At 52.1% G+C, this 142,501-nt stretch overlaps 2 protein-coding genes and 4 long non-coding RNA genes across 14 annotated transcripts in view; 3 read left to right on the top strand and 3 right to left on the bottom strand.

The window, feature by feature from the left end:
- Window positions 1-10,001, top strand: part of C14H13orf46 (chromosome 14 C13orf46 homolog) — a 21,021-nt gene extending 11,020 nt beyond the window's left edge. For 2 of the 6 annotated variants that reach the window (XR_008512847.2, XR_008512848.2), the window contains exons 7-8: window positions 2,847-6,219; window positions 9,784-10,001. Coding sequence is in view for 4 of the 6 variants with exons in the window: in XM_054529320.2 (XP_054385295.1) it covers window positions 2,609-2,725; window positions 2,847-2,887 (158 nt within the window). In the remaining 2 variants the exon portion in view is untranslated. Of the gene's footprint in view, window positions 1-2,608; window positions 2,732-2,846; window positions 6,220-9,783 lie in introns of those variants that run through there. The other 4 variants (XM_054529320.2, XM_054529321.2, XM_054529323.1 and 1 more) reach the window with 4 other exon arrangements.
- Window positions 10,002-19,711: 9,710 nt separating this feature from the next.
- Window positions 19,712-22,405, bottom strand: LOC129049613 (uncharacterized). Its single transcript, XR_008512846.1, has 3 exons — window positions 21,792-22,405; window positions 20,561-20,742; window positions 19,712-19,873 (listed from the first exon to the last, which is right to left on the bottom strand). It is a non-coding gene; the product is annotated as an uncharacterized LOC129049613 (long non-coding RNA).
- A 13,235-nt stretch (window positions 22,406-35,640) lies between these two features.
- LOC100460925 (uncharacterized) lies at window positions 35,641-93,925 on the bottom strand. The gene is made up of 7 exons (XR_008512850.2): window positions 93,838-93,925; window positions 60,048-60,393; window positions 58,664-58,887; window positions 38,890-39,109; window positions 37,438-37,635; window positions 37,179-37,308; window positions 35,641-35,661 (listed from the first exon to the last, which is right to left on the bottom strand). It is a non-coding gene; the product is annotated as an uncharacterized LOC100460925 (long non-coding RNA).
- On the bottom strand, window positions 73,597-75,321 carry LOC134759915 (uncharacterized). The gene is made up of 2 exons (XR_010136840.1): window positions 75,147-75,321; window positions 73,597-74,125 (listed from the first exon to the last, which is right to left on the bottom strand). It is a non-coding gene; the product is annotated as an uncharacterized LOC134759915 (long non-coding RNA).
- On the top strand, window positions 75,860-78,692 carry LOC134759914 (uncharacterized). The gene is made up of 2 exons (XR_010136839.1): window positions 75,860-76,413; window positions 77,579-78,692. It is a non-coding gene; the product is annotated as an uncharacterized LOC134759914 (long non-coding RNA).
- On the top strand, window positions 93,338-142,199 carry GAS6 (growth arrest specific 6). Of its 4 annotated transcripts, XM_054529316.2 has the most exons (16): window positions 94,015-94,312; window positions 94,404-94,570; window positions 110,666-110,690; window positions 112,120-112,182; window positions 116,272-116,325; window positions 122,316-122,438; window positions 124,168-124,290; window positions 126,478-126,600; window positions 127,437-127,558; window positions 129,261-129,379; window positions 129,525-129,714; window positions 134,500-134,664; window positions 136,064-136,232; window positions 139,167-139,342; window positions 140,538-140,766; window positions 141,730-142,199. In XM_054529316.2, the coding sequence occupies exons 1-16, from the start codon at window positions 94,228-94,230 to the stop codon at window positions 141,882-141,884; spliced, it is 2,088 nt and encodes a 695-aa protein (XP_054385291.1). In that variant the 5' UTR covers window positions 94,015-94,227; the 3' UTR covers window positions 141,885-142,199. The 4 variants fall into 4 exon arrangements, with proteins under 4 accessions (XP_024086793.2, XP_054385291.1, XP_054385292.1 ...); XM_024231025.3 differs by lacking the exon at window positions 116,272-116,325 and having other exon boundaries at window positions 93,338-94,312; XM_054529317.2 differs by lacking the exon at window positions 140,538-140,766.
- The last annotated feature ends 302 nt before the right edge of the window (window positions 142,200-142,501 follow it).

The raw sequence follows: 142,501 nt of genomic DNA, 5'->3' as shown, positions 1-142,501 counted from the left end.
GCCTGGGTGACAAGAGCAAAACTCGATCTCAAACAAACAAACAACAGTTACATTAACATTTTAACCAGTCATTTAAAATAACGAGAATAATGTAGAATAGCACAACAGAGAGAAATGTTTAAAAATCACCCCAGCTTCCACCTCTTAAAAGCACATGGGAGCACCTGACTTTCGACACTGAGGACAGGGGCTGCAGCCGAGGCTGAGGACAGGGGCCGAGGCTGAGGACAGGGGCCGAGGCTGAGGACAGGGACCGTGGCTGAGGACAGGGGCCGTGGCTGAGGACAGGGGCCGAGGCTGAGGACAGGGACCGTGGCTGAGGATAGGGGTGAGGCTGAGGACAGGGGCCGAGGCTGAGGACGGGGCGAAGCTGAGGACAGGGGCTGCGGCTGAGGACAAGGACTGCGGCTGAGGACAGAGGCCGAGGCTGAGGATAGGGGCGAGGCTGAGGATAGGGCCGTGGCTGAGGATAGGGGCCGAGGCTGAGGACAGGGGCCATGGCTGAGGACACGGGCGAAGCTGAGGACAGGGGCTGCAGCTGTGCCTGCCAGGTGGCGTCCTTGCCCAGGGCCAGCTTTGAGAGCTGCAGCCCTCAGCCCCCGACTGGTCTGGCTTTGCTGAGGAATTGCTGCTGTGATGATGACAGCCCTACCTGCACTACCTGCTCTCAGATTTTTATGTCTCCAGGGAGAGAAAGTCCTCGAGAACATTGCACTCTGCCCCAACTCAGCAGAGTCTCTGCCTCTTTTGACTCCTACTCTGACCAGGTCACACCGGCTTTCACTAGGACATTGGGGTTGTTTTGACTCCTGAGTCTGGGCTTAAAATGGGCAGGTATTTTCCAAGTACAGCTCTATTTTTCTCATCGTTTCCTGGTGATGAATTTGGCACTCAACACGCAGCTTGATGGCTGTTTTCTGCCCTAAACTGGACAATCCTGGGTCCAAATCTCCTGGTCTCAGCCCCCATCCCCCTTGACTCAGCTGTCCCAGAAAACCTGCCCAGTGGGGCTGCCGGCAGTGTGCAGTGGGGAGAGCTGCCAGCAGAAATGAGCAGACGTGGCTTCTTAGGTTTGCTACCTCATCTCACAAATTCCCCCTTTGGATCACCGTCCAGTTGCATTTACAAGACCCAACACTGATTTCCCAATACCGGGGAGGCTCCTGCCCAGGAAGGCCGAGAGTCCTCAGCCGTGGCTGTAATGAATGGGCGTCAGCTCACGTGCACACTTGCGTGTTCATTGGAAAATGCTTTGGCAGGCTCCATCTCTTTTTTTGTTTTTGAGACAGAGTCTCACTCTGTTGCCCAGGCTGGAGTGTAGTGGTGTGTTCCCAGCTCACTGCAACCTCCACCCACTGGGCTTAAGTGATTCTCCTGCCTCAGCCTCCCAAGTAGCTGGGACCACAAGCGCCACCATGCCCAGCTAATTTTATATTTTAGTAGAGATGGGGATCTCCTTATGTTGGCCAGGCTGGTCTTTAACTCCTGAGCTCAAGTGATCCACCTGCCTCAACCTCCCAAGTGCTGGGATTACAAGCATAAGTCACAGCACCTGGCCCCTAGTATCTTTCAACTAGGAGAATTTGTCTCCTTAACAAATGAAAAGTCTCCGAAACTCAGGGCTGTCAGCAAGCAGGAGGTCTGAGCCCTAGCACAGCCCCAGGAGAGGCCCCAGGAGGACCCAGGAGAGGCCCCAGGAGGACCCAGGAGAGGCCCCAGAGAGACGAGTCCCGGGAGGACCCAGGAGAGACCCCACCACGTGCAGCTGTACAGGGGCCAGAGAGTCCCCAAGGGCCTGTGCTGGGGCCAAGGTGCCAGGTCCCTGCAGTGTCCCTGGACAGTCCGCTAGGAATCCCTTCATGGGCACCATGATTGCCAATTAAGGAAGAAAAATCAAGCTTTTCAAGAGTTTGTTTTAGGTGGATGTCTTAGTGAGGACTGTGCACTGAGGCTGTCACCCGCGAGCCGTCTGTCCGTTGCCCCACACCGTGTTTCTGTTCACGGTTCCTGGACAGGTGGCAGGGGCTGGGCGCAGCAGAATCACATCAAGGTTTGAGTGCGAGGGCACGTTTGGCTGTAGATTACAGAGGCGTAATCACGAACCGCGGCGGAAGTCGTGTGCAGGAAAAGGCCCGGACCCGGGTCACTGGTCTTTTAGGGACACAGTGGCTCCAGGCGGAGGCGGAGGCAGGGCCCATGTGCTCTTTGCTGTTTTGTCTTCAGGCATCCTCTGGAGACCCGCATGTCCTCCGAGTCAGGCCTCAAGCAGAAACCAGCAAACTGGGCTTCTCATCGGCCACTCACCACAGCCCCTAGGGCTTGATGAAAGGGGGTGCATACGCAGGTGCAGGGGAGACCCCCCAGTGCGCTTGATGAAAAGGGGGTGCAGGCAGAGTGCAGGGGAGACCCCCCGGTGTGCTTGATAAAAGGGGTGCAGGCAGAATGCAGGGGAGACCCCCAGTGCACTTGATGAAAGGGGGTGCATACGCAGGTGCAGGGGAGACCCCCCAGTGCACTTCAGGTTGGGGGTGCTGCTCTCGGGGTACCTGTGGCCACAGCGCCAGCCCAGGACCCTTTCTCACCCACCTGCCCTCCTCTCGGCCTGCAGAGTGCAGACCAGCTGGGTGTGCTGCATCCCGTTCTCCACCAGGAAGAGGGCAAAGGACAGCGCCTAGCGCCCCGGAGAGGGTGCTCAGAGCTTGGCGAAGAAGAGGAAGGAGGCAGGGTGTGGAGGGGCTGGGGGCACAGGAGGCGGGACGGAGGGTGGTCAGGCCACCTACTTGCCGCCCAAGAGCCTTCTTCGCCAGGCACTGAGGTTTCTGTTTTCTTCTTGTGGGACTGGCCAGGCCTGGAAGGAGCGGGCACACAAACTGTGCCTTTGGGCTAAAGATCCCACCAGCCCTGAGCAATGCTGGGGCGCCGATGACCACACCAGGTGTGAGCCACGCCTGAAGCCCACTGCCCACTGGGTGAGTGATGATGTGACCTTAAACAAACAATAAACAAGCACGGGAAGATGCTCCTCCTCTCCACCAAATACTCCTCCTCTCCACCAGATACTCCTCTCCACCAGCTGGAAGGCTTCAACCGCTTCCTGCCCTGGCCTCTTGCTCAGTGGCTTGTTGGGTGGGGACAGAGGCCCCTGGGGCACAGCAGGGGAGGCTCAGCCCTTTGTGGGCCTCGTGTGAGCTGCAGCTCCTGGAGGCACCCCCACCAGGCAGGGGTGAGAGGTGCAGGGCAGGGATGGAGTGTCTGCTGTGTCACCGAAGACCCTGCAGGAGCCAGGAGCACGGTGGACGCAGCTGAGCCCCGGCTGTGACTGCGAGAGCAACAGAGACTGTGGTGCTGGCACTAGGATCTGTCCCTGGAGGGAAGCCATATGCTCCCCACTCAGAGGAGGAGAGGGAGTCTTCCTAGGGGTGTGGGGGGGCTCCAGGACATCCCTGTAAGATGAGTTTCACCAGAACCCACCCAGAGCTCTCTCGTTCAGATACACACACGTGCGTATTCATATGTACACAGCACATACATGCTCACACATACCACACACGTGCACAGGAGGGCACGGGCAGGTGACCTGCAGCATCTCTGATCTGGGTGTCTCTAAGGCAGTCAGAGGCCGCAGGCAGAGACGCTGTGTGCACTGTCTATTCCCGTGGAGACACATGGGGGCCGTCCCTGTGGTGCAGATGATAACACAGAGGCTCACAGAGGGTGAGCTCTGCCCATCACTCAGCCAGGGAGGGAGGGGCCCTTTTCAGGGAGCCACATGCCACGCAGAGCTTGTCCCCCTGGGTAGTTCGCTCTGATCAAAGTGGGGCACCATCCAGGCTGAAGAAAGGGGACCCCCCAAAGCCAGCACCCACCCTTGACTGAAAGACACCACAAAAGATAAGTGCCCATCGGCCCCAGAGTCATCGTTTCCCAGACAACCGGAAATGGGCCCTGGACAGGCTGTCCTGGGTGGGTGTAGCCCTGAGGCCCACCCGGTAAAGCGAAGCCTCCACGTGGCATCACGGGGCTGAAGAAGCCAGACAGCCGCCGCCTGTCCCGCCGTGAGGCGAGTGCTGCTGCTGTCCTGGTTGCCGGGCAGTTGGGTGTGACTTAGTTGCGGCCTCCGACTGTGCCAACCAGAAAGGCACCCAGAGAAGCTTCCGGAAATATGGTTGGTTTGTCCCCTTGGTGGGGCAGGAGGCGGCAGCTCTGCCAGGTGGCTCCCAGCACCCTCCCCCACAGAGCAAGCATCGGCGTGAGTCTGTCCACCCGTGTATTCGTCCTGTCGCCGCATGTGGCTGGCCTCATTCTGGGTATGTTGGCAGCGGCCGCCTCTAGGACAGGGCGGTCCCACGGCTCTGCAGACACAGGAGCTTGGCGGTGGCTTAGCTGTTAGAATATGAGCCTTCCAGCATCAGACACGCCTTTGACTTCTGTTGGGCTCTGAGCTGATTTCCTCAAACCCAGGGTAATTCTGTTCCTCCTTCACTGTCTGGTGGGGTGGGGGTCACGGCGTCCGGGGGAAGAGCTGATCAGGGCCAGTGCTGGGGTGGGAAGGGCTGACTCCTGGGACCCCGGAGAGGTGATTGTTGCCACGGGGGGTAAAGTTCCAGTGCTGCTCCTCCGAGCCTTGATTCTGGGCACTCCAGGGCGGCCAGGCCCAGCTCACACCTTCCTACTGCAGGGAGATTCCCGTGGCGCAGGCACACACCCTGTGGGATGTGAGTGGCCACCTGGCTTGGGCCCCAGCTCCCATCAGAGAGGCGGGCAGGTCCCGAGCGAGCTGTTCAGGGCACTCAGCAGCCACACACCCAAGGAATGGGGCTGCCTTGTGCCAGGCCGGGGGTCTGGGGAAGAGCTCAGTGGGCGCTGAGCTCAGAGGGGCCTGGCAGCAGCAGTCAGCATCCAGGATGGTCAGCGGTGAGTCCAAGCCCTGTCTTAATGGAGGGGACGAGGCTGGGCTTTGGAGACTGTGGGGAGCAGGAGACATCCCTGAGGAAACAGGTTTACGCGCCGCAGAGCTGGAGAGCAGCTCCTGCCACGTGGTTGATGCTGCTGAGGCCGGGGGCTCCCTCCGCCCGGCCGCCCCGCCCAGCATGGGCGTGTTCCTGCTGCTGCCCAGCCTGTTGGGCTGAGAGGCTCAGGCAGCAGCGCTGGGGTCGATGGAGTGGACCAGGCAGTGGCCCAGGGCAGGAACCCTCTGTAGATGCGCAGCCCTGAGCTCAGCAAATCAGCTGCAGTGACATCCAGGGAGGGGTGGAAGCCCAGACTCCCCCTAGAAGGACGCTGCCCTTGGCCTTCAGTCCCACGGGGCACAAATGCCGCCTGGGCTTTCTAGGGCCAGCCAGTGGTCCTGGGGTGGTGGCCTGTGTTGCCCCAGGCCCAGCCTGCCTTAGTTTTATCCTCAGTGTCCACTGGCCCGTGACCTGTGCAGACTCCAGTAAGTGAGTGAGGCTGTCAGAGCCCTCCCAGGCTGGGGGAGATGGCCCAGCCCCACATGGCTCCTGCACCTCCAAGGTGGCCGCCTTGGAGCCCAGCCCTGGGCAGGTGGGAGCGGCAGACACACAGCAGCACAGACCCTGAGCCGGCACAGTTCCTCCAGCCACGCCAGCTGCACCTTGGCTGTGTCCCTGCCGGGCCCCAAACACCTGTGTCCGTGCCGCCGGCCGCCTCTTCCCTGCCGTGTCACCCCCACCCCTGCCAGATGTTCTGTGTGTTTTCACTGCAGGTGATGTGGGAAAGGGCGAGTCTCAGTTCAACGTTCTGGTTCCTTCGGGGCTGTTGGAACGATCGTGTGTTCTTCCCAGGGTTTTCTCTGTCTGGGTTTAGATGCCCACATGTGGGAACATGTAATCAATCCCTGTGCATACGGATGGTGCCATATACGGAGAGAGGCATAGATTGTCTTATGAGAGTGGGGCTGCATTGCACTGTGGCTTTTTACCTTCTTAGCTTCATTCTATCCCGAGCGGCCTCCAAGCCGTCCAGGGATCCCTGCTGGCCCCTGCCAGGCCCTGTCCGGAGTGCTGAACACGGAGCAGCAGGTGCAGCCAGTCCCCGGCCTCTTGGAGCCGGTTCCCTCTGGGCGTCGTAGACAGTCGAGTTCAGCACGTCTCTACGTGGAGTTTCGCAAAAGGCAGCCACTTTGAAATGAAAGCGCTGCAGCGCCATGGCCTGGCAACGCCTATGAGTGACTACAGTGGGGCCTGGAGGAGGAGCAGGAGGGTGAGTGCATCCTTGGGGCAGGCGCTAGGGCCTGGAGGAGGCTTGGGGAGTGGGGCGTGGGGGGCGGGGAGCGAGTGCATCCCTGGGGCAGGTGCTGGGGCCTGGGCCTGGCTGGGCCCCTCTATGCCTTTCAGCTTTGAGGTCTGGAAACCCGGCCGGGATCTCCCCCGAGTGGGCAGTGCTGTTGGCTGGGGGTGGGGAGTGGTGCTGGCACCGTGTGGCCGGGCAGAGCCGAGGCCAGAGCAGTTCCTTCCACACGCAGTCCACGAAGGGACATCGGGCGCCCTCCACAAGCAAAGGCCCCGCCCGGCTCCAGCCCAGCCCACAGGGATGACCTTGCGCTTCTTTCCTCCCTGGCCAACAGCACCACCTCGTGGGGGCCCCGGTGCTCAGGCTGCCTGTTTCCGTCCTGGAAACCACAGACACCGAGATCCAAGCAAGGAAGACAGGATTTCCGCACCTCCTCCCCAGCTGAGCATTCACTGGAGGGGGACGGGGCTGTCACTACGTCCCTTATGATGATCACCTCATAGAGGCTGGGCCTCCCCACACCAGGACCCCACGCCTGTGAGGGCCCCGCAGGATGCAGACACCCCCGCCCCACAGGCCTCAGCCTAGAGAGCTCCCGTGGGAAACCCTGTGCTGTGAATGGTGTGGAAATTCCCCCGTGTCCTTCCCATGTGACCCCACAAAACCCTCAGCCGTGGACATCCTGAGTTCCTCTGAACGCCCGGCCTTCCCAAGCCTCACCAGGGCCACGGACGTCCCGGGACCCCAGGGAAGGGTGGCCCTGCTGGGAGACAGGGTCTTCTCTCTGGCTCTGGTTCTGAAGGCTGTGGTGGGTGCAGGGTTCACCAGAGACAGCAGGACTCCCGTGCCCTGGAGCGGGAGGGAGTCTCTCCTGTGTCTCCATTGGGCGCCGGCTCCTGCTGAACCCCAGACCCAGCTGTGGGAGAAAGCTGCCCAGGGCCCTGCAGGAGAGGCGGGGCCAGCCCTTATGCACACAGGGGCAGAGGCACCTGGGCTGGGCTGGGCTGGGCTGGGCTGGGCTGGGAGGTCAACGAGAAGTGGCTGGAAGGTCAACTCTCCGTGGTGCAATGCTGTGTCCGGGTCTGAAAAGGGCAACGTGAAAGCAGCTCCTCAGGGACAAAGGCCAGGCCACTCTGGGGAGAGGCAGGACACAGCCCTCCTGGCCCTGAACACCTTGAGGGGCAGGCAGGGGGTGAAGACCCCACTCTACAGATGGGAGCACCGAGGTGCCCGAGGCAGGGGGTGATGACCCCACTCTACAGATGGGAGCACTGAGGTGCCCGAGGCAGGGGGTGAGGACCCCACTCTACAGATGGGAGCACTGAGGTCCCCGAGGTGGGGGTGATGACCCCACTCTGCGGATGGGAGCACCAAGGCCTCTGAGGCAGGGCGTGATGACCCCACTCTACAGATGGGTGCATTGAGGTCCCTCAGGCAAGAGTGATGACCCCACTCTACAGATGGGAGCACCGAGGTCCCTCTGTGGGCAGCTTGGGGCCAGGCACAGGACTGGCAGAGGCTGGGAGCACAGCTTGTCAGGGCATCTGCGGGTGTGAGGGCCTGACACTGTCTTCAGGGCTTAGCCTTTGTTCTCCCTGCAGGAGGGGACAGAATGTCCTTTGTCTTTGTAAATCTGTGCCCTGCTTTAGGCAAAAAGAGGAATCCGGAGAGCACTTCTGGACCCGTTTGTTCTTAATCATCTTCATCTCAAAAGTCCTTCCTGTTTTGGGGAGTCACACACTCTTCTGTGATACTTCTGACACTGACGACCTGGAGTATCACAGACCCTGAAGGTGAAGGGCTCTGTCCCACAAGACTCTGCCCCCACTTCTGATGACAGCTGTACATGGGTACCATGAGTACCAACCCACACTCACTCCTGATAACTGCAGATTTGGGGACCCTTACATCCCCTCAGATTCACTAGAACACCTCCCAGGGCTCAGGAAAGTGCTTTACGTACAATCATGCTTATTATAAAGGAAACCCATGAACAGCCCAGTGAAGAGAGCGGGGAGGTGGGCACTGCTCTCTGAGCACTGCAGGAGCTCCCCAGCCTGGGGGCTCCTCAACCCTGATGCCCAAAAATTTTTATCTAGGCCTCATTACACAGGTATGATTGATTAAGTCATTGGTCATTGGTGATTGAACACAAACTCAATCTCTGGTGCCTCCCAGGAGTTGGGGGTGAGGGGGGCTGGAAGTTCCTCTCTGATTACGTGGTTGGTTCCTCTGGCAACAAGCTCCCACCCTAAAGCTACCTTGGGGTCCCCCAAGAGTCACCTCATTAGGGTAAACAAATGCGGTGAAAAAGGGTTGTTGTGAAATCAGACACCCCTATCAGGAAATTCCAAAGATTTAAGGAGTTCCGTCCCTGGAACAGGGGACAAAGACCAGATGTATTTTTTATTATACCACAATGCAAATCTCTCAATTTATTCAGGTCTCCTTCAATTTATCTCAGTAGTGTTTTGTAGTTTTAGATGATAAGCTCATGCACACTGAGATTCAAAGGAGTCTGTTGGAGCATTCAGCAATTCATGAACTGAGCAGCACCAGAAAGCATGAGGTTCAGTGTGAGGTTCAGTGTGAGGTTCAGCGCTCCACCGAAGTTGAGGGGAGGAGCTCTTTTCTAAGTGTCTGCAGAAGCAGGACAAAGAAAAGACATCTGGTTAAAGGAAGAAGTCCCTGGTGAGAAGCTAGTTTGGCAGTTTCTGGGCAGCATCAGTTTTGTGGCCCAGTTCCCAGTGGGCTTCGGTGTGCTCACGCAGGGTCCCAGGCACTGAAGCCGCCTCAGCCCACGGCCTCCTGATTAACTTTTTCATGCAGTTTTCTGAGTATATGTCCACCACTTGTTTTGGTGAAAGCCACTCATAAGTAATTTAACATTTTTGATATCAAGAACAATAAATAGAAGGTTCCTCTTTGTGCCTCCCCAGTCACCAGGCTTCAGTGCCAGGAAGCAGATGCCAGGCAGATGTTGGTCCCTTCTGCTAGTTTTGCCTGGTCTTGAACCTGTGCTGTGGGCTCTTCTGGGGCTGGCTCCTTTCATGCCAAGTCATGTCTATGTGACTCCTCAATAGTTAGTTTTTTAAAAAATTGCCAGATATAAATGTGTGCTCAGGCAGGTTTTTGAAAACTCCACACCTCTCTTGGGAATGATAAGAGAAGTCCCCCGAGTCCCTGTGGCAGGACGTGGGCTGTTCATGGGTCAGCCTGAGCCCTGCTCCATGGCCCCGATGGGCACTGGGGCAGCATCCTGGCTGGACATGGGCTCCTGGAGAGGGCAGTCAGTGCCCGGCAGGCCAGAATCATGGAGGAGGGGTCAGGAAAGCACTGCTGACCCCCAGTCCCATGGATATGCTGTCATCCTCCCAGTGGCCTGGCTGATGGGCCATAGTGGGTGTGGACCCCTGAGAGAGCATCTGGGGGGAAGTGTCACAGGGTCAGCCTCTGTGCTTCCTGGGCTCCTTGTCCACATGGCTGCGCATCTGCTTGGCTGTGTGTCCAGGGGCCTGCTTGTGTCCACTACAGGCCTGGGCCCAAGGAATCTCAGGAGGTGGCAATGGACACCTGGGGCCACACAAGCCGTGCAGGTGGGGCCAAGAATCAACCCAGCCTTGCTGCCAGCTCCCCGCTCCACCTGCTATGATGCCAGCTGCTTCTCACATCTGTGAAGCCTCACCCAGCCTTGGGCCACCATTTCAGGTAAATAAAAAGGCCTAATGGCCCCTTCAGGCCTGAGCTCCCTGCTTCCTGAGGAGCTGTCTTCTGCTGGAACCTGGGGGCCACGTGGGCAGGATGAAACTCCCGCTTCTGACAGCAGACGGCAGCAGTGACCTACTCCTGGCTGCCCTGCCCATCTGGAGTGGGTTCTGGGTCTTTTGGGGCCTTTGAGGCTGGTCCACCCTCCTGCCCCGGCAGCAGCCCATATTTTACTCCCACCTGGTGCTCCAGCCTCCCCCAGCCCCCTTCCCCGTAAGTAACCTGCCCCCACGCTTGTCCTGGAGCCATGGTGTGGAAGATTCCAGCAGCATTGAGGGACCAAATTTCATATACAGCGTTTCCTCCAAGCACGGAGCTCTGATGCGCCTTTTCCAGGGCCAAAGGCCCCTTTAGGAACCTTCAGGCTTCCCGCTTCACCTCACCTTCTGTAGTGCTGCCAGGCTGACGTCAGCCCCCTGGTCTGTGGCTGGCCCCTCTCTCCCAGAGCATCTTGGCCTGCAGTGCCAGCCACAGCCAAAGAGAGGGAAGAGACAGCCCCGGCAGTAACCACAGGTGCCTTCGGCCCACACACCTGCCGGTTGGCCCCAAGGGTGCCAGGCCTTCCTCTCCTGTAGCCCCTGTGGGGCTCCGAAGGGCAGCCAGGAGCCCCGGCTCTGCTGTGGCTTTGCTGTTTCCCAACTGTGAGGCCCTCAGAGAGCTGCCAGGCGCAGGTTTCCTCCCCGGCTAACGAGCAGTCAGGCCAGGCTTCGGACCCCTCTACTGTTCCAGGGTTGGAGGGGAGGACCCAGGAGACCCAACAGGGCCTGGATGCCAACAGCCAGTGCGGCCTGGCAATGCCATAGGGCACCGGACGTGTTCTCCATCCTCTGCGGCCCTGTTCTGCTCCCACCTCAGTGCCCTCCTTTCGCCCTGGGGTCCTCCCTGGACCCACAGCTGCCACCCTCAGCACACTGGGATACTTGTGCTGGCCTAGCTACTACCTGACACAGCTACTACCCAACCCATGTAACCACCTCACCCAGCTACTACCTGACACAGCTGACCACCTCATCCAGCTACTACCCAACCCATGTAACCACCTCACCCAGCTACTACCCAACCCATGTAACCATCTCACCCAGCTACTACCTGACACAGCTGACCACCTCACCCAGCTACTACCTGACACAGCTGACCACCTCACCCAGCTACTACCTGACACAGCTACTACCCAACCCATGTAACTACCTCACCCAGCTACTACCCAACCCATGTAACCACCTCACCCAGCTACTACCTGACACAGCTGCTACCCAACCCATGTAACCACCTCACCCAGCTACTACCTGACACGGCTGACCACCTCACCCAGCTACTACCTGACACAGCTACTACCCAACCCATGTAACCACCTCACCCAGCTACTACCCAACCCATGTAACCATCTCACCCAGCTACTACCTGACACAGCTACTACCCAACCCATGTAACCACCTCACCCAGCTACTACCCAACCCATGTAACCACCTCACCCAGCTACTACCCAACCCATGTAACCACCTCACCCAGCTACTACCTGACACAGCTACTACCCAACCCATGTAACCACCTCACCCAGCTACTACCCAACCCATGTAACCACCTCACCCAGCTACTATCTGACACAGCTACTACCCAACCCATGTAACCACCTCACCCAGCTACTACCTGACACGGCTGACCACCTCACCCAGCTACTACCTGACACAGCTGACCACCTCACCCAGCTACTACCCAACCCATGTAACTACCTCACCCAGCTGACTGACCCGCACAGCCTCCTGGCCTGGGTCCTCCTGCGCCAGCATTGTGTGTCAAGTGTTTGTGTGGCTGGCACTCCTGTGTGCCGCATGCAGAGCCTGCAGGACGCCCTTCAGTTCCCGGGATGCTCCACCACAGAGGCTGACTGGTCCCCCCGAGGGTCCTGGGAAACCCTGTTCCAGCCACGTGCCGCATAGGTCTACGTGAACCTCTTCCTGTTACGTGAGTTAGAGGGGTGCGTGTGCTTCTCGAGACGAGCTTTCGTCAAGTTCTGCCTCCACGCAACGTTGGTCCGCTTGGCCGGTGGGGAGTAGAGTGCTAGGTGAGGGTCTCTGCTGGGGAACTTGACACAGCGAGGCGCAAATAAAGCCGTCACCAATCCAGACCCATTGTGCACTAATACCTCGTAAAATAGCAATAAAAGTGTGTCCGCAATGAACGCCAAATTCGGTTAGCGTTTTAAACTCTGCACTTACTCATGGTGAACGGGCAGCGGTGGGTTTACTGCCCTGCTCTTCAGCCCACAGTGCAGGGAACTGGACTCTAAATCACGGTGAACGGGCAGTGATGGGTTTACTGCCCTGCTCTTCAGCCCACAGTGCAGGGAACTGGACTCTAAATCATGGTGAACGGGCAGCGGTGGGTTTACTGCCCTGCTCTTCAGCCCACAGTTCACTGGACTCTAAACACGCACTGGCCTCAAGGTGGTCCCCCGGCTGGCCTCCTGTCACATGGCCTGGATAAGACGGCGACGGCCAGGTCTTGTCACAATCTGAACAAAAGGTCAATATGTAGAGAAACAGACTGACGATTTGACATCTCCCAAGGGAGGAACAAAATGAGCTACCTTTTCCTTTACTAGAACACAGTATTAAGGGCCTTTTTCTTGGGAGTAGCTCAGATGAAGAAGACCTGATGGTTTCTTTTTTTTTTTTTTTGAGACAGATTCTCACTCTGTCACCCATGCTGGAGTGCAGTGGTGCGATCTCGGCTCACTGCAAGCTCTGTCTCCAGGGTTCACGCCATTCACCTGCCTCAGCCTCCTGAGTAGCTGGGACTACAGGGGCCCGCCACCGCGCCCGGATAATTTTTTGTAGTTTTAGTAGAGATGGGGTTTCACCGTGTTAGCCAGGATGGCCTCCATCTCCTGACCTCATGATCCGCCCGTCTCGGCCTCCCAGGGTGCTGGGAGAAGACCTGGTGGTTTCAGTGGACCACAAGCCATGTGGTGTGGCCTGGGAGAGGGCACAAAGTAACCTGCCTGCTGTTCCCGGGAAGAGGCCCCATCACACATCCGAGGGCCCATCAAACCTGGAACGGCCCACACACAACTGGAGAGCCTGACACACACCTGGAAGGTCCTTCACATACCTGCAGAGCCCATCACACACCTGGAAGATCCTTCACACACCTGGAGGGTCCTTTGCACACCTGCAGAGCCCATCGCACACCTGCAGAGCCCGTCGCACACCTGGAGGGTCCTTCACACACCTGCAGGTCCCATTGCCCACCTGGAGAGGCTATCACAGAGCAGGAGGGCCAGTCACACACCTAGAGGGTCCATCACACACCTGGAGGACTTGTCACACACCTGGAGGGCCCGTCACACACCTGCAGGACTCATCACACACCTGAAGGGCTTGTCACACACCTGCAGGACTCATCACACACCTGGAGGATCCATCACACCTGGAGGACCCATCACACATGGAGAGCCCGTCATACACCTAGAGGACCCGTCACACCTGGAGGGCCCGTCACACACCTGAAGGACCCATCACACCTGGGGGGCCCATGACACACCTGGAGGACCCGTCACACCTGGAGGGCCCGTCACACACCTGCAGGACTCATCACACACCTGGAGGGCTTGTCACACACCTACAGGACTCATCACACACCTGGAGGGCCCATCACACACCTGGAGAATCCATCACACCTGGAGGACCCATCACACATGGAGAGCCCGTCACACACCTGGAGGACCCATCACACCTGGAGGGCCCGTCACATACCTGGAGGACCCATCACACCTGGGGGGCCCATCACACACCTGGAGGACCCGTCACACCTGGAGGTCTCGTCACACACCTGCAGGACTCATCACACACCTGGAGGGCTTGTCACACCTGCAGGACTCATCACACACCTGGAGGGCCCCTCACCCATGGAGGGCCCATCACCCATGGAGAGCCTGTCACACATCTGGAGGACCCGTCACACATGGAGGGTCCACCACACCTGGAGGACCCATCACATATGGAGGGCCCACCACACCTGGAGGACCCATCACATATGGAGGGTCCGTCACACATGGAGGACCCATCACACATGGAGGGCCCATCACACACCTACAGAGCCACAAGGGGAACATTTCCAAGGCCATTGTCAGTGTGGTGTAAGGAGAACTTTTCTCCCCATCGGAACAGGTAACCCAGCAAGGAAGCCCATCCAGCAGCAACCTGCCCTGGCACCTGGTCCTGGCAGGCAGCAGGACGGCCTCCGCAGAGCCGGGATCAGAATGGGGTGGCGGGGGGTGGGGGTGTGCGAGCCCCCTGGAGGGGGTCCCGGCAGTGAGGTGACCCTGGACATGGGGAGCTGGGCAGCTTCTCTGCATCCATCTCCAGGCGACCTGGAGGGGTCTGGGGCATCAGGGGAGGGGAAGGCAGCCTCCAGGACAAGATAAGCCCTGCCGCCTGAGGGGCTTGTGTCTGGAGAAGGTTTCCAGCAGGAGGGGAGCAAGGTCACAACCTGGGGCGGGATCCATCCCGGGGTGACCAGGGTCTGTGAGGCCTGGGGGTAACTTGCAGCGTGCGTCTTGGGATGCACTTGTACTGCATTCCTTCCTGTCGGGACACTGAAGGTCCCGAGCTAGAGGAGAGGAGAGGCAGAGCAGCCCATCAGTGATGACCAAACACGCCCACGGTGAGTGTGTGAAGGAGACGCACTCGTGGAGATGTGCCTGCCGGGTGCAGGGACTGCGGATGACCAAACCCGCCCACTGTGAGTGTGTGGAGGAGACGCACTCGTGGAGATGTGCCCGCTGGGTGCAGGGACTGCGGGCATTTGCTGAGAGCCTCCTCCACCAGGTGTTTCCATGGAACGTCTGTTAGGGCTCCCACCAGCCCTGGCCACAGGCCCTGCTGCCTTCCCTCACGTTGCGAGGGGCCATGCCTGACACCTGTCATCACCCACCAACACAGCGTAAGCCAAAACTAAAACACTAAGGTTCCCAACCATCTGAGTGGACCTCCTCCTCACCAGAGCCCTCTTAAAATGTAACCCGAGAGGCGGTTTCCAGCCATGACGGGAACGGGGGTCAGACGTGCCTCGTTCTATCTTTCCAGCATTAACGTCCACACAGACCTGAAGTCTGATAAGAAACATTTCACAACCCTCTGAAGCTGCTACCTGAAGGCCTCCTCCGCAAATAAGAACCTGGGTTTCCAGGATCCTGGATCTTAACCCAGGCATTCCTTTCTATTATTGATCCCAGGTCTTTAGATAAACGTAACCAATTGTCAACCGGAAAGTTTTTAAATCTTGCTATAACCTGAGAGTTCTGCCCTCCGACTGCTTTGCATTGTCCTGCCTTTCTGAGCCGAACCAGCGTATTTCTTAAATGTATTGCCTGAAGTCTCATTCTCCCTAAAATGCATAAAAGCAAGCTACACTCTGACCACCCTGGACACATGTCCTCAGGCCCTCCTGAGGGCTGGGTCACGGCCCAAGGTCACTTGTCTTTGGCTCAGAATGAATCTCTTCCCACATTTTACAGAGTTTGACTCTTTTTGTTGACAGGAGCCAACGCTGCTGTCTGACCCCGGCCCGGAGCTCTCCCCCAGCCCTCCTGCGGGAGGCAGCCATTTGCGGAAATGGAGCCGAGCCTCAGTGGGACTGTCAGGGCCCAGGGACCCGAGGGGCCAGCGCTCCCTGAGGGCAGGGCTCAGCGTCCACCAAGCGGGCCTTAGAGAGCCATGGCCGCCAGCCATCCGCAGTGCTCGTGAGGGGCGCTGCCTGCTCCCAGCTGGCTCCCACCCCACCTCCAGCGGGCACTGGGGTGCTGTGCCTTTCTCAGAGGCATCAGGGAGTCCAGGGAGAACCTCAGAGGACCCGTGTCCCATCCTCAAGGTGAAGGGCACAGCAACTCCCTGACCGATTACCAACAGGCCGCCTCCGCTGCCTGGAGTCCGCTGGCCCAGGGGTTCCCACCTCGCCCTGCTGTCTCCCTCATCCTCCCTCACTGTATCCAGACACCCGGTTCCCTGGTCGCCCGTGCCTGCGTCAGCCCTGGCCACCCTTGTCCTGGGGCCTGGGCATGGATTTTGCTGTCTCGTGTTCTCAGGACTGTATGAAGTCCAGCCCATTTGGCAAGCATCCTGTGGAGGTAAGGCTGTCTCAGTGGCTCCTGAGCTGATGTGTCCAACTCCAGGTCCAGGTGGTATCTGCTGAGTCTCCCTGATGTGTCCAACTCCAGGTCCAGGTGGTGTCTGCTGAGTCTCCCTGATGTGTCCAACTCCAGGTCCAGGTGGTGTCTGCTGAGTCTCCCTGATGTGTCCAACTCCAGGTCCAGGTGGTGTCTGCTGAGTCTCCCTGATGTGTCCAACTCCAGGTCCAGGTGGTGTCTGCTGAGTCTCCCTGATGTGTCCAACTCCAGGTCCAGGTGGTGTCTGCTGAGTCTCCCTGATGTGTCCAACTCCAGGTCCAGGTGGTGTCTGCTGAGTCTCCCTGATGTGTCCAACTCCAGGTCCAGGTGGTGTCTGCTGAGTCTCCCTGATGTGTCCAACTCCAGGTCCAGGTGGTGTCTGCTGAGTCTCCCTGATGTGTCCAACTCCAGGTCCAGGTGGTGTCTGCTGAGTCTCCCTGATGTGTCCAACTCCAGGTCCAGGTGGTGTCTGCTGAGTCTCCTGGTCAAATCGCCATCCTTCCTTTGTAGTGGATAATCGTCCTGGAGACACTGGGAGACCAAATCCTGATTCTCCTGGAACTTCTCTGATTTTGGCTTCCATGGGGGTCTTGTCGGCAGCAATCGGTTCCGTGGACTTTGCCTCGTGGTGATTTTCTGTTTCCCCGTTTCCTCAGGCATTTATCCATCAAGGTTCTCCTGCAGGGAGGAGCAGTGGGTCCCTCCTCCCGGGCTGCGTGTTGACCCGACCAGTGGCGACAGCAGCAGAACTCACATGCGTCTATTGTATTCTGTGGTTTGTGAAAAGCGCAGCCCCGGTCAATGACTCAATGACGACAGTAGTGGATTTTGTGGTTTGCACTCAGCACGGCCTCTGTGCATTTTGTTGCTCATGCCACCATGATGGGCCTTTGGCAGCTCTTCATGTTGGCCCCTGTGTCCTTCACAAGCTCTTACTTTTTAATTAATTAAATCTGGGGGTGAGCCTCCGGCTCTGGGCTCCACAGGACTTCAGCTCATTGCACACTTCCCTGCCCCGGGGGAGCAATGAGTCAGCCGGCAAGGACAGCCCATTTGGAAGTAAAGTGCTAAGGGGAGAGGAAGGCAGTGAGAGGAAAGCAGTGGCAGGAACTGCTTTTAGGACGGGTGACATGCAGAGGCCCAGGGCAGACCTCATCCAGGGTGCTGGGCAGGTCCAGGCAGGTCCTCCAGGCCAGGGACCCTGCACAGCTGCCTTCTGGGTGGGGAGAGTGGGGGCGGCACCCAGGGTGCCTGGCATGCTGTGCTGAAGGCCACCTGTGAGGCTGGAGCTGTGTCTCCATCTGACAGGCAGAGAAACAGCAGCAGCCCAGCCAGGGAAACGACGTCAACAGCTCCTGTTCCCAGCACGTTCCTGGGTCTCGGATGCCCAGCCTCACACATGGAGTCCCAGAGGAGACCAGGGTCCCAGACGCCCAGCCTCACGCAGAGCCCACAGGAAACCAGCACCTGCTTCTTCTGTCTGGGTGGCACAGGGAAAGTGCTTCCCCTGGGAATACTCAGCTGGCATCCACCCTGCCAGTGTGTGCTGCAGGCTGGCTCATCTGGGGGTGGGGAGCCTCCTGCGCTTTGCTTTCCGGGGAACGGATGGCCCAGGCCCCTGCCGCACACTCTTCCTTCCCCTCTTCAGCAGTAAGACGAGCCAGACGCGACTGACAGTGCATCTGAGGCGGAGGCACAGCCCTGCCCCTGGAGTGGACTTTGGCCACATGGGCAGGGCCAGGCAGGCAGGCAGGCAGCTTCGTGGGGCCTCTGAGGTGGCCCAAAAGCCTCCCCTGATCACGGCTGCCACCCGGGCATCCTGGTCCCCTGCGTCAGAGCCCACACACGCGACAGAGAGGAGGCTCTGGCTCAGATGAGGCCAGCAGCACCTCCTCCTTTCATCCTGCCTGGCGCCCAGTTTCTTGATGACCCAGGCCAGTGTTTTTCACACTGAATCGTGTTTGACTTAGAAGCACATGGGATGATCCCTTTGGCCTTCCCAGCACCTCTTGAGAAGAGTATTGTCATCAGCCCTGTGAGCATGAGATGGCGCTGGGCCCAGAGAGGTCAGTGCCCTGGCCCAGGATACACAGCGCATAAGAGGTCACTGGGAGCCTGAGTGACAATGTCTCCAGGGCTGGACAGCCTCCCTGTCAGGGGTGAGAAACGTGTCTGTACCCGTTTCACAGCGAAGAACCTGGAGCAGATCCCGCTTCAGCCCAAAGCCCAGGAGGAGGTGGCTGCTTATTGCAAAAGGTGTGAACCAGGCTGAGTGGTGCCGTCCTCCCCATCCATGTGGTCCCCATCTTCCCCATCCACGTGCTCTCTGTCCTCCCCATCAACGTGGTCGCCGTCCTCCCCATCCAGGTGGCCGCCGTCCTCCCCATCCAGGTGGCCCCCATCTTCCTAGTTGGGTGATCCCCGTGTTCCCCATCGGGTGGTCCCCTTCTGGCTCTCGGTTGCCTGCATCTTGCAGCTCCGCACTCCGGAACGTGTGGCTTCTGGCACCACTCGGGCGGGGAAGGAGCCAGCTGCAGCCCTTGGCTGGAACGTGTCAGGCAGCCAAGCCGATGTGCAAAGGGCCAGGACCTGAAGGAGTGAGAAGAAGCCGGACGCTGTTGTCCCTGACACGGAGCTGAGCAAGTTCCACTGAGGCCACAGAGATGAGTCCGACCCGAATTCTGCCCTCCCGGAGTTTACAACAGGGTGAAAGGCACCTGGCAGGTCTGGAATGCCAGCTTGGGAGGGATCGTGGGAGGAGCTGGCTGAGGAAACGTGGGCCTGGGGTGGGGGTGGCCGGGTTCCCAGGGAGGCCGCAGACGCTGTGGTGCGCTCGGCAGGGCCTGAGCCTCCTGGGGCCAGGAGGCTTCCTGGGCATGAGGCCCAAGCTGGGTTTTCCATAGGGATTGAGAGTGAGTGAAGACTGTTTGGAAGGACGTGCTGGGCAGTGGGAGGTTTGAGCAAAACCTGGAGACAGGAAAGATCTGTGTGTTGAGAGAAGCTATAGCTGGTGCGATGTTTCTGGAATGGAAAGTTCACGGTGGATGTGTGGAAGGGGGCGACTCACAGTGGTGAGCACAGCAAGGGCCCTCCCAAAGACGTCGGAGGCTGAACCCCCGGGACCCTCGAACAGGGCAACCTTGCAGGGGGAACTAGGTTAGGAATCCCAAGTCGGGAGATCGCCTTGGATTATCCGGTGGGTGCTTCTGGAGTTTAGGGAGGATGGAGAGGCTGCTGGACCCAGCGTAAGGTCTGGGCTCCTTAGAGGCAGGCGGACGGGTCAAAGAGAGAACAATTTGAAGATGCTGGGTTTGAAGATGGGCTGTGGTCCAAGGCCGCTACGGTCTCTGGAGGCTGAGAAAAGAAAGCAGTGGCTTCTCCACCAGGCCCCTGCCAGCCCTGCCTTCAGCACCCTGAGGCCCTTTTCCCACCTTCCCCTCCAGGACTGTAAGATAATACATTTGAGCTGTTGGAAGCTACTAGGTTTGTGGTAATTTGTTAAAGCAGCAAATAGGAACCTCATAGACTCACTATTGAGAAAAGAAAAGCACTTTTATCTGAGGAGCAAGTCCTTTTAATTATTGGGTCCAGAGAGGCGTTCAGTTGAGGCAGCAACCACGTCCCACTCCGCCTTTGAGCTGCATGTTCCTCTTGTGAAAGGAAAATCATTCTCGGGACCCCAGATCGCCGAGCCTAAGAGAAAAGTCCAGCTGGGAACTGCGCTAGGCAAACCTACCTCCCATTCTATTCCTGCGAAAGGGAACTATAAAGATTTTAAAAAGCTGCACGCCTCCCTCACAATTTGCCCGCAAAGAAATTCCTTGTGGACAAAGGACAGGCAGAGCTCAAAGTCATCCCACTGCTCCCGTGAGACAAAAGCACACAGCTGATCGCTTCCTCTGCCCTCTTGTTTCACTGAGCCAGACTCAGGCATGAGTGACCATTCCTGTAAATTATGCATTCCGTAAAAGGCTAATCAGAAACTCAGAGGAATGCAACCGTTTGTCTCTTATCTACCTACGACCGGGAAGCCTCCTCCCTGCTTCCAGCTGTCCCGCCTTTCCAGACCAAACCAGTGTTCATCCGATGTATGTTGATGTCTCATGTCTCCCTAAAATGTGTAAAACCAAGCTCTGCACCGACCACCTCAGGCATGTTGTCAGGACCTCCGGAGGCTGTGTCACAGGTGCGTCCTGAGCTTTGGCAAAATAAACTTCCTAAATTGACTGAGCCTTATCTCAGATGCCTGTTGGTTTACAACGCTACTGAGATGTTCATCTCAGCCGCAGCTGTCTATGAGAAGAGGTCGTGGCTGCATCTGGATTCAGAAAGACCCCGGTGCTAATGATTGTTACCATAACCAAGGGAAAGGACTCTAACCTGTGCGGGTTTATGGCTGCCTTCTCGGCAAGCTTGAGATTGTAGGAGCCGTACGTGGCCACGATGTGGACTGCACTCTGGCTGGTGGCCGTGGCATGACCACAGTCACTGCACAGTCACTTGGATCCCTGGGAGGAGAGTCCTGTAGCCTCGGACTGGGGATCCCACGGGCATGAACCCACCTTTGCAAAAATTATAACAGTGAGAAAATTATGGCAGTGAAAGAGACCCGATTTAACCAACTCCCATCTTGCCTTTAGCCTTCAAACTGCCTTTAATTATTCCTGGGCTTGGGCCAAGCTCACTTTGGGAGACATTTAGTTTATAGCTTAAATGATAATAACCCTTCCCCAAAACTCAACTGCCTTTGTAAGGCTATTGAGAGACCACTAGGCTACGAGGACGAGAGGAGCCTGAATTCTGCTAAAATGGAGACATAAAGGATTACGCCCCTTTATTCCGGAGCTCACAAATATGCAACTTCCCAACTACTCCCGCAGATAACGTCACTACGGTGGAACCTAAGACTGGCCTTTGAGGTGTCTTTCCAGGTTTTTTGCAAGTCTGACGACTGATGGCCCCACCTGGACCGGTCAGCCTCCCTGGTGCCACCCAGAAGCGACTCGGGGCACAAGGACCATTTCCCACACCCCGACGACTGCACCCCCAACCAGTCAGCAGCGAGCGCTCTTGCCTACCCACCCTACTCTCTTCCCCTAAACTAGCCTTGAAAGACCCTGGCATCTGCATTTTCAGGGAGGCTGATTTGAGTAATAATAAAACTCCAGTCTCCTGTTTAGCTGGCTCTACGTGTGTAAAACTGTTTCTCTATTGCAGTTCTCGCCACTGGCCAGGAAACTGTTTCCCCCTCGGGCTGTGCTGGGAGGAAGGGTCTGAAGTGGCTTGTAATGTCGGAAGCAAAGTGGAGGACTTGCCCAGAAGAGGGAGGAATGCCTTGGCTCCTTTGAGCCAGTGGGAACAGAAGAGAAGAAGGCCAGGATTTCCTCAAAAATATTTCCCCATAGCCGGTCAGCTCCCCACGGGGCCAATACCGCGTCCTCACTCTGGGCGCAAGGACAGCTCCTTCCCAGAGCCCTTTTAGAACTTGGATGAATGTTCTATCAACACTCATGCATGTTGCCTGGATGAATCGGCTCTATCTGGGCCTTCAGTAAGAAGAACCCGCTGGCAGCTACTTGCTCACCCAGAGACTCCAAGCAGCCACCCTCACCTGGGCTGATCACTCAATTGACTCCTGAGTTTCTCTGGCTCTTCAGTGAGGTCTGTCTTTTCCACCTCCATCTTTGAGCCTCTGAACTTGAAATCTGTTACGTGTAGACGTCTTTTCTGTCCAGTGCTAGAGAACTTTGAACTTAATGGAATCCTGCCATCTTTTCATCAACTCAGTGCTAAACAACTCTAGATTTTAAAATGATACCCAGTGTGACTGTGTCCATTTCACATGGCACAAGGCTTGTCTGTGATCACGATTCGTAAAGCTGCTATTTTTTAGCTGACACCAGGCCCAAGCATGGCCCCTGGAGGCACAGGGCTGTTTATTTCTCTTTTAAAGCACCCTAATCTGGGAGATATATTTTGCTGGTGGCTGGTGGGCTGGGAGCAAAGAAAAGTACGGTGTAAAAATGAAAATGCATTCCGGGCAGGAAAACTCCCACCCTAAGGGCATGTATACAGTTTACCCCAAAACAATGGTTGCCGTGGGTAACCCGCGTGGTGTTGCCAGTGGCTGCCAGTTTGGCCTTTCCAGGGAGATGTCAGGAGACCCCTTCTACCAATCCCTTTCCTCATTAAAGAGGAAGAATTTTGGCTTTCTGGGAGATATTTAAGAGGACAATTTGAAATCCCACAAAAGCCAGGGTTGGTAGAGTCAGGAATTGGCTCAGCCCAGCCAAGCTCAGCCCCGCAGCAGCTACCCCAGGCTCTGTTTGTTCTGGCGTCCACCAGGGCCAGTGCTTCACAGCGGGAAGCAAACAGGCCAAGCGTTTCTTGGTTAATAGCACAAGGGGGCCAGGCTTGCTGGAGAAGCAGCAGTCAGGGCCAGGCGCCCCTGCGCCTCTGCAGTCGCCCCTCCCGGTGACTTTCCAGAGCTGTTTTCCACCTCTCCCTGAGGAGCTGAAGGGCGCCGGGGGCCGAGTCACTGCCGCAGCCGCAGGGACCAAGGCCCATCCCAGCAAGGCTGAGGCCTCAGGCAGGCGGCCAGCCCAGGTCCTCTCGCCACTGGCCAGGAAACGGTTTCCCCCCTCGGGCTGTGCTGGGAGGAAGGGTCTGAAGTGGCTTGTAATGTCGGAAGCAAAGTGGAGGACTTGCCCAGAAGAAGGAGGAATGGAATGCCTTGGCTCCTTTGAGCCAGTGGGAATGGAAGGGAAGAAGGCCAGGATTTCCTCAAAAATATTTCCCCATAGCCGGTCAGCTCCCCACGGGGCCAATACCGCGTCCTCACTCCGGGCGCAAGGACAGCCCCTTCCCAGAGCCCATTTAGAACTTGGTTCTCTTCAGACTACATTCCCTCCTGGCTGGATTCTGGAGACCATAACTGGGGCACCTACCAAGTGGGGCCCGTTAGAGGTGCTGGCTGAGTTCCTGTGTGACCCCATCAGGGTGGCTCACAGCACATCTCTGCAGCGACACGCTCAGGTCTGATTTTCCAGTGTGTATGCATGGAGCCCAGCAGTGGGGCCCAGATGGTGTGGTGACGATCACCATTGAAAGGCATGCCTCGAGCACTCGCCCAGAATCCACTGTTTGGAGGGCAGTTCGATTCACCATAGCCAATTAGCCCACAGCACACATAATCTTTCTTTTCCCATTGAGTTGTCTTGGCACCTTGGTTGAAAAGTAATTTACCATGTATGTGTGGGTCTATTTCCTTTATTTGATAGCGATTTTTAAAAGGAAAATTACAAGAACCCTTCTTCTAATTTTGGCCCCACACCCTTGCCTCTGCATCCGACTCATCTCCATCCATCCTGTGTGTCTGGTAGTTTCATAAAAAGTCAAACACATACCTACCTTTATGACCCAGCGATTGTACTCCTGGGCATTTATCGCAGAGAAATTAAAATGTATAGTCACACAAATGATCATAGCAGCTTTATTTGGAACAGTGAAAACCTGGGAACAGCCCCATGCCTGTCAACAGGTGAGTGTCAAACGCATGGTGGTGCCTCCACACCACACAACGTGCTCAGCAACAGAGAGAAACAGACTGGGAGAAAACTCCATTTCAAAGGCCGCATTCTGCGCTCCGTTTCCATAACACTCTTGAAAGGATGAGTGATGGAGATGGCAGACACGCTGGTGGGTGCTGTGGGTTAGGGAAGGGCCATGCGGGGCACACCTCACACCTGTGGGGACGGATGGTCATGCATCTTGAATGTGGTTGTGGTTACAGAAATCCACACGTGCGGCCACACATCACGGAATCTCCACACGGAGTCGTACTCAGAATAAACTGAACACATGGAAACCTAGGATGTCCAAATGAGCTCCGTCATCCAGTGACTTGTATGGTGCCCGTATCAGTTTCTTGGTTTTAAGAATTCGTTGTAGCTCTGCAAAGCGCTGCATTGTAGGAAGCTGAGGAATGGAAGGTGGGACCTCTCTGTACTATTCTGCAACTTTTTGTGAAGCTATAATTAGCTCAAAATGCAAAGCTAAAATTACTAAGGACTTAGAAATAAACTTGACAAAAGATTTACAAGTCCTGTATACTGAGAACTGAGAAACATCAATGAGAGGAATGAAAAAAAGGCCTAAATAAATGGAGCCTTACCATGTTCATAGAAGATGCCAACTCTCCCCAAATTGATCTCCATAATCAACACAATCCCAATCAAAATCCCAGCACGATTTTTGTGGAAATTGCCAAGCTAATTCTAATGTTTATACAGAAATGCATGGGACTTGGAGTCACCAAAGCAAGCATAAAAAAGAACAAAGTTGAAGAATTTATATTACTTGATTTTAATCAAGACAGTCAATGTAATCATTATAACAGATAAATAGGTCAATGGGACAGAACAACACCCAGACCTACTCATCTATGGCCACTTGTCATTTATGGCCAATTGACTTTTGATAGATGTGCTGAAGCAATTCAACAGGGAGAGAATAACCTTTTCCACAAGGAATGCTGGGTCATTTGGACACCCATAAGCAACAAAATAAAACAAGTACAAATCCTCAAAACCCTTACCTCACACCACATACAAAAATTAACTTTGGGCCAGATGCAGTGGCTCACATCTGTAATCCCATCACTTTGGGAGGCTGAGGCAGGTGGATCATTTGAGGTCAGGAGTTCAAGACCAGCCTGGGCAACATGGTGAAACTCTGTTTCTACTAAAAATACAAAAATTTTCTGGGCTTGGTGGTGCGTGCTTGTAATCCCGGCTACTCAGGAGACTGAGGCATGAAAATCGATTAAACCTGGGAGGTGGAGGTTGCAGAGAGCCAAGACCACGCCACTGCACTCCAGTGTGGGTGACAGAGTGAGACTCCATCTCAAAAAAAAAAAAAAAAATTGTAATAGGTCATAAATCCAAATGTGTGAACTAAAACAGTAAAACTTGTAGGAAGAAGATAAGATAAAATCATGGTGACCTTTAGTTTGGGAAAGATTTTTTAAATAGAACACAAAAAGTTCAAACTACATGAAAAAACCAATAAGCTAAATTTTGTTAATTTAAAACTTTCGCCCTTTAAGAGACACCATAAAGAGGCAAGCTGCCAAGCTGGAGAAATTATTTGCAAACCATGTTCAAAAAGGACTTTTTTCTAAAACATGTCAGGAAGCCTTTCAACACAATAATGAGACAAACAATTCAATTAAAAAGTAGGCAAAATATTTGAATGGATATTTCACCAAAGAAGCTATATTAACGGCACAGAAGCACACAAGACGATGCTGACAACCATTTAGTCCTTGGGGAAGTGTAAATGAAGACCAGTATGAGAGGTGCCTACAAACCCACCAGCATGACTAACATGTTCAAAAGTGGCCCTGCCAAGGGCTGGCGAGGATGTGGGTAACTGGAGCGCACAGCCTGTTTGCAGGATCGTCTAACACAGGAACCACAGGGAACGGTTTGGCCATTTCTTAAAAAGCTACACAGAGTCACCATATGACCCAGACATGTCTGTTCTGGGAATGTCCACAGAAATACTGTGTCATGAACGTTCACAACAACCTTGTCTGTAATCACCAAAATCCAAAACAACCTGAACATCCTCCACGGGTCAGTGGATGAACCAATTATGATACCCCCATGCAACCAGTGCTCCCCAGCATTGAAAGGTTGAATTGTTGGATGAATCTCAAAATAATTACACTGTGAGACAATGTCAAGCAATAAGAGTATACATGCTGTGTTACCCAGGACAGAAATGAATTAATCTACAGTGACAGAAAGGTCAGTGTCGTCAGAGGAGCAGGAGGGTGGAGGGACGGGGTAGGGGCCAGCCTGGGGGAGGGGATGTCCGTGGTCTCGATTGTGGTAATGGCTCTGTGGGTGCAGCAGAATGTCAAAACTTATCAAACTGTACGTCTTAAATATGGGCATTTAATTGCATGTCAAAAAAATCTAAACAAAGCTGAAAATGGACAAAATACCACAACCAATGACATCTGACCATAAAGAAATGGATTTAGGTAGAAGGAAGAATTCTTTAACACAGAATATGGGTCTCTGAGGGAAATGTATCTCGTAATTTTCTCACTTTTGGTGTGTTTAAGCTGTAGGACAAGGAGTGAACCCTAACATTTGGTGAGAGCCTGTGAAACACACTAGGAACCCACATGCTGCTTGCGAGTTACTTCTGAGAAACAGCAGAATGTCACACCCTGTCACCCACAGGTGCCGTCTGCAGGTGCGCTCATCCCCACCAGCCCAAGGGCCTCCCCGCCAAGGGAGGGGTGTGCTCCTTTCCACTCAGCGTCTGTTTGTGCATTGCCCCTCCCTGAACTCAAGACCTGAGCCTCTCTCGCCTGGACTATTTGGAAAGTCTACAAATGGAAGAAGGGGTGCTCTCACTGAATTGTGTCCACACAAGGGAAACTGTCCAGGAGCTGCAGAATCAACTGCAAAGTGAGCCTCTCAGACGTGGTTAAAGGGAAGCCAGGCAAAAAGACTGCACACTGTTGGGTTTCATTTACTCAAAACCCTAAAACAGGCAGAATGAGTCCTCTGTGGTAAACCAGCATTGGGGTTACCTCTGGGGGCCGGGAGGGAACCCTGGGGTGCCAGTCACATCTGGGATCTCAGTCTGGGTGGTGGGGATGGTTCGCCAAGCCTGTCGGTTGCACACATGTGGCATGTCAGCAGAAACACGGGGCAAATACACACGTGAGTACAAGAATCCCGGGTCCCTCCCTAATCTACCCCTGCTTTACCCAGTGACCTTCAGCCACCCCAGCCGGCTCCCTCTCACCACCCACAGGCTTTCTGCAGAGGCCCCAGCCTAGCCCTGGAGGCCGTGACCCACCCCGCCTCCTACCTGAGGTCAGCCCAAGAGACCTTCCTGTCTTTGGCCTGGAGAGGGAGCGGCCGCCAGGGCCACCTGGGCCTCAGCTCCCTGGGAGGGCCCCCGGAGGGCCAGGGCTGCTGAAGTCCACGGGCGTCACCGCATCTAATCCAGGCCCTTCGATGTGGGTGATGTTGATACGCCCACTTTACAGGTGGGGAAACCAAGGCTCCAGCTTCCGTGGCCAGGGGATGAATGGAGTGTCATCTGGATGGTGGCTTCTGGACCGGAAGCATCACAGGAGCCATGAGGAATGCAGGTTCTTGGGTCCCTCCGGCTCTGCTGGATTGGAGGCTGGTGGGGGCTCAGGGTCAACACAACCCTCCAGGACCCTGACCTGGGAAGTGGAGCAGCCTGATTTGGAGGCGAGGACACACCAGGAGGCACCTTGCTCTGTGGTCACTGCACTGAGGCTCGAGAGATCACTAAAGACAGCTCAGCCCCGGTGCTCCTGCGCCCCCGTCTCAGTGCTCCTGCGCCTCTGCCCTGGTGCTCCCGTGCCCCCACCTCTGTGCTCCTGTGCCCCTGCCTCAGTGCTCCCGCGCCTCTGCCCTGGTGCTCCCGTGCCTCCACCTCAGTGCTCCTGCACCTCTGCCCTGGTGCTCCCGTGCCCCCACCTCAGTGCTCCTGCGCCTCTGCCCTGGTGCTCCCGTGCCTCCACCTCAGTGCTCCTGCACCTCTGCCCTGGTGCTCCCGTGCCCCCACCTCTGTGCTCCCGCGCCTCTGCCCTGGTGCTCCCGTGCCTCCACCTCAGTGCTCCTGCGCCTCTGCCCTGGTGCTCCCGTGCCTCCACCTCTGTGCTCCCGCGCCTCTGCCCTGGTGCTCCCGTGCCTCCACCTCTGTGCTCCTGCGCCTCTGCCCTGGTGCTCCTATGTCCCCGCGCCATGCTCCTCCACTCCCACCCCCGTGCTCCTCCACCTCTGCTTCGCCCGATGGACTGTGCCTTTGCGTTTCTTGTGCACGAATCCTGCTGAAGTCTGGGCAGCTGTGTGTTTGATGATGGGGTCATAGGATAGAAGCATCTGGACTGCGCTGTGCAGACGGCGCTTCTCTCCAGGCACAGTCACATTCCTGGGAGGTTCCTGGGGGCCTCCGAGCCTCGTGCGGACCCAAGGCTGCCTCACCACCATGGCCGCAGCCCAGTGATGGCTGCCAGGCATCAAATCTGCAGAAATGCGCGCGGCATAAAAGCACCAGAGACATCTGTCCAGAGCCGAGGGCTCCTCCCTGGCCCCACATTCTGTCCACATAAGTCCACTTTTTGGCTGCTGCTCCCAGGCCTGGCAAGAATGCAGACCCCCACGGTCTCCCGCTCCCTGGCGGCCTGAGGACAGTGTCGCAGGCCTGGGATCCTCGGGCAGAACTGAATGCAGCTTTTCCATTGGAGGGCGCTGGGCCCACATGGCAATCACGGGTATGGCAGATGGACTCGCGGGATGCTCCTGGGACTCCAGGGACCTCAGGAGAAAGGCCCACTGGCAGCGTTGCCCGGGGCTCCAGAGGGGTGCTCAGACGTGAACCAGTTGCTTGCAGCACAGCGGGTCACCCAGAATGGCCCTGCGTGGTCAGTGATAACAGGCAGTCACTCACAGCGCGACTTCACCCATGGTCACTCCCGATGACCAGCACTGCACAGCCTGGGCTTTTGTCCCACATGGCACCTCCCTGTCCAGCCTTGGCCCAAGTGCCTGGGAAACGGACAGGGCACCGTGTGCCTGAACACACTCGGACCAGTCGAGGCCCCCGGGAGAAGCGACAGGCAATGACTCGGTCCCCAAGAAGCCGAGCCTGTCCTTGCCGGGGTCTGTCATCTCCTCACAGCCCCTCCAGGTTCCTGAAGCTGCCACATGTGCAGTGGGAGGTGGGTGGTTCGGGAGCAGAACGAGGCTCTGGATGGATGGGCTTTACCACCAGCAGCCACCACCACCTGCTCTGCGGGGCCTGGGCCAGCCCTGAGGAGGCGGCAGATGGAAGGAGGGGCAGCACTGCCTCAGGTCTCCTTTACCGTCTTCCAGACATCAGCTCAGGGAGAGTAGGCATGTAGCACTGAGGAACAGGGTTGCTCCCCATGGCTGCATCTGCTTCCCTGCTGCACAGTGTCTGTACACGGCCTGGGGACCTGCGAGGCCAGACCGCAGGGCAGGGGCCCATGGCTGTGCCAGCTTCTCTCCCAGGCCGTGGCAGTTATTACCTCCTGACTTGGCAGAGCATCCGGCTGCTGGAGCCCATCGGTTCTGACCAGTGCAGTCAGGACTTAGCTTCCCAGCTGTGACCTAAATCCCAGCCTCCCAAAGGCACAGCGCCTAAGTTCTCCCCCGCCAAGCTCACAGCTTTCTCCTTGGCAGGCTGCCCTTTCTCCTGCTGGACCAAACTGAGGGGCACGGTGACCCAGGGACACCACACTCGGTGTCAGCCTCTGAGGCCATGGAGCCACGCAGACCCAGCGCAGGATTAGAAACAGACCTTCCCAGGAGGCAGAGAGCCAGGCCTCCTGGTTTACAGCGTGACAAGGCAGAACTCAGGAGGACGCATCAATCCTCCTCCACGTGAGCACCTGTGACTGTGACCACTGGTGAGGTGGACATGCTTCTGTTTCCATTTTATAGATGAGGAAACTGAGGCCGAGGGAGGGTCAACAGCCTGCCCTGGGCTGGCTGGTGATGCAGCGAGTCCCGAGATCCCCGCACTCATGGGGCGTCGGAGGGTGGCGGCGGCCCTCGCAGTCCCTGGGAACCTGCACCTCCTCTGGGCGCTGTTCTCCTCTCTCTCCCAGGACCCTTGGGCCTGGCGTTTCTTCACCTGCAACCATCCAGGAGCTGGACCTGCCCTAAGGCGTCAGTTTCCAGGGAAGCCTCTGGCCTGTGTGTGAGCCTCCCCACCTGCCCAGCCACGGCCTCCACAGGTGCCCCGCGCAGCCCCGCCCCTCCTGGGGCAAAGCCTCTGCGAAGACTTTCTTCTCTGGCTCATCCCTTTGAGGCATAAAAACGAACCCCGGGCCTCACAGGTCCGGAATGCGCCCCCCTCCACGATGGGAGCTTCTTGGCCTTGGCTGTGCAGGGGCCGGATCTGCTGAATGAGCTCTGGCCAGGAAGATGCAATGAATAATTGTCACTTAAAAGGATAAACAGAAATTCCATTTCCCTTTTAAATACTTGAACATTTCAAAACATCTGGAGGACACGATGCTTTTCCTTCCAAGCATCTCCGTGGAGTTTTGTGGGTTACCGCAGAGGATCGGCAGCATTCCTCTCTCAGGAGAAACCAGCCTGAGCGTTGCATAACGCAGGCAGACTGCACTCCTCACGTCGCCCGGGGCCACACGCACGTTTCCAAGAGACTTGCTGGAGAATCTTCCCCGGATCTTGACAAAGTTGGATATGGAAAGCACCTTGGTCCATCCAAAGTCCACAGAGCGCCCCGGGCTATGAAAAATCGTCCTGCAACTGGGAGTCTGTCTGCCAGGAGTGAGGTGACACTGCACTTGGCCTCAGGAGCTGGAAACGCTGGTGAATTCAGATGCAGCCAAACCTTCTAACTTAGTCAACAGTTATTAATTATTCTTGGTCTTATTGGAGCAGGAACCACTACCATGCATCGGGTTGGCAAGGCTCACTCCCCACCGTAGGATCCCTGTGTAGACGGGCGCTCCATCAGAGTAGTTGGGTGTGTGGAGCAAGGGACTGGGCCGACCCTACCTTCCAAGCATCCACGTGGCCTTCAGCAGAGCAGGAGGAGATAGCCCAGGACTTGTACTTTGCAGTTGAAGTGCCAGACCTAAGAAATGCAAACCTGAGGACGGAAAGGAGGGTGGAGAGAGGGTGGGGTGCCTGGATTGGCCGTCCAGAGCAGCCCCAGCTGCAGCAAGTGGAACTTTGCCGGCTGCCCCACAGGCCTGGTGGCAGTGTCCCCAGCGAGCAGCCGTCCCACATATGAAGGTGCCCACACCCTTAGCCCCTTGCTAAGAGTTTCACTGACCAGAGCTCCCTGAGTCTGGGACTCCACTCAAGGGACTGCTGTCCCCGTTGGTGAAGAAGGCCTGTTGGGGCCAATGTTTCCCTCCACAGGGAAGCGGAGCTATATTTTGTCAGACAGAACTTTGCAAGCCTGAAACAGCTGGTAGTGGCCCCAGATCCGAGATCTGACCTTGCTCCAGAACTGAAGGGCACAGAGAAGGCACAGCTAGAGATGGCAGGTGCCCCTCAAAGCTCTCGGGAGAAGGTACAAAGCGGGACCTCCCAGCAACCTTGGCCTCTAGGCCTCAAAAGCCCTGAGAGGGCTGCATGCAAGCAGACAAAGCTGGAGAAGGATGTGGGAGGCAGGTGGCTAAGAAGACAGGCTGGAAGGGACGTGGAGGCAGGTGGCTAAGAAGACAGGCTGGAAAGGGACGTGGAGGCAGGTGGCTAAGAAGACAGGCTGGAAAGGGATGTGGAGGTAGGTGGCTTTGCTCTAAACAGAATCGTCTCAGTAATGTGACACTGCACATGTATAGGTAGGGCTCACTCATAGGCATAACCCTCTAAAACACACCTTTTATGGAGTGAAATTCACTTAGCCATCTTAAAGCATATACTTCGGCGGCATTTGCTGGATTCACAACGTTGTGCAACCTCTGCTTCTCTAGTTTCAGAACATTTTTGTCCCTCCAGAACAATACCTCATCCCCATTAAGTAATCACTCCTCATTCCTTCCCCATCCTCTGGAAACCACAGGTCTGCTTTCTGTCTCTATGGATTTGTCCATTTTTGATATTTCATATAAAAGGAATCACGCAGTGTGCAAAAGTTTGTGTCTCACTTCTTTCGGTGGAAGCCACATTTCCAAGCCTCATCCCAGTGGTGGCCCTTGAGTCCCCTGAGTGTATCAGTGTCTCACTTCTGTTCACAGATGCATAATATCCCACCCCAGGGACCGGGCACCGTTTGTTAATCTCTTCACCTGTGGTGGATGCCCAGTCGTCTCCACCTGCCAAGACCAGCTCGGTCAGGGAGACCCTAACCCAGTGGCGCTAGAGGAATTAAAGACACACACACACAGAAATACAGAGGTGTGGAGTGGGAAATCAGGGCTGACAGCCTTCAGAGCTGAGAGCCTTGAACAGAGATTTACCCACATATTTATTGACAGCAAGCCAGTGATAAGCATTGTTTCTATAGATTATAGATTAAAAGTATTCCTTATGGGAAATAAAGGGATGGGCTCTGGCTAGTTATCTGCAGCAGGAGCATGTCTTTAAGGCGCAGATTGCTCCTGCTATTGTTTGTGGATTAAGAACGCCTTTAAGCGGTTTTCCGCCCTGGGCGGGCCAGGTGTGCCTTGCCCTCATCCTGGTAAACCCACAACCTTCAGCGTGGGTGTCATGGCCATCACGACCATGTCACAGTGCTGCAGAGATTTTGTTTATGGCCAGTTTTGGGGCCAGTTTATGGCCAGATTTTGGGGGGCCTGTTCCCAACATCCGCCTTCTAGCTGTTACGAAGGACGTAGCTATGAGCGTCTGTGTGCGCGTTTCCGAGGGGACGAGTTTTGTTTCCATGGGGCGTGTGCTTAAGAGGTGAATGCTGAGTCCCACGCTAAGTGTATGCCTAACCTTTTTTAGGAACCACCAAAGTGTTTTCTGCAGCAGCCACACCATTTTACATTCCCACTCCAGATTCTTGCCTTTTTCTACTTAAAAAAACTCCAGGCAGAGGGAACAGAACAGGTAAAGACCAGAGGCCCAGCAGGCGGTGCTTGGCTGGAGCTCACCAGGGGCTGGACCAGAGGACACGAGAAAGACGGGAGTGGAAGCTGATGCCCAGTGGTGGATGGCAATGAGGGCTTGGGTGGCTGGGCCGTGTCGCTTATGTAGAGGAAGCGGAGATGCTTGGAAATGCTTTGCAGAGGTGAGAATATGGCTTGTTGGGAGAGTGCTTGTGTGTCTGGAATTACATGAGAAGGCCTGGAGGAGTGACACCAGTGACAAAGCCATTGCAGGACACCCAGGAGGCCACGGGAGTTGTCAGGTGGGACTGCCATGAGAGGGCTGGAGAGAAGAGACGGGCGGAGAACACAGCCTGGGAGCATCTGCTGTCTGGGCAGAGGCGGAAGCAGCCTTCAGGGCGGTGGGTGGGAAGGAGACAGGGCAGAGAGGGTTATCCAGGACTCTGGGGAGAAGAGGCAGGTCCCAAGTTGTTTACCAAGAATTTACATTAAAATAACATAAGCTAGGCTGAGCGTTGTCACACCTGTAATCCCAGCACATTGGGAGGCCAAGGCAGGCGGATCATTTGAGGTGAGGAGTTTGAGACCAGCCTGGCCAACATGGTGAAACCCCGTCTCTACTAAAAATACAAAAAAATTATCCAGGTGTGGTGGCGTGTGCCTGTAATCCCAGCTACGCCGGAGGCTGAGGCACGAGACTCACTTGAATCCAGGAGGTGGAGGTTGCAGTAAGCTGAGACCACACCACTGCACTCCAGCCTGGGTGACAGAACAAGACTCCGTCTCAAAAAAAATAAGCTATTGATGGGCTATATATTGTTAAGCTGTAGGGTGTGTTTACAGTGTCCAGTGTAGCATTGTTCGATTAATTTATAGCCTCTTGTGGCAACAGCAAGCAGTTTCCAGAGATGAATACGCAGCTTGAGTAGGCAGGGGGGAATAGGACATGACAGCTGCCTCATCTTAACATCTTGGGCCTGATAATTTAAAAGGACTCACAGTCCTCAGATAAACATGACTTTCTTTTCTCATGAGGAAACAGAGAAGGTGGCTAAAGGGTATCTCTTTCTCTTATGATACCAAACCTATCAGGTTTTTATTTCCCACACCACCCAGTTTTCCAACTCTTTGGACACCAACTGGATGTCCTGGAATTCCATTCAATTCTGAGACTAACCACCTGGGCTGCAGTGCACCGTCCTCCCTCCCAGCATCTGGATGAGTTCACCATCCTGGGAGTTTTTGGAGCCCCATCATTTAGGATAGACATCCTAAATTATGTCTACATCATGGAGGTTCCATTATGTAGGTGTGGGGCCAAGGGAGAGCTTTTCCCTCAGCCTTACAAGGGTTCGCTGAAAAGTCAACTCACAAAAGGCAGATTAACTGGAGAAAAGACACACAAATTACTGTGTATACAAGGGAGCCTTCAGAAAAATAGCTCATTTTTATGCTTAGGTTCAATAAAGTATGGGCAGCTGTATAGAAATAGGATTGGAGGCTTAGCTGGATCTGATGCTAATGGACTGAGTGGGGAAAGCCAGCCTGGCCTGTGTGTCTGGATTCTCCTTGGCCTCTCTGAGCAGCGCCCTCTCCTTCTGGGTGTGGGTGGGACCCTCTCTGGAATGGGGGTCTTAGGAGCTACAGCCAAGCCAGGTAGGTCAGACCATTTCTTTATGGCCAGTTTGTACACACAGAGGCACAGAGAAAATTAGAGCCCTAATTTTTGGTTGTATGGCTGGCTTTGGGGAAAGGGGTTCTGGTTTCTAGGACCCACTGTGGGGAAGAAGGATTCCCATTTCTATGCCACCTTGAGTGAGAGTGGTACTGAGACATAGAGGGTGGGAGAAGCTCAGACAGAAACTTGCTTCAGAGGCTGCTGCTGGGGCCCTCATTTTGGAGTATGATCTTCTGAGCCCCAACACAGGCACCAAAAATAACGTCCTAAGGCTCACAGTGACTACATGGAACACCTCTTGGCCAAGGGGACCCCAGAGAAACCTGGAAAACAGTTCCCGGCTGCAATGGGAAGGGAGGTTGGATGCCTGGCTATCCCCACTCCCTTTGGAATTTAGGCATTAATGTCAAAACAAGAGATCAGAAGGCTGACAGAACTGACCATGGCAATAAGAGCCCCAGTTACGAACAGGACCCAAGACCATGTCAGATGAGGGTTAAGTCAAGTCACACACCCTGTTAGTCACCCCTGCCCCATGTTTCGGGTGCAGACATCCTCATTGCTGACTCTAGGTTTTAGATAAAGTTTTGCTCCTTTAACCAGCCGCAAACTTAAGACTCTCTGAATCCACCTGTAACCAATAAGGCCTGCTTCCAGATATCCCACGTGTTCGAGCTGAGCCAGTATATATCTCGTCTTCCTGTAACGCTTGTCCCCTAAAGTGCATGAATCCAGACTGTAATCCAGCCACCTCAGGAACACTCAGTCTAGGCTTCTTGGGTTTGTATTTTCTCTGAGCTGTGGTCACCGTATTAGGGGTCCCAATAAATCTCTTTAAAATATTTTACAGAGTTTGGTTTTTCATTAACAGAATAATTGATTAAATTCTTGGCCATCGGTAATCAGTTCCCTCTTCAGCTCCTGTCCTGTCTCCCCTCTCGCTTCCTGGAGGTTGGGGTGGATCTGAAAGTCCTCACCTATAAGTCCTGCCTTGGTCTTTCTGGGGAGCAGTCCCTTCCTGAAGCTGCCCGCGGGTCACCAGCTCCGTCCTCTCGTCAGCACACGAAAGACACGCTCATCACTCAAGAGGTTCCAGGGCTCTTAGAAGCTCTGGTGTCAGGAATCTGGGATGAAGACCAAATCTATATTTTGTTATTATCACAATACCATGGCAACGGTCTGCAAACCAGGAAGAGAGCCTCACCAGACGCCAGCCATGCTGGCACCCTGATGCTGGCCTTTCCGCCTCCAGGACTGAGTGAGAAAAATGTGTGTGGGGTGAGCCCTGGTCTGTGGTGTGCTGTTACGGGCGGGACCCCTGTAAGCCCCAAGTCAGCGCTTGCTGCGTCCCTGCTCTCAGAGGCATGTGGCAGTTGCCTATCCCTGTGGAGGGTTGAGTGAGATTGCCCTTGCACTGACAGCAACTGAAGGACGATTGAAGGCCCTAGATCTCTGGGTGCAGGGCATCTGGTGAAACGACCTGCCACACATGATTGATTTTCAGCCAAAGATCACTTGTAGCTTACCAAATATGCCAGACCAAAAACTAAAACCAAAAGTTGAGAGAGAATCTTCATTTTACAAATGGAGAAATCAGAGCATCCTAATGGTGAGCAACTTGTTTAAAAAAGAAAATCCTGTATGGCTGTGGGTCTGCGGCTGCTGTCAAAGGGCTGCTTTCAGTAACTTGCCAATAACGGTAGAGCTGTTGTGCTTGCTTCCTAGCCAGAGAGCGTGTCAAATAAAATAACCCTAATTTTGGAATTAGGTAGGTTGAGTTCAATTCCTAGCTCCTGAAAAATGATTTTGAACTTAGAAATTGGTTCCAGCAACATTATGAGTCAAGTATGAAGGTAGAATAAAGATGTTTTCTGGCATTCAACCTTCCAAAACATTTACCTGTTTAAACTTATTTTAGAAAGTTACTTGAGGATGTGCTCCAGCAAAATGAAGGAGAAAATAAGGAGGAAGACCTGGGATCCAACAAATAGTGTATTCAACTGAGAAAAGTTGTGGAGGGAAGTCCCAGAAGGAGAGCTGCACACTGGATCTGAGAGAGGAGCACAATGGAGGCTGCACATGGACCTCCTGGCGTAATGGAGCACTGGGGGTGAAGGCAGATAGAAGATAGTTGGGAGACTATGAACATACATGAGAATGTGTTGTGAGAAAAAAAAAGTCAAAACTATCAGGGTGGGCAAAGGGCAGAGGGAAGCTGTTGATGGAATGAAAAATAACCATCATGCTTTGTTTGGCTCAGTCATAAGCAATATTTACTTAGTCATGAAAATGTAAATACTAACTATGGATTTAACTAAAAATAGAGATATAGTGTGGATGTGGAAGTATGGAAGATGGAGCTAAAATGCCTGTCCAGCAGGAAATAAACAGATAATGTCTAAAATGGATAACTCAAGCAACAAAAATAGAGGCATATGATTTTGTGACAAAACAGTCATGACCAGAAGGAACAGCTTTAACAGGGACAAATAGTTGCTTTTGCAAAAAGAGAATTAGGACATGGCTGGATGGGAGGCAAGTGACTGTCAGCTCCAGGGTCCACATCTGGTCCTGCTTTATTCCACAGTTCAAGTGTATTGTGTAAAGATCGATATTTTAATTAAAGTGTAATAAGGTGAGATGATTAAATAGTAAAAATAAATAAATAAATGAAACAAAGCTGCCCATTTCTGTACCTTGTTGCTGAGCTTCCCACAGCCCCCAGGCCCCACCCCGAGGGCTTCCTGCAGGACAGTGCACATTGCAGCTGCTGCAGCAGGAACTGGATGCACTGGTCGCTCACAAACCACAAAGCAGAACTGGAAGCTAGTGGAGTGGGGGAAATATTTGCAGTAAATATGACACAAAGATTAATAGCTACTTACAGATTTCACATCTATTAAGGTTCATCTGTAAAATCGCTGTAGTCAGGATTTGGAACACAGAGAAACTCACACTCGAAGCAGCACTGAATACACGGGAAAGACACGGTCGCATGTGCAGGGCACACAGGAGCAATGCAGTGGGTATAGGTCACCACGCATGGCCCAGGAGATGCAAGGAAGCCAAGCAGCACTCTGTCCACTCAGATGCCCACCTCTGCACTCGGCAGCCACGGTGAAGAGGGCAGCCTCGGAAGCGATCTGACAAAACCTAGGGGTGAATACAGGAGTTCACACCTTTGACCCACTCTCCCACCAGAAAGTAATGACAGGAGGAATGACGAGGCTCTGGGTGGCAAATGCATAACAGGAGACAATCCAAATATCTAGCAACGAGGCATTAAGTAGATCAAGGCACATCTATTTGTGGCTTATGAGTTACTGGGTGGACGTGGGGTGGACACAGGGAGCCCACTGGGCCACAGCCCCCATCTTCCATTCCCACCACACCCCACAGCTCCCTCCTCACTGGGGTGGACCTTGTACAGTTCTACCATCCAGCAGCTACGTAAGTATCTGCCAGATTAAATTCCACATCCACTGAAGGATGAAGAGAGCAGACAAGACTTTAAGCAGATTTCCCCCTCTAGCCTCTCTGTGAGCTCCATCTGCAGGCGCCGCCTGTAGGGCCTGACATATTCAGGGCCCAGCACACATGGGGTCCAGCACACTCAGGGCCTGGCACACATAGGGTACAGCACACTCAGGGCCTGGCACACATAGGGTCTGGCACACACAGGCCTAGCACACTCAGGGCATGGCACACTCAGGGCCTGGCACATACAGGGCACAGCACACTCAGGGCCTGGCACACACACGGTCTGGCACACACAGGCCCAGCACACTCAGGGCCTGGCACACACAGCGTCTGGCACACACAGGGTCCAGCACACACGGTGCCTGCCACACACAGGCCCGGCACACACAGGGTCCAGCACACACGGTGCCTGCCACACACAGGCCCGGCACACACAGGGTCCAGCACACACGGTGCCTGCCACACACAGGTCCGGCACACACAGGGTCCAGCACACACAGGGTCCAGCATACTCAGGGTCCGGCACACTCAGGGCACAGCACACTCAGGGCATGACACACACAGGGCACAGCACACTCAGGGTCTGACACACTCAGTGCCTGGCACACTGGGGGCACAACACACATAGGGCATGGCACACTTGGGGCCTGGCACACACAGGGCATAGCACACTTGGGGCCTGGCACACAGGCCTGGCACACTCAATATCTGGCACACTCAGGGGCTCTGGGGCTCCAGGGCTCCAGGATATTAATGCTGGTGCCTGGAGTTCTCAGGGGTGTCTAGGGGCACAGAAGAGGGGCTGGCTGGGCCTCCTGGACAGGGTGAGGGTGGGGCATCACATTCTATTTCGAAAATAAGGAGTGTTTTTAAAAAGCAGTAAAATCCATAAAAGGAAACTCCTCAGAGCCACATCTTGAGGTTTACCTGGACATGACCCCGTTTGCCTCTTTGGAGCTTTCAGATGCTGGGCCCAAGCCCTCCGTGCGGGCCCCAGAGCAGCAGCTGGGAATTCGGAGGGTGTGGAGGGTATCCTGAGGCAGGGGGATCTGGGCGGGCAGCACAGGGCCTGCGGGAGTGTCGAGCTTCACAGTGGACAAATCCTGCCAGCCTGGCATGTGGCCTCCAGCCTGGGGCCCGACACCTGCTGGAGGATGGAGGGCGGAAGAGGAAGGCCCGCAGTGACATGCGGAATTTTAGACAGGTTTTCCTGGTTTGAGGAAGCAGTCACGTCTGCTCCTGGCATGGGATCGCTTTGACGGAGAAGCTTGGATGCCGGTGCTTGCAGGCCAGGCTTCCGCCAAGGGCCCTTCAACCCACACTTCGGGCTGTGGCCCCAGGGGCTGTAGGGGGTCAGCCGCCAGGGCCTCTGGTTGACTCAGAGGCTGGTGGCGGCTCCTAGCAGAAGCTCCGACACCTCCACCTTATAAACAAATGGGTCGCAGGGCTGCGGGGCAGCTGTGGGCTGGGCTGGGCTCACACTTGGTCCTACAAGTGAAGCCACTTTGGGGGCCAGCTTCTGGGCCCAAGTCCAGCCACAAAGAGGAGATGAAACTGATGCATTTCTAAATGCTTCAGCTTGGCAGCGATACAAATATCTGGGAAATCTTTGACGTTTACTGAGCACCTACTATGGGCGGAGAACTCAACAAGCACTGTCCAGGCATTCTCCTCAACGATCCTGACCGGCTGCTTCGGGCCCTTGCCCTTGGGACCTTAGGCAGCCGCCCTGCTCCCCCAGAGCACGGAAGAGTTGAGATCAGAACCTGCTCCCCGCCCAAGCCTCGCTCTGCACCCCCATCACAGGGCTGGACATGGGGAACACCTGGAGGCAGCCAGATTTGGGAGGCCAGAGCTGGAGGGGTACCCTGGGCTCTTACCAGCCATGAGAGTCCAGCTCAGAAAAAAGTGGGGAGCCTGGCCAGGTGGCTCTGGGGCCACCATCTTGGGTGACAGCTGCTCAGGGCTCTGGGTTTCCTGCTAGGAGGGAAGGGAGATCAGCCACACACCCATATGCTGGGGCTCTCAAGGTGTCTGCGCTTTCACAGAGACCTCACGTTTTGAGACGGGTCAAAGTGTGAAATCAGTGACCACCAGCTGGGAGCTTTGGGCATCCTGATGGGCCCACTCTGGGGAAGGGAGGGGTCCACCAGTCTCTGCTGGCCTGGTGTCGGGGTGAGGCACTGCCCCGGGTGTCCCCGTTGCCCCACGGAATGTCTAGGCCCAAGCAGGCAGCTGCACCCGAAGTCTCATTAGTGTCCACAACTGCCAAGAGTGACACGTGTGTCCGCTGTGCCCAGGGTGGAATTCCACAGAGCCGCTCCCCAGCAGGCAGCTCTTCAGTGCCACTGGCTCTTATCAGCTCCTGTTACTGCAGCGACTGCACCCGCCTCCTCTCTACGATGCGTAAGAACTGCCTTTCCTGTCACCCCGAGGGCAGGGTTGTGGGGCAGAAGTGGTGGCTCTGGGGCTGGGCAGGCAGGCTTGAGCCTGGCTTGGGATCAGTCAGCTTGAGCCGGGCTGTGCCACAGGAACAAACGGCCTCCTGCGTCTTGGGCTTCCAGCAACAGCGTGTGCTTCTCACTCACACTACAGGCACGTGACAGTCAGCTGGAGCTCTGCTGCATGGCCTCTCAGTCCTGGGACCCAGGCTGAAGGATGCCTCTCATGGGAGGCTCTGTGGGCTGGAGGATGGCGACATGGTGGAACCACGTGATGGCCCGAGGCATCTGCTCAGCCAGGACATTGGCGAAAGCGTCACCCAAACCTGACATCAAGGGGCCCCAGGGAGAGCAGGAAACACTCCGAGCATGAATCTAGCCAATCTACCCGCTGTGTGTCCTTGAGCAAGTGAGGACCTTCTCCAGACCTCGGTGCCCTCAGCCGAGATGGGCATGGCCATGGCAGGACGACTGGGGTCCGGTCTGTGTGCAGCATTGCCAAGGCCTGGCCCCCGCCTGCTGTCTCTGCGGGGCCCTCTCATTCTGCGGAGGTCTCGGTGATGATTGATAAGCTGGACAGCACATTCGGAGCCCTGATGTGCCCTGCAGATGCAAGGGCTGTCTGTGGTCATCGTGGTTTCTGGAACCCTCTATTTTCCATTTGAATCCCACACAGCCAGCTATGGCTATGGACAAAGAGTGCAAGCTCTGAATCTTCTCCCAGCCTTGGGACCCTCAGGGTCACTCAACTCCCAGTGCCTTACAAGGTGGGCTCCTCTGAGAGTGTGGACGGCCGCTTCACATGGCTGAGATGCTTCCCCTGTGAGACTGCCTGACCTCCCGATGGGCCTCCCGGGGCATGTCCCGCATGCCTCACAGTGGGAAGAAGCATGGAATAATACTGACCTCTTGATCCACGATATATCTGGGGGCACCAAAATTCAGGAGTTTTCTCTCCTCCCCCATGTCAGAGGCAGTAACCTGTCCTGCTCCCCTCTAAGAAGCAGCAGGATGATCCTGAGCTGCTACTGTGAATGTTCACAAGCTGCTTGAAATGACTTCCTACCACTGGATCTGTTGGGGGAGAGCAAGGGGGAGCGAGCCTGAAGCCTCCAGTGTGCAACTCACCCCACCGTGTAACACCTGACTGTGCAACTCACCCCACTGTGTAAGTCACCCCATTGTGTAACTCACCCCACTGTGTAACTCACCCCACTGTAAAAATCACCTCACTGTGTCACTCCATCATTGTGTAACTCACCCCACTGTGCAACTCACCCCACTGTGTAACTCACCCCACTGTGTAACTCACACACTGTGTAACTCACCCCATCATTGTGTAACTCACCCCATCATTGTGTAACTCACCCCATCATTGTGTAACTCACCCCATCATTGTGCAGCTCACCCCACTGTGTAACTCACCCCACTGTAAAAATCACCCCACTGTGTCACTCCATCATTGTGTAACTCACCCCACTGTGCAACTCACCCCACTGTGTAACTCATCCCATCATTGTGTAACTCACCCCATCATTGTGTAACTCACCCCATCATTGTGTAACTCACCCCATCATTGTGCAGCTCACCCCACTGTGTAACTCACCCCACTGTAAAAATCACCCCACTGTGTCACTCCATCATTGTGTAACTCACCCCACTGTGCAACTCACCCCACTGTGTAACTCATCCCATCATTGTGTAACTCACCCCATCATTGTGTAACTCACCCCATCATTGTGCAGCTCACCCCACTGTGTAGCTCACCCCATTGTGTAACACCCCACTGTGCAAATCACCCCACTGTGTAACTCACCCCACTGCATAATTCACCCCACTGTGTAACTCACCCATCATTGTGTAACTCACCCCATCGTTATGTAACTCACCCCATTGTGTAATTCACCCCATCATTGTGTAACTCACCCCACTGTGTAACTCACTCCATCATTGTGTAACTTGCCACTGTGTAACTAACCCCACTGTGTAACTCACCTCACTGTATAACTCACCCCATCATGGTGTAACTCACCCCATTTTGTAACTCACCCCATTATGTAAGTCACCTCATCATTGTGTAACTCACCCCATCATTGTGTAACTCACCCCATTATGTAAGTCACCCCATCATTGTGTAACTCACCCCATCATTGTGTAACTCACCTCACTGTGTAACTCACCCCACTGTGTAACTCACCCCATCATTGTGTAATTCGCCACTGTAACTCACCCCATTGTGTAACTCACCTCACTGTGTAACTCACCCCATCATTGTGTAACTCACCCCATTTTGTAACTCACCCCATTATGTAAGTCACCCCATCATTGTGTAACTCACCCCATCATTGTGTAACTCGCCACTGTGTAACTCACCCCATTGTGTAACTCACCCCATCATTGTGTAACTCACCCCACTGTCTAACTCACCCCACTGTGTAACTCAGAGCTTGGTCGTCCCATCTAGTGTCACTGTCCTAAATGCACTGTCGGGTCACCGAACCTGTGATTAGCCTGGGCTTTACCTACCCAGAAATCCTTCTGAGTGCCATGAGCACCTTTGTAGGCTCAGCTGTGAAGTTTCCAGATTCCATGTGCACTTGCCCCATGAGGGGCCAGGATGCTGCTGGAGTTGTGTTTACCTCAGGTGTGTCATCACTGTAGCTGTTCCAGTCTGTGACATAGCCTTGCAATGTTGGCGTGGATGTGGAAGCGTGCAGGGAACAGTTGGCACTGGCATCAAGGCTCCTGGATATGGCCATCCACTCTCGATGGCCCCAGGTCCTTTCAGCCCCTCCGTGTTTATTTCCTAGGGAAACTCTGGTTTGGAACCATAACTCCAAAGAGGAAAGTCACAGAAGCTCAATGGGATGATCTAACTTGCTTGCCAACAACACACTGCTCTACTAAAATTCTCTTGTAATTTCTACACCCAAGACATGGGCCGAAAATTCAGAAGCCACTGGGACAGCCTGGGAAGAACAAACCTGGCCAGGGACTTTGTCAGTCATCCCAAGTCACAAGCGCTCAGGCGTCCTGGACCAGGGGAGGGTGTCTTGGCCCAGAGCTCACCCTCCTCACTGAGGCACAGCTGGGGCATGCTTGGTGCATCGGAGCTAAGATGCTCTGCATTGTGCTTTTAAGGAGCAGGGATCCTACCAGGGAGGACTCTTAAACAGAACCACAATAAGCAGTGATCTACGGTCAGCCCCTCTACACACAGCAGATGCCGTGGGGCCTGCTGAGCTCAGGAGCAGTGCACCTGCACTCTTGCCTCCCGGTTTGACACAGCTCCAGCCTCTGTGCTCCGTGCTGCACTCCTATCCCACCAGCAACAGCAGCTGACGGCAGGGGAGACGTTTTTTCCACGATAAGGATTTGTTTGAACCAGCCATGAGTTCTTCCAGTAAACGCAATTAGCACATAAAACTGTGCACCGCGTGGTGAAAGGAATTAGGAAGATATGCTGTGTTTACTTTGTGGTTCCAAGAGCTGATATCTTTAAACCTTTGATTTGCCAAGAGCCCAAATCATGGGCAGGAAAGGAGGGTAAACCCGGCCCCATCACTTGCAAGCATCCGATGGATAAACAGCCGCCTGGCATCTCCTCACAGCGCAACTCAGCTGCTGCTCCCGAGCTGTGCTTCCAAGTGCGGGGCTGTTTGTCCTCTGCCCCCAAGTGGAGGCTCCTGCAGAGCACAGCTAGGCCAGGAGCTGGGTGGCTCCATTGATGCTGTCATTGCTGTGCCTCAGTTTCCATCCACAGAAGAGGGGACTGCACAGGGCTCTTGAGCAGAACAAGGTAGTTGTCATGAGACTCTGGGGGCTGCGCCAAATGATGCCAGTCACAGAAGAGGAAGCAGCCTGTGTTACCAGGACTGCATGACCTCCACACCGCTTTCCAGAAGGTTCGTGAATAGCCCACCCCTCATTTACATGTAATTAGGTGGAGGTATAAACAGCCAGCCAGCAATCTGAGGGGACCCCTTTGCCTGTGGACAGCCCTGCTCTGTCCGTGCAGCAGCCTTTGGCTGTGCCCTGTCACCCTAATCAATGCTTCTTCCACTGTCTGATTCTGTGTGAATCTCTCCTGATCAACGCCTCCTCCACTGTCGGCTCACGTGTGAATCTCTCCTGTCAATGCCTCCTCCACTGTCGGCTCACGTGTGAATCTCTCCTGTCAACGTCTCCTCCACTGTCGGCTCACGTGTGAATCTCTCCTGTCAACGCCTCCTCCACTGTCAGCTCACGTGTGAATCTCTCCTGTCAACGCCTCCTCCACTGTCAGCTCACGTGTGAGTCTCTCCTGTCAACGCCTCCTGCACTGTCGGCTCACGTGTGAATCTCTCCTGTCAACGCCTCCTCCACTGTCGGCTCACGTGTGAGTCTCTCCTGTCAACGCCTCCTCCACTGTCGGCTCACGTGTGAATCTCTCCTGACCAACGCCTCCTCCACTGTCGGCTCACGTGTGAATCTCTCCTGTCAACGCCTCCTCCACTGTCGGCTCACGTGTGAATCTCTCCTGATCAACGCCTCCTCCACTGTCGTTTCACGTGTGAATCTCTCCTGTCAACGCCTCCTCCACTGTCGGCTCACGTGTGAATCTCTCCTGTCAATGCCTCCTCCACTGTCGGCTCACGTGTGAATCTCTCCTGATCAACGCCTCCTCCACTGTCGGCTCACGTGTGAATCTCTCCTGTCAATGCCTCCTCCACTGTCGGCTCACGTGTGAATCTCTCCTGATCAACGCCTCCTCCACTGTCAGCTCACGTGTGAATCTCTCCTGATCAACGCCTCCTCCACTGTCGGCTCACGTGTGAATCTCTCCTGTCAACACCTCCTCCACTGTCGGCTCACGTGTGAATCTCTCCTGTCAATGCCTCCTCCACTGTCGGCTCACATGTGAATCTCTCCTGTCAACGCCTCCTCCACTGTCGGCTCACGTGTGAATCTCTCCTGTCAACGCCTCCTCCACTGTCGGCTCACGTGTGAATCTCTCCTGTCAATGCCTCCTCCACTGTCAGCTCACGTGTGAATCTCTCCTGATCAACGCCTCCTCCACTGTCGGCTCACGTGTGAATCTCTCCTGTCAATGCCTCCTCCACTGTCAGCTCATGTGTGAATCTCTCCTGATCAACGCCTCCTCCACTGTCAGCTCATGTGTGAATCTCTCCTGATCAACGCCTCCTCCACTGTCAGCTCACGTGTGAATCTCTCCTGATCAACGCCTCCTCCACTGTCAGCTCACGTGTGAATCTCTCCTGATCAACGCCTCCTCCACTGTCAGCTCACGTGTGAATCTCTCCTGATCAACGCCTCCTCCACTGTCGGCTCACGTGTGAATCTCTCCTGATCAATGCCTCCTCCACTGTCGGCTCACGTGTGAATCTTTCCTGTCAACGCCTCCTCCACTGTCGGCTCACGTGTGAATCTCTCCTGATCAACGCCTCCTCCATTGTCGTTTCACGTGTGAATCTCTCCTGTCAACGCCTCCTCCACTGTCGGCTCACGTGTGAATCTCTCCTGTCAATGCCTCCTCCACTGTCAGCTCATGTGTGAATCTCTCCTGATCAACGCCTCCTCCACTGTCGGCTCACGTGTGAATCTCTCCTGTCAACACCTCCTCCACTGTCAGCTCATGTGTGAATCTCTCCTGATCAACGCCTCCTCCACTGTCAGCTCACGTGTGAATCTCTCCTGATCAACGCCTCCTCCACTGTCAGCTCACGTGTGAATCTCTCCTGATCAACGCCTCCTCCACTGTCGGCTCACGTGTGAATCTCTCCTGTCAACACCTCCTCCACTGTCAGCTCACGTGTGAGTCTCTCCTGTCAACGCCTCCTCCACTGTCGGCTCACGTGTGAATCTCTCCTGATCAACGCCTCCTCCACTGTCAGCTCACGTGTGAATCTCTCCTGTCAATGCCTCCTCCACTGTCGGCTCACGTGTGAATCTCTCCTGATCAACGCCTCCTCCACTGTCGTTTCACGTGTGAATCTCTCCTGTCAACGCCTCCTCCACTGTCGGCTCACGTGTGAATCTCTCCTGTCAATGCCTCCTCCACTGTCAGCTCACGTGTGAATCTCTCCTGATCAACGCCTCCTCCACTGTCGGCTCACGTGTGAATCTCTCCTGTCAACACCTCCTCCACTGTCAGCTCACGTGTGAATCTCTCCTGATCAACGCCTCCTCCACTGTCGGCTCACGTGTGAATCTCTCCTGTCAACACCTCCTCCACTGTCGGCTCACGTGTGAATCTCTCCTGTCAATGCCTCCTCTACTGTCAGCTCACGTGTGAATCTCTCCTGATCAACGCCTCCTCCACTGTCGGCTCACGTGTGAATCTCTCCTGTCAATGCCTCCTCCACTGTCAGCTCATGTGTGAATCTCTCCTGTCAACGTCTCCTCCACTGTCGGCTCACGTGTGAATCTCTCCTGTCAACGCCTCCTCCACTGTCGGCTCACGTGTGAATCTCTCCTGTCAATGCCTCCTCCACTGTCGGCTCACGTGTGAATCTCTCCTGTCAACGCCTCCTCCTCTGTCGGCTCACGTGTGAATCTCTCCTGTCAATGCCTCCTCCACTGTCGGCTCACGTGTGAGTCTCTCCTGTCAATGCCTCCTCCACTGTCGGCTCACGTGTGAATCTCTCCTGTCAACGCCTCCTCCACTGTCGGCTCACGTGTGAATCTCTCCTGTCAACGCCTCCTCCACTGTCGGCTCACGTGTGAATCTCTCCTGTCAACACCTCCTCCACTGTCGGCTCACATGTGAATTTCTCCTGATCAACGCCTCCTCCACTGTCGGCTCACGTGTGAATCTCTCCTGTCAATGCCTCCTCCACTGTCAGCTCACGTGTGAATCTCTCCTGTCAATGCCTCCTCCACTGTCGGCTCACGTGTGAGTCATCTCCTGATCAACGCCTCCTCCACTGTTGGCTCATGTGTGAATTATCTCCTGATCAACGCTTCTTCCACTGTCGGCATGTGTATGAATCTCTCCTGAGTGAATCTCTCCTGAGTGAAGCCAAGAGCCCTCTTGGATGGAGGAGGTCTGCCTGCCTTCGTTTTGCTCTGCAGACCACTTGCCTTGGTTTAGAAGCTTCCTCTCTTGAGGAAGGTGATTGCCTGCTAAAGCAAAAATTGTCCACACTTTCTGGAGAAATAGAATCCAGAGCAACTACATGTAAAATTTATATTTGGGATAAAATCCAAAATTATTTGACATATGAAGACCAAGAAAAATATTACCAATCTTCAAAAGAAATGACAGCTTTTAGTTTCCAATATTGAGATGAAAAGACTGTTGGAGTTACCAGACAAGTACTTTAAAACAACTATTGTAGTGCTCAGTGAAGTAAAGGTATGCTTATGATGAATGAAAATATAAAAAATCTAGGCAGGAAAATATAAAATATTAAACAGAACCAAACGGAATTTTAAAACTAAAAAATACAATATTTGAAATAAAAAGTTCAGGTTTAATAGAGGAAAATAGTAGTAAACTTAAAGAGATTGATAAACACCATATAAATTAAAGAGAGAAAAATGATTTAAAAAGCAGACAGAGATCTACAATAGTTGTCATCTCTTCAAAATGTCTATAAAGTGTTTTTGTAAGCCTCAGTAATCATAATGCAAAATCCTATAATAGATACACTAAAAATAAAAAGCAATGAATTAAAACATACTACCAGAGAAAATCACTTAACCACAAAGGATGACAGTAACAAAGAAAGAGAGGAGGAGAGGAGTTACGAGACAACCAGAAAACAAGCAACACAATGGCAGTAGTAAGTCCTTACTGATAAATAACCTCAATGGGCCGGCTCTACAGCAAAATTGAAGAAACGGTGGAAAGAATCAGCGAAACAGAAGTACAATAAAAATTACCCAATCTGAACAACAGAGAGAAAATAGACTGGAAAAAACATGAACAGAACCTTAGAGACTTCTGGGGCTACAACAAAAGATCTGAATTCGTGTCATCAAAATCTCAGAAGGAGAGGAGAAAGAGGATGGAGCTGGAAACATAACAAAAATAAAATGACTGAAAACTTAAGAAATTTGGCAAAAGACATAAACCTACAAATGTGAGAGGCTGAAAAAACTCCAAACAGGATACATTCAAAAAAATTCATACCAAGACACATCATAGTCAAACTTCTGCAAAGTAAAGACACAGAGAGAAATGACATTTTACCCACAGGGAAAAGCAATTCAAATGGCAACAGATTTCTCATCAGAAACCGTGGAGGCTAGAAGGAAGTAGCACACAAAACTGCCAACACAAAAGTCTGTATTCAGCAAAAATAATCTTCAGGATTGAAAGGGAAAATTGAGACATTCTTAACTGAAAGAAAACTAAGAACATTTGTCACTGGCAGATCCATCCAAAAAGAATGGCTAAAGGGGCTTCCCTACACAGAAAGAAAATGATCAAAGAGGAAAACTTAGAATATCAGGAAGGAAGAACAAGGTAGCAAAACTATAGATATATATAGTATGCCTTTTTTCTCCTCTCAAATTTTCTAAATTATATTTGATGAAGCAAAAATTAAACCACTGTAGCTCTAAATATTAATATACCTGGAGGAGATACTTATGACAATTATATCATAGATAAGAGATAAAAAAGACATAAAGGGAGGTGAAGTTTCTGTACTTTACTCAAAGTGGTAAAATGATGATACAAGTATACAATGATAAGCTATTTATATAAATGTAATATCTAGAGCAATCATTAAAAAGTAATATAAAGAGATATACTTAAAAACACTATAGACAAATCAAAATGGAGTTATAAAAATTGTTCGAGTAACTCATGGGAAGACAGGAAAGGAAAACAGAGCACTGAAAAACAGAACAAACAGAAAACAAAAAATAAAATGTCAGACTTAGGCCCTAAAATATCAATAATTACATTAAATGTAAATGGTCTAACTGCATTAATTAAAGACAAACATTTGTAGAATGGATTAAAAACTGTGACCTAACTATGTGTTAGTTACAAGAAACTCACTTCAGACATAACAATATAGATGAGTTGAAAGTTAAAGAATGGAATAAAATTTATCATGTAAACATTAAGCAAAAAAGAAGCAGAAGTGATTATAGTACATCAGATAAAATAGACGACAGAACAAAGAAAATTGCCAGAGACAGAGAGGGACATTGTGTAATGATAAAAAGGTCAATCCACCGAAAAGACATAGGAATGAACTCTAGACATGTATGTTCCTAATAGTGATATACAAAGTATGTGAGGCAAAAATTAATAGAACATAAAGGAGAAATAAACAAATCTACAATTATAGTTGGAGACTTCAACATGCTTTTCTCTATAATTGATAAAATAACTAGACAGAAAATCAGCAAGAACACAGAACCCAATAACACCATCAACAAATAGAATCTAATCAACATTTACAGAACACCCACTCAACAACACCAGAATATATGCTGTTTCCAAATGCCAATGGAATGTATACTAAGATAGACCATATCCTGGGCCATAAAACGAATCTCAACAGACTTAAAAAGAATTTTAAACAGAGAATGTGTTCTCTGACCACAATAGAATCAAGTTAGAAATCAATAACAGAAAGATAACAAGAAGATGTCCAGATGCTTGAAAACTAAGCGGTACTATTCTAAAGAATCCATGGGTGACAGAGGAAGTCAAAGAAAATCAATGCACTAAATCGAATGACAATAAAAATATAAATCAAAATTTAAGTGATATACCTAATGCAGTACTGACAGGGAAATTTATAATACTAAATACCTATATTAGCAAAGAGAAAAGTTTCAAATAAATAACCTAAGCTCCCACCTCCAGAGCCTAGAAAAAGAAAAGCAAAATAATATTTTACCCAAAATAGCAGAAGGAAAGAAATAATAAGGATAAGAGCAGAAATCCACAAAGTTGAAAAAAGAACAACAAAAGAGAAAAATCAAGGAAACAAATAACTTTTTCTTTAAAAAGATCAATAAAATAGACAAATCTGTAGCAAGACTGACAAAAAAGAGAGAAGGCATAAATTATCAGTATTAGAAATGAACGGGGGCCATACTAAAGACCCTGCAGACATCAAAGGATATTAAAGGAATACTGCAAGCAATTCTATGTAAATATGACTACTTAGATGAAATTGACCAATTCATTAAAAAAAAAGACCACAACACATCCAATATGAAATAGATCATTTGAATAGTTTTACAACTATTTAGAAAATTGAATTTGTAATTTAAAAATTGCCAAAAGTGAAATCTCCAGGCCCAGATGGTTTTATTGGAGAATTCTATCAAATGTTTAAAGAATTTATAATTCTACCCAATCTCCTTTAGAAAATAGAAGAGGAAAGAACACTTTCCAATTCATTTTACAAAATTAATATTAATACCAAAACCAGGCAAAGACAATAACAAAAAGAAAACCATAGACCAATGTCCTTTATTAATATAAAAATCCTACTTTTTTTTCTGTTTTGTTTTGTTTTTGTTTTTGTTTTTTGAGACGGAGTCTCACTCTGTTGCCAGGCTGGAGTGCAGTGGTGCATTCTCAGCTCACTGCAACCTCCACCTCCCAGGTTCAAGCGATTCTCCTACCTCAGCCTCCCAAGTAGCTGGGATTACAGGCACCTGCCACCACACCCAGCTAATTTTTGTATTTTTAGTAGAGATGGGGTTTCACCACGTCGGCCAGGCTGTTCTCGAATTCCAGACCTCAAGCGATCTGCCCAAAGTGCTGGGATTACAGGTGTGAGCCACTGCACCTGGCTGAAAAAATGAACATTGATTGATATTATACACCAAAATTAACTCAAAATGAATCATAGCCCTAAATGTAAAACCAAAAACTATAGAACTTCTAGAACAACGTCTCGAAGCAGGCAAATATTTCTTAGCTATGACACAAAAGACCATAAACCATTAAAGAAAAACTTGGTAAATTTAAAATTTTTGCTTTGGGAAAGATACCATTAAGGGAACAATAAGGCAAATCATAGAATAGAGAAAATATTTGCAATACATATATCTAAACTGGTGTCCAAGATAAATAACTCTTATGCATCAATGAGAAGATGGCAAATGACCCAACACAAGAGTGGGCAAATGATTCAGACAGACATAAAAGATATATGGATGTTGAATAAGCATATCAGGAAAATGCAAATTAAAACCACAAAGAGACTCCAGTACAAATCCACTAGAAAGGGTGAAATGAAAAAGACTGACCATAGCTGGTATTAGTGAGGATGTGGAGCAACCAGAAAAGCCAGCACGTGGCACGATTTTGGAAAACAGTTTGAAGGTTTCCACCTATCATATGATGCAGCAATTCCCCTTGTAGGTGTTGATCCAGGAGAAGTGGAAAGCCAAAAACTGGAAACCACCTAAATATTCATCAGCAGAAGGTGGATAATCAGAACGCAGCATATGTAATGCAAAAAATTCAAACAAACACACAATGACAGCATATCAGTGGCTCCAAGTGCGGGGCCAAGGGGCCCTAGCTGCAGAGGATCCGCAGAGTCTGGAGGGAGGGCTGGGTCGTTCTGTATCTTGGTTGTGGTGGGTCATTGAATTGGACACTCCAAAGGGTTTATTATACATGAATTATACTTCAATAAAGTTGATCTTAAAAACTTAAAAAGAAATTTCTAATCAAATTTTTAGCAAATCACATCTAGCCACATAGTAAAATAATAATACATAAGACCTGTCTGTGTTTATCTTAAGATTGCAAGATTGGTTCAATATTAGAAAATATAGTCATATTAATACATGTTATATAATTTAAAACACTAATTCATCACATCAGAAAGGGAAGTAGGTCAAAAAGAGGAAATCCTTTGGTTTTCATCATTATTGCTGAAAAGGCAATGATATAATTTAACAACCTTACCTGAAAAATAATTACTGATAACCAGAAATAAAAGGAAACTTCCTTAACATGTTTTTGCTTTTTAAAGTCAGTGGAAAATGCACTTGAATGTGTTCTACATGCCAGCTTTTATTCACCCTCCTGGCTGTACATCGAAAGTCATAAATCTCCCTGCTGAAGACAGGCTGCCTCTCCCTGGAGGCTTCCCATGTGTTTTTGCCCAACACATTTCCACAACCCTTTAGACTTAGAGATAACCAAGAGAGAAGAAAGGTGGGGGAGAAGGAGGAAAGTCTTCTACATTCCTGGGCCCCACCAGGCCAGCAGATCCTCCCGGTGGGAGCAGAAGTGGGGGTGGGGAGGCTCAGAGAGCAGCACCTGCAGGGGTAGGGAGCCCGACAGGACTCCGCCCTGAACCCAGCTGTCCCAGAAATCACCCGGACTTCAGCCAAGCGCAGTCCCCGTAAGGTATTTAATGGCATATCCAATCCACGCAGTACCGAAAGGCTCCCTGGCTTCTTCCTACTGGGACTTGAGAACTTCTTCAGCCACAGAAGCAACTCAGGCTCCCCAAATCTATCAAAGAAGACCACAGGGACGTCTGCACCGTGCACAAATTGAGAGGAGCCTCCTGACCCTGAACGTGAAACACCCGCACCCTCAACCCAAAAACAGGGGGCTTCTCCAGCTCAGGGGTGCAGCAGGAGATCATCTGTATCCACAGGTTGTCTAGAAGCTCTACCAGTGCAGCAAGAGCAATCAACAAATAAACAAAGTATGCAGTATTTGAAAGAAAGAAAAAGAAACTATCACCACCTGCAGACGACACATCCAAGTGTCTCTTTGTGCCAGGCCCTGTATACATTTTCCAGTCACTCTGTCTCATTCCACACACATTTTGCAGAGAATCGGGACCTGCCCAAGGCTTACGTCTTGCAGATGCTACTCCTGGAATGCAAATGCAGGTCTGGCTGATTCCAGAGTCAGAACTTCAAGCCACAAAACTTTCCCAAACACCCCAAAGGATGGACTCAAAGTTAGTAAAATTAAGAGAGGAAATTACAGTGATGGTGAGTAAAATCAATATAGAAATCCAATAGCATTCCCAGATGCTAGCAATAACCGCCTCGCAAGCAAGAGTGAGGGGGAGCCTGTTCGAAATAACAACCCAGCATCTTAAATACCCAGGACTCGTTAGGCCAAGAAATGAGTACAAAATTTATATTGAAGAAACAACAAATTTTGTAAGGAACTATAGGAAAAAATTGTGTCAGTTGAGAGATGTCAGCATGATACCAAAGGCAGAAACCAGAGATGGGAGGACTGGTAAGTCTGAGAGCATAAAAATATAAAACCCACCATGTACACATTTGCAAAGCAAACAGAAATATAAAACTCCACTAAGGGACATGAAAAAGCATGTGACTAGATGCAGAAACATGCTGAACACTTAGGAGCCCTTTTATTTGTTGAAATATTTTCAACTAAGTGAAAAGATCAGGTAAAGCAGGGAACTGACAATGATACATATACATCTCAAATGCTTCCTTTTAACTTAAAATATGTGAGTCCGAATTGATTTGATTCTTGTGAGAACATCTCTATGAGGTCTGCTCTTTGAATTTGTTTTATCCTGGTGAAAAGAAAAGAAATTTTTAAAATCTTATAATTCATCACTCATGATTTTAAGCTTTATTTCCTTAAATTAAGGCAAGAATTAAAGATGCTGTCATGGTGATCTGAGGGCAGAATCCCTTTGAATGTCATCTTCCTCCAAGTTTTACAGCTTTCTTGCATATATTTGGTTTTGTAGCATTAAAAAACACTTTGCCAGTTTGTCTCCACCAAGCCTTCCTAAGAGCTCTCCCACTCTGCAGTCCTGGCCCATTCCCAAGAGGCAGTGATGCATGCAGAGGGCACCAGCGGGCCTGGCAGCCACCCTTGGCTCTGCTGAGCCTTAGCTGTGGGAGAGGCCACCTGGGCCCCCAGCTCCAGATGTGTGTGGAGGGATGGAGGGGCGCAGGCTGGCCTGGCACATGGGCTATGTGTGGCCAGCCAGAACAGCTGGCACCACACTTGACAGGAAAACTAATATTTGATTCCCTAATTCCTCCCCTAGGAATTTTTCCTAATGGAACTGAGTGCCCACTTCATAGTAGTGGTTATCTCTGCATAAATTTTATTTCCTTCTTTGTGCTTTCCTGTATTTTTCAAATGGTCTGCAATCTACACGGATTACTTTTATAATTAGAAAAAAATTAATTGTAAAAACATTGTTTGAAGTTTAAAGAGTGCCATCTTGGTTACTACTCAAATCTTTATACTGTCCTTATGTTTTTCAGTGTTAACCCAAACTATGGCACCCATCTCCCTAGGACATATCATAGGAAGGCCTGCTTCAGTGAGAATGCACTCGAGATAGGAAATTACCCGTGTTGATAAGCAGGGCCTGCCTATGTTTTTAAATTTCAGGTTCCCTAATAAAAGGAGTAGGATAAAATGCCAGCATGCTGACATTTCAGGACACTGCTGTCCGGCGGGGGGCTGGGCACTGCGCTGCCCACTCTGTTCTGACTCCCACTGTCCTCTGACTCTTCCTGGGTTGTCCTGCCATGGTCCCATGGGGAAGGTGTCACACCCAGTGCCAGTGGATGATGATCAGAGGGGATATGACAGGGCTCTAGGTGGTACCTGGATGGATATTTTTAAAAATAGTTACTAATTTATTTTAGTGTGCTGTAGAAAAAAACAGGCAGCACAATGGACCTGCAATCTCACACAGATGTATTTAAATGTATTTAAATGTAAACATATTTTACATTTAAATGTATTTAATGAGTCTATTGAAGATGCCCTAGGTAGACAATAATTCAGAGCACATGGATATGGCAAAACTTTGAAATCTGCACACAGAAGGGTGCAATTTGGGAAACTGTCATATGAAATCACACTTGGGCTGCACATTACAAACACAGCAGGTCGCATCTGTGTGTTTTCATTGCTTTTAAATATCTTTTAGCAGCGCATTCTATGCAGGCACCAGTTCTGATTTACTTAAGAAGATGGTCTTAACTTCCCTTTGGTGGGTATCGTCATCCTTTTTCTTAGTTGATTTCAGTATTATTGCAATAGGATACACTGAAGTTTTGAATAATTTATTAAACGAATCTTTACTTCCTAGATACAACTATCTTGACTTTTTTCTAAGTACTACACTTTTGAAATAAAATAAAGCCTCACCTCAACAACAGAAGTGGGATCCAGAACATCCCGTGGGTGGGATGTGGGGGCATTCCTGCAAGGTCGAGTGGCCCCTGCTGGGACCCTACCTCTGGCTTAAACTGTGACAGAAAGATTCTGGGTCTTGCGGTTGCCTGGAGCTTCCAGGATTCAGCAAGGATTCCAGAACTGTCCTGGGGAGTAGCTGCCATTTAATTAACCTGACAGAGATTGCTCCTGGAGAAGGCTGTAGACGCAGGACTCCTGCCTTGTTGAAGGATCAGATGTAGCAAGTGAAGAGGGAAGTTGAGGAGGCTGCCAGGCACCCGGTCAGTGGGTGCCGCTTAAGAGAAAGTGTTGGCCAGGCCTGCAGCGGCAAGAACCAGGACATAGGCCTTTGATTTGTTACCTGAAGGGCCTGCTGGGGCTCGGACGCAGGTTGGTGACAGACTCAAACTTGCCATAACCTTTTCCTCAAAGTGTCCTCATTCCAAAAGTCTAGGGGATTAATTCCAAAATAGTTAGATAGCCCCCTTTTATTTCTTTGTGGGTGTTTTTATGATCCTTCCTCTTTCTTTTTCACCTTAAAATCTGACAAGCAGGTGCCTGGGGATGGGGCTGGGGTGATGAAACCTTTTAGCATTGCTTGGGATGAGGCTTGCTGCATGTGAAATCAATGCCAAGATGCGCTTTGAGTAAGGAAACTTCCTGGAATTAACCTTTGAGTTATTTATTTCCATGTCGCTGATAAGGGCTTGAAAGTTCTGTCTGGGTTGCAAACATGGCCCTGATTGCTTATTAACTGTGTGATCTCCTACAGGTCACTGATTCTTCTCAAGCCTCGGTTTCTTTATCTGTAGCTTGAGGCAGTGACACCTGCCTTGTGGGGTCGCTGTGAGACTGAGTGAGGCCTCTCCGCCCATAGGCGCTGCAGCATCCGGCACACTGTGTGCTCAGTAGGCAGGGATTGTCATCCTTCTTGTTACAGCAACCACCACAGTTGTTCCTGGTATTTGCCAGTGTTTTAGTCCATTCTCACACTGCTAAGAAAGACCTAAACGAGACTGGGTAATTTATAAAGAAAAAGAGGTTTAATGGACTCACAGTTCCACATGGCTGGGGAGGCCTCACAATCATGGTGGAAGGCAAAAGAAGAGCAAAGACACATCTCACAGGGCAGCAGGTGACAGAGTGTGTGCAGGGGAACTGCCCTTTATAAAACCATCAGATTTTGTGAGACTTATTCACTATCACAAGAACAGCACAGGAGAAACCCGCCCCTATAATTCAATTACCTCCCACCAGGTCCCTCCCACAACATGTGGAGATTATGGAACCTACAATTCAAGGTGAGATTTGGGTGGGGACATAGCCAAACCCTATCAGCCAGTGAGACTTTGGGACCCACCCTTCCAGGCTGCGGCTCCCTCACTGTCATCTTCACGCACTTCTGCAGTGCCTGAGCTGCAGTCACCGTGGCAACTGGGATTGACCTTTTAAAGTATCTGTTATAACTACAAGCTTAGTGTCAAAATACTATTAACCTGTTTTGCCTTTACAGACTTATTTTTAAAATAGTGTGAATTCAGATGTGTTTGATTAGCAGCTTTTCATTGGAGTTGCCGCCCAGCGCAGCGAGGAGTCTTCTGCAGGCCTCGCTGCCTCTGCACTCCTGTGCCTCCAACGGAGCAGCCATTAGTTGGACCAGGCTGGTCTTATTCTCCAGCTTCCTCATTATTTGGGGGGAGTTCCTCACAGCCTCCTGTTAGTTCTCCTGATTTTGTGTATTCTTATTCTCATGTTGCCCATGTTTGGCCTAAGAGAAGGCGCCTCTTGGCCGGCTTCCTGGAGGACTCTTGCTTTCTTGCATGCCACAGCGGTGACAGCTCCTGCAAGGCCCTCCTGGTAAAGTCATTGGCAGATCCCTGTCTTTGAAAGTGTTCATATTTGGAAGAAAGTGAGTCCAAAGCTGCGAATGTCCATCCTCCTGCCAGAGAGGCAGACAGCTGAGTGCTATTGTTTGGGAATCTGTGAGAACTTTGCTATGGCAAAATCCCTGGCCACCAACAGCAGCCTCCTGAGGAGAGCACCGAGACAGTAAAGGTGCCTGGAGGCAATTTGCATCCATGGACCAAAAAATTTAATTCCCCCCGGACTTTATCAGTGGATGTAGCAATAATTGGCTTCACTAGTGCTGTGTCCGTTGTCAAGTGGAGATCTTCTCTGTTCCTCAACTGTGTAGAGGGGGAAACACGCGGGAAAGTCATCCACACGGCGCTGGAGACACCACCGGACGCGCAGTGTGCAGAGCCCCAGGGGTGTGGACTCAAGGTCTCTAGGAACTGTGTTCAGGGGAGAGGAGAGGGTGCAGAGGACATGACAGGGAGCCATAGAAACCAGCACACAGGGTGGGGCCAGCGTCCCATCGGAAGTTTCCATTGTAATACGCTCATGATAGTAAAAAAAATGTAAAAGAAATCACCTAGAGTCCCATCACCCAGAGAAACCACAAACCATCCTTGAACATTTTGCCATATTTCCCTTAAGAACTCTTAAATTGTAGTTCAAGGAAAAAAATGGTTGGGCTCATATGTCATATATATAATTTTATATCTTTTAGAATGGAATTATCACAGATTATCATAACTCATGGATGGAATGTTATTAATTCTTGATAAATGTTATTCTCTCTTTCTCATACATTCAGAGAATTTACCACAGCCCCTTAATAACCTCCCTACTAGACATTTGGTTGGTGTACATTTTTCACTAGTACTAATAATGCTATACTACAATGAATATTTTTGGCCATAGTTTTTCTGCATTTTGAATTATTTCCCTTGGATAAATTCCCAGAAATAGAATGTTGGGACAACAAATGCCTTTAAGACTCTTCATAAATATCACCCAGCCAGCCTGACAGCATCCAATGCTTTGAGTTAAATACAATATACTCAATACCAAAACATTTGTATTTTGTTGGAGACTTCTGAGAAGTTTGTTTTTCTCCCTTGAAGAGCTGTACAAACCATGTTGCATAGTGAGTAGTGCGGTGTTTAGGAGGAGGACACTAGGAGCACTGTGGTCTTCCGACACTTATGGGGTACCTGTGTGCACCCAACACATTGTGGTCTTATGATACTTATGGGGCACCTACTGTGTGCACCCAACACACTGGGCGCTGGGAGGGATGAAGAAGAAGAGGCTGAATCCTCAGGGCATGGCGTCTCCTCCTGGCCTAGAGTGAGGGTGACGCCTGGATGGGCATTGTGGAAAAGCCCCTGAGGAGATTCTGAGCAGGACTGGTGGACACAGACGTGGACAAGGTGTCCCAGAGCATCCTGCTCATGATGCAGGAGAAGCTCGAACGCACGCTCAGCCCTGGTGGTGACAGAAGAACAGAGAGGAATAAGAAACGCCTTTAGTTCTGCACCGTTGTTCTGGAAGCTTGGGTCTAATTTTTCAGTTACTTAGTTACTTACGGCTTTGAGGCCGGATAGCTTCGTATATTTTGTTTCCTGAAATGACTCCACAGGTTCTACAGAGCAGGAGAAAACGCTGGACGGGGCCCCCGCCGGATGAGACGGCCTTCCTGCCCCCTCGGTCTGGGAGTCTGTGATCTTCAGGGCCAGCCCCCAGCTGGCGGGCCCCACCTGGAAACTGAGTGTGACTCTGCTGGCGGTCCCAGCCTTGGCAAGGCAGCTCTCATCGCCCTCCAGCCTGCAGTGGTTTTGATAAAGCGGCGTTTCTGCCTTGTTGGAGCCTGGTTAGTGATGACGCATCTTAGTCCAGGCCTCTCGAGTTTGAAATAAGAACCCCAACCCTTGGATGAGCCAGAACTGCCTTGGTTTGCTGGTGTCCGTTCAGAGCATTGAAATTCCTGCTTCACTTTAAAGAAAAATCTGTGCAGTAAGAATCTGTGTTTCTAGACTGCGTGAGAGAACTCTGAACTTTCTGTCACTTATTTTTAGAGATGTCCCAACAATCATTCCCTCTGCTCAGCCTCTGCCTGGGGGAACCCACCTTCCTGTCTCAGGTGAGCCTGACCCCCTCCCCACCCCTTTGCTGCTGCTGGACTTCAGGACAGATTGCAGGCAGCAGCTACAAACCTCAGCTTCTGAAATGTCACTCACTCATCCACTCGCCTGTGCAGTCGTCTCTCTAAACTCCCTATTGGGGCCAGTTCTGCAAGTGTGTCTAGGGCCGCACACACAACGGTGGGCAACGCCCGCACTCACTGGCACGATAGGTCTGGCCCTCCAGGACAGACAGTGGGCCCATCACTGGGCCCGTCACTTCCAGACATGACCCCTCCTCTTTAGCGAAGCGGGGAATTTGTCAAACACTGGCCCTAGCAGGCATAGCACAGCACCTGGGTTCTAACAATCCGTGAGGGGAGAAAAGGTGCAGGACTCTAACGGCACCACATTTCTTCACGAGGACTTCAAGGTTCTGCACAAGGAGGTGAGTGAATGTCAGACACAAAAAGTACATTTTGCGTGGTTTCATGTCCATGACTTTCAAAAACAGGCCACACTTACCTCTGATGGGAGATATCAGGACATTGGTTGCTCTGGTGGGGAGTGGGGAGCAGGTGGTGGGGGTTGCTGAGAAGGGTGTGCAGGAGCATTCCGACGAGAGGTTGTCTCTATTGGGGTGAGGGTTGCATAGGAGAAGCAACTGATCAAAATCGCACAATGAAGATTTGTATATTTCATTATTTGCCTGTTTTACCTCCCAAATCCCTCACTCAGATGCGATGAAATAGGAACACTGGAGACGCAGACAGCTGAACATCGCACACTGTTGCCCAAGACTGGTCTGGCTGCTGGGGCTGCACGCTGGGCCGGGGTCTTGGGTTCTCCAAGTTTATGCCTCTTTTCCAGCCTGAGAATAAACCAATAGAGAAGAGGAGGTCAGGAACTTGGTGACTGTGCCATCCAACATGGTGAGATGAAGGCAACAGTGCCCATCTTAGAAGGTTGTCCTGAGGATTATGTGAGTTAATTTACAAAGAGCACACAACATGCCCAGGGCTGTGGTTGTTTTGTGAACATCATTAAAGTCTGGTAAACTGTCTTCCACTCAGCTGTGGCTGCAGCACTGGAAACACTGGCTGCCTAAGGTGCTGGAGGTCGGACTGCAGCCTGGGCCCTCTCAGTCCAGATTCCTCAGCTTCACTGGACAGAGAGGCTCACCTTTGGAAACATCACAAAAATCCACTTGTGTTATTTGTGTTGGTTTATTACTAAATGGACATGCGATTTATTTGGCATAGCAACTCTGCCTTTTCCCAAGAGGTTCCCTGCTTGGGGTATTATCTCAGATGGAGGGCTGAGGCTGTCTGGTCCCATCCTGGTGAGTGGTGAGCAAAGAGACATGGTGTCCAAACCACATCACAAGTACTGGAAGAGGGTGTTAAAATCTCTGTCCACATTGGAAATTAACAAAACATATTATTCCCCATAGATAGGTTACAAAGCCTTGGTCCACAAGGTCAGAGACCTTTTTCTGTGAGCCCAGCACTGTCCACAGCCTGAGAGCAGAGAGAACAGAGAATAGGTGCAGCAGCTGTGCCTAAAGAACCTGCCCTGCCTTCTCCTCTAGGGCAATGGGGGTAGGCCCAGGGTGTCCTTTGGCTTTAGCCAAGCTCTACCACGCAGACAGTAAGACAAGATCCGAGCTATGACAACCACCAGGCCCGTGATATGCCCCCAGTCACCCCACAGAGAACCTACTATTAATACCATGTTACTCCCCCTATCAATCCCACATCACCCCATCATCAGTCCTACTAGCTAGAGACCACTAAGCTCAAGGCTCTGTCGCCACCTCTTGCCATGGTCAGTGTCCATGAACAGTGTCTGCAGGGCTGCTCTCTCAGGGCTCTGAAGGGAAGCCGATGGTGGAAACCTGGATGTTGGGAGACATGGCTCATGGCAGTGGGCATCTCCCCATTTCAACCTCACATATTTTTCACATGGGTCAGGAACCACAGAGCATTCCAGCTGTTCATAGACATGGACATGATGTCAGTATTTCCTGCTGACCTTCCTCTGTGGAATGTGAGGGCTCCTACCCTGTGGGCCCCAGTTGGGAGCAGCACTCCTGGTCCATCTGCCAAGCCAACTGCTTTTCCTCCTTCTCACCTCTCTGCAAAGCATACTTTCCTCTCCACAAAAGGGTAGCATAAAAGGAAGGAATGTACCAGCCACATGCCAACTCTCACTCTCCCTGTTTGCAGCATAAACCTTCCGATTTCTTATAATCCTTTCCCATCTAAAGCCAATTGGTACATCTCAAATAGCAATATATGATTCTGAAATTAACAATAGAACCTTATTAGTGCAAAATGAAGCCAAGTTTGCTGTAGGCTGAGATGTTTTGGATCATCTAAGCGAGTTTAGTTATTTTAGCACCACAAAGACATTCTCTAAAAACATGTTCTCCTGGAAGGCAGCACTAGACAAAAAGACTAATGATATCTTGTGCTGTTGGGTAATCTCAGGTGGGCCCTTAACTTTTCCAAATCACAGTCTCTCAGGAGGCTGCAGATTAGTGGGTTCCCGTGGCCTCTTTTGAGCTCTGGCACTAGACAAGGTGGTTTATAATGGGAAGGGGCAAAAAGTGAGCTGTGGAGCCTATAGACTTAGTTTGAATTCTGGTGTTTCAAGTTTCCAGGGGTGTGACCTCAAAGAGCATGTTTAACTTATTCTCAGATACCCTATCTGTGAAGAGGGTATGGCAACTTAAGGGTTAATACAGAGGATTCAAAATAAAATATTTAAATGATAAATTTTTCAATAAATGATATTAGGACAATTAGTTATCCATTTTGCTAAACAAAATTCCTCCTCTCTACTCTTTATCTCATATATTAAAATACACTTCAGAGGCTCAAAGATTTAAATATAGGCTGGGCACAATGGCCCACACCTGTAATCCCAGAACTTTGGGAGACTGAGGCAGGAGGATTGCTTGAGGCCGGGAGTTTGAGACCAGCTTGGGAAACATGGTGAGACCCAGTCTCTACAAAAAAAAGAAATAAAAAATTTTGGGCTGTAGAGAAAAAAAAGAAAAAAATTTAAAATTTCACTGGGCATGGTGGTGCATGCCTGTAGTCCAAGCTACTCAGGAGGCTGAAGTGAGAAGATTACTTGAGCCCAGGATTTTGAGCCTGAGGTGAGCTATGATTGTACCACTGCATTCCAGCTTGAGTGATACAGAAAGACCTGGTCACACACACACATACACACACACACACACACACAAATTAAAATTAAATTTAATAAAAGTTTTTTAAAAAAAAGATTTAAATGTGAAAGAAGAAAGAGGGCACTCCCTCTGTGGTCGCCACTGGCTCTCAGAAGTAGTGCGTGAGCAGGAGGCTCTGCTCTGATCCAGGAGCACTGGCATCTATGAAGAGGGAAACCAAGAAAAATTCTTCCTGCTATCTTTCCTTTCAGTAATGCTTATCTTATGAACACTCAACTGAAAAACCACTCCACCTAAAAGTAGGAAAGATGGCAATTCTAAATAGCAAGTATTATCCCAGGGAGACCCCTCAGATATGTGAGGAATCAAGCCATAAATGTACATTTGCTGGACATTATATACCATGTCATCTCTGTGACTACAGATTTTAAGGATAATTTTTACTCACTTAACAATTTCACTGTAACAGTGACTGATAATGTGAAAAATGTGCTTTATACAGTGCTGCTGATGGGTACACAGACAAGTGCTTGCTGCAATTATTTCTAAATCTAGCCAGATCCCGGAGTCATGAAGATATAAGCTCTGTGAGACCAGGGACCATCTCTCTTTCTCACATCATAGGCACTTAATAAATAATCATGGCTGTGAAAAAAAAAAAAAAAAAAAAAAAGAAAGAGGGAAAGAAAGAGAAAAGGAGGGCAGGACAAAGAAAAGGAAAAGAAAGACAGAAAGTAATAGAAAGCAAAGGTGCATATTTTTATAATCTTAGAATGAAGAAGACCACTCAGGAAAATCTTAACACCTCTCTGGATAAAAAATTCAGAAGGCACTGCAAAAAACAAAGCTAATAAAATATGTTTACACTTTTAAACTCTTTGTGGGGAAAAAAACATGGTAAATAAAAGAAAAACTGGGGGCTGGGAGTTTTCAATTCACTTACAAAGAGTTGCTTTCCATAACTACAAAGCATGCTTACCAATTAAAAAGTAGAGAACAGGACACAACTTTTGGTAATGGCAGAATAGCCCCCACTGAACCAACCTTTCCACAGGTAACAGCTATAAGCTTTAGGTAAAATATGGGGGGAAAAACCTGCTTGAAGGCACTGGAGTGTGATAGAAGCAGGCAAACGCTGGAGTTCTTGTGGTGATGGAAATGTCCTATGCTTCAACTGCACTAATGTTTGTGTATTGATTGTGATGTTGCTCTGTAGCTTTGTGAGTTGACATTGGGGGAGGCTGGGTGAAGAGGACACAAGATCTCTGTGTTACTTCTGTGTGTGAATCTACATACACTTCAAAGTAAAGTTTAATTTTTAAAAAGTCAATTTATGGCTAGGCATGGTGGCTCACGCCTGTAATCCCAGCACTTTGAGAGGCTGAGGCTGGCAGATCACAAGGTCAGGAGATCAAGACCATCCTGGCTAACACAGTGAAACCCCGTCTCTACTAAAAATACAAAAAATTAGCCGGGTGTGGTGGCAGGCACCTGTAGTCCCAGCTGCTTGGGAGGCTGAGGCAGGAGAATGGCGTGAACCCAGGAGGCAGAGCTTGCAGTGAGCCGAGATCACTCTACTGCACTCCAGCCTGGGCAACAGAGCCAGAATCCATCTCAAAAAAAAAAAAAAAAAGTCAATTTATGTAATTTATATGATTAGAAAATAAAGGATTAATTCTAATCATCAACAGATGTATAACAAACATTTGAAAATCAACAACCATTAATGATTAAAGAAAAAACCCAGGAAGCTTGAAATAGAAGGAAATTATCTCATACTGATAAAGAACATTCTTAAAAACCTAGAGTGAACATGAAATATCAGTTTCCTCTTAAGATAGGAAACAAGGCAAGATTGACCATTCTAACCATTTCTTTCCACCATTGTCCTAGAGGGCATGGTTAGTGCAATATGACAAGAAAGAAAGCCAGATAAACAAAAACCTCACAGCAAAGGCTGAAGGTCTGTTTACTTCAGCTCCTTTGGTCTAACACATCATGTCCAGATTTCAAGAAAAAATTACAAGGCATGCCAAAAGGCAAAAAATACTGTCAGAAGACACAAAATGAGCATCAGAACCAGCTCAGATATGGTAGAAATTTAGGAATTATCAGATCAGGAATTTAAAATAACTATGATTAATGTGCTAAGGGCTCTAATAATAGAAAAATGAACAGTATTTAAAAATGAATGGGTAAGATTGAAATGCAAAGAAAGTGTAAAAAGGAAATGCAGGAAATTATAAACACTGTAACAGAAGTGAAGACTGTGTTTAATGGGTTCATCAGTGAGCTGATAAGAAAAGAATCAGCCTGACATGTGGGTCAAAGAAACCTCAAGAGAAATTAAAAAGTATTTTGAACTAAATGAAAATGAAAATGCAACCTATCAAAATTTGTGAGAATCAGTGAAAACAGAGCTTAGAGGGAAATTTACAGCATTGGATGAATATATTGGAAAAGAATAAACATCTAAAGTAAATAACTTAAAATTCCATCTTAAGAAACTAGAAAAAGAAGAGCAAATCAAACTTAAAGTAAGCAGAAAAAAATAATAAAAATCAGAGCAGAAATCAATGAAATTGAAAACAGAAAAACAATAAAGAAAATCAATGAAATCAAAATCTGGTTCTTTAAAAACATTAATAAAATTGATAAACCTTTAGTCAGACTAGTCAAGAAAAAAAAAAGAGAAGACACAAACCCCTAACATCAGAAATGATAGAGGAACATCACTATAGATTCCGTGGACATTAAAAGGATAATACATGAATATAATGAACAACTCTATGCCCAGAAATTTGATACCTAGATGAAACTGACTAGTTACTTGAAAGACACAATCTACCAAAACTCACACAAGGAGAAGTAGATTATCTTAAAAGACATATTTATTATAGAAATTGGATTGATAACTGATAATCTTCCCAAAGACAAAACACCAAGACCAGAAGGGCTTACTGGTGAATTCTACCAAACATTTGAGGAAGAAATTATACGAGTTTTCTACCATCTGCTCCAGAAAACAGAACAGAGAGAATACTTCCTAATTCATTCTATAAGGCCAGCATTATCCTAATATCAAAATCAAAGACAGTACAAGAAAGGGAAACTAAGGACCAATATCTCTCATGAACGTAGATGCAACAGTTCTCAACAAAATATTAGCAAATTAAATTCAACAATGTGTAAAAAGAATTCTGCACCATGATCAAATGGGCTTTATTCCACTTACGCAAGGCTGGTTCAACATTCAAAATTAGTAGTGAAATTAATCACATCAACAGGCTAAAGAAGAAAAATCATATGATCATATCAGTAGATGGATAAAAAACATTTGACAAAAATCCAACACTCATTCATGATACAGACTTTCAAAAAACTAGGAATAGAGAACTCCCTCAATTTGACAAAGAACATCTACAAAAACCTACAGTTAATGTCATACTTAATGGTGAGAAACTAGACACTTTTCCCCAAGATTAGGAAAGGTCAGAGATGTTTCTTTTCACTTGCTCCTATTCAACATCATATTAAAATGCAATAAGACAAGAAAAGTAAATAAAATGTATACAGATTAGGATAGAACACATAAAATTTTCTTCATTTGCAGATGACATGATTGTTCGGATAGAAAATGCCCAAGAATCAACAATTTTAAAACCCCTCCTTAAACTAATAAATGACTATAAGAAGATTTCAGGATCCAAGGACTATAAATAAAATATCAATTGCTTTCCAATATACCAGCAATGAACAACTGAAATTTAAAATTTAAAAAATACCATTTACATTAGCCCCAAGTTAAAAAAAGAAAAATATGTAGGTGCAATCTAACAAAATATGTATAAGATCTATATAAGGAAAACCACAAAACTTTAATGAAATAAACTTTTAAAATCCAAGAAAATGGAGAACTATTCCATGTTCATGGATAGGAAGACTCAGTATTGTCAAGATGCCAGTTCTTCCCAACTTGCTATGGAGTCAATATATTCCATTCAAAATTCCAGCAAGTTATTTTGTGAATACCAGGAAACTGATTTTAAAGTTTATGTAGAAAGGCAAAAGACCCAGAATAGCCAACACAATACTGAAGAAAAACAAAGTCACAGAACTGATACTACCTGACTTCAAGACTTACTATACAGCTATGGTAATCAAGACTATGTGGTGCTGTTGAAATAATAGACAAATGGATCATTGGAGCAGAATAGAAAGTCCAGAAAAAGACCCACACAAATATAGTCAACTGATGTTTGAAAAGAAACGAAGACAATTCAAAAGAGAAATGATAGTCTTTTCAACAAATGGTGCTGGAACAATTGGATATCCACATGCAAAGTTTAAAAAGTGAAATTAGATACTGATTCTACACTTTTCACTAAAAATTTATTCAAAATGGATCATAGATCTAAATGTAAAATGCAAAACTATAAAACCCCTAGAAGATAACATAGGAGAAAATCTAGATGACCTTGGGTATGGCAATAACTTTTTAGATACAACACCAAAGGCATGATCCTGTTGATGACAAAACTAAACTCTGCAAAATATTTTAAAAGGATTATTCTGAGCCAATGTGAGTGACCATGGCCTGGGGAACAGTCTTAAGAGGTCCTGAGAAAGTGTGTCTGAGGTGGTCAGGTTACAGTTTGGTTTTATACATTTTAGGGAGACAGAAGTTATAAGCAAAGACATAAATCAATACACAGAAGGTATATATTGATTGATCTCAGAAAGGTGAGACATTGTGAAGCAGGGGCTTATAGGTCATAAGTGAATTCAAAGATTTTCTGTTTGGCAATTGGTTGAAAGAGTTAAGCTTTGTCTAAAGACTTGAAGTCAGTAGAAAGAAATGCTCGAGTTAAGATAAGAGGGGTTGTGGAAGCCAAGGTTCTTGTTATGTAGATGAAGCCTCCAGATAGCAGGCTTCAGAGAGAATGGATGGTAAAGGTCCCTTTTTGGACCTTGAAAGTTGTCAGAGTCTCAATTAATCTCTCCTAGATCTGGGGAAGGCCTGGCTGTATTAATGGAGATTCTCTACGGATGTGAATTTCCCCTACAAAAGGTGGCTTTGCAGGGCCATTTACAAATATGTCAAAGAAATATACCATGGGATAAAATATTTTCATTTTCTTCAGGGTTTGCTATCTGTCTTGTGATGCTATGCCAGAGTCAGTTGGAATTTGGTATCTTACTGCCACAGAGTCTTTGTCAGTCTCATGATCTCTATTTTAATGTAAATGTTGGTTAGCTGTGCCTAAACCCCAACAGGGAGGGGTTATAATGAGGTGTGTCCGACCTCTCTTCCCATCATGGCCTGGAATTTAGTTTTTCAGGTTTCTCTGGGATCCTATTGGCCAAGAGGGGGTCTGTTCAGTCAGTTGGGGGGCTTAGGATTTTATTTTTGGTTTACAATCCATAAAAGAAAGAATTGATAAGCTGGACTCCATCAAAATTAAAAACTGCTCTGTTAAAGACATTGCTGAGAGAATGAAAGGACAAGCCACAGACTAGAAGCAAATATTTACAAAACACATACCTGATAAAGGAATGGAACTTAAAATGTACAAAAGACTCTTAAAATTTGACAGTAGGAAAAAAACAACCCAGTTAAAAAGTGGGCCAAAGATCTGAACAGACACTTCACCAAAGAAAATATACAGATGGCAATTATGCCCATGAAAAGATGCTGCACTTCATATGTCATTTGAGAATTACAAATTAAAACAGCAATGAGGCCAGGCCTATGGCTCACTCTTGTAATCCCAGTGCTTCAGGAGGCCAAGGCAGGAGATTGCTTGAGGCAATGAACTCAAGACCAGCCTTGGCAACATAGCGAGACACCATCTACCAAAAAATTTAAAAATTAGCTGGGCATGGTGGCATGCACCTGTGGTCCTGGCTACTCAGGAGGCTGAGGTGGGAGGATCACTTGAGCCCAGGAGATTGGGTCTGTGGTTAGCCATGATCATGCCACTACACTTCAACCTGAATGACACAGCAAGACTCCATCTCAAACAAACACAAACAAACACCACAATGAGCTACTACTACACACCTATTAGAATGGCTAAAGTATAAAATATGAACACCAAATGCTAGGAAAGATTAGGAGCTCTGAAACTCTTGTTCATTGCTGGTGGGAGTGCAAAATGTTGCAACTGCTTTGGAAAACATTTGGCAGTTTCTTATAAAACTAAGCAACCTTTACCACATATATATAATGAAAACAAACCAAACTGTCTTCTCCTACTATACTGTCAACACAGAACACTTCTGGTCCTCAAAATGTGGAGGGGCTTTCTCCACAAACCTGTAATTGCCTGACGGGTTCTTCCTGCCTGCCATACAGACAAAATCAATTCATGAGACCATGGCATTGTAGTAAAGAAAAGAGTTTAATTGATGTGAGGCCGGCCCACATGGGAGAACTGGAGCTATCCCTTAAATCAGTCTCTCCAAAGGCTTAGAGGCCAGGGTTTTTATGGACAATTAGGTGGACAGGAGGCTATGGAATGGGTGCTGCTAAGTGGTTGGGGATGAAATCACAGGAGTGTGGAAAACAGTCCTCATGTGCTGAGTCAGCCTCTGGGTGGGGCCACAGGACCAGCCTAGTCATGAGACAGGAGTCCAGGTGGGGTCAATCTAAAAACATCTCAAAAACCAATCTTAGGTTCTACAGTAACGATGTTATCTATAGCAGTGGTCTCCAAACTTTTTGGCACCAGAGACAGGTTTTGCGGAAGACACTTTTTCCACAGACCGGGGGGTGTGGGGGAAGGTGTTGGGATGAAACTATTCCACCTCAGATCATCAGGCACTGGATTCTCATAAGGAGCTCACAACCCTAGATCCTTCTCATGTGCAGTTCACAATAGGGTTTGCACTCCTATGAGAATCTAATGACACCGCTGATCTGACAGGAGGCAGGGCTCAGGCGGTAATTCTTGCTCACCTGCCTCTCACCTCCTGCTGTGCCTCCTGGTTTTTAACAGGCCATGGACTAGTACCTGTTGGGGACCCCGATCTATAGAAGCAATTGGTAAAGACACAAGTCTTGTGACCTCTGCTCACATGACCTGAGCAGTAAGGGGTTATAGAAAGCATGCCTACATCTCAGCAGATTTCAGTTCCTCCCATAATCCTATTCTTCTAGCCTTTCAATAGTCTTACAAAGGCGGTTTTCAGTCCTTGAGCAAGGAGGGAGTTAGTTTTAGGGAGGGACTATTATCCTTGCTTTCAAGTTGAACTATAATTCCTCCTGAAGTTAGCTTGGCCTACACCCAGAAATGACCAAGGACAGCTTGGAGGTCAGAAGCAAGATGGAGTCAACAATGTTAGATTTCTCTTACTGTCACAATTTTGCAACAGTGGTTTCACACCAAGCAATTCTTCAGCGCACACCAACAGAGTGCCCCATAATTCAATTTAATTCTGACACTAACTGAAGTTAGCACAGATGCCACAGGCTGAGGTATCTGCCTCACAAGATGGCCCTTATTTCCAATGCCAATTGCAAGTCCCAGGTCATTTTACCTGTGCTTCCAACCTTCTGGCTATTAACGGGGGGTTCTCGTGGCCCTCCTTGTGTTAGATTACTTGCTAGAATGGCTCACAGAACTCAGGGAAACACTTTACTTATGTTCACTCACGCATGATAAAAGGATGTAAATGAATAGCCAGTTAGAAGAGATGCACCGGGAGAGGCGCATGGGAAGGGGTGAAGAGCTTCCACACTCTCTGTGGGCACCACTCCAGGCACCTCCATGTACTCACCAACCAGAAGCTGTCTGAATTCTGTCTTTTTGGGTTTTTATGGAGGCTATCATGTAGGCATGATTTGTTAAATCACTGTCCATTGGCGATCAACTTGACCTTCAGCCTTCTCCCCTCCCTAGAGGTTGGGGATGGGACCACAAGTGCCAACCCTCTATGCACATGGCTGTTTCCTCTGGTGACCTGCTCCATCCTGAGGCTGTCCAGGCATCCCCAGCCCCCAGTCATCTCATTAGCACACAAAAGACGTTTGTCATTCCACAGATTCCAAGGCTTTAGGAGCTGTGTGTCTGGGAAATGTGAAAAGGACCAAATGTACATCACAAGATCATGCTATACAACCCAGAAATCATGCTCCAAGAGATTACCCAAATGAGTTCAAAACCACACAAAAATGTGCACACAAATGTTTATAGCAGCTTTATTCATAATTGCCAAACTTGGAAGCAACCAGATGACCTTTCATGGGTGAATGGATAAGCAAACTGGTTCACCCAGACAATGGAATACTAGCCAGTGACAAAACAAAATGCGCTGCCAAGCCCAGAAAAGACATGAAGGAACTGTAGCTGTGTTTGCTAAGTGAAAGGAGCCAATCCAAAATGGCTGCACACTCTGTGATTCCAACCATATGATATTTTGGGAAAAGCAAAACTATGGAGACAGTAAGAGAGGAGTGGTTGCCAGGGGTGAGGGAGGAGGGAGGGGTGAATTGGGAGCACAGATGAGTTTAAAGCAGTGAGGCAGCTGCAATGCTAGAGTGGTGGACACAGCCATGACATATCCATCCAGTACACACAGTGGGTGTAGTGCAGACCATGGAGTTTGTATGACAGTAATGTCTCAGTGTAGCTTCACCTATTGTAACAAATGGGTCACACTCATGCAAGCTGTCATGTGTTTATTATTATTGTTTTAGAGACAGGGTCTCACTCTGTCACCCAGGCTGGAGTGCAGTGGTGTGATCTCAGCTCGCTGCAGCCTCGACCTCCCGGGCTCAAGCAATCAACCTCCCAAGTAGCTGGGAGTACAGGCACGCACTACGCCAGCTAATTTTTTTTTTTTTTTTTTGTAGAGATGGGGTCTCACTTTGTTGCCCAGGCTGGTCTCAAACTCCTGGCCTCCAGTCATCCTCCCACCTCAGCCTCCCAAAGTGTTGGGATTATAGGTGTGAGCCATCAAGCCCAGCCTGCAAGGTCTTAGGGAAAACTGTGGTGGTGGGGAGGGAACACATGGGGACACTGTACTTACTGCTCAATTTTTCTGTTACCAACCTAAAGGAAGAAACTGAGGCAAAACTAATGTGATTTATTTGCACTGAGCTGAGGATGGCTTTCCCCAACGTATGCCCAGCTTGCCTTGGGGAGTGCCCTCTGGGCCCTTTGTTGCAAGCAGGTTTTCAAAGGCAAAAAGGGGGCTCAGGGACTGGCCTGACACCAAGTTGTTCATCAGGAATTCTTACCAGGAGCAAGTGTGTCGGTGACAGGACGGTGGCCAGGCCCGCCTTTCCCCTCGTGATGGTCATCGTCCTCGAAATACCAGGAGGCAGCAGGACACCCCAGGGTCTAGGTTCAGTCTTTGGAGATGCAGTCCGAGGTTCTGTCTGCAGAGCCTCCATTCATGCAGACCAACATGGAACAGGACTCACGGGGGCACACGTCTCCGCCTTCCCATCAACCAGATTCATATGTGAATTCCCACCCGGCCCTGAGTCACACCCAGTTTAGTGCTTTCCCTGGAGGAACACCTGCCGTCCTCACAGCAGGGATCTCCAAGGATGGCCCAAGCATTAGCTTCCCAGTGATACTGCTCGTTCCTGCTCGGAAACTCCTTTTCCACGGTGGTGAGATATTGAACTTGACTCATGGAATAGAAGCTCCCCGGGATGCCACCACCGTGTGAAATAGCAGGGTCCAATGTTTCTAATGCCAGGGTCCAAAGAAGCCCTCTGTTGCCACCAGATACATTTTGAACCCAGTTCATTCAGAAACCATGGTTGGTGGTCATCATCTACTTGTGTTCTGAGAAACCACAAAGTTCAACTTCAGCTCTTCAGTTATGGTCTTCTCATATTATTTTAGAATGTGAAATTTATCCCTCCTTTTATGTCGTGAACACAGCCTGCTCCGTATGATGCCCAACTCTCCTGTGACCCCTGGGCTTTCCTCGTGTCTAACGTTCTGGTTTTCTCCTTCCTTGAGGTCCCTGTGGCCTCTTCAAGGTCCTGCCTTCCTCCCATTTATTCTTTGTGGTTCTGTACAGACTGATGCATTTATTTTGCCTTTCCTAACTAAGTATTCCTCACTCCATTCTTGATAGAGGGGAGAAGGGAGGGCAAAGAAGTTAAATTTACTTCAGGGCATCAAAATGAATGTCTACTTAATAACTTTGTAAAATGTAAAGTGATATATATAATTGTAAAGTAGTGTTAATTTTACCTAATAATTACAGTTAAAAAACATATCATTGGTTTACAGAAGTAACACTGCTTAGTGATGAGCTACACATCATCACCCATGCTGTGGGCATGGGTTATGGGGTCCAGCATGCAGCATTTTGGGGTTCATTTGCAGCTGTTCCAAGAGATGAACCCGCAGCTCAAGGGGGAGTGGGAAGTGGCTGCAGTCTCATTTTTTTTTTTTTTTTGAAACGGAGTCTTGTTCTGTTGCCCAGTCTGGAGTACAGTGGCACCATCTCGGCTCACTGCAACCTCTGCCTCCTGGGTTCAAGCAGTTCTCCTGCCTCAGCCTCCCAAGTAGCTGGGACGACAGGCACCTGCCACCATGCCCGGCTAATTTTTGTATTTTTAGTAGAGACGGGGTTTCACCATATTGGTCAGGCTGGTCTTCAACTCCTGACCTTGTGATCTGCCCGCCTTGGCCTCCCAAAGTGCTGGGATTACAGGCATGAACCACTGCGTGCAGCCAGCGGTCTCGTTTTAATGTCTCCCAGGGCCTGATATTTTTAAAGGGCTCAAATTCCTCAGATAAGAAAAACTTATATTGAAGCAAAGACTGCTTCTGAGTAAGAACAACAGAAGCAACCCCAGCGCCTGGAATATTGGGGTTCTAAAAAGCGACTTCTTACATGAACTTTTAGGTTTTATTATTTTATTGTCTATGGTTGGTAGCATTTAATGATTAATCTGAACGTGACTTTGAAACATACACTATGGCACAAAAACAGAATTCCAATTCCAATCAATGATGGGAAGAGAATGTGTGGCCTGGGAAGACCTGGACCTTGTCTGCTTTGGAGTTATGTCTTCACCTCTAACCCTCCTGGCATACATTTGTGTAACTTGCAAGCTTGGAAGAACACATGTGCCTGATGTCCACACCCCATCCCCTGGAACCTGTGGATTGCTTGCTTACACCGCACCAGGGACTCTGCATAGTGAGCTCGGTGATGAATCTTGAGATGGGAGATGCTCCTGATGACCTGGTGGGGCCCAGGTAACCTGCAGGGTCCTCTTAAGGACGGAAAGGCTTGAGGCAGAGACTGGACACTGCTGTGCTGTGGCTGTGAGGATGCGTTAAGGGGCAGGAACCAAGGGAGGCAGAGATGGGACTCCCCCAGTGCCTCCCGACAGAGCCTAGCGGGCAACGCTGCCATTTCAGAACTGTAAAACGACAGATTTGTGTTGTTTTAAGTCAATAATAACAACAACAACAAAGTCAGGCTAATTCTTTCTTTCATTCAATAAATATTGAATGTGGACCATGTGCCCACGATGCTGGGAGTGAGGACACGGCTGTGGAGGACATTGCCGGGCACCTGCACTTGGGCAATGCAGCTCACAGCTGCACCGAGACTCACAGAGCCTCCTGCAGAAGCAGCAGAGGACTTCGCGGGCAGGGGCCAGGGGCGGGTGGGTGGAGAGAGCAGCAGGCGCTGACCGGGCCCTGGGATGGCCAGGTAGCAGGGAGCAGGCAGACCCTCCCTAAGAAACCCAGCACCCCGCTGTCCTCCCGGCTGCTGGCGCCCCCGCGCGCTCTCCCCCACCCCCGCCCACCATCAGGCGCCCTGCTGGTCACGAGGCCTCTGCGGCCGCCTCAGTGCATGAGGGTTCCGTGAAGAGGGGTCGCGTGCCCCTCAGCCGGCATTCCCGGGGCTCGGGACCCCGGACCTCCCAGAGGAATCACCCTCCTATGCCAGAGCCTGGCCTCAAGGGAGACGCTGGCGTGAATCTACCCCGGCCCGCCTGGGAGGGGATGGGGCTCCGAGCCTGGTCTGGGCTGTCCACCTGGGCATAAGCCTCACAGCCACTGCCAGGGGAGGGCCAACCTGGCCAGAGGCCCCGCCGTGGGCTGTGGAGCCAGCGCCTCCACAGCCCCGTCCATGTGGGGCAGGCCTGGTGTTCCCTGGCCACGGCCCGGTTGCCCATACAGCCGGTGCTGGCGCCTCGCGAGGAGGGGGTCGGGGACAACCGCATCCGTCCCAGTTCCCGCGAGGGCAAGGCGGGGCGCTGTCCAGGAAGAAACCCTGTGGAGGGAGGGGAGCGAACCTCAACGTTTCTTCCTTCCACTCTTGCAGGAAAATTTGGGGGAAATGTTATTAAGGCAGAAAGAGTGACCCTGTTCCTTTTTTGGTAACTCCATTCACTCCACTTCAACCATAAGAATCCCAACCAGGAAACTTACCAAGCATCACAAACCACCTCGAAAAGCAACACCACACAGCCTACACGCGGGGCCACTGAGGGGACGCACGCAGGGCCCCTGAGTGACATGGGGATGCACGTGGGGGCGCTGAGGGACGTGGGGTTGCTGAGGGATGCATGCGGGGCCTCTGAGGGGACGTACGCGGGACTCGAGTGACGTGAGGACGCACGTAGGGCCCCTTAGTGACGTGGGGACGCACGACGGGGCACTGAGGGGACTCATGCGGGGACGCTGGGGGACGTGGGGACGCTGGGGGACGTGGGGGCGCTGAGGGACACATGCAGGGGCGCTGAGGGACGGGGAGGGCGCCAAGGGACGTGGGGGCGCCGAGGGATGTGGGGGTGCTGAGGGACGTGCGGGGCGCTGAGGGACGAGGGGGCGCTGAGGGATGTGGGGGCACCGAGGGACGTGGGGGTTGCTGAGGGGACGCCCGCGCGGGGTGCTGAGGGGAGGCACATGGGGGGCGCTGAGGGACGTAGGAGTGTTGAGGTAACGCAGGCGGGGGACGCTGAGGGGACTCATGCGGCGGGTGCTGAGGAACGTGGGGGCGCTGAGGGGATGCATGCGCGGGGCAGTGAGGGACATGGGGACGCTGAGGTAGCGCACGCGGGCCACCATCGGCCAAGGATGAGACCATTAGAACATCTGCAATGGGTTGAAACGCCTCAAATGCAGTAAGATCCAGGAGTAATAACGATACTAAAAATAGCAACAATGACCTAAGTCACCTTTGGACATGCGGAAAACCAACTGTACCTCAGGATGACCAAATAGTTGATGAGGAAAAATCCCTCTTCAGAAAAGTATTACAGCTCACAGGTGAAGAAAGAAGACACAAAATCGGAGCATCTTCTCTCCGAAGCCCCACAATGGAATCAAGGGTGCAGGGAGATGGCCAGGCCTGCGGCACCCGAGAGAGGCCGTCTGACCCGGGTCCTCTGTGCGGGCAGAGAGTACTCCAGTGTTGTGTTCCCTCCAAAACTGGCCGCGAATCGCAGATGATGATGCCAGGATCTGCGCCCTTGCAGGAGAGACAGGGGTGTGGGGAGGATGCCGGCAGCCCAGGGCAGAGTCCAGACCTGGGGACACCGCAGGACAAGAGACAAGTCACGAGAGGAAGAAGCGGATCGAGCCAAGGATTTTTTCCTGGTTGGAAAAAACAAAGTCTTAAAAATCCTGTGGGATGCCAGGGAGTCCTGGGCGCTGATATCTGGCGGCATTAAGGAGTCACCATCAATTATTTCAGGTATAAATACAGAACTGGGGTTGGGTGGGGTGTTTGGTTCTTATCTTTGAGAATACTTTCTGAAGTGTTTATGGATAAAATAATATGATGTCTGGAACTGTTTTAAAATAGCCCAGTGAGGAAGCGGGTGGGGTGCTGGCCTTGGCAGGAACACGGGGCCATTGTGCTGGTCTCCCCACGTTGTATTGGAACTCACTATAAACAGCACCAGCAAGAGACGGCAGCCTGCCCTGTGCCTGCCCTGAGGTCACTCTCACTGTGAACTTGGCTCCCTCCAGCCCAGCTCTCACAGGGTCACAGGTGGCTTCAGCCAGTGTCCTGTGCAGGCTTCTTCCTGAAGGAACACAGAGTCCTGAGAGTGGGATTTCCTGCGGTGATTCTTTGGTCTCAGAGGCCCAAGGGACACGGGTGTTTGAGAATCTTCTCCATTTCCATCTGTATGATCTTTGCCTTCATTCTCCTCTCCTATTAAATAGAGGCCATCAGCACACTTAGACATGCCTGCCAGCTTTAAGAGTTTAGGGCTAAACAAATGAAGCACACAGTGCACTTCAAAGACTTTGAGAGGAAGGCTCAGTGTGCACAGAGGCCCTGGGAACCCTGAGCTTCCCCAGGATGCCCATCCTGAGCCCTTGGGGGGCATCTAACCCACTCAAACTCCAAACACTAGTCCCTCCCCCATCACAAGGAAAGACAGGCGTGGTCCCCCACCCATCAGCGGTGTTGCTGAATCTGGCAGCCACCGTGTTTGTCAGACCTGCCTGCCTTGTTCAGCAGGGAAACCACTTGCTATGATGAATGGAGCTGCATGCGAAACTTAGATAAGCAGGCAGGTCGAAAACACCTCCCGTGCCAGCATTCCAGTTTTCTTGCTTGGCCCAAGAACCTGGTTTCATTTTGGAAAGGTGGAGGGAGTGTGGGGCGACCTTGTTGCCATTTTCAGGCATGGCTGGGCTCTCACACAGTCACTCTTAGAACAGACATGTCCCTGCCTGGAGGCCAGGCCCTCTTGGATTCTGGGAACCAAGCCCAAAAATGTCAAACAAGTGGCAAAACCTTTAGGGTAATTTTCCTCTAACTCAAAAAACACCCGGCCGCTTCTCCTCCGCAGATGTTAAAGGTCCTTTTATTAGCATTGTCCTATTGTGTTTTTTTCATCTCTCAGACACAGACACAGGAAGCATCAACTCAGAGGCTTCGGCCAGGATGTGAGCCTGACTTTCGCAGCCCCAACTGGCAGGCTGACCTCATTTGAACTCCCTGGCGGTGGCATCCTGGAGACACCCACATAGCTGAGCTGGCACCGTAGGGTGAGGGCACCAGGGCCATGGGGACCCTGGTTGCTTGCCTCAGAAGCGGCCAGCAAGGGAGGCACAACATGGGGCTGTTGAGTGAATGTGTGAGAGGCTGCGGGTCCCCAAAGTCCAGCCACCAGCGGCCTCACAGCATCGTAGGAGTCTGAGGTCCAAGACACCGGACTCACATCTCAACCCTGCCCTGTGCTGCTCAGAGCCAAGTCTAAGCTGCTGTGACAAAGAGGCCCCCACATGCAGCGGCTGCCACAGAACATGGTCATCTGTTTTTCATGCACACTGTAGCCCTGGTCATTCCAGCCAGAGCCCCCAGGTTTTGTTGCTCTTCCAGGGCACATTCTGGGCTGTGTGATGGAGGCTGGGCTGTGGGCTCCTCTGAGGAGGTAGAGGGATGCACACCAGGGCCCCCGTGTTGAGGCTTGGCTCCCGCCCCATCACCTCTACTCTGGTGAGGACACTTCCTGCAAAGGCAGCTGGATGCTCCTGCCTGGAGCTGCCCCTGGACCACAGAGCATCCAGGAGATGAATGCACTTCCAGCCCCGCCACCCTGGGGAGATGTACAGCTGAGGTGGCAGCTTCGGAGCAAGCAGGGCAGAGATGCTTCCCCCTGAGGTCCCTCCCAGCCCTGCTGCCCTGTCACTCAAGGTATGGGTTGGTTGTGTTCCCCAAAAATACATGTTAAAATCTGAGTTTCCAGCACCTCAGAATATGACATCATTTGGAAATAACGTCATTGCAGATCTAATTACCATAGTGCCCACTTATCCTGGGGAAAATGTTCCAAGACCCTGGTGGATGTCTGAAACCTCAGATAGTACCTAACCCTACATACACTGTGTTTTTTCCCATGTGTACAGACCCATGATAAAGTTTAATTTATAAATGAGGCATAATAAGAGATTAATAACAATGATAAAATAGAACAATTATAACAATATACTGTAATAAAAGTTATATGAATGTGGTCTCTCATTCTCAACATATCTTACTATAGTGTATTTTCCCTTCTTCTTGTGATGATGTAAATTGCTGTAAAATGCCACGTGGTGAGATGAAGGGAGGTGAGAGATGCAGGCATTGTCATGTACATGGAAAATTCCAGAAATAGACAATTCCTCGGTGTTCAGTTATATGCTGTTCCGAGCCATCTCATCCAAGCCTGAGTTGTCATTGGCCACTTGGCAGCCATCCCAGTGACTAGATGGGCTGTGGTGTCACAGTGCTTGTGTTCAAGTCACCCTTCTTTTACTTAATAATGACCCCAAAGCACAAGCGTAGCCATGTAATATTTGTGGAGCGTGGTTGACCGTGAGTGACTAAAACCCAGAAAAGTGAGATGGAAGACAACGAGGACCACTGTAGTTAGGATGAAGTTGTGACTGTGTCCTTATAAGAAGAAGGGTGACACAGGAGCCCATGTGGTGGTGGAGGCAGAGATGGAAGCTGTGAATCCACAAACCCGGGAGTATCTGGAGCTTCAGAGGCTGGGGAGGCAGGAAGGACCCTCCCAGCTGTTGGGGGAGCACAGCCCTTCTGGCACCTTGATTTTGGACTTCAGGCCTCCAGAGCTGAGAGAAGATACATTTCTGTGGTTTTGAGCTCCCCGGTTTGTGGTACTTTTCCAAATGCCCCAGGACACTGCTGCACCAATGCCCTTGACCTTCAAGGTCGCATTCTGGCTGATGGAGCTGACGGGCACCCCGGCTTCACTGCCCTTGGGCTCCCGCTCTGACTGGCCTGTGCTGAAAGGTTAAAAATAGCTCTGCATATATTAAAATAGCTATGTCAATTCTAAAGGCTCACACAGCTGCTCTAAATGTCTTGGATGCTCTTCAAAATAATATTTATAGGCCTCTTCAGGCTCTGTCGAACCAGCTTTTTTAACATTAATTAAAGCCAAGCTCATTTGTTTGTTTACAAGTTGGACTTGGCACACTTTTTAGCACTTAACAGGAGATGAAAACTGCAGTTTGTTCAATTTCCTTTTAATAATTTTGTTTACATTTTTGCCAGCACTCATAATCCAGGTTCAGTTTCTGCCAGCACTGATTTGGTTTATTCCACATGGCTTGGGCCACTGCGGGACTCCGTTTGTTCCAGGGCCACCTTCCTGTCACCTTTTACTGTTTCTTGAGTCAGCAAGAAAGGCAGATCCGACTGAAGACTCCAGCACTCTCCTCAGCTGCAGCCCCCACAAAGCTCCGTGAAGTCCTTTCCCCCACAGGACAGATCTGAGGCACCCACCGTTAGAAGAAAAGAGTAGAGAAATGATATGCAGGAAGAAGGCCCATTCTGATTCACCAATCGCGTGGACGCATTTTCCTACCAGGCTAGGAGGGAGGAAAGTGGAGCCCCACACTGACTGCTAAGCCGTTTGCTTTGGTGTCATGAAAAAGAGTTCAGCTTCTCAAATCAGAGAGGAAAAGGTTTTCAAGGGGTCCCCTATTTCTATTATGTAAGCTTTAAATGACAAAGTGGACCTCTGGGGCCAACATGGGTGTGTGATGGTGGTTTTGTGGGATTCTCCCCATAGCCCCATCAGACGGCCTCACCTTATGGGTCTCAGTGGCCCCAGGTGCAACACAGCTCCTCCAGAAATGATGACAGCCCTGGCGACCAAGGACTCCCTGTGCCACTGGGTTTGCGCTCAGAAGTATATTCAATGATTTCCCCAGAAAATTCCAAGTCATCTCCTAATACTGTTTGTGAAAACTAAATGAATTGTCATGGTCTTCTTCAGGGACAGTTTGCTAGGAAGTTTGGTTATTGGCATAATTTTCCAAATCAATGAACTAAGTTATAAAACTTTCTCAAAGACCCTGATGGCTGTTACAAAGACAGAAAAGTGAATGGTCAGAAAGAAGTGTGAAAATTCACCCAGTATTGAGAGGACGAGGCAGGCGGATCACGAGGTCAGGAGATCGAGACCATCCTGGCTAACACAGTGAAACCCCGTCTCTACTAAAAAAATACAAAAAATTAGCCGGGCGTGGTGGTGGGCGCCTGTAGTCCCAGCTTCTCGGGAGGCTGAGGCAGGAGAATGGCGTGAAACCTGGGAGGCGGAGCTTGCAGTGAGCTGAGATCACGCCACTGCACTCCAGCCTGGGTGACGGAGCAAGACTCCGTCTCATAAAAACAGCCCAAGACAAACAACCACACGGCACACAGGCCTTCATCCTTGGCTGTGACGGATGCGCGTCCGTGTGGAGGGCCAGGCCTGTTTCTCCCATCACTAATTGAAGCCTCTCTGAGTTTCCATAAAAGTCTCCGCCTCAGAAGGGGCTCTCTGGAAATTTTAAATTATGTTGGTTAGGATAGTAACATACGCTTTCGCTTAAAAATCAATGGGTGCAGAAACAAAAGCATAAAGTACGAAGTGGGATTCCCCTTCTCAGCCAGAGGCAATGATGTCAGCAGATCAACCCCGATACTGCCGCTCACTGCTTGAGGAGCCTGTGTCTTTCCTTATGTACGGTGGTCATGACACGGCCACCCCTCCACACGAGAGCGGGGGCATCGACTAAGGCCAGAGCCAGGCACCGGAAAGGCGCAGTGGCCTGTCTACCTTACAATGGTATCGCTAGGACCCACGTGCATTTGGGGCCCCACATCAAAGCTCCCCAAGCACTCCCCTTGAAATGACTTTGCTTATAGCTCACCTCCAGGAAGGGCCCTTCCCTAGAGAACAGAAGGACACGGTATCCCTCAGGCTCTGGGAAAGCAGCCATTATCCTGGAAACCAGGACTCCCAGGAGATTCTGTGCCTCCCTCATGTGGGCCATCTTGATCCCCACACAGACTCCAGACTCAGGTGCTCCTCGAGGCTGGGCATCCCTCCACCAGGTGGTCCTGGTACAGCCCCTCTGTCCTCCGCTCTCAGTCTTGTCTGATGAGCTCATGCCCGTTCACCACAGGCTTCTGGGTGGAGGACGGTGAGGCGGGCAGCCCTCCTGAGCCCCTTCCTCCTTGCAGAGCACTTTCCTGGGCCTGATGCAGTGGGAGGAGCTGAGCAGTCCCCCATCCAGCCCAAAACAGGACACCTCAGGGCTCGAAACCCTCAGAGTCCCCACCCACACGCTACCCACACAAGGCCGATGCCTGAGTGTGAAACACAGAACACCTCCTCTGTCTCCATCTGACTTCACTGACTTCCCTGAGCATTAAAAAATAAAAACTAAAAATTAAATGAAACCCCGAAGGGTTTCAAAGCAGGGGAGAGGCCGTGTCCAGACTGAAGGAGGCACATTCTTGATGAGTCCCTGGTCCAGCAAAACACCCACCTCAGATCAGCCCAATGCTTTTGTGTCGAATGCCACACATGTCATGGTATCCGTTTGTTTTTCTGGTTTTGCCCAGTCTGGAAGGCTTGGAGTCACAAAGTTAAGGTCATGAGGCATGAATGTGACAATTAAGGCTGTCCCCATGACAGGATGTGAATCTGGACTTCAGGGTACAGGTCCGTCCCTCTGAGAGTGAAGGGGAACGTCCTGCCCACACCACAGTGGCACCTACATGACACCTAGTGACACCCACATGGCAGTGACACTGACACTGCAGCGACATCGATGTGGCAATGACACCCACACCTCAGTGATACCCACACTGCAGCGACACCCACACAGCAGCGACACCCACATGGTAGTGACACCCATGCAGCAGTGACACCCACACCTCAGCAACACCCACGCTGCAGTGACACCCACACCACAGCGACACCCACACCTCAGCGACACCCACTCCACAGTGACACCCCTACCTCAGTGACACCCGCACCACAGTGACACTTGCACCACAGCGACACCCACACCTCAGTGACACCCACACCACAGGGACACCCACACCACAGGGACATCCATGCTGCAGCAACACCCACACCTCAGCAACACCCACACCTCAGTGATACCCACACTTCAGTGACGCCCACACTACAGTGACACCCACACCACAGTGACACACACACTTCTTTTCTTCTGCAGCCCTGAAGTCACTCCCAGGCCCCAGGCTGAGGACTGGCCTCAGGGCATCATCAGAAGCTGCAGAGGCAGGACAGTGCTGTTTCCTCAGCAGCTTCATGGAAAGATCCAGCCAAGCCATCTGAGGCTGAGCTTTGCTGCATCTTCCTGCTCCTGGCCAGTGTACGGGTTTCCTATCCTTGAAAGCAACACCTCACTTCCTGACATCCCAAGAGCTGAACTTCTAGGTGTCAGGAACCCAGCGCCTCAAGGATCTGGGCACTCTGGATTTCAGGTGGAGCTGGCTGGTTTCCCACCCCAAGAAGAGGGCACAAGGTTGCTTGGGTGTTGCTGTGGCCCCGGCTCCCGGTGTCCTGCTGGAGGAGCTTTGCTTGGTTTCCCCTGATGCAGCCCCAGCAGCGGCAGCAGCGCCAGCCACATGGCTACCTCCCATCTCTGTGAAAGGGAAGCCTCACTGGACCAGAATTTTGTCAGACCTTCCAGCTGTTTCTGACCAACCGGCAGGTCCTGCAGCATGATGCACATTTGCTGTTCTGGGTGACAACCCCCAATCCCATGACCGGGTCAGACACGAGGGGCCATGCTTCTCTGGAGAGTGAGCTCAGACCATGTTACAGACACAGAGAAGTAGAAAATGTGATGAAACGGCTAATTATGTTGCTCAAATAGACGTGGAAATCCCGCATCGTGGTGCCCCTCGGGGCAGGCGGCTCTGTCACCCTCGCTCAGCCACCCACAGGTGATGCTGGCTGGGCCCAGTGTGGCCTTCGCCTTCCCCTGAGCCTGGCAACCCTGGGCTGCCTCCTGGGATGGGGCTGGAGCTATGTCTCCCTTGGGGATCAGGCAGCTGTTGGTCTCAGACGACACCTGCTTGGGCCCAGCCCCGCTGTGAGGGTGACAAGTGGAGCTGGAATTCCCACCCAGGCAGCTGACGCCACAGTCCAGAGCCCACGCCTCATCTCCGTGGCCTGGGCTGCTCCATTCTCATCTAAAATGGGGAGTAAGATAAATGCCCCACTCACCTCCCCCTCCCAGAAAACTCTCTCTGCCAGGCTTCCTGGGTAAAGCGGTGCCTCAGGTTCCAACACGGCCTGGTGCGGGTGCTGCCCCAGGAAAGAACTCCTTTACCAAAAACTACCAGACAGACCCTCACCCCGACCCCCTCCCGCCCATCACCATCAACACACATACACTCTCGACCTCCTTGCTCTCGACAGGCAAGGCTGTGAGCGGTGAGGAGCTGTGTGATGGGAAAGGGGGAACCTCCAGGCCAATGCACTCCGTCCACCTGGAGGGCTCATCACACACCTGCAAGGCCTGTCACATACCTGGAGGGCCCGTCACACATCTGGAGGGCCCACCATACACCTGGAGGGCCCCTTACACACCTGGAGGGCACATCACACCTGCAGGGCACGTCACACACCTGCAGGGCACGTCACACCCCCTCACACCTGCAGGGCACGTCACACACCTGGAGGGCCCCTCACACACCTGGAGGGCCCGTCACACACCTGGAGGGCCCGTCATACACCTGGAGAGCCCGTCACACACTTGGAGAGCCCCTCACACACCTGGAGGGCCCGTCATATACCTGGAGGGCCCATCACACACCTGCAAGGCCCCTCATACCTGCAGGGCCCGTCACACAACTGGAGAGCCCGTCACACCTGGAGCATCCATCACACAACTGGAGGGCCCGTCACACACCTGCAAGGCCAGTCACACACCTGGAGGACCCGTCAGATGCCTGGAGGTGAGCCAATGACTGCCTGCTCATGGCCTGGGGAGAGCTCTAACATCACTCAGAGGAGAAGCCAGGCAGAGCCCGATGACCCCTCGAGTGGGGGCAGAGCCAGGTGACCAGGAGGCTGAAGCAGCAGGGCATGGGGAGGAGCACGAGAGAAGAATGAGCCTCATGGGAAAAAGGACTTTGGAGATTTGCAGAAGATCTTCTCCGGTTTCCAGCTAAATCACCACACCCTTGAGAAGAAATGACCCAAGGCCAGAGAAAGAACTACCTGGGCTGGGCGCGGTGGCTCATGCCTGTAATCCTAGCACTTTGGGAGGCCGACGTGGGTGGATTGCCTGAGCTCAGGAGTTCAAGACCAGCCTGGCAACACAGTGAAACCCCATCTCTGCTAAAATACAAAAAGTTAGCCGGGCATAGCGGCATATGCCTGTAATCCCAGCTATTCAGGAGGCTGAGGCAGAAGAATTGCTATTCCGCCTCCGGGAGGCGGAGGTTGCAGTGAGTCGAGATCGGGCCACTGCACTCCAGCCTGGGTGACAGAGCAAGACTCTGTCTCTAAAACAAAAAAAGAACCACCTGAAAGGAGTAGAGGGACCAATCCCGTAGCTCTCACAGGTCCGGAATAGTTCCCGTTTCCATCCCTCAGCGTGGAAAATCTCATTATCCACAGGACATTAGGGTGAGTGCTCACAAAGGCTTTGCCTGGAGTGGCAGCTTTTGCCCTGACTCCCTGTGGCTCTGGTTTTGCCCTAACAATGCCTAAAAGCAAGACTTTAGAGATAAAAAATAAATTGTCTGAGATGAAGGATATACTGGATATAATTAACAGCAGATATGACATTGCAAAAGAATAGGGAACTTGAAGGCATAGTAACAGAAGCTAACTAAAATCAAACCCACGCAGAGGGGGAAAAGACTAAACAATGAAAACAGAATAGCCTTAGTGAGCTCTGGGAAAACTCCAAGCAGCCATCTGTATGTGTACCTGGAGTTCTCTAAATAAGGAGAGCATCCTGGGGACAGAAAACAATATTTGAGGAAATAATACCTCAAAATTTTCCAAATATAAAAATTAGAAACCCACAAATCCAAGAATCTCAATGAACCCCAAGCACAAGAAACTTGAGAGAAACTACAGGGCACAATGTGATAAAGTTTCTTGAAATTAGCGATAAAGAGAAAATCTTAAAAGCAGCCAGAGGAAAAAGACATGATGTACAGATGAACAAAGAAAAGAATGATTGCAGATTTCCTGTTGGAGACAATATACGCTAAAATACGGGAGGGCAATGTCTTTGAAATTAAAAGGCACAGGGGAAACTGTCCATCTAGAATTCTATTTCCAGTAAAAAAGATCCTTAAAAAAATGACTTTTAAAGACATACAAAAACTGAAAGAATGTGTCACCAACACACATACGCTCAAGAACATTTTAAAGGTTTTTATTGAGGCAGACAAAAAAAATGATACCAGATTGAGTCTGCATCTACTCAAAGAAATAGCAGTGCTGGAAATGATAAAGATATGAGTAAATATTTTTTTCTTATTATTTAAATATTTTTAAAAGCATTGTTTAAAGCAAAAAATAGTACTCTGTATTGTAAGGTTTATGACATATATAGAAGTAAAATGCAAGAAAACAACAACATAAAGAGAGGAGAGAAATAGAAGCAGACTGCTGGAAGTGAACAGGTGACTCTAATAAGTTAAAGCTGTATAATAAAAATCACAAAGCAACACCAAAATAACACAACAAAGAGTTACAGTTAGTAAGCCAACAAGGGAGAAAATTCTATCATAAAAAATTTGGTTAATCCAAAAGAAGGCAAAAAATAAAATAAAATAAAGGAAAGGAAACAAGAAATGGGAATAATGGAAAACAAACGACAAGGTAGTAGGTTTAGACCAAATCATTTTAAAAATTATAGTGAATGAAAATGATCTAATATCCCAATTAACAGGCAAATATCAGATTGGATTAAAAAAAGGAAGACTCAGTTACATGCTACCTACAAGAAACCTACCTTAAACATGAAGACAAAAATAGGATAAAGGAAAAATAATTTTTAAAATTATATATATATATATATAACGCAAACACTAATCAAAAGAAAGCTGGCATGGTTATTTTAACAATCAGACAAATAGATTTTAGAGCAAAGAATATTATATCTCATTATGATAAAGGGATCAATTACTCAGGAGTACATAATTTTAAATATTTATGCACCAAATAAAAAAGTTTCAAAATACATGAAGCAAAACTTGAATTGTAAGGAGAAATAGACAAATCCAAATTCTAGTTGGAGATTTCAGCACTCTATTCTTAATAACTGATAGAATAAGAAGGCAGAAAATGAGCAAGGATATGGTAGACTTAAACAAGACTATCATCTAACTTGACCTGGTTGACATTTATAGAGCATTCCATCCAATAGGAGCTGAATAAACATTCTTTTTTAGAACACACAGAACGTTTACCAAGATGTACCATCTTCTGGCCACAAAACAAGTTTCAATAAATTAAAAAGAATTCAAGTCATATACAGTATGTTCTCTTTCCACAATAAAGCCAAATTATACATTGATAACCACAAAGATATCTAGAAACTTCCCAAATTGTTGGAAACTAAATAACACAGTTCTAAATAACCCATGGGTCAATGAAGATATTAAAAGGAAAATTATGAAGTATTCTGAACTAAATGGAAATGACTCACTTAAGTGTGGGATTTAAAACATGTAGGATACAGCTAAAGCATGGCTTTAAGGAAAATTTCTAGCATAAACATCTATATTAGAAAAGAAGTAAGATCTCGAATAAATGACCTCAGCTTTCCACTTAAGAAACTGAATAAAGAAGAGCAAATGAAACACACTTTATTTCATTTTTCTTCTGTGGGCAGAAGAAAGAACATTATAAAAATTGATTGTATAATGAGAAAATAGAAAATGACAAATAATAGAGAAATATCAATAAACCCAAAAGCTAGTTATTTGAGATCAATAAACTTGTTGAATCTCCAGCCAGAATGACATGACAAAAAAAAAAAAAAAAAAAAGACAAATTGTCACTATCAAGAGAGGTGTCATTAATACATATCTACAGAGATTCAAACAGTATTGAAGGGCCAGCCATGTTGGCTCACGCCTGTAATTCCAACACTTTGGGAGGCCAAGACGGGTGAATCACTTGAGGTCAGGAGTTCGAGACCAGCCTGGCTAACATGGTGAAACCTCGTCTCTACTAAAAATACAAAAATTAGCCAGCTGTAGTGGCACATGCCTGTAGTCCCAGCTACTCGGGAGGCTGAGGCGGGAGAATTGCTTGAAGCCAGGAGGCAGAGATTGCAGTGAACCAAGATCACTCCACTGCACTCCAGCCTGGGTGACAGAGTGAGACTCTGTCTCAAACAACAACAACAACAACAACAAAGAGTGTTGAGAAACTATTATGAGCAGCTTTATGTTAGCACAGTAAACAACTTAGATACAATGGGAAAACTTCCCCCAAAAAACAAATTACCAAAGCCAATAAAAAGAAATAGACTATCTATTAAAGTATACATAGAAACAGAGTCTTGCTATGTTGCCCAGGCTGGAGTGCAGTGGCACAATCTCAGCTCACTGCAACCTCCACCTCCGGGATTCAAGCAATTCTCCTGCCTCAGCCTCCCAAGTAGCTGGGATTACAGGTGCCCGCCACCACGCCTGGCTAATTTTTTTGTATTTTTAGTAGAGACGGGGTTTCACCATGTTGGCCAGGCTGGTTTCAAACTCCTGACCTCAAGTGATCCACCCACCTCGGCCTCCCAAAGTGCTAGGATTACAGGCGTGAGCCACCGTACCCAGCCTTAAAGAATATATATTAAAGAAATTAAATTTATAGGTAAAAACCTCCCCACAAAGAAAACTATAGGTCCCGATGGCATCATTGTGATTTTTGCCAATCATCTAAGGAAGAAATACGACCAATTCTACACAAACACTTCCATAAAATTAAAGAGGAAGAAATACTTAACAATTCTATGAGGCCAACATTTCTTAGATATCAAACCAAACAAAGAAAGAAAACAACAGATCAGTACCCTCATAAACATTGATGCAAATATTCTTAACACGTTTTTGCAAATTGAATTCATCAATAATTTAAAAGTATGATATATCATGAACAAGTGGGGTTAGGGTTATTTCAGGGACACAAAATTGATTTAACATTCAAAAATCAATCAAGATAATTCACACATTAATGAATGAAAAAAAAACCCATATGATCATCTCAATAGAATAGATGCAGAAGAAAACTTTGATAATATTTAATACACATTCCTAATTTTTAAAACATAATTTGCAGGAAGCTAGAAATAGAAGAGAACTTCCTCAACCTGATAAAGATAATCTATGAAAAGCCTACAGCTAACATTATATTTAATGGTGAAAGACTGGATTATTTTCACATAGGATCAGGAACAACACAAGAGTACACACTGTCTCCATTTCCAGTCAACATTGCATGGGAGGTTATTAGGCAGTGCAACCAGACAGAAAAGAATTAATTAGCACCCAGATTTGAAAGGAGGAAGTAAAAGTGTCTATATTTACAGACAGCATGATTATCTATGTAAGAAAAATTCTATTGAAGCTACAAAAAAATCAGAACTAATCACTGAATTAAGCAAAGTTGCATAATACAAGATAAATACACAAAAATTACAAGCAGTTTGTAATCCCAGCAGTTTTGGAAGCTGAGGGGGATGGATTGCTTGAGGCCAGAAATTCAAGACCAGCCTGAACAACATGGTGAAAGCCCATCTCTACAAAAAATACAAAAAATTAGCCAGGCATGGTGGCACATGCCTGTAGTCCCAGCTACGTGGCAGGATCACTTGAGTCTGGGTGGCAGAGGTTGCAGTGGGCTGAGATTGTGTCACTGCACTGCCGCCTCAGTGACAGAGTAGGATTTCATCTTGTCTCAAAAAATAAATAAATAAATAAATAATGCCATTTACAATAGGACAAAGAAAGTGAAATATTTAGAAACAAATCTAATAACATATATATCAGGCCTGTACATTGAATACTATGAAATACTGCAGAGATAATTTAAGAAGACTTAAATAAATGAAAGATATACCGTGTTCACAGATCAGAAGCCTCAATATTGTCAAACTGTTCATTCTCTAAAAATTGACCTATAGATTTAATGCAATCTCAATTAAAATCTTGGCAGGCTTTTTGTAGAGAATGACCAGCTGATTCTAATATTCATATGTAGATGCAAAGAAAACAGAATAACCAAACAACTGCACACTTTGAGAAAGAAGAACGTTTGAGTATTTACACTGCCTGAGTATTTACATTACCTGACTTCAATTCTTGTTATGAATCTACTATAGTCAAGTCAGTGTGGTATTAACTTTAAAAAGAGACAAACAAATAAATGGGACAGAACAGAGTCTACAAATAGATTTGCACATATATTATCAATTGGTTATTGACAAATGTGCAAAGGCAAGTCAGTGGAGAAAGAATAGTCTTTTTAATAAATAGTGCTGGGATGATTGCATTTCCCTAGGCACATACGTACAGATACACACTTTGATTCATACCTCAGCATTTATAAAAACTCATTCAAAATGGATCACCATCCTAAATGTAAAACCGAAATCTACAGAACTTCTGTAATAAAATCTTTGTGACCTTGAGTTAGGCAAATGTGACACCAAAAGCAGAATCCATTAAAGAAAATAAGCTGCACTTCAAAATTAAGAATTCTGATCTTTGAAAGACACTTTAATTTCTTTTTATCTTGGAGACAGAGTCTTACTCTATTGCACAGGCCAGCCTTAAACTCCTGGGCTCAAGAAATCCTCCTGCCTCAGCTTCTGAAGTAGCCGAAGCTACAGGCACCCACTACCATGCCTGGCTAAAGACACATTTAATAGAGTGAAAAGACAAGCCACAGACTGGAAATAAATATTTGCAAACCACACATCTGATAATGGACTTCCTTCTAGAATAGTTATAGAACTCTTAAAACTCAACAAACAGCTCGACAATTGGAAAACCAAACATCCCAAGTGTATTAGTCCATTTTCACGCTGCCAATAAAGACACACCTGAGACTGGGCAGTTTACAAAGGAAAGAGGTTTAATTGGACTTACAGTTCCACGTGGCTGGGGAAGCCTCACAATCATGGCAGAAGGTAAGGAGGAGCAAGTCACGTCTTACATAGATGGCAGAAAGCAAAGACAGAGAGCTTGTGCAGGGGAATTCCTCTTTTTAAAACCATCAGATCTTGTAAGACTTATTCACTATGATGACAACAGCATGGGAAAGATTTGCCCCCATGATTCAATTACCTCCCACCAGGTCCTTCCCATAACACGTGGGAAGTCAAGATGAGATTTGGGTGGGGACACAGCCAAACCATATCACCAAGTAAAGGAAAAGAAAGAAAAACTGAAACAGATATTTCACCAAAGAAGATATCTGGATGGCAATAAGTACAACAAAATTTGTTCAACATCACTAGTTATTTGAAAAATGCAAATTTAAACTACAATGAAATACCATTATATACATATTAGAGTGAGTAAAAATTTTTAAAGTGACCACAGAAAGTATGGGTGGGGATGTGGAGCAACTGGGACCCTCATGCATCGAAGGTGAAAATGAAAAACGGTATAACCACTTTGAAAAACAGTTTAAAAAGTTAAACAAATACCTACCATGGGATCCAGACACTCTGCTCCTAGATATTTCCCCAAGAGAAATGGAAGCACATGTGCACACAATGGACACACACATGAATGCCTACAGCAGCTTTATTTGTGATAGTAAAAATTTAGAAGCAAGTATAATGTCCCTCAACAGGTAAATGATAAACAAATTGTGTTATATCCACACAGTGGAATACTACTGAGCAATAAAAAGGAATACACCTGCAACAAGATAGATGATTCTGAAAATAAATATGTTAAGTGAAAAAACAGACAAAAAAGTGTACATACAGTATAATTCTTTTTATATAAAAGTCTAGAAAATGCAAACAAATCTATAGTGATAGAAAGCTGGTCAGCGGTTTTTGCATAGGAACTGGGATATGGGGTAGGGTAGGGACATTTAGGAGGGAGGAATTACCAAAGGGCATGAGAACACTTTTTTGGGTGATGGATATGTTCCCTAACTTGATTGTGATGATGGCTTCACAGGTGTACACAGCCTTCCACCTCATGGCCACAGACCGGTTAACCATCCATATAAAACATCCATTGCCCTGGGTCCAACCTCCTGCCCTCTGTGGAGATGAACTGTCTACTTCACCATTGATATTTCAGGTTGTACAATATAGTGCCTGTCAACTCTCCATTTTTGGAAAACATCCAAATTGTTTCTTATTCATTTTGCATTTCTGCCTTCGAACGAATTTCCTGCACTGGTAACTAGGTGAAGGATTTTGGAGTTATCTGGGGTAATGGAGACATCCTCCCATTGCACCCCATATTTGCTTTCTGTATTCCCCAGTTATAGAAATCAAAACGAGCAGTTGAATGTGAATGCATTTTATCAAACCAAGTCTCTACATGATAGGTGGCATTGTCATTACTAGGATAGTAACTCAGTAGAACGAGTGAATAGAGAATATGAGGAATGAGAGTGGGGTCCAGACTAAAAGGAGGCCAGGGGTCCTGAACTGCCTCATCCAACTGAGGTCATTCTGATACCTACTGACCTGAAGCAGCAGGCCCACGGCCAGGTGCAGATTGTCCCAGATGAACAGGCAGACGCTAGAGATGCTCATTCCTAAAGGGATCAAATAATTCTGAGAATTGCAAGAACTCCATAAACTCTCTTCTCCAAAACTACAAAAATGTGCAGAAAATAATTACGAACAATTTGTAGGAGCTTACACTCTTTGAAGTTTATCCATGGGCTGCTGGAACCCTTAGGAAATAATGGCTAGAAGTGCCTCAGACACTGCCTGGCACACAGTAGGTGCTCAATGAATTACACTGCCTGGCACATAGTAGGTGCTCAACGAATTATTTGTCTGATGAAGTGATCAAGGAGTAATCAGTGTAAATACTGATTAAAACATGTATCACCCCATCCAATTTTGGAAACCAGTGCTTCTCAAGAACAAGCAGGAAAATTGACGTAATATTGTTTTGAAGTAGCCGTGGTGGTTTCGGGGCAGAAGCCCAGGGGTACTCCTTACTCCGCCTGCTCCAGTAACTAGCTGACTAGCTAGCTGACTAGCTGACTAGTGCCTCGTCATTCTGGTTCAGACACAGGTGCAGATAGATGACCTCTCTATCCCACTTTAATTCTCTTTGAAGATCATTCCCACGGACATTCATTTGCCTAAATTAACATATTCATGCTCGGCCGGGCGCGGTGGCTCACGCCTGTAATCCCAGCACTTTGGGAGGCCTAGGCGGGCGGATCACGAGGTCAGGAGATCGAGACCATCCTGACTAACACGGCGAAACCCCTTCTCTACTAAAAATAAAAAAAATTCGCCGGGCGTGGTGGCGGGCGCCTGTGGTCCCAGCTACTCGGGAGGCTGAGGCAGGAGAATGGCGTGAACCCAGGAGGCGGAGCTTGCAGTGAGCAGAGATCGCGCCATTGCACTCCAGCCTGGGCGACAGAGCGAGACTCCGTCTGAAAACAAACAAACAAACAAACAAAAATTCATGCTCATAATCCCACTTTCAAACCAGTGACCTCAAAGATTTCTAGCAGCAATCCTATTCCATTCTTCCAATTACAGAAAGCAAAGAGAAACTGGATCTGGGGATCTCAGCGTTGAGCCTGCTGAGCAGAACGGCCATCCATTTTGGGGTTGGGTGCTGACTCACTGCCCCTCTACATTGCATTTTGGGGTGTGGGGATTTCCAGAGCAGGATTCTCCAGAGAGGAGTATCCAAGCTACCTCCTCCCCGCAGCAGGGGGATGCTGGGCTAACTGCCTGGTTCGGTTCCCCGTGAGTGGTCTGCTGTGTTTTGGTTCTGTTTGTTGGTGTGTGTTTTGCCTACGACTTTGCGAAATATTCCAAGACAAGAGCCAGAAAGTCTTGGTCTCTGAAGACAAGCACAATGTTGCTTTCAGCTTAAATATCTACTGGGAAACCTCAAGATTTTGAATGTCATCATTATGAAAAACAGAGATTACAAAAGGAAACCGTCGCATTTCACTCGCTGGCCCCCAGTGGGATTGGATCTGACCTCAGTGTATCTTTTTCTTTGGTAGGTTTTAAGTCTTGACAAAATGTGCCTAAGAATGAAGACTCCAAAAAGGATGCAGTAGATTCGGGGGGAGTGCGGGTTGGAAAGAGGCTTAAATCTTCACATGATACCTGGAATATGGTCAAAATGTACCTGCTCAAGTTGAACCAGGTATTGCGTCCTCCTTTTACCCCATCGCTAGTGAAGACAACCACCGCCTTGGGAGACGCTCCTTTTCCGAAACACTCGAGTCCCGCCGCGTCCCGGACGCTCCGCTTTCCCCGCGCCCGGATCCTCCCGGGAACCCGCGCCCCGCCCGCGCGCTGGTCCCGCCCCCGCCGCCTCCCCGCGCGCAGCCGCCCGAACACGCCCAGACCGAGCGCTCGAGGTGCCGCCGCCTCAGCCACCGCCGCCGCCGCCGCCGCCGCCGCCGCGATGTGACCTTCAGGGCCGCCAGGACGGGATGACCGGAGCCTCCGCCCCGCGGCGCCCGCGGCTCGCCTCGGCCTCCCGGGCGCTCTGACCGCGCGTCCCCGGCCCGCCATGGCCCCTTCGCTCTCGCCCGGGCCCGCCGCCCTGCGCCGCGCGCTGCAGCTGCTGCTGCTGCTGGCCGCGGAGTGCGCGCTTGGTGAGTCCCGCGGGCCCGAGACCCCGTCCCCGGGCGGCGGGAGGAGGCTCCGGGCGCGGCTTGACGCGTCCCCCTCTCTCCCTCCGGGCAGCCGCGCTGTTGCCGGCGCGCGAGGCCACGCAGTTCCTGCGGCCCAGGCAGCGCCGCGCCTTCCAGGTCTTCGAGGAGGCCAAGCAGGGCCACCTGGAGAGGGAGTGCGTGGAGGAGCTGTGCAGCCGCGAGGAGGCGCGGGAGGTGTTCGAGAACGACCCCGAGACGGTGAGCAGCCGGCGGGCGGGATGCGGGGGAACCCTTGGCGCCCGCGCGCCTCCAACCCCTCCCGAGAGGCAGCGCTGCTGCCGCCCCCCAGCTCCGCCCGGCGAGGCCTGGCCTCAGGGTCCCAGGAGCCCCAGCCCGCCCCGCGTCCCCCACGCCCATCCCCCAGCGACCCCAGGATCCCCGCGCAGGCCGGTGAGACGCTGCGGGGCTGTCCGGGAAACACTCGCTGTCAGACGCCTCCCCGCGGGGAAGCCGGGAGTCGGTTTCCAAAGTGCGAAAGAAACACAATGGTTAAAACCCAAACCGCTTCCCCGCGGCCCTCCCTCTGCTGGGCTGGAGGTGAGGGACCCCCGGGCCGCGCCTCGTCCTCCTGAGAGGGGTGGAGAGCAGTCCCCTCCCGAAAGAGGAATTGAAAGGGCCGAGGGCGGGAACTGCTTGCGGCAGCAGGTCCAAAAATATGATTCCAGGAATCGAGCGGGGCCGCATGCGGGAGGGGAGGGCGGCTCCGCGTCCCCTTTCTGCCAGGTGCTCTCCTAGAGGCAGCGGGTGCGTTCAGGAGCCCGGCGGTGCTGGCCCTGGCACCTCAGTTAGGAATGTCCTTGGAGAAGGCGGGGCGCCCGGGGGCAGCCTCCCGCAGGAGCCGCCGTGTGAGCACGGCCTGGCCACTCTATCCTGCGGGCTCGGGAGCGGGTGACTTTGGAAAGTCCGAGAAGGTGTGGATTCCCATTGACGTCCCTCCCTCCTTGAAGTCAGGGTGATTTCACAGCGAAGTTTTCCGTTCTGCTGGAATGTTCCTTTTAAAGAATTCTCCTGGGGTGGAATAAATGTCACCTGAGATGAAAGAGTGGTTCTGGATGAACCATGGAGGCCTGTTTCCGCTTACATTTCTAGTGGTTGACTTGATCCCTCTTAGATCTGCCTTTCTGAAAGCTCTGAGGCCGTCAGATGGCCACTGTGCACTTGTGGACATAGCTCATCCCTGCAGAGATGACGCACCTGGGGCTATTCCCCGGGGGCTGCCCACAGCCCCACAGGCCCCTGCCCTCCTTCAGCGCAGCCTAGCTTGGTCGCTCTCCCCGGCCTCTCTGTTTTCCCGTTTCTTTAATGATGAATCCTGGCCTGTGCTGCTGGCTGAGGCAGGTGGGCCTGTGTGCCCTGGTCGCTCGGAGTCGCCGCCAAGCTGTGGGGGTTGGTCGTGTGGCTGGTGCAGTGTCCTCCAACAGCATCCTCATCCAGAACATTCTGCGTGCACAGGGACTGTGGCATGGGGCGTGCTAGTGATGGGAGTTGAAGGCAGCAGGGTCACCCCCATCCCACAGTACCCGCTCCGCGCAGCCCTGCAAGGCCCGGCCGCAGTCCCTCCTCGCTGTCCTCCAGGACCCGCAGGGCCCATGTCAATCAGACTGGACGCTGCCTGGACGTACTGTGCTGTTCTTCCCAAGTCAGTCCCCTACCTGGTTTTCCAATTTTAATTTAATAACTTTATTTACAAAGGTGTGAAATGAAGATAAGAAAATGAAAACAGCACTCAGGACCCCATCACTTTAATACAACTGCGGTTGCGTCACATGGTGTCTGTGCTGGCATGTTCATCCCCTCACCCTCCTGCATGTGGCTGAGTGGCTTTGGTGTCGTGGAGGCATCCCTCCCGTCCTCGCACAGCCTGGCCCTAGCAGCCTCTGTCGGCTTTTCAGCATCATCTCAGTTCCCAGAGTTCTGCCTTCCTTCCCAGCCCCCACACCAAATGGTAACAACCCGCTTTCCCTCTGGTTTTTGGATCTGGCCATTAGCTTGCTGTCTGTTTCTGTTTGTTTCCAGTTCCTCCAGGCAGGTGGATGCTGGGGAGAGCCTGGTTGGGGCAGGGGCAGGGGCAGGGGCAGGGGCAGGGCCCAGAGGCTGCCGCGAGTCCCAGCCGGCTCCAGCACACCAGGCCCACCCCTCCTGGGATCCTAGTCTCCACTGCATCCTCTGCCACACTCTTGGGAGACCCCAGGCCCGAGGGGACTGTCCAAGCACAACTTCCTGCTAATGCATGAAAATCATCCACGAACTTCTCCCTATCAGAGGCCAGGGGCTCCTTGTCTTTGAAATGTTGCACACTTTGCATTTTGTGCAGTGAGGCTGATTGAGGAAAAGGGCTGTGGCCTGAGCTCAAGAGGTGACCAGGACCTGGCCATGGTGACTGTCAGAGCATCCTTGGGTCCCTGGCCTCCCCAGGCCCAGGGTCCTGATGTGTGGTCCTCCACGGGTGGTTGCAGGAAGATGGTCCCAGCCCCCTGCCATTTTAGGATGTGGGAAATGCCTGGCTGCCGTTAGTTAACACGCACCTACCCAGCCCTGGCTATTTCCCCTGGGCAGGCTCCTACGACGGAGGGAAGGGACAGCTGGAGCCAGCTCTCCAGTGTGCTCACCTTCATGTCCACCTGCTAAGCTGCTAACCTGCCCGAAGCGTGTCCCACTGCCCCTCGCTGAGGCTTCTTCCTGGTTGTGCCTTCTTCCCGGAAGCACCCGCTCTGCAGCCCTTCCAGCAGGCAGATACTAAGCCCAGCACCCCTCCCAGGCTCCAAGCTCACTTGTGTGCTAACCTCTGTGCCCACCTGCTAACCTGCCTGAAGCGTGTCCCACTGCCCCAAGCTGGGGCTGCTTCCTGGTTGTGAGGGAAGCACCTGCTCTGCAGACCCCCACCTTCCAGCAGGCGGATACTAAGCCCAGCACCCCTCCCAGGCTCTGGCCCTCACCATACACCTGTGATTTAAAGCCCTGTTCTGCTGGAAGGGACACTCCTCCCACCTCCCCAGCCTTCTCTGCTGGAGCCGTGCCCCTCCCCAGACATTCCTCCAGGCTGGGCCGCCCCCACATGCCTTCCTGCTCTCCACCGCCCAGACCTTCTCCTTATCTTGTTTTCCTTTTTATATTGTTATTCTCGCTCCCTGGCCTTGCCTCTCCCTGCTGGGTTCCTTGCCGGAGTTTCTAATTCAGAGACGACTGGGTAACTCCCCACCGTGTCTCTGCTAAAGCTTTCCAGGCCTTTTGACTAAATCCTTGAAGGCCATCCGGTTCCAGGGCCTGCTAAGGTCTCCGTAATCACCCCTTGATCCCAGAAAGGATCCGAGACTAGAGACTTATCCCAGCCCAGCAGTACCGCCCAGGTCCTCCGGTGCCTGCCTGGGAGCCTGTTTGTGCACTTTGATCCCCAGCCTGTGTGCCGGAAAATCATCCAGGTTGTGGTTCCTGATCCCATCACTTGGCTTTATCTGAGATAGGAAGCACGATATTCACCGAGGGCTGGTGGCCTTCCCTGAGGGTTGGCCTGGATTAGCCAACCTGTACCTGCACCCGCACCTGCACGACATGTGGCCAGGCCTGTGCTCCGAGGCCGGGTTTCCCTTCCCCCATCTCTTTCTTTGTCTCCCTCTGTGTTTCTCTCTCTGTCCCAGTCTCTCTCTTCTCCCCACTTCTGGTGGTGAGGAATTCTCCGCATGGGATGTTGGTGCATCCGTTTTCAAACTTGCTGGCTCGTCCTGAACTGCATGTGCCCTCCAAGCACCTTTTCCCTGACCTTGTGGATTCTTTGGGAACAGCTGGGGAAGGGGTACCCTTTATGGAAATGAAAACCCCTCTGAGTCCCCACTTGGGGACAGCCACTTGGCTGGGACACAGGCCCAGATGTTGGGATGGCCTAAAGGGAGGTCCCCGTTGGAGGGGAGGGCTGTACAATGTGGGGGCGCCTGGTGGGGAAGGTGATGGCCAGGCTAAGACCTCCCCTGCCCTGCCTTGACAGAGGCTGCAGCACACTCCCACACACAGACACATGCACACAGATACATGTGCACATGCACACACATTCACACACAGACACTCGCACAGATAGGTGCTAACTCATGGATACAGGTGTGCACAGACACACCCCTACCCAGACACATGCACACATGCATGTATGTTCCCATAGACACAGATATACATGCACACACACAGGCACACACATACTAACAGACATGTACATACATATGCACACATACACATAGACATACGTACACACACTGACAGACATGCACACACATACACAGGCACACATACTAACAGACATGTACACATACATGCACACATTCACATAGACATGTACACACAGTCACACACACTGACAGACATGCACACACATACACAGGCACACACATACTAACAGATGTACACATACATGCACACACTCACATAGACATGTACACACAGTCACACACACTGACAGATACGCACATACACAGGCACACATACTAACAGACATGTACACATACACGCACACATTCACATAGACATGTACACACAGTAACATACACTGACAGATACGCACATACGCAGGCACACACATACTAACAGACATGTACACATACATGCACACATTCACATAGACATGTACACACAGTCACATACATTGACAGATATGCACATACACAGGCACACACATACTAACAGACATGTACACATACACGCACACATTCACATAGACATGTGCACAGTCACATAGACAGATACGCACATACGCAGGCACACACATACTAACAGACATGTACACATACACGCACACATTCACATAGACATGTACACACAGTCACATACACTGACAGACATGCACATACACAGGTACACACTAACAGACATGTACACATACACGCACACATTCACATAGATGTACATACAGTCACACACACAGACATGCACACACATACACAGGCACACACATACTAACAGACGTACACATACATGCACACATTCACATAGACATATGTACACAGTCACACACTGACAGACATGCACACACATACACAGGCACACATATACTAGCAGACATGTACACATACATGCACACATTCACATAGACATACGTACACAGTCACACACTGACAGACATGCATACACATACACAGGCACACACATACTAACAGACATGTACACATACATGCACACATTCACATAGACATGTACACACAGTCACATACATTGACAGATATGCACATACACAGGCACACACATACTAACAGACATGTACACATACACGCACACATTCACATAGACATGTGCACAGTCACATACACAGACAGATACGCACATACGCAGGCACACACATACTAACAGACATGTACACATACACGCACACATTCACATAGACATGTACACACAGTCACATACACTGACAGACATGCACATACACAGGCACACACTAACAGACATGTACACATACACGCACACATTCACATAGATGTACATACAGTCACACACACAGACATGCACACACATACACAGGCACACACATACTAACAGACGTACACATACATGCACACATTCACATAGACATATGTACACAGTCACACTGACAGACATGCACACACATACACAGGCACACATATACTAGCAGACATGTACACATACATGCACACATTCACATAGACATACGTACACAGTCACACACTGACAGACATGCATACACATACACAGGCACACACATACTAACAGACATGTACACATACATGCACACATTCACATAGACGTACGGACACACAGTCATACTGACAGACATGTACGCACATGCATAATGACATACACACATGTACACACAGTCACATAGACACATATACACACACAGGCACACATGGATGCCCAGCCACGTGCATGCAGACACACACAGACACATGTGCACCCTCTCACACACTTTTCTCTTTCCACAACTTTGGGGTCAGAACACCACTGACAGCTGCATCAAGATCACTAAAAAGTGAGACAGGGTCCCGGGGCTCTGTGGCCCCAACTTCCTCGGACCCCCAAGGTCTCTCCACTCCCAGAGCCCCCTGCCTGAGGGGCCGGAGCCGTTTGGCCAAGGCCTTTCCTCCTGGGCCCGTCCAGGAGGACAGCCTGGCCTCCTCTGAGGGCCGTCTTCCGTGCTGGCTCTGCAGCCCTCTCCTGTGCCTGCACCTGTGCAGATGCTTGTTTTCACCCAGGCGTCTGCAGGCACTTGGTGCCAGGCTCCTCCAGGGCTTTCTCAGAGGCAGCCGAGTGCCAGGCCCTACACACGACACCCTCACCCGAGCCGGAGAGCTTCACATCTGTGGAAAACTCTAATTAAAGACGTTTTGAGAAACGCTGAACATCTCCCTTTGTTATTTAGGAACAAAACACCCTTTTAGGAAGCAAGTGCTTATGGCTTCTTTCTTGAGATTCTGAGTAAAGGGGCATTAAGCGTGCTAGCTGGGGCATGCTGAGAACTTCCCAGGTTATGGTTTTACCCCAGAGCGATTGACAGGCATCCAGGTTTCCTCATGCTTCATTTTCCCCTGTTTTCTAAGGTTAAAATTGAGAGCTGTTTCTCCAATGCAAAGCTGATTGTTTAAGGGTTTCGTATTTGATGTTGGAAATGCTCTGGGCTCTTCCGTGGTTTTTATATTCCAGTGATTTCCTTGCAAACCTGGTGTGTATGCCTTGTAAATTTTGACCTTGACCAAGTGAAAGGTTCATTTTAAAAGTTTTAAAATAAATTTTAAAGGGGAGCTGGAAGTGGAATAAATTAAGAACAGTATCAGTTTTGCATTTCACTCTGACAGAGGCACTGTCTGCTCTGACTGACTGGTGTTGATTAAAAGTATAATATTCAAAAGAAATAGTAAAGTGCGTTGGGCCTTGTTAATGTTCTACTGATTTTCTTGGGCTCCGTTTTCAAATTGTAGGTGAAATTTTTTTCCTTCCGGTGTTAGTGCCTATGATAAGAAAATAAATTTTCTCCACATCTGTCCACAAACCTGCTAGACCCAGTTTTGTGACGACCTCCCCTTGGAACTTGGGGCTCCATGGAAAACACACAGCTTGACCCAGCCAGCCCCCAGAGAGCCTGGGCCGGTCACTGCAGTGGCCGGATTCTCAGCATACAAAGGCCAAACGTTCGGCCAGGCTGGGACTGGCTCCCATCCAGGACCAACTGTCCACAGTACAGTAAGGCCACTGTCTGAGTCAACACTGTTTCTTTTCAGAATTGCTAAGTTGACCATCCCTGCAGAAGCAGAGAGGGCTGCAGTGTGGCACTCCTGCCCACTCCAAATTAGGGCAGCCCAGACACAGGAGCTCTCAGGGAGGCGCAGTGGGCTTTGGGTGTGTCTGGACCGTGTCCACCACACCTGGAAGATACTGTTCACTTCCTTTTTACACTTGTGGGAAATACATGACAGTGTTTACAGGCAGGCCGGCTTTCCGTTTATTTCAACCCTGACAATTGAATAGTAGCAGCAGATGATGAAACTGTTCACTTCCCGGTCACTCCCGTTCTCAGATCCATCGCTCAGCTCGTCCGTCGCTCAGCTGGTCTGTTAGTCTGAAAGATGAATCATGCACGGGTCCTCCTGAGAGTGCTGTTCTCGGGGTCTCCATGTGTGAAGTTGTTACATCCTCACGACAACTGTGTAACAGCTGTCACTGAGCCGCTTTACAGATGTGGAAACCGAGGCCCTGAGAGGCTGTGGAGGGCTACAGTGTGTTCTGGACATTTGAGCCCCACACTCTGTCATTAACTCCTGTGCTCGCTGGGACTGGGGGAGAGCAGGACGCGGCAGCACCCCCGGCCCCGCTGTGTGCTCCTCTGTGTGCGGGCGACTATGAGCGTACTGGCACCCACGTGAGGGCTGAGTGGTGCTGGTGTGGGCGCATAAAGCACAGGGCGGCTGCGAGGAGCTGGGTGTGTGTCAGTGGCTCGGAGCATGAGTCTCATGAACATGGCCTGCCAGGTGCGTCATGCTGGGCCACAGAGCCCATGGCTCCACCATAAATGGTGGTTTTGTGTTTGAACTTGAGCGCTGCTGCTCAATGAGGCCAGAGGAAGGCACCAACCTGCAGGCCTGGCCCATCCTCACAACACGGAAGGCAACCACTCCACTAGAGAGACATGTGTCCTGGCCACTGGAGGAGTCCAAGCGACCTTTAAGTCTCACCAGTCCTCAGAGCAACCCAGGTGAATTTGGGGCCTGGGCCTGGTCGTCTGGCCGAAGACCAGCTCAACTTGGATAATGCCGGAGGAGAAGCCTGTCCCTCAGGCAGCTGCCGGGGCGTCTGTGATTTCTGCTTGTGTGCACACTTGGCGACTGTTGGTGATGGTCGCAGTCAGGGCATCTGGTTGCCTTTACTGTCCTTACACCAGCTGGGCAGAGCTCAGGCCAGGAGCCCAGTGGGAGAGGCTGGGGCGTGACTCCTGGCACAGAAGCGGCAGTGGCACACCGGTGTCCCCAGCACAGCTGTCCCTGCCAGGCCCCTGCAGGTTGGATCTTTGGGTTGAGTCATGCTCGATGGTGCAGCCATCCTTTCAAGGGAACTGAGCTGTCCAGTGTCCCATGGAGCAGCTCCCCTTGGATCCGGAGAGGCCGTAAATAAACCTCCCCATTTGTAAGCTGGGAACAAACACGAACTTTGCAATCGTATTTGCCCTGGGATCATAGAACGTGGTGGCTGGCAAGACCCAGGCGTCCTCTCATCCTGTGCTTCTGTGAACAGAGGCCAGTAGCCCTCTGTTATTGAGGGGCTGGTCCCAGTTCGCTTTTTGTGGGGAAGACTCCGATGGAAGCTCAGGCCCCAAACTCCAAGGTTAGCACATTTTCTTGGAGCGATGGACACCTCCTAAGGTGAACTTGGGTCCAAGGCATGTGTGTGCGACCTGAAGCGTGGGCGCCATGTGCAGGAGACGCCCTCGCTGGAGGTGGGGACCGAGTCCACATGGTTCTAACTGCAGAATCACTGGCTCTGTGCTCATGACTATTTTATTTTGCTGTTTTATGTGATCACAAAGTACACTCTTGTTTTTCCCAAAGCATTTGCAGTGAGACGTCCCACTTCCTCCCCACGGCAGCTGTTGCGGGCACGAGGCTGCTCCCAGAACAGCGATGCCACCGGGGCCGGGGTGGGTACGGAGGAAGCCCCTTCCTTCCTCCTCCCCACCCTCTGCTCCCCCGCAGACTGGCCTCTCTTTAGTCAGCGCTTTCCCGGGCTCCCTTCTGTCCACCACGTGCAAACAGTCGCATGTCCTGGGCCTCTCTCCTTGTAGTGTTTCTTGTGGCTACATCCCTCCCAACCAACATCTGAGTGGCTTCCTGACTGGCTTCTCTCAGGGCCCGCAAGGATGCTGCCAAATGGCCAGAGACAGTCACTGCTCTGCACTTAAAAGCAGGCAGCCCTCGGCGGGGCTTGCCCTGAAAGACAGCGGGTCTTCCTTGCTGAGAGCCTGTGCTGGCCCAGGGCCTGTGGGGGCTGCAGCTCTGTTCCTTCCCTGCGTCCACGCTCACGTGCTGAATGTTGTGCACCATGGGACACCCTGCTGGGGGCTGTCGGGAGCGTGCTCTGTGTTTGGGGCAGAGACGGGCAGAGTGAGTCTCAGCATTACTGCTGTGCAGGGTGAGTCTCAGCATTACTGCTGTGCAGCTGCTGGAAGCCACTCGATCTCCTCTGTCTCGTTTGCCAAGAAGCCCATGAGAGACACTGATGTGTGTCTCAGGGCTTCTGTGAGAAGAGCTTGGTTACCCACCGGTTCAGGCACCACGTCAGTGCTGTGGGGCATGGAGGGGTGCTCACAGCTGTGCAGTCAGCTACAGAGGCCGTTCACATCATCCACATCTGACTTGGCAGTCACACCCAGGATGAGCTCCCAGGCAGAGGGCTCCCAGCAAGGGAGGGCGCACCTGGGCATGAGCTTGGAGGAGGGCAGAGGCACCTGTCACCACTGACCCTGGGCGCGGGTGGGCGTGCCGGGTGTACTGACTGTGCTTTCCTGGGGCCTGTCTCCCTCCAGGTCAGCCTGGGGTCCTCTGGGCTGGGGGCCGTGGGCACGGCCTCCTGTGGGCAGTGGGATCAGGACTTCCACTTTGCTCAGGGCTAGAGCAGCCTGCTGTGGGTGTGAAGACTTAGGAAACGAATTCGGAAGGAAGGAAAGGATTTTGCACTTCCCAAGCTAGAAGAACATGAATAGAGCCGGGCTGCCAGGCCAAGGGTCTGTAAGACGGCAGCTCTTCAGAGGCTCTGCAAATGCTGAGAAAGGAAGGCTCCCCAAGGGCAGTTCCTGTGGGCGTTACTCTGAGTTTTCTCTTAGAAGTCAAGTTCTTGGAAGACAACATTATGGTCAAAGGGTTAGTGAATTCTTGTGACCATTTCCCATGGAAAATATCAGAGAAAGTTATGGTGTTGATAAACAGAGTCCCTGCGCTCAGCAGTCTCAGCCCACTTGTCAAGTAAGATAAAGATTTTTGGAAACAAAATTTATGGCTGTTATTTGCTAAAGAGAATAATACATTCTTAGCACACTGAAAAATAACCACTATTTGCTGTGTGAATGCAGATGAAACTCACACAAAAAGATTTATGCAGTACTGACATTGGGTGTTTGCAGAAGGTTCTCCACGTTCACTGACCTCTGATCCTCACTGCAGCTCTGCGGGGACCGTGGCCCAAGGATGAGTGAGCGTCAGGTCGGGCCGTGCCCTTAATCCCCTGGCCGCCCCTCACCACCAGGCAGAGACCTTGCTGGGCCCCAAGGAGTTAAAGTGTATTCGGAGATGAAGGTGTTTAGGAAATGTTCTGGAACCTTCCAAACTGACTTTAGGCTGCGTGAGGTGCTTCCAGTTCAGTGCACGTTGGGCCCAAAAGTGTTTCCTGTCTTGTTAACACGCTGTGTTGTGTGCCATCACGGCATGGAGGTTTTGGCCATTTTTAAAAAGTGAATGGGCCCTCCCAGGGTCTAGTTGGATCAAGAGACCACTGGAAACCCTCACCAAGCTGCAGGTGGGTAGGCAGGGGCCCCAGAGCAGGCCTAGGGGAAGAGTCCCCCCCCGCCCCTTGGAGGGTCTCTTCACATGCTGGGTGCTGCTTGATTCCTGCGGCGGCGTGGGGAGGTCACCCCACCTTGTTCTGAACCACAGCTCTGGGTGAGGAAGCCTGTCACCAGGTCAAAGGTCATTTGGGGGTTGGGGCGTGAGAACCGCAGTGCCCTGCTGGTAGGGTTGCCGCATGGGTGGCCAGGCTACAGCCTGGCCCCCGAGGCCGACCCATCCTTGGGGACCCTGTGTGCAGCTCCCTGCCATGCTTGACCTTTGCCCTGTGGGTGGCTTTGAGCGGGGGAGACCTGGGTCTGGTGGTGGGCAGGGCAGGGGCAGAGGTGGGCTTGGGTCTTTGTGACACTGCACCAATTCCCATGGATTCTGCCGGCACCCACTGCCCTCCTGAGCAGAGCAAAGGCAGCAGAGGCGGATGCCAGGGTCCGGAGGTGGCATCTACTCATCAGATACTTTCTGTAGTTTTATAAAAAATTTGGGGCCTCATGTTAGACCCCAGCCAGACCAGGCTCCTGTCCTGGGGCTCAGCTCCCTCCAAGCTGCTTCGGGTTCAGTTTCCTCCATGCTTACGAAACTGAAGGGCAACGGGCGCAGTCCGGGAGGCGTCAGAGGAGGCGCCGACTCTGCTGTTCACACCGGGACCTTCTGCAGACGGGGCTCCCAGCCTCGACCAGCCCCGGAACCCCCAGCAGAGGGACGTCCAATCTTTTGGCTTCCGTGGGCCACATTGGAAGAAGAAGAATTGTCTTGGGCCACACGTAAAATTAACACTAACAGTAGCTGATCAGCTAAAAAGAAGGTCTGTGCCTAAAGCTCATGTTTTAAGAAAGTTTACGAATTTATGTTGGACGGCATTCATGGCCATCCTGGGCCACTAGCAGTTGCGCCAGAGCCTCGGGAGCGCGGGCCGAGCACCTGCCCTGCTTCACCCAGGGACGGGGCCCTGCACTGACCAGGAGGCTGCTGCTCTCCGAGTCGTCCCTGCCAGAACAGCAAAGCACACAAACCTCCGAGAGACCTAATGGCTGCATCCTCCATGCAGTGGGCACCACGCTTGTCACCTAGAAGAGTGGGTTTGGTAGATGTCAGTTAATAACAAGGATGTAAGTTTTAAAATCACGTGGGGGTTTGTAAACTTGAGGAATTACAGCACAAATACTTCCATATTATTAAAAGAAACAGACTGGGAGCATTGATTTTGACTTTTCTTCCAAGTACTTATCTATGATTTAAGTGAAACTGAGCATTCAGTGCTCTGTGGGAGTGAAAACTGCAGAACCTTGCACTTGCCCACTCATTCATTCATTCACCCATCCACCCATTCATTCATTCAACTATCCATGCACTCGCTCATCCATCCATCCACTCATTCCTTCATTTATTCATCCATCTCCATCCATCCAGTCACCCATTCACCCACTCATTCATTCACTCATCTATCCACTCACTCATCCACCCATTCACTCATCCATTCACCCACCCAGTCACCCACCCACCTATTCATTCATTCATTTATTCATCTATCTACTCACTCTCATTCACCCACTCATTCATTCATTCATCTGTCCATCCATTCACCCATCCACCCACTCACTCATCTAGTCATTCACTCATCCACCCACTCATTCATTCATACACCCACTCATCCATCTATTCATTGTTTTATTCATTCATCCATCCATCCATCCACTCACCCATGTATCTACGCATTTATTCATTCACCCACTCAGTCATCCATCACCTCATTCATTTATCCATCCATCTCCATTCATTTACTCATCCATCCACTCATTCATTCATCCACCCACTCATCCATCCACTCATTCATTTGTTCATTCATCCATCTCTATCTGCTCATCCATTCATTCCCATTCACTCATTCATCCACTGATTCATTCATTCATTCATCGATTTATTCATCCATCCACTCACTCATCCATCCATGCATCTGTCTGCTCACTCACCCATCCTACTCACTAATCTATCCACTGATTCACTCATCCATCCATTCATTCATCTGTGCATTTATCCATACATGCATCTATCCATCCATCTGTCTATCCATCCATCTGTTCACTCATTCATCCATTCACTCATCCATCCATCCACCCACTCATTCATGCATCCATCTGCCCATCCACTCATTTATTCACCCATCCATTCTTTCACGCACTCATCCACTGTCCATCTGTCATCCATCCATGTGTTTGGTGATGGCTCCTGAGGCCTCTGGGGGACAGTCAGCACCAGGCTCGGTGCTGGGCAGGTAGATGTTGTTTGTCTTTTTCCTCTTGAAGCTTCAGCTGACAGTGCAGTGGCTTGGGGTTTGCTCACTTATTTTTATCTGTAGCTGTTCAAATAAAACAGAAGCAGATCCCTAGGGAAAGGATTTCCAGGGGCCAAATGGCGCCATTTCCAGCCTGGGAATCCCAGCTTCTTCCCCATGTTGCCCTCACCTAACCCCAGCACGCCAACCCATTACCACAGGTCTTGCTCTTCCTAGGTCGAGAAGAAAGAGAGTCAGTGTGTACGTAAGGAGCTCCTGGTTCTAAATCTCGGCCTCCTGAGTGGTGGCCTCTGCTCCATGGGGACTCCTGGGGGTGCTGCTCTGGAGAGTTGGCTAATGCAGGGCTTCAGGCCAAGGTTTATGCACCTGAACAAGTTGTAGTGCATACAGGGGCGGGAGGGTTTTAAGAACAAAGTGCTCTATGTTTGGTTCTGCAGGTCAGGGAGCTTATCCGGGTGCCTTTACTCAAAGCCATTTCTGGGTCTTACATCTTTGGCTAGAATCTTCTCAGGACAACGTGAAATGTCTTTCTCTCAGGAGTGTATACCAGAATGTTCTTAGGACAACGTGAAATGTCTTTCTTTCTTGGGAGTGTATACCAGAATGTTCTCAGGAAAATGTGAAATGTCTCTTTTTCTTTCTCTCAGGAGTGTATAGCGTTTTTAGGTTTATTCGTCTTAGCTTTGCTCTTGCTTATGGTTTAACCGTCTTTCCCCTAGTTTGCTGGTGGAATTAGCACATGCTTTCTGCCTCCATTACTGCTTCAAATAATCAAACATGTAAATTAGGATACAGTGCCCAGGGTTATGTGGTTTCAGAAACCCCATTCCCATAGGTGTGGCGAACTGAGAGGAGATTGGCATAGTTTTTCCATGAATAATGCCTTTTTGCAACAATAAAACTTGGTATTAATACAGATTACACATTAAGTAGTATGACTAGTCTTGATTTTGAAAAATAGAACAGACTTGCTGTAAAGCTGTGGTAATGCAAGCATTTGTGTATAGTTAGGCCGTTTGCTCACTAGTTCTTTGTTGTTTTCAATCCCTGGCTTCCTAAACCTGAAAGGACACCTTTTGCATCCCTCCTAAGTCTTTTATTTCAGAGCCAGAGCCTCCTGCTTTGAGACAAAGCCCCATCACTTCCCTTCTCCTTCCAAGCCTAGAAACCTGGTGCTGCCTCGTGTTGCTCCAGGACTCCACCAGGGCTCACTTGGTATGGCTGTTCTTGCCTTTTCTTGGAGTTTGCCAACCCATGACTAAAATTGGAAGTGAGAGAAATGAGGGCAGGCATGAGGGTGTGTGTTCCAGGTCTGCAGCCCTCCTGACCTTCAGGGCGGCCGCCCTACCAACAGACACATGAGCTGAACACCAGTTCACCCTGACCCTTCCTTTCTCTTAAGGGAGTAAGAATTTAAGAGCATCCCATCTTTCCTAGAACACAACTTTGTGAAAACACATCCAAGCAGGCCTCAGGAGGGTGTTGGCAAGGCTGTGGCGGGGCCTCCAGGCTCTTCCCACAAAAGGTGTGGTGAGGCCAGCAAGTGTGGGAAAGAGGTGGGAAGGAGGCAGAAAGGCTGTGCAGAGCCAGCGGACGAAGCCAGAGGCGCATTGCAGATGGCGCTGGGTACCGCCTCTGTCTGCTACTCTGCAAAATGCTACCAGTGCCTGCTAATCCTGACCTTCATGCCCCCAGGTGAATCCCACAACCATCCTGAAGCCAAGTTTCCTCATTCCTGATAATGGGATTAAAAGACCTTCCTGGGTGTTACTTGTGAGGATTTCATAAAATAGTGTAAAAATGCTGACTCATAGCCAGCATGGAGAGGCCGCTGGGACTGTTCTGCCATGACTATGGTCTCTTGGTTTAGAGCATTTAGGGCCAAACTGCTGGCATGGTTGACCCTAAGCTGGAGATTGGAGGCTACTTTAACCCCAAACTGCTGGCATGGTTGACCCTAAGCTGGAGATGGGAGGCTGCTTTAACCCCAAACTGCTGGGATGATTGACCCTAAGCTGGAGATGGGAGGCTGCTTTAACCCCAAACTGCTGGCATGGTTGACCCTAAGCTGGAGATGGGAGGCTGCTTTAACCGCAAACTGCTGGCATGGTTGACCCTAAGCTGAAGATGGGAGGCTGCTTTAACCCCAAACTGCTGGCATGGTTGACCCTAAGCTGGAGATGGGAGGCTGCTTTAACCGCAAACTGCTGGCATGGTTGACCCTAAGCTGAAGATGGGAGGCTGCTTTAACCCCAAACTGCTGGCATGGTTGACCCTAAGCTGGAGATGGGAGGCTGCTTTAACCCCAAACTGCTGGCATGGTTGACCCTAAGCTGGAGATTGGAGGCTGCTTTAACCCCAAACTGTGGCCCTAGAGTCTGTGGGCCATGGCAAAAGGATCCTGAAGAAGTTTCCTGCCGGCCTCTGCTGGCCAAGTGACAGGCAGGTGGTTCCAGGACGCGACAGCTCACTTGTGTCGAATGTGGACCTCTTCAGTGTGCTTTCATGGATAAGAAGACCCTTCGTTACAGCCTCCATCCTCATCCAGTACCAATTTGTTTCACCAATACAATAAGTGCAAATCAATGCCCGTGTGCCAAAAAAAAGGTCTTTGGGGTTTTGAGAGACCTTTGTGTCAACAGGGAACTAAGGTCTTTGGGTTTTAGAGACCCTTATGTCAACAGGAACTAAGAGTGGGGTTTTACTTGGAAGCATTCTTGTCCTCCTGGGCAGGCCTCTCCCCTGGACACACCGGGTGGTGCTTCCTACGCAGCTGGAAATGGCCCTGCCTTTGCTTGTTGGTCTCACAGCAGTCGTGCCCCAGTCACTTCCCCTCGGTTCCCTGGGTGGGGCGGCCCTCCAGCTGCCCCAAGAGCAGCCTCTGATTAACCAGCTGATGCTTATGTTGTTTAGAGACCCTCATAGCGTGCCAGTCAGTGCTTGCCTTTTCTTTTTCTTTTTCCACAGGATTATTTTTACCCAAGATACTTAGGTAAGTCTCAATTACTTCTCTACTCTGGTTGTCGTAGAGGCATAGTTGGGGGTGCGTGTTTCATGTTGGAGGAATCTCCTCACCACGTAACTCTTGGAAGGAAGATTCTTAATCACATGGTGCACGTGGAACTGTCCGGAACATGCAGGTCAGAAACACAAGTTTCTCTGTTTATTTTATACCACAGCTTTATTCCGTGTTAGTGGAACCTCAGGCAAATGCTGTTATCTGCAAACCCCTTCTCTGAGTTGATGCCAGGCTCAGCCCCTTGTCAGGACATGTAATTGATTTTGTCCTCCGGTTTTCTGATCTCAGCACTAATCACTTCTGAAGTCACTGAGGACCCCAAAGGAGTCCATGTTCATGTGGGCTGTACTGACTGATATTTACTGTATTCTTAATTAAAACCGAGAACACTGAGTAGTGTTTCTGTTTAATTTGAAGAACCGGAATGCACAGCCATCAGAGCAGTTGGTGCATGTGGGGTGGCCTCTGGAGACCCCCACTGTACACTTGGGAAGGGAGGACAGCAAGAAAGTGAAACCCAGAGACCCTGGGTCAGCCTGTTTAACTGACACCATCTTAGAGCTCTTTGAGTGCATTTCACTTAGAAGGAGAGAAATGTATTCCAGGGTCTTCCTTTTTAATGTTGCAAAGTGCATTTTAGTAAATGTCCTCTTAAAGGGTCCTTCCCTGGGTCCATATCTGGAACAAACACAGTGGGCCTGGTACTGGCCCGGAAAGCCCAGGCACCAGCGAGGACTGAGTTCTGAAGCAGGGGGTGGCCAGCTGTCCACGGCACACCCACAGGAGGCCTTCTGCTGTTCATCTATGCCTTTCTGTGCCTGGATAAACAACAGTAACCTGCTGAAGGGCCAGGTCGAGAGGCCCCGCACCGTTCTGCACAATCTCACGTTTTGGGTCATCCCTGGATGTGCACGTGCCAGGCCTCGCCTCCCCCCACCGCCCTAGCGGGATGTCTGCTGTCAAGCTGTGTCCAGCCAGCCAGAGAGCATGGAGGGGCTTTCTCCAAAGCAGAGTGGCTTTCCAGTTAAGCACAGCGTTTCCCAACAGGGGTCAACTGGAAAATGAAGTTTAGCTTTCCGAGTACTGTCAGGAACTTAGTGAACATTCCCGGTGATTCTCCCGTACGGCAGAAGGAACCCCCCCGAAACGGTGGGCGGTGCTTTACGCACTTGACAACTGTGGGTGCACAACTCCGCTGAGTTGGTGGAGGCGGTTTCCTGTTTGTCAGGGTTGGGGCTAAAATGTTTTGTATTAACACAAGCTAAGCGGCATTGTTTCTGGAGGATGATAGCACCCCAGGTGAGGAGAGTAACTGCCTCTCCAGAGCTTCTCAGAAGTGGAGGCTCTGCAGTCCATCCAGTCTCGTAAGGATGACTGACATCCATTCCCTTTCTTCCTGCAGACTGCATCAACAAGTATGGGTCTCCGTACACCAAAAACTCAGGCTTCGCCACCTGCGTGCAAAGTAAGTCGGCCTCCTTTGCGCCTTCCTGGGAGCACTGTGGGTTTGGGTGGCTTTAGGATTGGCTGTGGTTTGTGGAGGGCCTTGAATAGTTCTGTTTTTTAAGGAGCTGTGGTCCCTTCCCGAGGCCTGCTCCCTTTTCACCAAACTTTCTTTTTTAAACAAGTAAATTTTGACGTTTTTAGCAATAGGCAATAAATGCACATGGAACAAAATGTAAATGTTTCACAGGGTGTGATGTGAAAGCCCATCCCCGCCTCTGAGTCGTCCAGTCAGACACCACCGTAGTTACAGTTCCAAGAATCTTGTGCTTAGACATGTAAACATGTATGAGCGGCCTTCCGCTCTTCACATGCGTGGCGGCTTGCACACGCGGTCTGTCCCATGCCTCTGCAACCCTGTCTGCGCAGGAGACCCTCTCTTAGTGTGTCTCACCTTCACGCTTGCATTTCCAGCCGGTGCATCATGTGAGCTTAGCCCATGCATGTTGGCTGATGTCCAGGTTATTTCCAATTTCCATCATTATAAACAAAACTGGCGCGACATCCTCATGCACCTGTCACCTCCCACAAGTCTGAGTGTCTGCGGGATGCGTTCCCAAGGATGGAATCGCAGAGGCAGTCCTCATGTTTCCTTTGGATACAGATACTGCCAAATTATCCCAGAGCCGGCTTTAGCCTCCGCCCCTGCAGGGGTGAATGAACTGTTTTTTTAAACTTGTGACCTCTTCCAATGTAACAGGCAAGAAATGACATCAGTCATTTCAGGTTTTGGTTTTTTTTTTAACTAATGAGTAAAGCTGTGCTTCATAGGTTTAAAAACTGTGTATTTCTTTTCCTATAAACTGTTGTTTATATTTTTTGCCTATTTTTCTCAATTTGTAGGAGTTTGCAAATTAGCCATTGGAATGGCTAATTCCAATGTTGTCAAAAATTGTCAAAAATTTTTTCAGCTTGCCACAAGTCTTTTTTATTATTTTAAAATTATCATACAATAAGATTGATTGTTTTGGGTGTCCTGTATGAATTTTAACATACCTGCAGCACAACCCACACAGGTCCCCTCGCACTGGGTCTGTGGTCCCCTGGCGTCACGTGTGTCTAGTTTTAGATGAAAGGCCACCTTGGTGAGTGCCTGTGGGGGCCGAGAGCGGAGGCGTGGCGGTACAGAGTCATGCTGGGAGAGGCAGGAGTCTCTTCCCAGGCATGGCTTTGGAACTGGATCCCAGTCAGCAGAAGGAGTCAGAGATGGCTCAGTCCCACTCCCCAAGCCCCACGTGCTGTCCGTGGGCGTCCCTAGGCCTCCCAGACTTGGATCACAGACCCCAGCCCAAGGGCCACAGGCAGAGGAAATGCTCAGTGTAAACATGGGAATGGGAGGGTGGCCCTGCCCTGTGGCCCGGCCCGCCCTGACCTGCAACCATGCACAGTAGCCTGGTGCCACGTAGGGCCCAATGTCTGCATTTGGGGCAGAGGCTCCTGTGCGCTCAGAGGAGACAAGCAGATCCTGCCACGCGTGTTTTATCTTAGTGATTGCTAGACCAATCTCTTCTTTTAAATTCTGTGTTCACACTTGTTATATTCTCTTAGTTCCTGGGCTTTAGGCTTCTCCCCAAGATTACAAAACAGTTACCTGCTGTTAGATGTTTTCATCTGTGACCTGCCTGTAATTTCTTTTGACATGATGGACGAGGTGGGGATCTAGACTGCAGGCACAGTTCCTGCCCCAACACCACACGTTTGAGTTTATCTCACCCCAGTGCCTCGCCTGTCCCAACACCACACATTTGAGTCTGTCTCACCCCAGTGCCTCGCCTGCCCCAACACCACACATTTGAGTCTGTCTCATCCCCGGTGCCTCTCCTGCCCCAACACCACACATTTGAGTCTGTCTCACCCCGGTCCTCGCCTGCTGCCGTCCTCATATGGGTATTTGGGAGATTTTCTGCCGGGTTTCCACAGGCTGTGGCCACAGCTTTAGACTCAGCCTCATGCATGCGGGTGGGTCTCCTAAGCCCTCCTCAGTCTTTTTTCTGGTTGTCTTGCTTATTTTTCAGTAAAACTAAACCTTAAGAATATTCTTAAAAACCTAAAAAAGCCCTTTGGATATTTTTAACTGGGCTTGCCATTCATATATCGGAGACTGTGTCTGAACAGCGTTGCGCTTTCCTAACCCCGGCACCGTCCTGTCCATCCCTTGGAGCACTTTTCTTCCTGTGCGTCCCGTGCTTCCTTTGCTAAGTTCACTTCTGGCTATTTGCAGCAAAGAAGGCCGTCCTTTTCATGGCATCGCCTCGCTTGCTTGCATGGATGAAGAGGAGTGATTGCTACGTGTTCCTTTCTGTTCCCACCGCCCAATAGCGTTATCTTGTTTTGGTTTATTATTTCCTTTGTGGCATCAGCGTCCCCAAGTGCGGCCAGCTGGGGAGAGGAGGGCAGGGTCAAGATACTTGAGTTTGTTCCCTGTGTGATAGGAAGAGAATCTCTTGCTGTGGCTGGTGCCAGAGGCAACACATGCAGTTTCTAACGGGTCCACCTGCCCCAGGCCAGAAGCTCTGGCCACTCTCCCTGAGCCGGCCCTTGGAGGCTGCCCTGCCTGTGGCCTGGGGCTCTCAGCTTCTCCTCCAGAGCACGTAGCTGGGGCCTCTGATGTTCATGTGCCTCAAAAGATGCCTGGCGGTGAAGAAGGTGCTTTGGTGGCCTGGTCACAGCAGGCAGCCTTGCACTCCCCTGGGAAGGCGCCTCCCGGAGGACGCGGCGGGGGCAGCCTCGCACTCTGTTCCTGTTCCCTCGTGAAAATGCTCTGACTTGGTGCTCGCGGTGCTGTCCTGGCTTCAGTTCACTGGTTATCGGTTATTGTGACATTAAAGCCATAGCCCCATGAAGTCCAAATTCAGCCCCAGACAAGCAGGCCCCCAGCGGGTCTTGCATGGGAGCCTGTGGCCCTCGGGCTGTCCCAGGACCCAGGCGGCACAGTGGACGGAGGGAGGAGGCCTGGGAAGAGTGTAGGCTGCGTTTCCAGGTGCCCCTGATGAGCCTCTGCTTCCATTTCTTTCCTTTCCCACGGACACATCCAGCTTCTCCACTGCGAACGCGCCCATCCTGCCCTAGCGGCCACTTGGTGCTTGGATTTCTCAGCTCCTTTGACCCATGGGTTTCCCCAGGAAGGTCAGGTCCCCATAGGCGGTGGCCCAGGCAGCGGTCACTGAGCCCCGGCTACCAGGATCCCACCCCCGCCACGGGAAGTGTCCCCTCGCCCTTCCCTCGGGCGGACAGGGCTCTGGTCCTCGCTCGTCACCACCCAGGGAAGGGCCCTGGCCGCCCACACCAGCTTCAGATTCCAGCCACAGCCACGGCCACTCCCTCCCGTCCTTCAACGCAGTCATGGGCCGAGCTGAGATAAACCCTTCGCCTCCTGAACTCTCCACAGGCGCTGGCACCCAGGGCATGACCACAGGCCACCGATGCCCTAGGCCCAGCTTGCGGGATGGGGGTCAGAGAGGTGGGTGCCCTCGGGGGCCTGCAGAGGTTTCTGTCTCCATCACTTTCCCTGTTGTGTGGAGGAAATTCCACAGATATTTGCTGGGCACCAGCTGAGTGTCCACCCCTCAGGTGTGGTTCCGTCCTTGCACCCTGGAGGTATCAATACATTCCCAACAGGGAAATAAACAAATGAGTTGGGGGAGGCCCCGGGGCAGGTGGCATGAGACTGGGAACCGCTTAAGAGCTGGGCACCTGGCAGGAGCAGGCACTGTCCCTCAGCCTCAGGGACAGAGGTCTTTCCAAAGGGCATTCCAGGCAAAGTCAAGACCGGGTTCCCAGCCCTTTGCGGGCAGGTGTCCACCTCTGAAATGGCTTTAATCTCTAACCAAACATCGTAGCGGCAGCGCACAGCATCCCCTAGACATCCCTCCACGGTGGGGGCCTCTGAGGGGGTCAGGTTCCAGTGCCGGAGGGTTGGGCCCTGCACAGGCCGCCTGCCCTGCCCGTGTCTGACTCCCTCCTGCCCCCAGAGCCTCTTCATCTGAGGCCAGGGTGGAGAAGCGGATGCACCCCTCGTTTCTCTAGTCCAGGCCAGACCTCCCTGTTCCAGGCCCTGCTGTGACCACGTCGACATCTCCGGACGCCCCGCGGACACAGCACCCAGGTACAGCCGGGCGACAGCAGTGTCAGGGATGGGGCCCCGGCTGGCTCCTGGCAGCTGTGCTGATGCAGAATCCCTGGTCCTGGTCCTCGTTTCCTCGTAACTCCGAAGGCCAGCCCCAGCCCCTGTGTGCTTCAGAGTAGAAAGCGTTTATAGCGATCTGCTGAAAATAGCATCTTAGAAACACTTCGAGACGCGAGCTCCGTCCACACCCACAAGCGTTCAGTTGTCAGTCATTTGTGCAAAACAAGCAAACTGGAGGTGTAGGGAGGAAACTGTGGGGTGTACGGAGGAAACTGAGGCTTATAGAGGAAACTGTGAGGCAGACAGAGGAAACTGAGGCTTACGGAGGAAACTGAGGCATATGGAGGAAACTGTGGGGCATACGGAGGAAACTGACGCATATGGAGGAAACTGAGGTGTATGGAGGAAACTGTGAGGCGTATGGAGGAAACTGAGGCGTATGGAGGAAACGGGGGCATATGGAGGAAACTGAGGGGTATGGAGGAAACAGGCGTATGGAGGAAACTGAGGTGTATGGAGGAAATTGAGTCATATGGAGGAAACTGAGGCGTATGGAGGAAATTGAGGCGTATGGAGGAAACTGTGAGGCGTATGGAGGAAACTGAGGCGTATGGAGGAAACTGTGAGGCGTACGGAGGAAACTGAGGCGTACGGAGCAAACTGAGGCGTACGGAGGAAATTGAGGCGTACGGAGGAAACTGGGGCGTACGGAGGAAACTGTGAGGCATATGGAGGAAACTGAGGCGTATGGAGGAAACTGTGGGGCGTATGGAGGAAATTGAGGCGTATGGAAGAAACTGTGGAGTGTATGGAGGAAACTGTGGGGCGCATGCAGGAAATTGAGGCGTATGGAGAAAACTGAGGCATATGGAGGAAACTGTGAGGCGTATGGAGGAAACTGAGGTGTATGGAGGAAATTGAGGCGTATGGAGGAAACTGTGAGGCGTATGGAGGAAACTGAGGCGTATGGAGGAAACTGTGAGGCGTACGGAGGAAACAGGCGTACGGAGCAAACTGAGGCGTACGGAGGAAATTGAGGCGTACGGAGGAAACTGGGGCGTACGGAGGAAACTGTGAGGCATATGGAGGAAACTGAGGCGTATGGAGGAAACTGTGGGGCGTATGGAGGAAATTGAGGCGTATGGAAGAAACTGTGGGGTGTATGGAGGAAACTGTGGGGCGCATGCAGGAAATTGAGGCGTATGGAGAAAACTGAGGCATATGGAGGAAACTGAGGCGTATGGAGGAAACTGTGGGGCGTATGGAGGAAATTGAGGCGTATGGAAGAAACTGAGGCATATGGAGGAAACTGTGGGGTGTACGGAGGAAACTGTGGGGCGTATGGAGGAAACTGTGGGGCATATGGAGGAAATTGAGGCATATGGAGGAAACTGGGGCATATGGAGGAAATTGAGGCGTATGGAGGAAATTGAGGCGTATGGAGGAAACTGAGGCGTATGGAGGAAACTGTGGGGCGTATGGAGGAAACTGTGGGGCATATGGAGGAAACTGGGGCGTATGGAGAAAACTGAGGCGTATGGAGGAAGTTGAGGCAGACAGGAAACTCTGGGGCATACGGAGGAAATTGAGGCGTATGGAGGAAACTGTGGGGCATATGGAGGAAATTGAGGCATATGGAGGAAACTGGGGCGTATGGAGGAAACTGGGGCGTATGGAGGAAACTGTGGGGCGTATGGAGGAAACTTTGGGGCCATATGGAGGAAACTGTGAGGCGTACGGCGGAAATTGAGGCATATGGAGGAAATGGAGGCGTACGGAGGAAACTGTGGGGCGTACGGAGGAAACTGGGACGTACGGAGGAAACTGTGGGGTGTACGGAGGAAACGGGTGTATGGAGGAAACTGAGGCATATGGAGGAAACTGAGGCGTATGGAGGAAACTGTGAGGCATATGGAGGAAATTGAGGCGTATGGAGGAAACTGTGAGGCGTATGGAGGAAACTGTGGGGCGTACGGAGGAAACTGGGGCGTATGGAGGTAACTGTGAGGCGTATGGAGGCAACTGAGGCGTATGGAGGAAACTGTGGGGCGTACGGAGGAAACTGGGGCGTATGGAGGAAACTGTGAGGCGTATGGAGGAAACTGGGGCATATGGAGGAAACTGAGGCGTATGGAGGAAATTGAGGCGTATGGAGGAAACTGTGGGGCGTATGGAGGAAATTGAGGCATATGAAGGAAACTGTGGGGCGTATGGAGGAAACTGTGGGGCATATGGAGGAAACTGGGGGGCGTATGGAGGAAACTGGGGCGTATGGAGGAAACTGAGGCGTATGGAGGAAATTGAGGCATATGGAGGAAACTGTGGGGCGTATGGAGGAAATTGAGGCGTATGGAGGAAATTGAGGCGTATGGAGGAAACTGTGGGGCGTATGGAGGAAACTGTGGGGCGTATGGAGGAAACTGGGGCGTATGGAGGAAACTGTGAGGCGTATGGAGGAAACTGAGGCATATGGAGGAAACTGAGGCGTATGGAGGAAACTGTGAGGCATATGGAGGAAATTGAGGCGTACGGAGGAAACTGTGAGGCGTACGGAGGAAACTGTGGGGCATATGGAGGAAACTGGGGCGTATGGAGGAAACTGAGGCGTATGGAGGAAATTGAGGCGTATGGAGGAAACTGTGGGGCGTATGGAGGAAATTGAGGCATATGAAGGAAACTGTGGGGCGTATGGAGGAAACTGTGGGGCGTATGGAGGAAATTGAGGCGTATGAAGGAAACTGTGGGGCATACGGAGGAAACTGTGGGGCATATGGAGGAAATTGAGGCGTATGGAGGAAACTGTGGGGCATACGGAGGAAACTGTGGGGCGTATGGAGGAAACTGTGGGGCGTATGGAGGAAATTGAGGAGTATGGAGGAAACTGTGAGGCATATGGAGGAAATTGAGGCGGACAGAGGAAACTGTGGGGCGTATGGAGGAAATTGAGGCATTTGGCGGAAACTGTGGGGTGTATGGAGGAAACTGTGGGGCATACGGAGGAAATTGAGGTGTATGGAGAAAACTGGGGCATATGGAGGAAACTGTGGGGTGTATGGAGGAAACTGGGGCATATGGAGGACACTGTGGGGCATATGGAGGAAATTGAGGCATATGGAGGAAACTGTGGGGCGTATGGAGGAAACTCTGGGGCGTATGGAGGAAACTGTGGGGCGTATGGAGGAAACCGAGGCGTATGGAGGAAACTGTGAGGCGTATGGAGGAAACTGGGGCGTATGGAAGAAACTGTGAGGCGTATGGAGGAAACTGGGGCATATGGAGGAAACTGAGGCGTATGGAGGAAACTGGGGCGTATGGAGGAAACTGTGAGGTGTATGGAAGAAATTGAGGCGTATGGAGGAAACTGAGGCGTATGGAGGAAACTGGGGCGTATGGAGGAAACTGTGGGGCGTATGGAGGAAACTGTGGGGCATATGGAGGAAACTGAGGCATATGGAGAAAACTGAGGCGTATGGAGGAAATTGAGGCAGACAGGAAACTCTGGGGCATATGGAGGAAATTGAGGTGTATGGAGGAAACTGGGGCGTATGGAGGAAATTGAGGTGTATGGAGGAAATTGAGGCGTATGGAGGAAACTGTGGGGCGTATGGAGGAAACTGGGGCCATATGGAGGAAACTATGAGGCGTACGGAGGAAATTGAGGCGTACGGAGGAAACTGTGGGGCGTACGGAGGAAATTGTGGGGCATATGGAGGAAATTGAGGCGTATGGAGGAAACTGTGGGGCGTATGGAGGAAACTGTGGGGCGTATGGAGGAAACTGTGGGGCATACGGAGGAAATTGAGGCGTATGGAGGAAACTATGGGGCATATGGAGGAAATTGAGGCCTATGGAGGAAACTGTGAGGCGTATGAAGGAAATTGAGGCGTATGGAGGAAACTGTGAGGCGTATGGAGGAAACTGTGGGGCGTACGGAGGAAATTGAGGCGTATGGAGGAAACTGTGAGGCATATGGAGGAAACAGGCGTATGGAGGAAACGGGCATACGGAGGAAACTGAGGCGTCAGGAGGAAACTGTGAGGCATATGGAGGAAACTGGGGCGTATGGAGGAAACTGGGGCGTATGGAAGAAACTGGGGCGTACGGAGGAAACTGTGAGGTGTTGGGAGGAAACTGTGAGGCATGCGGAGGAAACTGAGGTGTACGGAGGAAACTGGGGGGCATTGGGAGGAAGCTGTGGGGCATTGGGAGGAAGCTGTGGGGCGTTGGGAGGAAACTGTGGGGCACATGGAGGAAACTGGGGCATACAGAGGAAACTGAGGTGTAAGGAGGAAACTGTGGGGCGTTGGGAGGAAGCTGTGGGGCGTTGGGAGGAAACTGTGGGGCATGTGGAGGAAACTAGGGCATATGGAGGAAACGGGCGTACGGAGCAAACTGTGAGGCATACGGAGGAAACACTGTGAGGCGTACGGCGAAGCGTCGCAGGAAGAAGCCAGTGTGGTTGGGCAGCTTCCCCAAGAAGTCTGGGACTCGTAGCTGGGGCCTCTGGTGAGCTCGGTGCCTGGACCTGCCTGGGAGGACAGGGGCTGTGTCTGTGCCGGCCACAGGCAGTGACTGTATGCCCTGGATGAGCTGGACGAACACAGCTTCGTGAACCACAGACCCGCCCACTGCTCACCCTGGCACCGGGCACCGCTGACCCTGGCCAGGTGGGGAGGGAAGCGGCTCCTGCACTGACAGCCGAGCCCAGACCCTCTGGTGGAAACGCCACATTCTACAGACCTGGTGGGAAACGTCACCTTGGGAGCCTCAGGAACGGAAGCAACACACTGGCAGTGAGAGCCCATGCACTGAAGACTCCACGTGCCCCCACCAGAGCTGACCCCTTAGGACGACGCTGGCCCAGTGCCCTAGGGCCCTGCTGGCCCGGCCTGCGCTTTTCCCAGGGACTGGTCCTTATTGAACTTGTGTGGAATCAATGGACAGGAGCCCTCTCTCAGCCAGCAGGGGGCCCTACCCAGGGTTCCCCACGGAGCTGTGTGTGGCTAAGCTGAGCGTGGCTGAGTCCTCATGTGGGACTGAGCTGAGTGTGGACCGCGCCCCTGGGCACTGCCATGCCCAGCCCCGAGCTGCTTCTGCTCAGCCAGCAGCCATGAAAGGATTCTTTGAGCTCCGGGTGTAATTGTCGTTCTTTCTGCCAACTTCCCGGGGCTCAGGCTTGCGTAACTGCACTGTCGGGGGCTTCCCTGCCTGCCTCTGGGACGTGGTTTCGGTCCGTGTCCTGGAAGCGTGTTTGTGAGCAGCTCCTCATATGAACGTGTTTGTGAGCAGCTCCTCAGATGGGGGACTGCTTGGGAAGCAGCTGCGCTGGGACGGGTTCCCACCCTCAGGCCGTCACCCGTCCCCCTGATCTCTGGCCCTGCAGGAGCTGAGCCCAGGTGACCACCCTGAGAGAGGGCAGAACACACCTGGCCTAAACCCATCAAGACACATGGAGAGGGGGCAGCTAAGCAGAAAGAGGGGGGCTTTCTGGAGGACCCCTCTGGCAGTGCAGCCTGGGCCTGGGGTCCTCCCTGCCACACCCAGCGGGGAGAGTTCACCAGAGATGGGCTAGGGCTGGCCAGGGAAGGCAGAATGTTCTAAGTCTGCCTGGAAGCCCCCAGGTCAGCTGGGGGTTCTGTGTGCCTACTCCCTGGGAGGTCTGAGCTCCCGGGCCTCACGCCAGGCAGTTCCTGCTCCTTTGCCCTCAGCCCTTCCCGCCTCGCGTCCAGGCCTGCTGGCACTCCGTCCCAGTTGATCTGAGTTTTCCTGGAGCCAGCCCCAGGGCCCGCCAGCCTGTTCTATCAGCCCTAGGCCAGCACAGAGGGCTCGGGTGCCCGGGGCCTGCCTCAGCCTCCGCCCCTCAAAGCTCCTCCGGGCTGGACCCGAGACCCCACGGCCGCCCTGATCTCAGCTGCATAGGGCGCAGAGGGGCAGCTGAACATGATTTTCCACTTTGTGTCCCCAATCAGACCTGCCTGACCAGTGCACGCCCAACCCCTGCGATAGGAAGGGGACCCAAGCCTGCCAGGACCTCATGGGCAATTTCTTCTGCCTGTGTAAAGCTGGCTGGGGGGGCCGGCTCTGCGACAAAGGTACGTGAGGCTGAAGACAAAGGCGGGGTCTCCCTCCCTCTCCAACCCTGCCCTGATCCCCACTCCTCACTCCCACTCCAGGGCTGGGCCATCCTCAGGCTGCTCTCCGACAGCCCCAAGGAGGCTGCAGCCCTGAGGTATCCTGGAGCCCCAGGAGAATTGGGAGGAGCTGCGGTCTCCTTTCTGGGAGCAGGGCTGGAATGAAAGGAAACACCAAGTGATGCCTCAGCACCCACTGATTGAAAGGCAGGGGAGAAATTTCACCTCTGACCATCCTTGAGTGCAGACCTGTGGTGTCAGTGAAGACCCTGGAGGAAGAATAGCTCCAGGGCCTGGTGGAGACCCATAGTGGAGAGTCCAGCAGGCCAGCCTGTCCCCTTTGGCAAGTCCCACCCCACAGGTGGCCTAGGAGGGCTTTGCTAAGGAGTGGCCAGCTCTGGCCTGGCCTTGTCTGTCCTCAGGCACCCAGAGGTCACTCCTGGCCTGCAGCCTCCTCCTGCAAGCACATGGGCATCCAGGGAGCTGAGCCCTGTGGGCTGTGACTGCCAGCAGCTCCCCGGGCTGAGACTGCAGCTGGGGATCCCCCATGCCCTCCCACCATCTACCTCCACACGCAAGGCCAGGACCAGGGGCCATGAAATGCTGGGGCTGCTGAGGGGGTTGTGAGGTCCAAGCCCTGGGATCTCTCTCTGCTCCAGGGCTGGGCTGTGCACTCCCAGGGTCCCTTCCTGCTCCAGGGCTGGGCTGTGCACCTCTAGGATCTCTCTCTGCTCCGGGGCTGGGCTGTGCACTCCCGGGCTCCCTCCCTGCTCCAGGGCTGGGCTGTGCACCCCTGGGGTCCCTTCCTCCTGTTCCAGGTCTGGGCTGTGCACCTCTGGGATCTCTCTCTGCTCCACGGCTGGGCTGTGCACCCCCCGGGCTCCCTCCCTGCTCCAGGACTGGGCTGTGCACCTCTGGGATCTCTCTCTGCTCCAGGGCTGGGCTGTGTACCTCTGGGCTGCCTCCCTGCTCCAGGGCTGGGCTGTGCACCTCTGGGATCTCTCTCTGCTCCAGGGCTGGGCTGTGCACCCCTGGGGTCCCTTCCTCCTGCTCCAGGGCTGGGCTGTGCACCCCCGGGCTCCCTCCCTGCTCCAGGGCTGGGCTGTGCACCTCTGGGATCTCTGTTCCAGGGCTGGGCTGTGCACCTCTAGGATCTCTCTCTGCTCCAGGGCTGGGCTGTGTACCCCCGGGCTCCCTCCCTGCTCCAAGGCTGGGCCGTGCACCTCTGGGATCTCTCTCTCTGCTCCAGGGCTGGGCTGTGCACCTCTGGGATCTCTCTCTGCTCCAGGGCTGGGCTGTGCACCTCTGGGATCTCTCTCTGCTCCGGGGCTGGGCTGTGCACTCTCGGGCTCCCTCCCTGCTCCGGGGCTGGGCTGTGCACCTCTGGGATCTCTCTCTGCTCCAGGGCTGGGCTGTGCACCTCTGGGGTCCCTCCCTGCTCCGGGGCTGGGCTGTGCACCTCTGGGCTCCCTCCCTGCTCCAGGGCTGGGCTGTGCACCTCTGGGATCTCTCTCTGCTCCAGGGCTGGGCTGTGCACCTCCGGGCTCCCTCCCTGCTCCAGGGCTGGGCTGTGTACCTCCGGGATCTCTCCCTGCTCTAGGGCTGAGCTGTGTACCTCTGGGATCTCTTCCTACAGTAGCCAGGGGCTGTGCACCCTTGGGCTCCCTTTCAGGCCTGTGCTTGTTCCCAGATGTCAACGAATGCAGCCAGGAGAACGGGGGCTGCCTCCAGATCTGCCACAACAAGCCGGGCAGCTTCCACTGTGCCTGCCACAGCGGCTTCGAGCTCTCCTCTGACGGCAGGACCTGCCAAGGTAAGGCCCTGGGGTGAGGCCTCTCTCCTCTCTTCTCTCTCCTCTCCGCACCTTCTATTTTTGGTCATGTCTGCTCTTCTGCAAGTGGCTGCTGCTGGCTGGGTTCCTATGGTTCTGGATGGGATGGGGCATCCTGCAGAGACTACACAAGCCCAGGCCAGCCGCAGCACAGGGAGCTGCTCGGCCCCACACCAGGATGACTCACCCAGCATCTAAGGGCCAGAACTCAGGGGGCCGGCCCAGCCCATGAGGCCACACTGCTGGCTGTAGGGCCTCGTCCATTCCCCAGAGCCTCACAGAGCCTGGAAGTGCTCCAGGCACTTGTGTAGTGAGCTTGTGGGTCAGGGCTCCAGGCTAGGGTCCCCCCACCATCCCCTCTCCCCAGCATCCCCAGAAGCACCCCGTTGTTGGTCTCCCTCTGTCCCCTAAATATAGCCCTGCCCTCCCCACTTCCCTTCATGTTTCAGTCTGGGGCTCCCTCAGCCCAGGGCCAGAGCTGGGGAGCCCCAGGACACCCCAGAAAGTCACTGTGAATGTGCGCACCCCCGACGCTGTTCCAGGTGCTGCTGCTGCCACTGGCGCTTTGCCACTTTGCAGGGGGAGCACCTTCCTCCTCCCTCCCCACCTTGGATCTGGACATGCCCAGGCGTGTCCCTGAGAATTTCTGGCATAGTTCTTAGTGCTGCTGCTGACTGTCCAGGACACCGAACTGCGTGGACAAGACAGACAGTTCCTCAGGGAGAAACAGCCCCAGGAGCTGGAGAGTGAATCTGACCAGACAGGAGGGGCCACACCCCGTCCCCCGATTTCAAAAGGCGCTGCTATTTGTGTCCACTTTGGTGGTTCCCTTCTCTGACCACCCAGGAGTTAGTCCTGTGTGCAGATGACGTGATTCCCATCTTAACACATAAACCCATTTCCCCGTTCAGGACAGAGCCCCTCCCATCACTGTGCCATCCCTGACCTGTAAGACAGCAGCACCCCAGGTTTAAAGAGAGGTGAAGACGAGGCCGATCCTGAGAGATGACGTCTAAAGCATCTCCCATGGGTCCCTGCACCAGTCGGGCACTCCTGGCAAAGTCTAGGCTCACAGTTACTGCCCATAGTGACAGAGGCATTCCCGTCTTTTTCTCCTCCTCCTCCTCTTTCTTCTCCTCCTCCCCCCAACTCCCCATCTTCCTCCCCATCTTCCTCCTCCTCATTCCCCTCTTCTTCCTCCTCATTCTCCCTCCTTTTTCCCCTTCCTCCTCCCCATCCTTATTTCCCCTCTCCTCTTCCTCCCCCACCCCTCCCCACCCCCTCCCCCACCTCCTCCCCCCGCCCCTCCCTCACCTTCTCCTCTTCCTCCCTGCTTCTCCTCCTCCTCCTCCCCCTCCTCCCTCCTCCCCCTCCCTCCTCCTCCTTCCCTTCTCCCCTTCTCCCCCTCCCCCTTCTCCTCCCCCTTCTCTCCGTCCTCTCCCTACCCCCTCCTCCTCCCCCTCCTCCCCTCCCCCTCCCCCTTATCTCTCTCCCTCCCCCTCCCCCTCCTCCCCATCCTCTTCCTCTTCCTCCTTCCCCTCCCCCTCCTCTTCCTCCTTCCCCTCCCCCTCCTCTTCCTCCTTCCCCTCCCCCTCCTCTTCCTCCTCCCCCTCCTACTCCCTTTCCTCCTCCCCCCCCTTTCTCTGTGCCCCTGTCTTTGCTCTCCTCTGGTGACTAAAGGGCTCTTCATTTCAGGGTTGCCTCTCGTACCCTGGGGTGCTTGGCCATAAACAGCGTCTGTCCCACATTAGATGCTCAAGTCTTAGGATTGTGGTTTAACCCGGTAGTGGAAATTGATTGAAACCAGTAAATGCTTCTCTTTGGGGATGGGGTTTTAGTTTCAAATGCCCCCAGGGGGTTACTTTTTACTGCCCCGTGTCCTGTAACACCGTCATTTAAATGGAACAGCACAACGTGCACCACCGCCCCCCACCCCTCGACCAAGCAGGGCCCTTCCCAGCTCTCCATCTGCTGGGCTGAAATCAGCCTTCCCAGCTGGGCCTTGATCAGAAGCGTGCCCCAACACCCCGGGAGCTGCCTGGTCAGGGGAGGAGGGCACGGAAATGGGGCCAGGGCGCGCCGGCCCCGCAGAGCCTGGCCATGACGTCCAGGTGGTGCCCTGGTCGGCCCCTGCGGCCGCCTGCTGCAGTTGGCCGGTTTTGCTTGCAGACATCGACGAGTGTGCAGACTCGGAGGCCTGCGGGGAGGCGCGCTGCAAGAACCTGCCGGGCTCCTACTCCTGCCTCTGTGAGGAGGGCTTTGCGTACAGCTCCCGGGAGAAGGCTTGCCGAGGTACCACGCCACGCAGTCACCCTCGGTTTCTCTGACGCCCAGGTCTAGACACGGTGCCAGTCACCGCCTGAGCCAGGGCAGTTGCTAACAACCGGGTGCTTCTGGTGAAAGAAAGTCTCTTTCTCCCCATTTCTATCAGCCTGGTAATGGCCTGTTCTGCCACCGTGCCCTCACACGCGTGAGCACACACAGGCACCCATGCCCGTTGTGCACACGAACGAACCGCACACATGCATATACATCGCATGTGCACACGTGTGTACCCTTCTCCACCTGCATAGATGGGGCCTCTCCCCAAAGGGACGGGGAGCAGCAAGCCTCCCTCTACTGTTCTCTCTTTCCAGCCGCCATGGGGGGGCCCTGTTGGCTGTAGAGCCTCCAAGAGGGGCCGTGCCCCAGTGATGGGAACAGTGGGGCTGAGTAGGCAGACAGAGAGGGTGGGGAAGCCCAGGCTGCCTGCACTGACCTCCATCTCCCACCACAGCTGTCTCCTCTGTGCTCCCGGGGACACCTCACTGCACGGCCCAGGCTCTGTGCTTCCCAGACCTGCCTTCCACACCAGCCCGGCAGCGGGGGTGGGTCTGGCTCGTTGGGAGCGCTCTCCTGGGACACCTGCAACACTTTTATTCTCTCAAGAAAGAACCCGGGCAGGAGCAGGCCGAGGGGGCGACCTAGCTTTCCAGTGGGAGGACGCGACCCCCAGGCCGCCCCCGTTAGAATCTGCATGTAATTCCTTGAGTGCACCTTGTGTGTGGTTTGAGCAATCGCGGTGTGATCCCGCGGCAGTACAGCGTAGAGGCCTCCCCTGCTCACTGCTGCTTCCCTCTGGCTGGCAGATGTGGATGAGTGTCTGCAGGGCCGCTGTGAGCAGGTCTGCGTGAACTCCCCAGGGAGCTACACCTGCCACTGTGACGGGCGTGGGGGCCTCAAGCTGTCCCAGGACATGGACACCTGTGAGGTAGGCAGCCCCTGGCCCCGCAGGCCCTTCACGGTGGTTCTGGGGGCCCTCGCCGGTGGGGGCTTTCGGGAGAAACGCTTCCGTGAAGACCTGGCCTTTGCTAAGGTGTTGGGGATCTCCAGGGCCATGTGGAGGTTTGGGATGAGAAACGCTTCTGTTCCCTGGAAGATGTTTGGTTGTATTTATAAAGTCTCTATGGCAACTCCCAACTCACAGTGGATCAGCCTGGTGTGGACCCCAGTGTGACACTCACAGGGGATCAGCCTGGTGTGGACCCCAGTGTGACACTCACAGGGGATCAGCCTGGTGTGGACCCCAGTGTGACACTCACAGGGGATCAGCCTGGTGTGGACCCCAGTGTGACACAGGGGATCAGCCTGGTGTGGACCCCAGTGTGACACTCACAGGGGCACGGTCCCCACTCTACTGCGTGCCAGGGAGCCAGCATGACCGACCTGTCACACCGGGGCCTGTCACACCGACCTGTCACACCGGGGCCTGTCACACCGACCTGTCACACCGATCTGTCACACCGGTGCCTGTCACGCCGACCTGTCACACCGGTGTCTGTCACACCAACCTGTCACACCAGTCCCTGTCACACTGACCTGTCACACTGGTGCCTTTCACACCAGTGCCTGTCACACCGACCTGTCACACCAGGGCCTGTCACACTGACCTGTCACACCAGTGCCTGTCACACCGGTGCCTGTCACACCGACCTGTCACACCGATCTGTCACACCGGTGCCTGTCACACCAACCTGTCACACCGGTCCCTGTCACACTGACCTGTCACACTGGTGCCTTTCACACCAGTGCCTGTCACACCGACCTGTCACACCAGTGCCTGTCCCACCGGTGGGGATGCAGTACCCACATGTGGACGTTTCCGGGCAGGGCGGCTCTCGTCTTTCCTGTTCACCTTGGGCCTGTGCCTGTGGGGTTGATGAGAGTGAGCATTTATTTAAAAAGCAAAACCACGGGTGAAACAGTCACCAGGACAGCTTCTCGGAGTCACAGACCTGGATGCAGCCGCGGGGCTCTTGGGTCTGGGCTGCAACGTTCAGGGCTCCCAGCCAGCCCTCGCCTTGAGGTTCTTTGCCTTGCTGCCTCATGTACTCATGCAGAGGATGTCGGACCCCTGCCAGGCATCCAACTCACCCTGGCTGCCCACGGTGGGCAGAGCAGGCCTGGCTCAGCCCCAGCCCCTCCATCTTCCAGGGGTGTCAGCTCACACCAGATTTGGTTCTGTCCCCCTTCGGGCAGCATGGAGAAACTGCAGCCCAGAGCAGGGAACTTTCCAGGACAGCCATCTTCGAGGCATCCATATTTATTTCATAATAGTGTATACTTTTTAATGATTCTCTGTAATTTTTGTATGCTTGAAATATTTCATAATTTAAAAGCGTATGCTTGAAATGTTTCATAATTTAAAAATAAAGGGTCAAGGGAAATGAGCAGGGAAGGAGGTGACGGGGACCCCCGAGAAGCCCTGTGGGAAGCGGCTGCTGCAAGCCCGCCCTTCACCTGGGAGCCCTGGTGGTGGGGCAGGTGCGACAGCCTCTGGGGTCTCAGCAGCTAGAGGTGCGGTGGCCACTCCCGAGGCATGGGCGGGACAGTGGACCCGCTGCACACCGGGGCTCAGGGGGGCAGGAGTGAAGGCCACATCCCTGACCGGTGTGGCCCCCTGTCCGTGGCAGGACATCTTGCCGTGCGTGCCCTTCAGCGTGGCCAAGAGTGTGAAGTCCTTGTACCTGGGCCGGATGTTCAGTGGGACCCCCGTGATCCGACTGCGCTTCAAGAGGCTGCAGCCCACCAGGTGAGGAGGTGTCCACAGAAGGCAACACAACTTAGAATGGCCGAGACGCTGGCTTCACGGGGCCCGGGCCGGGGCTCGGCCGGCAGGGAGGGGCCGGGCATCTGCTTGTGCCCAGTGCTGACTCATTTCTCCTGTGGGTGCCCAGGCTCGTAGCTGAGTTTGACTTCCGGACCTTTGACCCCGAGGGCATCCTCCTGTTCGCTGGAGGCCACCAGGACAGCACCTGGATCGTGCTGGCCCTGCGAGCCGGGCGGCTGGAGCTGCAGCTGCGCTACAACGGTGTCGGCCGCGTCACCAGCAGCGGCCCGGTCATCAACCATGGCATGTGGCAGACAGTGAGTGTGCGGCAGCCGCCCCTTCCGGGCCTCACGGGGTTCTCCCTGAGCCAGACCCGGCTGTCGCTTGTGCGACCGTTAGGAGATGAGCTCTGGGGCTGCACCTGCTGCATGCAGGCAGGACAGTGACCCCTGCCCCATTTAGTTCATGCTCTGGGGGACGGACCCCTGCCCTGTTTAGTTCATGGTCCAGGGGACAGACCCCTGCCCTGTTTAGTTCATGCTCTGGGGGACAGACCCCTGCCCTGTTTAGTTCATGCTCTGGGGGACAGACGCCTGCCCTGTTCAGTTCATGCTCTGGGGGACGGGGACCCCTGCCCTGTTCAGTTCATGCTCTGGGGGACGGGGACCCCTGCCCTGTTTAGTTCATGCTCTGGGGGACAGACCCCTGCCCTGTTTAGTTCATGCTCTGGGGGATAGACCCCTGCCCTGTTTAGTTCATGCTCTGGGGGACAGACTCCTGCCCTGTTTAGTTCATGCTCTGGGGGACGGGGACCCCTGCCCTGTTTAGTTCATGCTCCGGGGGACGGGGACCCCTGCCCTGTTTAGTTCAAGCTCTGGGGGATGGGGACCCCTGCCCTGTTTAGTTCATGCTCTGGGGGACAGACCCCTGCCCTGTTTAGTTCATGCTCTGGGGGACAGACCCCTGCCCTGCTTAGTTCATGCTCCGGGGGACGGGGACCCCTGCCCTGTTTAGTTCATGCTCTGGGGGACAGACCCCTGCCCTGTTTAGTTCATGCTCTGGGGGACAGACCCCTGCCCTGTTTAGTTCATGCTCCGGGGGACAGACCCCTGCCCTGTTTAGTTCATGCTCCGGGGGACGGGGACCCCTGCCCTGTTTAGTTCATGCTCTGGGGGACAGACCCCTGCCCTGTTTAGTTCATGCTCTGGGGGACAGACCCCTGCCCTGTTTATTTCATGCTCTGGGGGACAGACCCCTGCCCTGTTTAGTTCATGCTCCGGGGGACAGACCCCTGCCCTGTTTAGTTCATGCTCCGGGGGACGGGGACCCCTGCCCTGTTTAGTTCATGCTCTGGGGGACAGACCCCTGCCCTGTTTAGTTCATGCTCTGGGGGACAGACCCCTGCCCTGTTTAGTTCATGCTCTGGGGGACAGACGCCTGCCCTGTTCAGTTCATGCTCTGGGGGACGGGGACCCCTGCCCTGTTCAGTTCATGCTCTGGGGGACGGGGACCCCTGCCCTGTTTAGTTCATGCTCTGGGGGACAGACCCCTGCCCTGTTTAGTTCATGCTCTGGGGGATAGACCCCTGCCCTGTTTAGTTCATGCTCTGGGGGACAGACTCCTGCCCTGTTTAGTTCATGCTCTGGGGGACGGGGACCCCTGCCCTGTTTAGTTCATGCTCCGGGGGACGGGGACCCCTGCCCTGTTTAGTTCAAGCTCTGGGGGATGGGGACCCCTGCCCTGTTTAGTTCATGCTCTGGGGGACAGACCCCTGCCCTGTTTAGTTCATGCTCCGGGGGACAGACCCCTGCCCTGTTTAGTTCATGCTCCGGGGGACGGGGACCCCTGCCCTGTTTAGTTCATGCTCTGGGGGACAGACCCCTGCCCTGTTTAGTTCATGCTCTGGGGGACAGACCCCTGCCCTGTTTATTTCATGCTCTGGGGGACAGACCCCTGCCCTGTTTAGTTCATGCTCTGGGGGACGGGGACCCCTGCCCTGTTTAGTTCATGCTCTGGGGGACGGGGACCCCTGCCCTGTTTAGTTCATGCTCCGGGGCTCGCTGTGGTGCTCTAGGCCTCTCTGCTATTTCATCACGTATCAGCCTGGCTCCCTCAGAAAGGGGCCTTGAGTGCAACCTGTGAGTTTGGTCTCCCTGAGTTCAGGTCGCTCTTGGCTCAGGTGAGAACCCATGGTTCTCAGCCCCAGGGGACCCTGGGCTGTGTCTGGAGGCCGTGCTGTTTATCCCGAGTGGGGTGGGGAACAGAGACCCCGGCTGCTTGACGCTACACGCAGGGTGCCCCACCAGGGGAGGAAGCCGCCACTGAACCTGCACCACAGCCCAGAGCTCCTGCCGTACGTGTCTCCCTGGCCGTGGCCAGGCCAGGCGCCGCCCGCCCACCTTTCCCTGTAGGACGGCGTGGACGCTGCTGTCCCTGAGCTCTGGCTCCCAGGGCCCGCTGGTCAGTGCAGCCATGCATGCCAAGGGTCCAGGTGACCTCACAGGAGCTGCCCCTTGCCAGAGACGTCCTGACCACCCGGACCCCAGCCCCATGGGCAACCTGAGGGGTCCTGGTCGGACCTGCACTTGGGCAGCTGTGGGCAGCGGTAAAACGCGTCCACCCCACGTCCCCATCCGTGGAGCAAGAGGGCCTGTAACCAAACAGGCTTCTGCCCACAGTGCTGGGCCTCCCTCACCACACTGGGCTTTCAGAAGGAAACGTTGGGAAGAAAGGTAGAAAGCACGTCTTGCCCTTCAGAAGTGAAGATGAAGTGGAAAAATTCACCCTGATCCCTGCAGATGAAACATTGTAGACTTGTATTTCCATTCTGCAAAGCAATGCCTCGCTCCATTTTTCCCAACCTCTTAAAGGAACAGCATCTCCAAGAGCAGGAGGCTGTTCTCAGCAAAGCTACAGAAAGCAAATGGAGCAGAAGCAGTTTCAGAGGTGGAGCCATGGGGATGAGGGGCCCGGGGCAGGTGGCCCAAGGCGAGGTTGCCTGGGGGGAGCAGTGTTGCAGGGGATGGAGACACAGGGATGAGGGGCCCGGGGCAGGTGGCCTGAGGCGAGGTCACCTGGGGGGAGCGGTGTTGCAGTGTAGTCCTGCCCGGTGACTCACAGCGGCTGCAGCACCCCACCAAGACGGGCCCTTCCCCAGCAGGGGTACCTCGTGAGGACCCCTCCCCAATTCCACCCTCTCTAGCTGCTCCCCAAACCCAGCTGACCCAAATTTGTACCATGTTTTTGTGATTCAGTTCAAACCCAAATACCTGAAAGGTGTTTTCACACAGGAAGAAGGATATTCTTCTGAAGCTTAGGAATATAGTGTATCTAGTGTTAGACTTTACAGGTTTTCTACGAGGAAAGTTTTTAGTGACCACATTGATGCATCGAGGGCCCTCCTGGCCCAGATGATGAGCATGGACTCTCTGAGGTTGGGTCCCTCTTGGCCCAGGTGAGGATCACGTGGTCTCCCTGAGGTTGGAACCCTCTTGGCCTCAGTGAGGATCAGGTGGCCTCCCTGAGATTGGGACCCTCTTGGCCCAGGTGAGGATCACGTGGCCTCCCTGAGACTGGGACCCTCTTGGCCCAGGTGAGGATCAGGTGGTCTCCCTGAGGTTGGGTCCCCCTTGGCCCAGGTGAGGATCACGTGGTCTCCCTGAGATTGGGACCCTCTTGGCCCAGGTGAGGATCACGTGGTCTCCCTGAGATTGGGACCCTCTTGGCTCAGGTGAGGATCAGGTGGTCTCCCTGAGATTGGGACCCTCTTGGCTCAGGTGAGGATCAGGTGGTCTCCCTGAGATTGGGACCCTCTTGGCTCAGGTGAGGATCAGGTGGTCTCCCTGAGGTTGGGACCCTCTTGGCTCAGGTGAGGATCAGGTGGTCTCCCTGAGATTGGGACCTTCTTGGCTCAGGTGAGGATCAGGTGGTCTCCCTGAGGTCAGGTCCCTCTTGGCTCAGGTGAGGATCAGGTGGTCTCCCTGAGGTTGGGACCCTCTTGGCCCAGGTGAGGATCAGGTGGTCTCCTTGAGGTCAGGTCCCTCTTGGCTCAGGTGAGGATCAGGTGGTCTCCCTGAGGTTGGGACCCTCTTGGCCCAGGTGAGGATCAGGTGGTCTCCCTGAGGTTGGGACCCCCTTGGCTCAGGTGAGGATCAGGTGGTCTCCCTGAGGTTGGGACCCTCTTGGCCCAGGTGAGGATCACGTGGTCTCCCTGAGGTTGGGACCCTCTTGGCCCAGGTGAGGATCAGGTGGTCTCCCTGAGGTCGGGTCCCTCTTGGCTCCAGTGAGGATCAGGTGGTCTCCCTGAGGTCAGGTCCCTCTTGGCTCAGGTGAGGATCAGGTGGTCTCCCTGAGGTCGGGACCCTCTTGGCCCAGGGGAGGATCACGTGGTCTCCCTGAGGTCAGGTCCCTCTTGGCCCAGGTGAGGATCAGGTGGTCTCCCTGAGGTTGGGACCCTCTTGGCCCAGGTGAGGATCAGGTGGTCTCCCTGAGGTTGGGACCCTCTTGGCCCAGGTGAGGATCAGGTGGTCTCCCTGAGGTTGGGACCCTCTTGGCCCAGGTGAGGATCAGGTTGTCTCCCTGAGATTGGGACCCTCTTGGCTCAGGTGAGGATCAGGTGGCCTCCCTGAGATTGGGACCCTCTTGGCTCCAGTGAAGATCAGGTGGTCTCCTTGAGGTCAGGTCCCTCTTGGCTCAGGAGAGGATCAGGTGGTCTCCTTGAGGTCGGGTCCCTCTTGGCTCAGGAGAGGATCAGGTGGTCTCCTTGAGGTTGGGTCCCTCTTGGCCCAGGTGAGGATCAGGTGGTCTCCCTGAGGTTGGGACCCTCTTGGCCCAGGTGAGGATCAGGTGGTCTCCCTGAGGTTGGGACCCTCTTGGCCCAGGAGAGGATCAGGTGGTCTCCTTGAGGTTGGGACCCTCTTGGCTCAGGAGAGGATCAGGTGGTCTCCCTGAGGTCAGGTCCCTCTTGGCTCAGGAGAGGATCAGGTGGTCTCCTTGAGGTTGGGACCCTCTTGGCTCAGGAGAGGATGAGTGTGGTTTTTCTGCCGTTGGGAGCCCCTTCAGAACGTGCACTTCCATCTTCTCATGGTGCTGCCTCTCTTCAGATCTCTGTTGAGGAGCTGGCGCGGAATCTGGTCATCAAGGTTAACAGGGACGCTGTCATGAAAATCGCGGTGGCCGGGGACTTGTTCCAACCGGAGCGAGGACTGTATCATCTGAACCTCACCGTGGGAGGTATTCCCTTCCATGAGAAGGACCTCGTGCAGCCTGTGAGTACCGTACCTGTCCCTGTGTAGACGCGCCGTGTGCTGGGGTCCCGGAAACGGTGTCAGGAAGGCTCAGTCATGCCCTGCCCTGTGTTTACCATTAACCAGGGGTGGGGAGGACCTAGAGGAAGGAAAGGTTTCCTAGAGTTTGACAAAGTCACAGTACAGCTATGTCATTAATTTTACCATCTCTTTTTATGAGACCCATCTAAGTTTTCATCTGAATTGATAATAAAGTTCTCTATTTTTCAATGGAGATAAGACACAATGAAATTATTATTATTTTTTCTTGAGACGGAGTCTCACTCTGTCGCCCAGGCTGGAGTGCAGTGGCGCGATCTCGGCTCACTGCAACCTCCACCTCCCAGGTTCACACCATTCTCCTGCCTCAGCCTCCCGAGTAGCTGGGACTACAGGCGCCCGCCACCACGCCCGGCTAATTTTTTGTATTTTTAGTAGAGACGGGGTTTCACCGTGTTAGCCAGGATGGTCTCGATCTCCTGACCTCGTGATCTGTCCACCTTGGCCTCCCAAAGTGCTGGGATTACAGGTGTGAGCCACCGCGCCCGGCCGAAATTATTCTTTAACAGAACAGTAAACTTTTTTGGACAATTTCCAAGAACATTTTGGGTTTTGTAACTCTGCCGTGAATCTCATAAGGAGAAAACAGCCGTGGTGGGCGGTCAGCGTGGGCCATTTCTCCAGGTCCCGCCTTCTCTCCCCTTCAGCACAGCACACGCCCGTGCCTCCGACCTGTGTCTCCAGCCCCCACGCGCTGACGTCTAAGCCTTCATCCTGGGTATTTTCACTTCCACACCAGATAGGAGAAAGGCACGCATGTCTTAGCGTCTGTGGGTGCTGAGTGTCGGCAGTGCCTGTGCAGAAGCCACCCCTTCGGTGTTGTGAGGGGCACCTGCTTCCCAGGCCCACAGACTGCCTGGTGCCGGGACCTTCAGTGTTGTGAGGGGTACCTGCTTCCCAGGCCCACAGACTGCCTGGTGCTGGGACTTTGCCTGGCTTGACCCTCCTCGTTTCACGGATAAGGGGGTTGCCCTGATTTGCCTACAGCCATATTGAATATTGAATAATTCACATGAGTGCTGGATGGTTAAACAATCCATACTGTTTGACCTCAGACCCACATGGCCTTTTCAGTCCTTTCCTAGCTTTAAAATTAACCTTTATTTCTTGAGCATACACCAGTGGAAATAGGTATTCTGCAGTGAGTCATTCTGTAAAGTGAAGAAACCTGCTGTGAAATGACCACCACCGACGGGACTGGTCCATTTCTGCCATAGATCTGCACATGCCGGGGCTGCGAAGGTGCCCACCCACTGGCTGGGGCGTCCAGCACGGGGCTTCTCGCTCCCAGGAAGCCACGGAGATTTCTCTGCCTTTCCAGATAAACCCTCGTCTGGATGGCTGCATGAGGAGCTGGAACTGGCTGAACGGAGAAGACACCACCATCCAGGAAACGGTGAAAGTGAACACGAGGATGCAGTGCTTCTCGGTGACAGAGAGAGGCTCTTTCTACCCTGGGAGCGGCTTCGCCTTCTACAGCCTGGACTACAGTAAGTCTTGGCTCTTACTGTCGGGGTGGCTGTGGCTGCACCTTCAGACAGGCATACGCTGAAAGCAAGCAGACGGCCTCAGATGGCAGTGTCAGGACAAGCTGAGGCTCCTCCGGTTCCGGGGCAGGGCGGGGTGGGCGGAGGTGCGGGCAGAGGCCCACCTCTCAGGATGGCCATGCAGGTCACTCAGTTCAGAGTCAGCCAGTGAAGAAGAAATGAGAGATGTGCCGAGAAGGTGCCTGTGAGGCCAGTGCCAGGAGGCCAGGGAGAGAAGGTGCCTGCCAGGCCCGCGCTGGGAGGCTGGGGAGGCTGGGAGCCTTACAGGGTCCTTTGCAGAAAGTCCTGAGACAGCACAGCCTTAGGACTTAGCCAGGGGCACAGGGAAGCTCTCAGTAACGTGGTGGACACTGTGGTCACCGATGACCCAGTGAGACATCTACAATGGGAGGTGTCTAAAAACAGCAGTGAAGCTGCCTGGGGGACAGTGAACCTAGGCCTGAAAAAGGGAGGACAGGGTGGATGTAAGCTGCTGGCCCAGTCCTGTGACGCCACGCTGCCACCCTTCCCAGTGCAGGCTCGGGGAGCTGCTGTGAGGATAGTGTTACTGCTCGGCCCCACCCTGCCTCACATCCCCACCCCATGTGGGCCCCACTGGGGCACCGCAGCCCTGCCCTGTTCCTGAACACCGAGCCGTTTATGGTGAAGCCCTCACACACACACAGGGCAGGCAGCGCCCCCTCCGTCAGATCTCAGGGCTGCTGGCCCTCAATCACCCAGCAGGAACCCCAGGTTCAAGGGGGTCCACGCGGAGCAAAGGGGAGGGTCCTGCCCCGTCCTGAGCCAGATCCAGTGTCACCATCTCCCCCTGGGTGTCAAAAGCGTGACCGTGTCAGGAAAGACAGCTGAGAAAAGCGCCGTCTGCCACTGGCTGGACTGACTGTGCACACGCTTCTCCCTCAGTCTTGATTTTTGCACTTATAAATCTAGATCATCATCATAATGTTTGACACGAAATCATGTCATATGAAATGCTTAAATCCTTTTTCCACTTAATATCATACACATTTCTTAGGGGTAACCTTACGCAGGCATCACAGGAGCCGTTTCCAGTGACTGCTGGCCGCGTCTGCTGGCCCGTTTTGGTCTATCCGGACAGAAGCAGTTAGAGCTCCATGCATTTCCAGTGAATCTCAAACTATACCAGTAACGTCTCTTATAAGACAGAAGAGACTTGCTGGGAATGGTAGCACTGGCCTGGCTCACTCTGCAGTGACTCTGCTGGGCTCAGGCTCACAGATCTCCAGGTCTGTGCAGCCTCCATGCAAGGGGCCACGTGGAGCCGGGAAACCTTCCCGGGGAGAGCAGAGGCCGGTACCCTCGTGAAGCCCCTGATGGCCAACCTGTGCCCAGCCTCCTGTCGGGAGCTTCCTTTTTTTTTTTTTTTTTTTTTTGAGACGGAGTTTCGTCCTTGTTGCCCACGCTGGAGTGCAATGGCACGATCTCGGCTTCACCTCCCAGGTTCACACCACAACCTCCGCCTCCCGGGTTCAAGCGATTCTCCTGCCCAGCCCGAGTAGCTGGGATTACAGGCATGCACCACCACACCCGGCTAATTTTGCATTTTTAGTAGAGATGGGGTTTCTCCATGTTGGTCAGGCTGGTCTCAAACTCCCGACCTTAGGTGATTCACCCACCTCGGCCTCCCAAAGTGCTAGGATTACAGGCGTGAGCCACTGCGCCCGGCTGGGAGCTTCCATTTTAAAGGACACCGTCATCTCTCCCTTCACAGGTTATGGGAAGACTGGCAAACAGGAGAATTTTTGTTGTTACTTTTTGTTTCTGTTGCAATATTTTTGTTACTTTTTCTGATTTTGTGTGCTTCAGTGCCATAAATGGTTGTTGAGAACTGACGTGGCGGGTACCAGCTAGGGGACAGGCAGGACAGGCGATGTGGGTTTGAGGCGCACACAGCCCCGTGGGAAAGAGACAGGGAAACCAACACAATTCACTCTGACCCCAACCTCGGCCCACAGTGCGAGGCACCCGATCACAAATCTGTACACACAGTGATTTGGGGTCCTTTTTCCTAAAACAGCTTCTTTATCAGGACTTTGGAATTCTGGGTGAGATAGAAACACTGAAAACAGGGTGGAAGTTTTTTCTTCTGGCTTTAGTCCACGGAGGGCTCGGTGTGGAGAGGATGTGCCGTGGTGTTCTCCCTGGGAGAACCAGAATTCAGCCCTTTCTACTAACATATGTTTTGGGGCACTTTTGTATGAGCTGTGGATGTCACGTGATTTCATTCAGATGCATCACATATGACACACGTGAGGTTCATGCATACATGCAGCGCATGAGTGGAAAATCCCCACTGAGGCAGGAGCAGAGCAAAGACTGACAGTTCAGACCCCAGACTGCGCGTGCTCCTGACAGCTCAGACCCCAGACCGCCGTGCTTATGACAGCTCCCGTCCGCATGCTGTCGTAAACTCTCAGCCCACACTGGGCCCTGTGCTGCTACCTGGAAGCTGCAGGTGAGACTCGAGGCACGAGGCCACACGCGCTCTGAGGAAGGAGCTGCCAGGCACTCCTGAAACAAGAGGACATCGGAGGGAGGCAGGGACAGGCCTGCGTCCCATGGTGCACAGCCCATGGCCCCTCAGACAGGTCTGTGTGGCCTGGTGGTCACCTACAGGGCATTTGGAAATGGGGTACTGGTGTGGCCAGGGAGAAGCAGCCTGGGGGTCCCCGGTGCCTCTGGGCTCCGGGCCAAGATCTGAACCAGTCTGTTGAGTTTTCCATCACGTCCCAGATCCGGGGCTGTCTGTGCGGCTTCCCGCTGCGGCTGGGACTGCATCTCTCGTGGCCCTGCTCCGACTTCACTGTAGCCTCTCCACCGTGCATAGCACCCTATAATGCACCGCTTTCATTGCAGTGCAGACCCCTCTGGACATCGGGACTGAATCAACCTGGGAAATAGAAGTTGTGGCTCACATCCGCCCAGCCGCAGACACGGGTGTGCTCTTCGCGCTCTGGGTCCCCGACCTCCGTGCCGTGCCTCTCTCTGTGGCCCTGGTAGACTATCACTCGACGAAGAAGCTCAAGAAGCAGGTAGGGCCTCCGCCACCCAGGGTGTCCTGACCGGCTCGACCCACAGGCACGTGGGCCGCAGTCCCTGGCAGGGGACGAAGGGGGCCTGCGGTGGGATCCCCAGGGACCCCCAAAGCCTCTGAGCAGAGGTCTGATGAGCCAAGCCCGGTGTGGGCCGCCCTTAGGGCTGTGGCAGTTGTTTGGACACCAGATCACCGCCACACGGCTGACTGAGGGGGCCGGCGCCTGCGAGCCACACTCGGCCCACAGTGTGGGAGCTTTTCCCCTGTTCGGTTGGGCAGATGGTGGCTCACAGCAATCTGAATTAGTCTTTCATGTTTAAGTCAGATGATTTCAGCAACAAACTCAGTTTTCCAATTTCCCTGGAAAAGATGGATCTGTGACCTCGGCCGGTGCCCCCAACAGCATCTTTCCCTGGGGGACACTGGGTGGAGTTGAGTGCAGCTGCCCCTTGGACAAGGTCCGCCCACCCCCGGTCCTCACAATAACTCAGCTGTCCTGGGCTGGGGGAGTCATGCTGTTTTCCCCACAGAACAATCAAGAGGTGACAGAGACAGGTTTTATTCTCTCATTCCTGTGCTAAGGAGGGAGACATGGGTCAAACCAGAGAGGCTCACGTTCTCCAAGTCTGCCCACCCCAGGGCCACAGAGCCCTCCCGCTTGCTTGGATACGACAGTGACAGGCTTGGTTCATGCAAATACTCGTTACCAGGGCCAGACCGAATCTCAGCATCTGGAATAAACAGCTGCTATTATGTAGCAATAGCTGACCCCTGGGCTGCTGGGCTGCGGTGCCAGCATGAGTGCCCACCGGCCTGGGAGGCTGCCACCGCAGGGCTGGGTCCTGGGTCCCCATCAGGGCCACCCCAGTTCCTGGTCAAGTGCGGCCTCGGTCCTGTGTGTGCCTGGTGCCTGGGGCTGGGGTTGACCCTCTCACACCCAACCTGGGGGCCACACTTGTTCCCCCACAGCCTCCCAGGCTGGCCCCTGGCTTTACATGCAGAGAAGCTGAGCCCCAGGTGGGGTGGGGACGTCATCCACAGTCAGCGAGCATCCAGACCCAGGGCTGCAGGGAACCCTGGACAGAGACAGGCGTGCGGCGTAGGGGTGGCCGGCAGCTGTGAGGACCAGCTTGGACCTAACAGCTCATGTAGGGGCGGCCAGCAGGCCCTGACCACACCTCGGTCTCCGGCAGCTGGTGGTCCTGGCCGTGGAGCACGTGGCCTTGGCCCTAATGGAAATCAAGGTCTGCGACGGCCAAGAGCACGTGGTCACCGTCTCGCTGAGGGACGGTGAGGCCACCCTGGAGGTGGACGGCACCAGGGGCCAGAGCGAGGTGAGCGCCGCGCAGCTGCAGGAGAGGCTGGCCGTGCTCGAGAGGCACCTGCGGAGCCCCGTGCTCACCTTTGCTGGCGGCCTGCCAGGTAGGTGCTCCCTGCTCCGCTCACCCCGGGTGAAGGGCTCCAGGGAGGCTCAGCTTGGTCACCCCAGATCTAACCTGGACAGGCTGGCGTTTCTGGTAGTGAATGCGGAAGAGGACTTGTGTTTTAAGAGGCAGGAGAAGTCCAGGTGGGTCGTTAGTGGCCATTATGGTGCCTCGGTGCTGGTCAGGTCATTGGCTGAGGCTGAGAAACATGTACGGGGGCCGGCATTGGCCTGAGTCAGGCCCGGCGAACCTGCATCTTCAGGGAGCATTCGTCCACACCCATCAGACCAGCCCCAGGGGAGAGGGCTGGGCAGACCTCGGGCCAGGCTGCAGTTGGGACCCGCAGCTGTCACCACAGCTTTTAGCAGCGAACAGAGTGACCGCCAGCCCCTCCCATGTCCAGCAGGGCGTCCCGCCGTGTCCCACGGGCTACACAGCACAGAGGCTGGGACTGGGGACGTCCTTGCCGTGAGCCGGGAGGGTCAGTGGAAAGGCACGTGGGAGCTGGCAAGTCCTTGGCTGCCCGCAGGTTTTCACTTGCAGCAAACGGCAGGATTTCTGTCTTGGCTGCCAGACACAGACTCCACTTAGTTTTAATAAACAGAGCTTTGAAGAAGATGAGAGCGAGCCAGGAGGCCTGCAGCCTGAATGACTCACTGGGCACAGAAGAAGATCACGTTTAACCAACGGGACTGTCTGTGCTCCCAGCGGGGAAGGGAGGGCCGGCGTCTGCAGAGCCCAGGCTGGCAGATGCCTCCTGCTTGTCTGCCGGGTCTGCAGCCGAACGAATGGGGACGGAGAAGTTAGAGAAGAAAGGGAAATCCTGCCCTTTCAGAGGGAACCCAGGGCTGGCCACAAGCGCTGCCAGGGGTGGGGGGCTGGGCAGGGGCCGGCCACGCGGCAATCCCTGGGACCCGGGCTGGGCCTGCTAAGATGTGTTTGTTCTCTCCCCGCGGCCCAGATGTGCCAGTGACTTCAGCGCCAGTCACCGCATTCTACCGGGGCTGCATGACACTGGAGGTCAACCGGAGGCTGCTGGACCTGGACGAGGCGGCATACAAGCACAGCGACATCACGGCCCACTCCTGCCCCCCCGTGGAGCCCACCACAGCCTAGGCCCCTGCGGGACGCGGCAGGCCCCTCAGCCTCTGTCCAAAACAGCCAGGAGGAGCCTAGGGGCTCCTCACCACGTGCGGCCATGCTGAGAGCTGGGCTTTCCTCTGTGACCGTCCTGGCCTGTAACATATCTGTAAATAGTGAGATGGACGTGGGGCCTCTGACGCCGCGCACTCAGCCGCGGGCCTGGGCACGGGGAGGCCGGCGCAGGGCAGAGCGGGCTCGAAGAAAATAATTCTCTATTATTTTTATTACCAAATGCTTCTTTCTGACTCTAAAATATGGAAAATAAAATATTTACAGAAAGCTTTGTAACACCGTGTTGGCCGTCATCTGCTCCCCGCGGGGTTCTCCACACATAGCAGCATTTGGGATGAGCGGGGCTGCCAGGGCTCCAGGCCGCATGCTCAGCCACTCCAAATATCCCTCTTTCCTGCTCCTGGCCTGGTTGGGTGGCCACGGTCTGCTCTCCGGGAGCCTCTGACTCTGGTAGTGGCGGCAGGGGCTGGAGCCTCAGTTTACTTGTTCTGTAAATGGGGAGAAAGCCCTGCTCAGCCCCCACCACGGGCAGCCAGTCATTGCTGAGTGAGGAGGGCACGGTGAGGGCTTGGCACACA

The sequence above is a fragment of the Pongo abelii genome, chromosome 14 (assembly GCF_028885655.2).
Source record: "Pongo abelii isolate AG06213 chromosome 14, NHGRI_mPonAbe1-v2.0_pri, whole genome shotgun sequence".
Lineage (NCBI taxonomy): Eukaryota > Metazoa > Chordata > Mammalia > Primates > Hominidae > Pongo > Pongo abelii.
The sequence above is the reverse complement of the archived record's forward strand: the minus strand, read 5'-3'. Positions and strand labels throughout refer to the sequence as shown.

What these genes read in the sequence shown, in the direction of transcription:
- GAS6 (XM_054529316.2), top strand. Translation starts at nt 94,228, where the DNA reads ATGGCCCCTTCGCTCTCGCCCGGGCCCGCCGCCCTGCGCCGCGCGCTG. An exon ending in TCGAGAACGACCCCGAGACG is followed by an intron (nt 94,571 to 110,665) that starts GTGAGCAGCCGG and finishes CTTTTTCCACAG; the next exon opens with GATTATTTTTACCCAAGATA. An exon ending in CTTTGCTGGCGGCCTGCCAG is followed by an intron (nt 140,767 to 141,729) that starts GTAGGTGCTCCC and finishes CCCGCGGCCCAG; the next exon opens with ATGTGCCAGTGACTTCAGCG.